Source organism: Dicentrarchus labrax, unplaced genomic scaffold (genome assembly GCF_905237075.1).
Source record: "Dicentrarchus labrax unplaced genomic scaffold, dlabrax2021, whole genome shotgun sequence".
Classification (NCBI taxonomy): Eukaryota; Metazoa; Chordata; class Actinopteri; family Moronidae; genus Dicentrarchus; species Dicentrarchus labrax.
Window position 1 is genome coordinate 19,288,648 of NW_026136702.1, and position 144,179 is coordinate 19,432,826.

At 38.8% G+C, this 144,179-nt stretch overlaps 2 protein-coding genes across 3 annotated transcripts; one reads left to right on the forward strand and one right to left on the reverse strand.

Annotated features, from left to right (window-relative positions):
* Positions 1-4,734: 4,734 nt before the first annotated feature.
* On the reverse strand, positions 4,735-76,968 carry LOC127374655 (contactin-associated protein-like 4). 2 transcript variants are annotated; one of them, XM_051420278.1, is made up of 24 exons: positions 76,677-76,968; positions 59,673-59,783; positions 52,652-52,845; positions 48,223-48,370; positions 45,147-45,350; positions 36,780-36,955; positions 36,540-36,686; positions 34,706-34,973; positions 34,311-34,460; positions 34,022-34,193; positions 30,530-30,636; positions 28,790-28,909; positions 28,377-28,577; positions 27,425-27,587; positions 26,935-27,062; positions 26,566-26,736; positions 24,434-24,652; positions 21,689-21,928; positions 19,005-19,235; positions 14,744-14,877; positions 13,672-13,759; positions 11,290-11,505; positions 9,182-9,253; positions 4,735-6,806 (listed from the first exon to the last, which is right to left on the reverse strand). In XM_051420278.1, exons 1-24 carry the CDS (start codon positions 76,759-76,761, stop codon positions 6,619-6,621), a joined length of 3,933 nt encoding a protein of 1,310 aa, XP_051276238.1. In that variant the 5' UTR covers positions 76,762-76,968; the 3' UTR covers positions 4,735-6,618. The 2 variants fall into 2 exon arrangements, with proteins under 2 accessions (XP_051276238.1, XP_051276231.1); XM_051420271.1 differs by having other exon boundaries at positions 26,935-27,116.
* A 50,150-nt stretch (positions 76,969-127,118) lies between these two features.
* Positions 127,119-130,095, forward strand: ciao2b (cytosolic iron-sulfur assembly component 2B). The gene is made up of 5 exons (XM_051420926.1): positions 127,119-127,362; positions 128,573-128,652; positions 129,011-129,136; positions 129,324-129,369; positions 129,571-130,095. The coding sequence occupies exons 1-5, from the start codon at positions 127,236-127,238 to the stop codon at positions 129,669-129,671; spliced, it is 480 nt and encodes a 159-aa protein (XP_051276886.1). The 5' UTR covers positions 127,119-127,235; the 3' UTR covers positions 129,672-130,095.
* The last annotated feature ends 14,084 nt before the right edge of the window (positions 130,096-144,179 follow it).

The window sequence follows — 144,179 nt, forward strand, 5'->3', positions numbered from 1 at the left end:
CATAAGGTTAAAAGGGATAAAACATGAATAAATATTAGGGAAATAGGTTTAAATTATAATTAATAACAGTCATTTTGTATTAGAAGGGTAAAAACCCTACTTTGTAAAATTCGAAGACACGAAGATTTCGGAGTGGAAGGGCTATAAGGCAGGGCGACAACGCCCCTTTCTCATTCTGGCTCGGACTCTCGGAGCGTAAACAACTCCACAAAATCAGCTACAAGCCATTTTCTTTTATTTTCTTTGTGTCCTTTGCCTGAAGAAGACCTTTTAGGGTTGAAACAGCGCATTTTGGGCACTTTTTGATTTCAATTAGAAACATTTGAGTTTCATTTGGTTTTATTTTAATTTCTGTAAAGTTCATGCTTTAAATTTTTTGAAATTCCTAGAATTTGTAGGTTTCGGACTTTCCAGTGTTTAGTTTGTTTTCTTCTGTTTGGATAAAGTGAAGATACATTTTGTTTTTGTTTTTTAAAATAACTTTTATTTCTAGATAGGTTGAACTCCGGACTTTGAAGTTTTCGAACTTTTGAGGTGTTGTGGGTTTCGGACTGTCTAGTTTTGTTTTGTTTGGTTAAGCGCCAAAGTCGTAAAATTGCGACAGTACTGAATCAAACAGCTGTTTTCTCCTAATAGTGTTATATGTCGTTCATACTGCCCTCCACTAGTTGGCAGACATCCCGTACTGAGATCTTAGCTCAGAAAAACGCCATGCTTCAATGCAAAATGTTCGAGGAAGTCCCATCCAAACTGTTGGGTGAGAAACAGGAAATAGTGCCCCAAGGCACGATTTATGCTGAAGTGGTATTGCTGGATTTAGGAGTTATTGAGACGAAATAAATGAAAATGGCAAGGATAAAGTTGATGCTTAGGGGAGTGATGGGTCTCCTATTCGCTGACCCTGATTCTGAAGGGGAAAATCTACCTTTGGGAGATGACGGTCCGTCGATTAGTGAGCGTGCTAGTCACTATGCGTCTTTGCACCGGCGCTGCCGGGCAAAGCGAGGAAGACACACAAGCACAAACACACGACTCTTTGCCCAACATAGGTGGGAGTGGAAATGATACACAAACTCGTAGTATCATTAGGGGAGCTAATGGATGTGGTAGAAGTAGCGGGGGTGGAGAGAATTGTGCTGGGACCAGCGTTAGTGTGTTAGTGCGCATTGCAATGAGAGGTTCCACACTCTACAAATACTACAGACTGTTATCTGGATAGATGGGCACAGATTAGGCCTCTGCAGCTAAAAGACGCCTACTGTTATTATTATTATCATATTATAATGATGATAATAATAATAATAATAATAATGAAGAAGAGAAGAAAAAAGAAAAGTAAAAGAAAAAGTGTCCTCCAATAGGGGGTTGGTGGTGGTGGGTAAAAAATAAATCCTAAAAAATGCCTACTATTTACATGAGCTTTGGTAGTAATAGTTCTAGTTTACGACTGTTGGCTTAAAATTTATATTTTCCCTGTTCATTTGATATGTGGACAACATAACAAATAGATGGAGGGGGGTGAATCTGATGAAATAAGTTCAACTCTCTTTCAAAATATCAGGTATTTCATGCAAATTACATAATCAAATATGGCCACCGCCATATGATGTCATAATATGCAAATTAGATGGGAAAATGTACTCCCTAGATAAACTTTAGGTCATTCGCAATATTTGTCTCATTTACACTTTGTCTCTATCTCAAACCACTTTCAAGCCAGAGCATTCTGAAATTTAGATGTCAAAATCTAGTATTTTTAAAAATAAAACCCGGCAAGTTAATTTATTTCATTTGAATAAGCAGATTAAAAAATATTATTTTCATATCTTCGTAATATTATTTAAATAAATAGATTATTCATATATTTTATATCTCTTAAATAAAGTATAGGGACAATTAATTCATCTTCGTCATGGGGACATACCTTGATGGAGATGGATGGACGATGGTATGCTGCGGGGGTAGAAGTGGTCAACCCCGCTGGCGTTCAGACCAAAGACCACCACCCTGGCAGGGTCAATATCGGCCAGCCAGGTTCTGATGGGGTGGGGATTTCTGGGGGAAGGACCGTGCGCCTCCTGGCCCCCGCTTTGGGGGTCAGGTACCTGACCATGTCCCTAACCCTAACCCATCTGCTACTTTCAAACTCTCGCAACAGCGTGACAATAGCATTGCTTATGATGATAATTGATAATTGATTAAAGAAAAAGTGACATAAGCTAGACTGAACACTGGAATACAAATTACAATCATATTAGATTGTTCTAAACTAACTCTCTGCGCTGTTCCTACATTTTATTTTGACCATTGTATCCATGCTGCTAACTAGCCTGCAACCAACGTCAGATCAGGTATTCATCAAATTGCAAAGCACTTTTTATAGTGTTATTTATTTTTTAAATCTTTTTTTTTTGAATGTGAGGTTTAATATATGCGCCAAATATGATTCTCCCACTGCTGCTGTGCTGTGATCACGCCAAAAGTGAGATAAGAAGAAAGAGGAGGGTGGAGAAGAGAGGGCTGAAAGCCATGCTGTGTTCTCTGGTGTGGTGTAGGTGGAAAACTATCAACTCTTTAAATTAAGTTTTATGAAAAACAAAGGAGCAACTGTTCATGTGGTTGAGGTGTCATATGTCGAGTCGCATTGTCTCTTTCCCAACTGACATCTGCAGCAAAAAAAAAAAGTTGAGTTTCACTTGAGCAATCCAACCTTTGCTGCTGACCCCTGACGATGGCACTGTCACTGTGCACACAGAGGCGGTCCACATGCTGTCGGCAGGGCTTTTTAACAGCACTGGCCAGGTGACATGAGGGACAGCAGGACCTTGACTGTGATGCAACCAGCATCAGCCCACAGCTGAGAAGCCTTTTAACATCAATAAATGTCAATTCAATTCATATTCTGGACACATTTCCCTCCATGATTATGATGGATGCACAGGCGATACAGAGCCAGAGGTCTGTGCCGTCGTTTATAATCAGGTGTTTTTTGGAGCTGTTTCTGTTTGTGGACCTGCAGTCTCATGGGATCTCTAATCAGATCGCAGGCGGCTGTTAATTATCCAAACTGCATGTTTGTCAGAGAAACTGAAATCATAAAAGTTCTTCTTCTCTGTTCATCACTTCTGTTTTATTTTTTTTCAGCTCCATCGATAGAGCAGAACGTAAAATTCAATTGTGGTTTGATTGATGGCTGTGTAATGCAAATGTACACAAGCTCTGTAAAGTCAAGTATGAGCTTTAAGTTACTGAAGTGTCCAGTTTTAAATCTTAATTTAACCAGGAAATGATTGTGCCCTGATGAGGCACTTCCATTGTTAATTTTTGCACCACAGTCAGTCTAAATGTTCCCTAACTGCACCTCTGGTTTACTTTAAACCTCTGTCACAGCAGTGTGCCTAGTTTTGTTTTACTGAAGCAGTTGCCTGCTGGTTTACTGTGAAGCTAAAAAGCTAATTCACAAACCTTCTCAAAGTATTCTTAAAGCCAAAAGACTAATTCCAGAACAGAAACTTCTCAACATCACAAATTGTAAAAGGTCTAAACTTCTCTTACCTATTTATCCCTTTATGAATAACCATTAAACACTCACTTCCATATATGTATGTGAAGGTTTTGGGTTTGTGCAGGATATGTAGAATGGTGCTGATGCAATGCTAGTATGCATTTTAATCAATGTATCATTGTAATTTTAATGGTAACATTTAATGTGTAATAGTAATATTTAGACTACATTTTAGCCTCAGAATGGAACTCTATTTTAACCTAATTCCTACCCTAAGGTCTATATCTAGTAATATTTTTTTGCCCCCTGCTCCTCAGCGAATCTGTCCCTGCCTATCTTATTGCCTTATAATGACGGGTTTCCCATTTTTGGTGTCAATTTTTCTATTGTAATCTAATTTTAATAATTTATGGCAGCACATTGTCACATAAATCAGGTTTTGGAAGAACATAATACTCATATAATTGTTTTCTCTTCAAATAACCAAGGTAATGATCTTGACTTATAATATGAATTAATTTCCCCTTTTGGTGCTGCAGCATGTGTCATTACAACACGTCCTCTTGTTTTTCTCCCTAATGAGGTGTTACTGGAGGCATGGATGCATCCCTCTCTGTAAATAATACCTGCAGACAACCACACAGTCATCTGGATGATCAGAGTCCTGTTTGTGTGTGTGTGTGTGTGTGTGTTTGTGTAAAGGGGGTGGACAGCATGTGGTGGGAGGCCCCATCACATCTCATAGCTCTGTGTCCTGTGTGTTATTATTTCAGCACAGAGAAAGGTGAGGTGGATCTGTGACAAGAATTGGCCTGACATCTATAGCACCTGAATGCTTCACAAAGCAGCAGACGGTGAAGTTATCTCCGCTCAGCAGACAGATGCATATTATTATCCATCAGAAATGTCACATGGTGAAGAAAAAAAACAATCCAATAGCAAATTTTAAAGGGCCAAACGTGCAGATGTAAATGTATGGTAATCACATTTTCTGTGTTTCAGCTTCATTTAACTTTTCTAAACCTCAAGTGATTTTGCTTTTATTCAGGTGTTTCAAAGGTGTTCATTGATCGACCTAAAAATTTCATGTTTATTGATTCAGTCCTTTGTATCATTTGACAAAGACTCTGCTTTTACAATAGAGGCTATTGAAAAAATCTGAACAAAAAACCTAATGGAGCAGTAAAAGTGCAGGACTGTAATTCAACTGAAAGGAAAGACAAGCCCGCCTCAGAAAAAGATAAAATGTTTTATTTTCACTGAACAGAATTGTGTTTCTTACTAAAATATCTGTACAAGTTAAAATCTTACAGAAAGTCAATTAATTGTAATTACCCATCATACTGTCAAGATCATTATGTTGTTATAGTTTTAAAGTGATGTACAGCCAGAAGAGAACCTCTTCCACCTAAACCAGAAATGTAAAGTGACATTCAGTAACAGTACTGTTCACACTGTATAAAGCAGCTCCTCACTTTGTGTATGTATTAGTTTTACAGATGATAGGGCTTTGTCATAATGTACTGCACCACCAGGCTGAAGCTGATCATATTACTGGTTTTTATATTCAGAGCATGTTTGTATGGTGGATTGGTAGAAAGCTAAGCATTCCCTGTCTCCCTTCCAGGCATACCATGCTAGAATGGTTAAGATATTCATCACGTTACTTATTTTTCAACTTTTAGACATCAGGTTTGTTCAATTGGCAGTTTATTGACTATTTGGGGCATTTTATGAAGATTTTTACCTCACTATGAAAGTGTTCCTGCAATGAACCCTGTGATGAAGATGTGCCTTATATCAATAATACAATTCATAAAAACATTTTCAAACTTAAACATCCAGTCCTTTGCTTAAAATCTAGCAGAAACACGGGCGCCCATGTACGGAGGCTGAGTCCTTGCTACAGCGGCCCAGGGTTTGAATCCGACCTGCAGCCCTTTGCTCCGTGTCATCCCCACTCTCTGCCCCCCTTTCCTGTCTGTCTTCAGCTGTCACTATAATAAAGGCAATAAAAGCCCAAAAAATATACTTGAAAAAAAAATCTAGCAGAAACACACATTGATTCTTACTTTGTGTCTGTTTGGTTGCTCGACCGGTTAGATCTGAATAACACCTGAATGAGTACAGTCAGTTTCAATGAAATCCTTTGCTCTCCTTCAGCTTAAACTACATGATTTTTATTTTCACACTTTCCTATATGTTTTGCTTCTCGGAAAATTTGACAAATAAAATGTTTTAGTTGGAATGATGTTGGGTACAGAAAGGCTGGAATATCGTGGTAGTCCACAATAAAAACAGCAACTGTGTCTGTCACAATACCTTAACTATTCAGAACTACACTGAGAGTTGGAAGCAGGAAAGGCACAGAAAGAAGATATCAATTCAAAATAAATATAAAAATAATATATCAGCTAAGCTTTGCTTCAAGCTGTAATGTAATGAAAGAGAATCATGGCGAATAAAATGCAGAGACTTTAAGAGAAGACTGAGAAAATGGAAAATGTTCAATGTCAACTGACACATTTTGCTTACCCACAGGTCATACAGTAGGAGCAAACAAACAAAACAACAAAAACCATGAAAACAACTGTAAATTTAATTAACTAGACTCACTTAATTATGTCACAATTCCATCTATTTTCAGACATTATCCATGTCAGAAAATGTATTTAAATGACCCCAAACCCAACAAAGCTGTTGTAACTTTCATTCCAACAGTTCCATGAAAAATACAGTTCCCCATTTAATCATTTCAAACATTTCAATAGGACAGAGAAAGGACTGGTTGATATAAAGTCATCATTGTAAGATTTACATCATTAAATATTTACAATTCTTCTACTGAGAGTATTGACATATTATAAATTCAACACTTTCTTCTTGGGCATCTTTATACAGTCTTTACAAAAATACAACCACAGAAGCAAAAACAAAACACAACCAAAGAAGACAGAACATGAGTGAATAGTTCTGTTTGTGTCTTCCTTTCTTGTAAAGTCACTGCTTGGGCTCAGTCTGTAGTGTAAAGCACTGAGGCTTGACAAGGCATCTCTGTCTGTCCATCTCCTCAGCTCCAACACTCCTGGGTTAGCAGGAGATCAAACCTCCGCCTAAATAAAGTACTCTTTCTGGTTTTCGCTCGGACCGTTCTGTGAGCCGCTGAAGGCCAGCTCCGGGCTGTCTTCAGGTTTTACTGTTTTTACATCCTGGCTCTGGCATGTCCCTTTCCTCCTGTAGAAGATTCGGGCCATTATGGCTGACGCAGACACGGTCACAAAGATCACCACTGCTATCACACCTGCAAGGAAGAGAAATTGCAAGGAAATAAAATTGCAAGGAAGAGAAATTGCAAAAGTTACAGCGGTTCAGCATTGGAAATGTGGACCTTCTGTACTCACATTTTAGACCTATGTTAGAGACTTTAAAGAGCGAGGACCAACCAGTAAAACAAAGCAAATCAAATTTATTACTGCAAAACATATACAAAATTGCCTAAATTAGATACATTACAAACACAAAACTGACTGCAAGGACGTTGTCACAGTTGGTGCTGTGACACTTGGGGGTGTTTTCCTTTCTCCTGTAGTGTTCTGTGTGTGGGTGGGTTATGCCTGGCAGTAAGCTGATCACCTGGTGGAGTTGCACACCTGCTGCCAATCCTCATCAGCGCCTGGCTTCATGATGTGGGGCTTCCTGAGAGTTGTTGCCAGATTATTCCTTACCTTCTCATGGTTGAGTACTTCAGGCCAATTTAGTCTCTTGAGTTTTTTGGTTTGTTTCGAGTGAGTTTCTCTGTCTGGACCAGGACTAATGCTTTGTGTTTTTCCCCTTTTCAAGATTCCTGCACCCGGAGCGCTTTTTGTGCTGCCCGGAGGGTCTTTTTGGAGCGTGGTTGCCACTGTCCAGGACTATCTGCCCTTGCTTTCACCTCACTGTTTTCCACACAGTTCTACTTGTTACTCAGTTCTTTGTGAATAAACTCTTGACCTTAACCTGCCTCGAGTGTTCTGTATCCGCACCCCGGTCCACAGTCCTACCAAACCTAACAGATGTACCCCTTTACGTCAATATTTAGTGTAGGCATCCTGCGTAGGTCTGTGTGGATTGATCTGTATCAGCTTTACACATCAGTAAGTTTTTCCCTATTCTTCTTTGCAAAACTGCTCAAGGTCTGGCAACTTTCCTGAGTACTGTGAGTGAACAGCAATTCTAAAGTCCTGTCATTTCTGGATTCGATTGAGATATTGTTTTGGCTGTTGTTTGTTTAGGGATTGTTGTCTTCTCACACAGACCTACAGGTTTTCCTGAAGGATTTCTCTGTATGTTGCTGCATTCATTTTACCACCACTTATCTATAACTGCTTATCCTTTTGCAGGATTGCAGGGTGCTGATCCCCAGCTGACATTTGGTGAGAGGCGACACACCCTGGATAGGTCACAGGCAAACAACCATTCACACTCACATTCACACCTATGGGCAATTCAGCCAACAATTAACCTGCATGCTTTTGGAGGAAGCCAGAGCACTGGGAGGAAACTCACGCTTACAGGGACAACAAGCAAACAGAAAGGTCCCAGTGGGCAGGTTCAAACCTGGAATCTTCTTGCTGTAATGCGACAGTGCTAACCACTGCACCACCAAGTGTTCATTTCACCCATTGAATACATTTCAACTAGAAATTCACATGACTTCATGGAGCAAAATGTTGAGATTCCTGGTTATCCTGAACTGTATGACTTCACTAGAAAATCAGCCTGGTAGGAAATCAGTGTAATAATTGCAGTTAATGATAATGGTGAGGTGAATTACATGTGAAAATAAAAGCCTCACCACACAATGAATGTAATATAATGGCATGTGCCGTTTTAAAAGGTTTTACTGCATCTATTTCAAGCAAGAATAAAAAGTAATGTTTATTTTGGAAATTGAGTTTTCCTTACGCAGGTAAGTAGATAGTAGCTATAAAATTCCCTTCACATTCAGACATCTTGTATCTGTGTTTCAGATGACAGCATGCTAATTTCAGCATAAACATTCAGATTTGGTACATTTAGATTTTGATATTTAAGCATGCAGGTTAGCAGATTAGTATTGATGAGTGATCTTGATTTTATAAGCTCTGTTTTCTAACAAAAGCAAATTGGAGATGAAACATTACATTACAAAACTCCTCAAAAGCAATTGGTCAGTGGCCCAACAGGCAGAGAGAAAACATTAGATTGCTTTTGCTCTATCATTAGCGGTGCAGTCAGCTCATTTTCTCCAGGCTCCCCAGGCAATTTCAGCTATTAAAAGGTCTCGACACTGATGTTAGCAATAAAAAAATGTATGGTTGTTTTACTTGGAATATAAAGTCATTTGTATTCTAATTAGTTCTGGTTTCCTTTGTGTGCTCAGAAAAAGTCATGCTGATGAGGGACAACTCAGGGCTTTCAGTTAAACAGCTACACAGCATGCAAATTTTATGATAACGCTCCTGCCTGACAACCATATTTAAAAACAAAGTAAAGGTCTACACAAATTTAAAAAACTAAAATTTCATTCAAATTCAAATTTGTAATATTTGTTGGTATAAAAGAACCTGGTAGGAACACAGGTTTCAAACTGTATCGTAACTGATACTGATTGATGATAATGGCAGTGACAGTGAAAAAACATTGCTGCTACAGTACCTCCAATTAAAGCTGAGTCACTCCTGATGGCATTCACTAAAGGTTGACCTGTTCCCACTGATCCAGACTGACCTGCAGCACAGAGAGACCGAAGAAATAGAAAGCAGAGAAAGAGACGCAGAAATGAAGGGAGGAATGGAGGAGAAGAGAGAACAGATGCAGAGGAAGGATCACAGGGGAATAAAAAGAGTGACGAGAAATAAAAAGAAGAGATGAAAGTAAACAGAGAGGAGCAAGGAAGTCATTCATTACATGAAAAAAAATAAATGGAGAGATGTACTGCACAGGGATGCTCAGAGGAGGCAAACAGGAATCATATATAGGCCTACCATCAGTGCAGATAATGCTTATTGGATACTAAAGAACATCTTCACACAATTCTCTGTATGAGTGACCACAGGGGAAGATATGGAAAAGGAAACTCTTTTCCCTGGTATGAACTAATTGCCTCATCTAGTGGCCATTAACCCAGTGCCATTACATTATTAGAGATCCAAAGGTCCCATTGTAAAGTCCACCTACGATAACTTCAATAGTATTTATTAATTTGAGCCCCTTGAGAAAGAGGGTGCTGTGATTGTAGACATACACCTTCAATATGGGGCTCTAATGTCTCTGAGGACACCCATAAGGTTTCAGGTTTGCTACTTGCTGGACACTATCTTCTCACCTATTAAATCGGAAAATACTATTTTTTTTTGCAAAAAGCTGCACCAGCCTCAGCTAAGAGAGATCTCCGTCCAGGAAACATGCCTCCAAACACACCCCTTCTTAAACTACAAATCTGTTTTATTATGCAGTCTATGGTTTTATTAAATTAATTAAGTTCTCCAAAGGATCAGCTTTAGATTGATTTCCAATCTATTGTTATCCATGATTTCCATGTTTATCATTCCTTCATCCATTCCTTCGTTTTTTTGTGTGTGTACGGTATGGCACAGCTTTTTTATACTTGATAGTCTGCAGTCAAAAAGTGAGTTTGGATAGTTTTCCACAAGACACACATTAAAAGACAGATTTCCTGTTGTAAAAAAAAAAAAGAAAAAGAAAATAAGCTGAGTCAATATTAAACTCTCCTTACCCTGTGTGTGTGTTAAAATAAACTATGATGCTGCTGCAACTATTGTATGGTAATATTCCCATTGTTTAAAAGAGGATAACACAATTTCTGGACAGATCTGAGCAAACAGAGTCCAAGTCTTAAGCCTCTGAGTCTGCGTTTCCTATAGCAGCAACTGACGGATATTTGAGAGCAGAAGCACTTACAACCTCTGCCGTGCACTACTGACTGGAGCACATCATGTACAATAGATTATGAACATTGATACAAGTTATTTTCTTCTTAACAAGCAAACATAGCATTGGTTATATACCATTCAAGAAGAGCATTCAACATTCTGGAGGTCAAACTATACAGTTAAGATTGTATTCCACTCAGAAAGTGTAAAAAAACAGCTGTTGTAACTTAACTGCTAAAGTACATGAGCTATTCTTCTGCTGTTTTGAGCGGTTCCCAAACAGCTCCAGGGGAATTACCACTACTCTCCAGGTTTCCCTAATTTGCATTTAGCTAAGGAAAACAAAGAAGATGCAGAAATGTGGCCAAATGTCAATGACAGTGTAATAAATCGGATCTGTATATGAGACACTTGAAATGACAAGTGTAAATGGTGCCTAAGGTGGTTGTCTAGTGATACCAGACAATCGGAGCTCTCAGCGCCAACCAATTGTCTGGGGATTTGTAAATGCAAAGTAGTTGTTTGGATGGTGGCGAGAACGGCTACTAACAAACATATGCCCCTTACTTCAAGGACACGCCTTGATTGAAATGATGTTCTCCCCCCATTCTCCTCCATAGTGGAACAAACTAGAGATATACTGAAGCCCTTTGTAACAAAGAGAACGTTTTTTAAAGTGTTAAAAAAGTCCAGCGAGGTCACAACCATAAACACTGTTTCTGGAATGCAGGTTTTTTTAAACTCTCTAATTGTTTTCAACCAGTTTTATCAATCAAAGTCCGCAGTCTCATGAGTGTTTAGAGACTGGCTCATGAGTCTACTAAGGTGCTATCAATACCAGTAAAGGAAACGAAAGAAGTTTCTTCTGACCTGATAGGTGGTGTGTGGTTTCTGCTGCGTAGGGATTGGCTGAAGTGGAGCCACAAATGGACTGGACCAGTGGGCCGGTAACAGTGACAGGACTGGTGCCTGGGTGGAGCAGAGCAGCTTTCAGAGGACTGATGGAGTTAAAGAGAACAGCAGACAGACATCCCGTGAAACCCAGAGTGGCAAGCCGAGACAACTCCGGGTCTAACTCCCCAGAGTCTGGAGAGAAAGAGAGAGACACAGGATAATTTAGTTTAGTTTATTAGTATTTTTAAAAATCTTTGGATTTAGATGGAAAACAATCACACAGACCTTCCCTAGATATAACATTTATAAACATTTTGTACTCGTTTAACTTACAACCCATATATCAATGACTGAATCAAACTATGCTTATAAAGATAGGGATCACTTTTTATAGTGGGTTTGCAGTGGCAGTGCTACACCTGGGTCTGGGAAGTCCCACAGCCTCTCATCGTATTAACAAGCTATTTCTTAGTCTGTCTCTGAAGGCGCAGCTCAAAAAGAACATAACTAGGTCATGACAAAGTAAATTACAGTGGTGCTATGTCTCTGTTAGGTGTCTTATCTGTTAAACAGGCACACCAGGTAGAAAGAAAACAAGAGCAGAGCTTTTGGTGAAATGGTCTTTCATGCTGAGAAAGGTTAAACTGTTCAGGCCCACTCCCTGGTCTAGTTGGATTTAATTTAATCCAGTGGCCTAATCATCAGTATCAGCTTTTTTCTCCTCCAAACAGTCTTCAAACTGTTTTTTGGAGCAACTTCATGTGTATTTTTGTCCGTGTTTGAGCAGGGAGAATCAAAAGGCAAAAGCTTGATTGTCCAACTGTTCACCAATACAGCTTTCTAGAACAAATAATACTGCAATGTTCCCAGCCTACCCAAGAGGTACCAGATTGGACAAAGAAGATGCAATATGTATGAGGTGAAAGAGTCATTGCATTGTCGAAGCACCCATAACCTCGCAAGAGAACAAGGTGTTATGGCTTTCATATGTCTAGCAGTATGAGTGCCCTGTCTGGAAAGTTTGAAAAGTTGTTGAGCTTACACTACAGCACATAATGAGCACTGGCCTTAATATTGCTCTGTGGTCGGCACAAGTGGCATTACGGTGGCATATCCAGAGCAATGTTGTGGCAATACATCGTGGTTATCTCTACTTGTAACAAGAGCACTTTTATTATGTACTATATGAAATCCTGCATTAGCTGCAAGTAGTTCTGTTTGTGAAATATTGTTTGAAGGCCACGAAGCCGCACATAGATAGACTGCATTCAATTTCATGGTAAAGAGGCATAATAATTACCTAAATTGCTGTTATTTGGCTGTTTGCTTGTATCCAGATCATTCATTCACGTTATGTAAGGTAGACAATAAAAAAATACATATTCATAAAAGGCATTCCTTTGAAGTTTAAAGAGGAATCAACAGTATCCAATGTGTTTAGTTAAAAGTAGTGAAACAGGTCAAATCACAACATTACATGTATAATAATAATTCGTACAGTGTTACCTTGAAAATAAAGGGGAAGGAAATTTGGAAACTAAGGGAAGAATCGATTTCAGAATTATAATATGGTGATTACCAATTTTGAATTTCAAGAATTTTCATGTGATTTTGAAGGTATTACGCTGATAGTAGCCTACAACATTGTGAAAACATCAACCTATATTACCCCATTATTATCAGTTTATTAACCCATTAATATCACCATATTACCATTTTAATTTAAACGTTTCAGAAATATAACCGTTTTATTAGCAGGATACCATATTGTTACCAAGATATTACTATATTACTAAATAGTGTTGCTCCATTATTTTGGCCCTAATTACCCTGTTACATGAATTTCAGTCTAATATTACCCAGATTTAATATTACCCATTGTTAATACAAAGCTGTTAGCTGGTTATTACTTTTATTATTAAAGTAGACCCCACTTTTACCTTGCTGTTACCGAGCTGCAATGTAACATGCTACCAAACAGTTGACAATAACCAACACAGCAGAGCACAATCAAGCAGAGAAATGCCTATTTGAAAAGTAAATATACTCGGCCTAATTCTAGCAGTCTTTAAATATGTCACCCCAAGTAGTTTGAGTGCACTCTGCCAAGAACAAGAGACCTAAATAATGTCCCATCTTGGTGCTGAGTGCCATACATGTATATTTTTTACTCTGTTTGTTCTTTGCCTGCTTAATCCTCTGGACAGCAGCTGTTAAGAGGATACAACCATCATGATGATGAAAGTTTCCAATACCTCATTGTCTGATAAAGTAGAACATCTTTGAAATGAAATGTGTGTCTGAGTGCTCTGCAGTCTGAAAAGGTCTTGTCTGGGTTTTAGTAACCGTCTCACTTACTATGCACTCTGCCAAGGACCAGCGACCTGATGGCATTGAATTCTACATCAGATGTCAGGTTGAAGTCCTCTTTCGTGTTCTGGTCAACCTAAAAGAAAATGAAAGGTTCCACTTAAAAAGTAGCTTTTGAAAAAAAAAACCTTGACATCACCAGAAAGTGAATACTTCAAAGAATACATAGCTTTAGTTTTTGTGATTTCTTCATTATTGCACAACTTGGTACATGTTTATCTGAGACTGAAAAAACAACCATACAACACAAAGCTTTGTTTGTGTTGTAGAATTTTAATCTAAGGACCTGAAATTAATGAATTACTTAATGAGACTTGTCGACCATATCAGTGGTTTCAGCCAGTGTCACACAACAGTCAACAAGTGGAGTGACTGTATTGATTATGATAGGAAGTCAAGGGACATCACACCCAACTTTAATATGGGATACTACTGTTTGTCTCCAACCATCAGTCAACATTGACCACGACCGTTCCATAACTGTAACCATGTGTTTATTATTGTAGCCATGCCGACAATGGTCACCTTTGGTAAATGGTAACTTATATAACCCAAACCATCATGTCAACAAGTCTTGTCATTTGATTTTGAGAAGTTGTTGGAATAAGGTAGCTGTTACTCTGCCCTGAGCTGTGATATTTGAATTCAAAGGCCATGAAAACAGTGAAGGATCCATCTGTGATAATTAGTGCGTGGGAACACAGTTAAAGGTACACCTGTGTATCATCAGTATAGCAAGTGCAACATCATCATCAAGCAAAGATTATGTATTTTAGTCATGTGCCCCGAGGTTAATGTATTAAACAGGACCTGAAAACCTGACCCAAAGCTAGCAGAATGCGTGAGAAAAACCCCTGCGTTTCCGAGCTGCCACCAACATGTTTCAATGCAGCTAAGACATTATTATCTGTGAGCGTTTCCTGCAGCTCGTCCCTGCTGTCTTCTTCTAGTTTCTCCCACTGGTCCCTGATATGGACTGACAGAGAGGATGCTGAGCAAGGGAGACTCAGGATTTAGTGCTAACTGAGAGGAATATTTCAGTCTGTTGTGTATACGTTACCTGCACAGAGACAGCATCTGCCAGTCTGCTGATGGTAACAGCATGCAGCTGTCCGTTGGCGAGGTTCCTCACTTTGCTCGTCAGGATCTCGGCATCTTTACTGCCGTCTAGTCTGTATCTCACCTCCAGCTTGTCTGCACAGATACAAAACAAAAAACAAAACCCACACGGGGATCTTACTGTGTGAAAAAGACAGGACTTCACAATGAACAAATAAAGCTTTTAAATTAAATCTGTCAAACACAAAAGCCTTTTATCATTTAAGAAAATCCTGTTGCCCAAAAGAAACAATGTTTCTGTGATACATAATAAAAAATATAGATATTACATAAAGTTATTCATTGGCTTTATGGCACACAGCAGTATTAATTAATTATTAACACATGATGAACAAAATATAATTAGCCATTTATGGCTCCTAATTTATACAGTCCATTTCAATGTTCAAGATTTTAACTTCTAAAATTATGAAACATTTCAGATTTAAATTGCTAAAACTCTTCCAATTACAGAACCGGTAAAGTTTTCTTCAGATATTTGCTTGGCTAAATCTGTCGTCATACCCTTCGTCTATTTCAATAGAAATGTATTTTAGTATCAATATGTATTAAGAGAGCTGGATGTTCCAGGGCAACAGCAGCTGAATAATAAGCTGAAATGCCAATAATGGTATACAGAATCAAGTTAATTTATATGATTTTCACTTCACTTAAGATGGATAATTTTATTCCATTCACATGAATACCATGTAATAACTGCAGGCTGTGTGGATGATTAAAAGGAAGAAAAGCGTATTTTTCATCTTACAGTGCAAATGCATATTAATTATTAATATATATTATTATTAATTATTAATTTATTTTGAATGCATGTATTCCTGGTGAGGCCACGATGTGATATGACTAGAATCTAAGACTTTACAAAAAAAGCAGAAAGAGAGAGAAAGAGTGAGAGCAGAAGTGCGGAATAAAAGAAGAAGAAAGTTTTCCCACGTTCTTGAATCATGCATTATGCATTCATTCTTCAACACTGCTAATTATTTTTAACACTTAACGCTTGCCTCTTGTACCACACTTATTAGAGGAGAAGAGACAGAGAAAAGCGAGAAGCAGTCTTGCAGTGTGTTCACACTGTAATGACCACGATTAACAAGTCACAGGACGTGACCACAGCGCTGACAGCTGACATAGAGACTGTCAGCAAGCTTGTAGGTGGTGAAAAGCTGGTGATGGCTGAACTTTTCACCTTTCAACCGTTGTTAACAAAATCTGAAATTCACATGTCATTGTTTTCCAAACGAAGCATTTTAGCTACAAGAATGGGAGTTAGATCTGGTGAGTCTAAAGCATAGGACAATGTGTTTATAGTAATTCAGGTTCACAGTTGGTTCTCTGTTGTGCTTTCAAGTTACAATATATATAATGATGATCAAAATAATTTAAAGGGCATAATTTTTCACTTAACAGTGTGTAATTTGAGTACCTGAGATCATCACAGTAATAAATGACATTATATAAAGCCAAGCTGGTCCCTTGCCACTAGGGATTCTCAAGACATTCCTAATTGCTAGTCCCAAGCCAAATAGGGAGGCTTGCGTCAGGAAGGGCATCTGGCATAAAAAAGCCTATGGCACATCAAACATGCGGATCATGAGATCTCTATGCTGGGTAAGGTGGGGCGGGGACTGAAAACAGATGATCCACCGTGGTGACCCCTACAGGAAGCAGCCGAAAAAGACAAAAAAACAAAAACAACAACAAACAACAAAAAACCCAAAACACATTAAGCCAAACTGTTAATTTTAATTGACGCACATTGTTTTGCAGAAGATTAAGAACTGGTTTCTATATATGTTTTAATTGTTGCACTTTTTAACAGTTTAAGCATAAAATAAAATACACCTGTCAATTGAACTTACTGCTACTGAAACATAACAGTTCATTATTGAGACAGATTGATTACAATTTAATGTCATTAACAGATCCTTATATTAGGTGTGCTCAGTGATGCAGCAGTAGAGAAACAAGAGGAAGTAGAGACATTGATTACCTTGTTTTCTAAACAAAAATGGAAATGTGCATCTTCAGGAATGATAGTTTACAGTGTATCCATTATTAGACAGATTAGTAGACAGTGGAGTTTATCTGTAATTTGAGAATTAGTATGCTACTTGGAGTTTTTTTGTTCTGCCTGTTCAGAAGTGGGTCTAAATATACACACAAAAAAAATGTATCTATGCCAAAATGAGCGTTTGTTTAAAAGTTTAAGACAAATGAGGTCCTTGGAATTTGAGTCAGCTGCTAAAAACAACCTCTGAACCTACTTTTTAATAAAAGAAACAATGTAATAAAAAGAATATATTTTATGATATCCATTCATATTGTGGGTTTATATGGCTTTTTGTGGCTTCTGACTAGATTGCTTTCAGCTTTGCAGTCTTTGATGTAAAAGGAAGGCACTAACAAGCAGAATTTCAAAAACTGTGCTCACAGCTGCATCACAACACAACAATAATGTAACTTTAACTAAAGGATAAGTGGGACAAGAAGTTATGGTTCACCATAATGGATTAGTAAATCAAGTTTAGGCCTTTTCATGGGATTTTACATTGAGAAAAGTGTAGAATTTCTTCAGACCTATCCTTTACAGTTATGAAAGAAAATATAAACCAGTAAAAAGTACACACCTTGGCCATTTTAAACATTAAGGTGACACTTCTACACAGGTGCAGTCACAGCTTCTTTTATTGCTATCAGCAAAGCAGAACATCAACCGAGCTGCTGACAGTGTTAGTACAAAATTGTATCACCAGAACCAAACTGTTCCTGAGTTTTGATGGGGTGCTTCAGTTTTAATGTAGCTCTCTGACGACTACCTGATCATCATGGTAACTCTAATGACCTGCTGGCCATCATCTACCTCCGGTCTGGCTTATTAAAGCAGCGTGTTCACAGACTATTCACAGCAAGGTGGAATCCTGCATGTAAAAGGTTTATTAGCCTTCTTTGTCCTTTCCAATTCAAATGACCCCTCTTGCTGCTCTTCTGGCTGTACTACCGACAAGTTGATTAAACAGAGAAGTGAATTGGAAGCAGGGGAAAGGTGGACCAGAGAAAAAGAGTCACGAAAAAGGCAGAAAGAGAACAGAGAGGAGTTGCAGGAGTAGAGGAGAGGGATGGCAGGAAGTTTACTCTAGCAGTAGAGGAGGTACTTATAGAGCATTCAAACAGCCACAATGTCTTGACTCTGGGCACATAACAGTGCCTTCAGTGTATTGTTGATCAACAGGAATATATTGTCATAGCTGATTCATAATCAGGGCTCAGCAACAAGGATTGCTGCTTGCTGGTGGTGAAATGCCACTTTGGGCAAAAAGGGCACTCACAAGAAAGTGTTGTTGGGTAAAAAAAAAGTTTATGGGCTCAAGAGCAAGTGAGCATTTCAATTATCCTGGAAACAGGAGTTTAGTTAAGTGGCGTTAGAAGATGTGGGTGACTTCAACTATATATGGTGCAGTTTGCCACAAATTTAAGAGCAAGGTGGATAAAATTATGTCATGTCTTTCAAAGGCATGTTACATTTCTGAAAAACATTGTTGGAGTGCCATAACAAGAGCTGACAGCAAGGAGGTTAGTTGAATACCGCTAGTAAATAAAACAATTTGTATACGGCCAAGAAAACATTGACTTCATGCAAGTTGGTCAGAAATCTACTTGCCCGAAGTGCATTTTACTTGTGGACAAAATAATAGAAAACACCGGTCCTTTCATGTGGCATTAGTCTCTTTATGTTACCACATTTTGTTACATGCATTACTACATTTTGAGTTAATGTAAGTTCATTATCCTAAAGTTAAGAGGCTTTACATTACCCCTTTCTGCCAAGCATCACAACTACGCAACACAGATCAAAACAAATCGGAAAGTTTTCATACGTCACCATATTTCTCTTTCATGCTGATTCAAAGGATCTATAGAGCCACGAACACATAAATTGTGGAAACTAAAACCCTAATTGTGAGATAACCATGCACCATCAATGCTGATGCCATACTGGAACATACAGGGCCATCCAGTGAAATCCAGCAAAGCAGACAAGAGCAAAAATAACAAGGCAAGTTCCAAAAGCTGTGGAGCTTGTTTACAGTGTAAAATAGAGAAAGAAACAAAAGCCTCCTTCAGTCAGTGGACAGACAGAGAAGATTACCCTCATGATGATGATAAAGGTCAAGCCAAATGATCAAACACGACAGAGCACTTACCATGCTTGTTGAGCAGCAGAGCCAGGTACTCTCTGTGGTAGGAGTCAACGTAGAGGAGCAGAGCGGGACTCTGGCTGGTCCTGAAGCTCAGAGAGACGTTTTCTGCTCTCAGGGTCATGTCAGAGTAGATGGAGGAGGGCAGGGTGCTGCTGCTTCTGTTCAGCTTGTTCGACAGCGGCTCCTTTAGGGTGTAGCTGACTGAAGTTCCCAACTTGAAGCTGGCTGAAACCTCTGCAGGGAGCAAGATAATGTCCAAAAGTTAATTTATAAAATTTGCAAACATTTGGCATTTGGTAAGCAGTTATGTTGTACGTGTGGGATGTGCATTTCTGAAATTGGATGTAAAAAAGCTGAGTTTAACTAAAGTGAAAGTTTGGTTTACAGTTTGCCTGGTAATTAGGCTCAATAACTTATATATTTGGTACATACATGCACTTAGCAATTCACTTTGCCACATCAACATTGACAGCATGATTTGCATTTCAATTTTAATAAGTAGTATATACTGTATGTCTTCACACTGCATCAAAGTAACAACTAATCCCGCATTGGACTGATTCATATACTGTGTACATGCCTCAGCAGCACTGAACAGCTAATTAGTGAGCTCAAGAAAACCTGCTGACAGGTGAAAAGAACAATACAAAATTTAGCTGCTAATTATAACACGGGCGTGTATAGAGCTGTGATTTCCGTCGCAGCTATACCTGTGGAGCTTTAACAGACAACACAGCTGGGCTTGTTAATTATTGAATGCGTATGAGGCTGTGTTTCTGTGCTGATATGATGACTCAGTGTCCCTGTGATAAATAGGTGTAAGTAAGTCTAAGTGTGCAGTCTTAAGACAACTTTATGCGATGCATTAGCAACAACATTCTGCAAGGATGTCTCCATCAGGCTGACCAACCAGTGACTTAACACACAATAAGACAAGAAACAGAAACATTGTTAATACTTTATTTAGTCCAATTAGTTATTTATTAGTCAAAAGTCTGCAGGCGGCTCTTGCTTTCTATTTTAGTATCATACAATTTATTGTATTTATTGTTATGTATTGTGATCAGGAAATCCTTGCAAAAGAGACAGCCTTCTAAATACTGAGGATTTCAGAACGCTTTATTGCAGTATATTAACTCAAGTGTTCACCATCAGTATAGGGAATAATTTTAAAGTAAATGTGTGGACTAATATTTTGTAATTACAATATGAATTAGAAAAAATGTGAAACATTTTGGCATGCTGATATTGTAGGAGAAAAAGGTCAAAACAAGATTAATTATCAGCCAACCTCAGACTTTATAATTGGCCTCAAGATATACTGTATATGAAGTTTCCCACAGGATCAAGATGATTAGCAGCTGTGTATGTGATGTATTGAGTACACAGTGGTGCAGTGTGCATCATATATATATATATATATATATATATATATATAGGTGTGTATAAATGTGTGTGTGTGTGTGTGTGTGTGTGACCTCTTTAATGTGTATGGTCCCTCCTTGTATCTCTAAGAGTGTGTGTGTGTTTTATTTATAGACTTTCATATAACTTTCAGGTGCTGCACTGTAGCATGTTTTTAGACAGCCATGTTGGAGGTCTGAGGACTGAGTCTTCATGGCGCAGTGCTGCATTTAACCAGGAACTGATTATTTAACCCCTGATGCTTTCATCTCTTAAGCTGTCCTCTCTAATAAAGGGAGACAAGCCCCCCAAAATACATAAAATAAGTCTAAACTAAACCTCACTGACCCTCCTCCGCCTGTCAGTACAAACCCATGCGTAGTGTTGATCTGTCCAGAAATGATTAATGTTCTGTTGATGACGGTGATGTATATCACATTAGGAAAGGTTATATTACTTGGTGATGTTTACAATATTCAATGCTCATAATACTATTATAGACCATGTGGGGTTATTTTGGACACTCAAATGACTCAAACGACTAAATGTTCATGCCAATAGCAGTTTGTTTCTATGTTGTTTTGTTATGTACTTATATACTTGCTGAAATTGTCTACTTGGGACAAATAATAAATCAGTTGAATTGAAATAGTTCAAACCCACAGAACTTTATTTTGAATTTGTGTGAAGAACCTGATGTTTCCAAAGATATCAAATATGTCAGGGTAAATTTGGGGGAAATATAATATATAAAATGATGTACAGCTGAAGAGTTGGAAAGATAAGATAGCACAGCAAGGGGCAGCTCTACCCACTGAGCTAACCGGGCGCCCAGTTTCTCCTACTTTTGATATTAAGGGATTAAACATTGGTACGTTGAATTTCATTTTGATAGGGTCCCAAAATTCCCAGCATTTCCCACCAGCTCACTGTTGAAGGTTTGAAACTATTAATTGTACAGATTTGGAGATTTAGGTGCATAATACAAATCTAACTGGAGCTAGGATTAATTATAGCTTTTGGATTAATAACTAACAAAGCTAAAAATGGTTGAGTTCACTGAGCTCTCACATTACAACATGTAGCTTTCCATTAGACCTTCCAAGGAGCTGAGGACTAATCTGCTTTATCAGAACTTGAATCTTTTGAGGTTAACTGTAGTGTTTCTTTAGTTGTATCGTTAGGCATTAAGTCATTTTATGCACACACATGTAGCTTATTCTGGAGTGTGTCTACATGATGGCACCAGGTGTTGCTGGGAGATTGGTGCAAAGCCTGTGTACCTCTGTCGCAGAAGGCTCCGTTGTAGGCAGACGGACTGCAGTCGCAGGAAAAGCTGTTGGGTCTCTCCACACAGCGACCCTGGTTCTGGCAGAGAGAGCCATAGCTGCTGCAGTGGCCTGGACATCCCGGCTGAACCCCGGGGGTGATCTTCGCTCTCTCCTCCAGGTCCAGGGTGACGCCATTCAGCTGCAGAGAGCGAATACAACCCCGAAAGCCCTTCTGTCTGGACGCTGTGCCTCCTGAAGACACACACAAGGGATCAACTTCAGCATGCTGGAAGGCATCTTTTCCACACTCCTTTTCTTTTTCTTTTCATTTCTACAAAAGCTACACTACATCATTTAGTCTTTTAACAATGCACTTCACAGACGTCCAAAGGTAATATAGATGTATTAAAATAGCTTGTTTTGTCCGACCAACTGTTCGAAAAACAACGATACTGATATAAAACACAGAAAGAGGTAATTCCTCACATTTGAGAAACTGGAATCAGAAAATGTAAAATACTGATAAATATGACTTGAATATAAATATTATTGTCATGATTTTGGGTTTGGTTTGCTTGTTTCCTGTTTTGTAATTTTCCTTGTGTCTTACTTTACTTAACTTTCTGTCTGTTCCCTACAGTTTTGATTGTTTTGTGTATTTTGTCCTTTTCTTTGTTGTATCATTACTACTTCATCCTTGTTCAGATGTGTAGCTTTCTGCCTGCTCCTTCGTGTTTCCTCCTTGTTGGACTTATTGGATTTTGCCTGCATATTTTGCTTTGAATGATTTGGACTGCTCTCTCATGGATTTGTAAATTTATGTTTCATCACTTTTTTGCAAATAAAGCATCTGAAGTGTTCCTGCTCTGCCTTAAGGTTCCATTCCTCATGTTCAGTAACTCAGCTTGCACAAGTGTGTCAATTATCAATACTGTTTCAGATGAATTTATTAACTAAAAAAAACTAATTGATTACTTGCTGATCCCGTTAGCAGTACACATATTGTGCTGCTCATGCACAAAAAAAAAAGATTTCGAAGGCTGATGCTTTGAGTGCCAATATTTTGTTAAATAGGGCCATTCAATATCTACTGTAACTGTGACAATTCATGGACATTTTACTTTATGTTCCTCCCAGAATCTAATGGAGGAGTGGGTGGAATGAGTTTAAAACATTTAGATTTTTGGACAATATAATTGTGAAACCCACAACAATGTTCTTTTAGGCAGGAGAAACATTATAGCGTGTTTTTACATTTTAGCTACAAATCATGACTACTTTATATCACTGCAGACCAGTCAACCAAAGCATAGTGTAGGGTGTCACGCTTTTTAATGTATTTTTCCTACTGTACCTTTTTCCCTCCGTGCCTCATAAATGGTAACTTTATCAAAATAAAGTCTACAGTGTACAGAAACTAAGAGGTCAAATCATATCATGTCTCTGATCAAATTGGAGACTGACTGACTGATACCTGATTTTAATATTAACTGCTGAACATACTCTGCACCTCCACAAAATTGGTCACCACCCTCTTACTGAATTTTTAAAATGATGGGGTGATGAAACACAGTGAAACATAAACTGGCAGGTGAAAAATTCAAAGAGTTGACTTTTTTACTGGCTGTGTGCCAGCCGAGCACCATGCGGATTGTTGATATCTGGAAAGTTGGCAAGCTGTCAATCTATGTGACAGCCTGCTTTTCCTGCCTGGTTGACTGAATGTGACAGGAGAACATTTTCTTTCCTCTTTCTAGGACAGAATTGAAACCCTGAAAGTTATTGTTTTCCGACTTCTTGCATTACCACCTCCAACTGTCCTCAGAGTTCAGGCTCTGCAACATTATAATTGTCTCAGAGTGCCAAACTGGCAACCTCAAGACTGTTATGATGCGATAAACAGCTTTCCAGGACTGCAGAGTTGATGAGGTTTATATCAGGGCCCGGAGTTTCATCAGAAGCTGTCAGGAAAGGACTACCTTAACTAATGGGTTCAAACACTGTACCAAGGTTACCGCAAGGAAAATGACCACTACAAACGCAACTTTCCACTGCATCGTCTACGGGATATTTCTATCAATTTCTGAGGATTTTCCGGATAGTCTATTAGGTGTATATAAAGGAATTGTGTCCATAAACTCCTGCCTGTATACCTTACATTGTTAAGATTTAGAAACAAAGATCGTTATAGGATGATTGATCGCTTTAAGCTGTCAGTTTCAATGTGGATCAATAACTAGACAGCACTGCAATCTGTTCCCTGTACTGGATGGGAAGCAGAGCTTTAGTGCAGAGTTTTGCTGAAGGGCTTAGTCTCTGTCACTATCTGCTTTTTTCAGGAGGAGCGGAGGAGACAAAGATGTAAAACCACCAGCCTCCCTGGGGTCAATGAAAACGTACAGTACCGTAATTGTTTTTTGGTGTGTGTGTGTGGTATGTGGGAAAAAGAGAAGGATACAGAGTGAGTAAAAGGGGAGAGGAAGCCAGAAACAGAGCATATTGTAATGATTCAAGAGGTCCTCAGGTATACAAAGAAAAGTCACTAACACTCCACATTAATGTGAGATACCACATGGTTCTCACAGCAGAAAGGTTAGCATAAATGTGTCTTCCCAACAGAAATCGTTGGTGTGAATGTTGTATTTTTTTTTAATCTTTGCTGAGCTCTTTAAAAGGCACCTTTAAATTGTAATCTGTGCAGCAGCCTTGTCACACACACACACACACACACACACACACACACACACACACACACACCTATAAATAACTGGCTGTTGAGCTGCAGGTGGATGTGCCCATCAGCAGGCGCCTCCTGCGTGGCAGCAGGGAGCTCGTCAAGGCGAAGGGATGCCTCTTTAACGTTGCGCTCGGCTCGAATGCGATGCCACCTGTTGTCATCCAGTGGGACGCCAGACTTCACATGAACCTCCAACGGACCGTTACCCACGTCAAAGGAGAAGAGGACCTCAGTGGAGGCTGCGTCAGGGAAGGAAGAAAATCAAGACTTACTGTACATATTCAACAATGTCTCACTCCTCTTGTCTTCTGTATCTCCCTACAGCCAGTTCTTCCATCCAGATGTTGGCCAGTGCCACACACACACACACACACACACACACACACACACACACACACACACACACACACACACTCAAAAAGGTGTGCTCAGGCATGAATACAGTATGTACAAGCTCAAGAAAAAGGACAAAAAATACAAAACAGCAGTACCTTCTTCATAGCTCAGTCAAATCACCAAAAACGTTGCCCTATGTCCCAAATTGGCACACAATTGTTACCAACAAAAGCACACTGCCCTGTTTCAAACATGCTGAACCTGTGTGGTTTAGTCATTGATTGCAAGACTATAAAGGGCCTTTCTTCCCCCTCAAACCCCTCTTGTCACTTTTCTTTGTCTTGTTACCCTTTTACCAATGGCCAGGCTAACTCTGAAGCCCCTATTCCTTGTGACAGTTACACCACCTGTGGAAGGAAGAATAAGAAGTGTTTTTGTGACACATGAGCTCTACTGAAACTTTGATATTCACATTAAAGTAATTTATCACTAAAGTGAAGCAAACACAAACTGACACCAGCAGCTCACAAGGATGTGACACTACAGAGCAGTTGCCATAGCAACCAGTTACAATGACTCCTGGACAGCTAAACTGACAACCAACTACAAAGATAAAGCGCAACTTAAAGATGCAAAACCCTTTAATATAATGAGTAGCTACATTCAGTGTGGGCACAAGCTCGAGGGAACCAGTTTCCTGCTGGGTATATGGAGAGAAATGATTCTCTGTTCTGTGACAAATGTGTGAATCATAATCAACAGATAAAAACAAGATTTGATTTGATTACAATCTACAAACAGATACCAACCAATTTGTGAAACAAGTGTAAACAATTTAATAAATAAATACAACTCACTGCCTTTGTGGATCAGACCAATCAATGTGTCAGATGATCTATGCACACACATTCAACAAAATAAAATATAAATAAATGCAAAAAAAAAAAAAAAAAAAGGTTTTAGACATTTATATGCACAGCAAGCTTTCAAAAACAAATGTTTTTAGATTCATGAACTTGAAAAGTATTTGTGGACTACAAATGCATTTGTGAACAAATTGTCATTGCAAATTTTTTTTTTTTCATTTGTGGGTCATGAAACACACGTTTGTCACCAGCCGTAAAGCCTTCGCAAAACCTAGTTTCATGTGTGGATATATTCTATAGTATTATACAGGAATCATAAAGAGTTACTACTTCCTTTATATTTATTTTTAATGTTGTCTTTGCTTTTTTTCTGTATTACATAGGGCAGCTGAAGATAGACAGGAAAGGGGGGTAGAGAGAGGGGATGACACACAGCAAAGGGCCACAGATCTGACCCAACCCCATGGCCTCTGCAGCAAGGACCATATGGGGCACCAGCTTAAGCAGGTAAGCCATCTGTGCGCCTTGTTACTTGTACTTCTGTTTCTGTCAAGACCAGCTACAATAGAAGAAGCGGTAGTTTAAAACACTTTATCAACTTCACGTTGTCATAAAGGACAGCTACAACAGCACACACTCTGTGAGCTACTATAAAGTGTAACACTACAATGATACAGAGAACTATAAACTCCGGTTGTTATAAAGGAAATGTATTGGAGCGGGCTAGAACAATGCCACTGCAGTGATTTCCCCAAGGTGGAAAAATAATGGCTCTGTTGCTGGAAGAGTATATTTTTTTATGGTTGAAGTGGAGTTCCAGGCAGGACCGCCACCTCCAGGTGAGTATAAGCCAGATGAAACTTTAACTCCCAGGATGATCCTTCATGCTCAGGTCTTGTACATCTCAGTGAAGTCCGGATTAGACATCTAACCTAAAAGGTTTTACTTACAGCTGAGTTCGATCCGAATGAAGTCTTTGATGCCCAGGTTTTCCAGGAAGACCCCAGAGGATGAAGTGGTTTTAAACAGGAAGGAGATATCTGCACTCAGCTCTCCGTGGAATGTGGGAAAGTGGAGGTATGATGTCTCTTTGTCAAAAAATGCAGCGTTCCAGACATTCTCTGCAAATAAATGAACATCTATTAATCATGGCCTTGAAATTATAATTGTAGAGCAGAGGAATGAGTTTGTAATTCAGCTTTTACAACATTACAATTATTTGCATTCAAATGTTGCTAACGCTTAGACCGACATGACACACACACCATTTCAAAACCTAAAAATATAAGGTGACATTTAGGGCTCTGGACTGGACTTACTGTCTCCATGGCAACGGAGATGCCCCACCCTGAAGGCGCTTTCTGAGCCAGGCCTGTGGACATCACCCAGCACGAGAGATCTAACAGGAAGGGTTTCTTTATGGGTCAGCAGGCCTGAGTCATTTGCCCTGGAAGGTAGGTAGAGGACGAAGCGGAAGAAGAGGAAGAAGCTGAATTTAAGACTAGAGGGGAGAAAGATAAACTTTCATCACTAGAAAAATAAGACAGAGGAGACAGAGCATAAGAAGGAGTTTGATAATCATTATCAGCAGCAGGAGAAGAAAAAAACAGGAAGAAGAAGGGAGATGATGGGGGAGCAAAAAGGAAAATTCATCATCACTATTTCCTCCAGCAATAAAGTAAAAAAGTGTAACAGAGAAAAGTGAGATCAAACAAAATGAACTACCAGTCCATTTGGTTAAGTAGCCTACAGTATTCTTATTTTTTCAAAGCAGCATATCTCTCATTGATATGAGTATATATACAGTACCATTCGGTGCGGTCAGCATCACAGTTGCAGTGGTGTTTGGGGTCCACACAATTCTCCTGCAGGCCACAGACACACTGCTGGCTGCCTGGTGCAGCCCCGCCCCAATAAGTCTGCATCTGTCCAACACCTGGACCTCCTACCCACCAGCTTAGTGGAGGGCCATCTGTAACACACATTTGTTTCACTTGTCAGGAACTGTATTGTACATTACAACTATAATATATATTACAATATTGCATTGTATTTAATCATTAAAAATGCTTTATTTAATGATTAAATACAATGATTCAAATACAATCATTATTTGACAATTTGTGAAATGTGAAAAGTAAAATGTTAAACCACAGTAAAATTATTTAACATTTGAACTGTGCAGCTTTCTAATGACAATATACACTTACACTTATTTTATTAGGTACACCTGGTTGAACCTAATTTTAAAAAATGCAGGCCTGCAAAAAATCTTCTTCATGAAGGCTAAAATGTTTTTGTTGAAACTGTTTGCTGAGGCGTTGATTCAACTGTATTGTCACTTTGCTGCAGTTTGTACTGCTGTCTATTTGTATTGCATTATACTTACAGGTGTTTCCACTTAATTTAGTACATCAATGAGGGTAGGCTAAACAACAGAAACACCTTTCTGTTTATTGCAATACAGTTTAGCTGCACCACAAACTTCCTCTTTCATGTAGGTACGATTTATAGCAGGATTGTTGTATTAGACTGCTTTAAATTCAGCTTGGTGTACCTAATAAACTGACAAATAAGTGTAAATAAACATTATTCATAATTGATTACTAAAGCTCTGTAGAGTTTGTATTGCAATCCCATAAAGTTGCAGGACTGCAAGAGACAGTTCCTTCAACCTACATATCCGACTTCAACTTTCTTTTTAATATTAAAGGTTCTGAATAATCTGTATGTGGTGTCACAGAATATCAAATGGCCTAACCCGGTGTGTTGAGGAGGCGTGACTTCCTGCAGTGGTAGGTCAGTTCCTGTTCGCAGTGCTCTGATTGGCTAATAATGGCAGCCAGCTGCTCCTCCTCAGATGTGTATTCAAAGTGAGCTGAGTGCTGATTTTTTCCCGGCAATGGTCGGACTCTGGTCAGCTCTGTGTTATTGTGCTTGATCACTATCCATGTTTTGTCCTCTGGAGGAGAGAGAGACAGAAGAAATAACAAAGAAAGAAAATACAAAGCATGTATTTTTTATTTTTCATTTGTGTTTGTGAAAAAAATGGCCTGTAGGATGCTTTCCTCAGCAGGACTGACAGAAATAGAGGCAGGATGAAAGAGAGAGAGGGAGAGACTGGACATGAGGGTGTCTGAATGGTGTGTTTTGATGTGTGTGTGTGTCAGCTACCTGTCATGTTGCAGTATATTAGCTGCGGTCGGATGGGTCCGCTGCCGTCCACATCAATGTAATAATAACCCGATGTGTTGCCTTTGTGTTTGTATGCCTCACAGGACTGCTCGTATATAGCTGAGGAGAGAAACAGCATCATGATCATCAGAGTAATTTATGTTTGCGTTATCCTCGCTTTTGTCTTCCTTTGGTTGAAAACTGCATTGGAACTTCAGTATTTTGTTCACAATGGAGATGAAGAGAGACTGTCTAACTCTTTTCGAAAGCTTCCGCCCACAAGAGAGCCACACTGTTGTGCCTTTCCACAGTAATTATACAAAGTACGAGGCACTTCAAAATATTAAAGGAAACCTGTATTTCAGTTCACATTTTTTAAGGCAAAGCTATTCTGCTATCAAACAATCAATCAAACACATCTAAAATTTTGTAAATTATATGCCTGCTGCAAGCAGCCATGAACACTCTCTGTCCACACATGTCGGGGGCGTACTGCAAATGCATTATGTGCTACCATATTATGCATAGACCACACCATGAGAATTTCATGTAAATCAGATGATGATTGCCATACAAGGCTTACTTCCTGTTTCCAGTAGGTGTCGCTACTATAACTGAATATTGACACCTAGATGAATTCTTCACATCAAATATAAGTAATAAGTTTGGGGCTTATTGGAGACATTACAACAACTTCCTAAATGTTTCTTAGCGAAATGTCAAACATAGTCAACATGGCATGGGCACACCTTTCAACGAAAACTCAAGATATTTATAACTGTTCATCATGAAGATCCTTAGATCACACTGACTAAATTTGAAGTCGATACGATCAGTTCTCCAGTTTTTTTTTAAATACAATGCCTGGAAATGGCAAAAACCTTGTCAAACTTGCACATTAAACTCAAAATGGATGACTTCCCATTGGGTTTGGGGCAGTGCCATAAGTGGGCCGGTGCTCACCAGTACTTGATGTTTTGATGCATACTCCCAAAACCACCCTAGCAAATTCAGTTTTTGGACCTCAGTATTTCAAAAACCCTGTGTACAGCAATGCTGGTGAGGTACTCCTAAATGCCTGCGTCTCCATGTAAACACGTAACTAGCTTAACGCTAAGAAAACAGCAGTGAAAATGTCCTTGTTAACAAGGATAAAAAACAGCAAAAGAATTATTAGGGTTTTGTTGTGTTTATGGTTAGAGTTGTACTGAATTAGGGTACTTGCGCCTTTTTTGGTCCAATTCAGGCACTGGTTTGGGGAATTTCTCCAGGAGGCCTTTTGTGTATCTTGTCATTATACATGTGCCTTTTCATACATCTTGGTAAAAAAGGACGCCACAGCTGTTTTCCTTTGTAGGGGGCGCTATCGAGCCATTTTGCCACACCCATTCGCAAGACCCATATCAAATGTAAAGTTTTGCTATTTGAAAAGGGTCTGCCAAGTTTCATGACTTTTCAAGCACTCCTCTAAATCTCCCTCTTTCTTTTTTCCTGTGTCGACTGTTTTCCTCTGGACGGAGACTCCTCAGCTTCTTACACAATGACAATGATTGCTGGAAAGAGGTTTGATCTCAGCCTGACCTTCTGCCACAACATTGTCTGCAGGGACCTCAAGTTAAAAGCAACAGGTTGTCTCATTACAGTAAGCGTGTGTACACAAGTGCACACATACACATGTAGTCCATAGTGTATATGTGTGACCTTTAAACAACAACAACCAACAAAGCTTCATGCCCTTACAGCTGTGACAGGTGGCTCCGCTGTAGCCGGTGCTGGAGCAGTTACAGTGAAAGGTACTCCATGATTGACTGCAGCTGCCTCCGTGTTCACAGTGACTCTGAGAACACCTTAGAGACAGACAGAGAAAAAAAGCAAACATTTAGACCCAATACTCCCCATCACCTTTCCCCGTGTTGTAGAGCCAAGTAAGATAAGACTTTATTGATCTTCACAAGCTACCCAACTGTATATGTGATTAAAACAAGAAACAGCATGTAGCATTAAGGTTTTTCAAAATAATTTATTAAAAAAGCACAAATAAGACACACCAAGAGTATGTCCAAAGTTAAAATGCCTTATATTATAGCTGCGGTTAGCCTTAGATTTAAATGTAAGGAGGTAAAACAATTATGTTAAGTTAGGGTGAGGTTTTCCTGATGATAAAATAACAAAAACTAAAAGTTGGCTGTTTTGGCTGAAACCTGAACCCAGATCACTGAAGATAAAATGTAATCAACTGCGCTGACCTAAAACACCTCTACTTTTCACTGCATTCAACATCTAACTAGAGCTTGTTTCTGGCCGTACCCCCTCATTTATCACCGTAATGAAAGAAGATGTCACCAATTGCAACAATATTGCTCTTTTAAATGTTTTAAGTAGTTTTGGACAACAACAGAGTTACAGTATATGGCACAAAGGTGTGAGAAATATCAGGCTTAGACTATAAAGACTTTTCTTTCATTGTTGTTTTTTTCTTTTCAACACATTTTTTAATAATATTAAAATGATAAAATAACACAATTCCTATCCTTTGGTCAAAGAAAGAATATGAATAAATCAGATCAATTCTTTCTTCCTTCCCTCCACAACAGCAGTCACGATGCATTGGAGCAAAGAGCGAATATGTGTAACCACATTTGTGTGAAGTTTATTTGCTCAGAAATGTATCCCTACACCATTAATGACTGAGGCTCCAAAATGTTCCTGTCATCTGGTACAGCTTCCTGACAACACTGACTGGAACAAAGCTCTGTAAACAATGCTTACACATTCAAGTGAATATTTTTCTTGTCCGCTGTGGACATGACTCAAGAGAAGCTGTTTTCCTGCTGATCAGCAGTGTGTTTGTCGGAACACTGCTGATTTTTCTGATTGAAAAATAATCCTGGTGTTATTACTTTGTCCTTCAACTTCATGTGAGTTTTGTCATGTACTATGGCATCCAAAATACACACAGTAAAGCACGTTTGAGCAAACTCTGCTGCTGTTAACTTGGACTTTCTGCCTTCTCAGTGTCAGTCCTGTTTCAGGACTGAGCCGGGGTAGAAAGCAAAACAAGAAAGAGGGAAGGAAGAAAAGGGTTAGGACATGCGAGGAAAGAGACAAAATGGTGGAGATACTGTAGAGAGGAAGAGGGAGAGAGAAATCCAGGAAGGGGAATTAAGGTTGAGAGACGGATCGAAGGAGGGGAAGAAGGGAGGGTACAACAAAGGGGATGAAGGTTGGGATGAATGGAGCTCAGCGGCGACTGGGTAAACATATTTGGAAGGAGAAATGAGGTCAGCGAATTGTGACCGCAGAGAGACGAAGAGAGAAAGAGAGAGGGAGAGCAGCATGTATTTTTAATCTTTTAGTCAGTGGGAAATTTACTGTTCTAAAAAGCCTTACTCAGCAGGCTTGTCAGATGGTAACGTTTGCTTTTAAGTACAAATTTCTTTGCTTTCCTTTTAAAAGTAAGTTGGGATGGAGGCAGGTGCAGTACTTTGTATTTACTCGCTACTATGTGCTTTTAAATATATGCATTAGGCAGTCTATTGTGACCTCACTTATCTTGCAAAGCATGTGTCTTTTTTTTAACTGATGAATTCAATGTGCATATGACTAGTCAAGCAATGCTTATTTCAGGGAAGTACACTGTAGGTTGGAGGTGAGGGGTTGGAGAAGTGCAAATCAATTTTTCAGGTTGACATTTTATTGAAACAAAAGCTGCTCAGAGGATAACATGCACGTCATATACCAGTGGGCTGTAATGATTTGGAAAAAGGTCTAATGTCATGTTCTGAGAGCAATGTATTATTGCTCACACACAACACAACATTAAACTGACACAGTGGAGCTTGACTTGACATTCTGTGCAATACAAAAAGATAAAAGGGAGAGGCCACAGTATTTAATGATACGGAAATGTCTAGATTATTGATTCTGTCTAATAGGGGTAATGGATTATTTGTGAACAATATCTGTGTTGGTTCAAGAGCATTTCAGTTCCCTGGATATGTATGTATGACTCTAATATCCCTATAAAATATAATATTGCCCATCAAAAGCAAGATAGCAAGATTGTATTTAACTTTAAGCTGTGACTGCCATCCAGCTGATTTTTATTGCTACATACATCTAAAATGCAACAGATGCATGTTCAACAGAATCATAATGCGCCAGCAACCGCAATTATTGAGGTTTTTTAAATCTAAATCCGGACATTAGGACTGACTTGAGTTCAGGAGACTCTTTAAATTGTGCTTGACTCACAATATTGCAAACTTTCATTTACACTTTCTGGACGCATTGGAGTCCAGAGTATTAAAAACCATCAACATAAGCAAAATGGTAATGATGATGGTCATCTGGCAATAACAATTTAAAGGTCCAGTGTGTAACATTTAGGAGGTTCTATTGGCAGAAATGGAATATAATATTCATAGGTATGTTTTTGTTAGTGTATAATCACCTAAAAATATAAGAATAATTGATTCATTGCTTTAGAATGGGTTCTTTTGATTTAAAAGGGGAGCGGATCCTCTTCTATCGCCATGTTGAACCTCCCTGTTTCTACAACCAAACACTGACTCTAGATAGGGCATTTCACATTTGTGCAAGCTTTGCAGCTAGGCTGAGCTGTGTTCACATGCTTCACCGATAGATCCTACACCCAGGTCCATAAAAAAGTAGAAGCAGAGAGCAAATATCCACTAAAACTAACTTTGAAACAACATATCCTTGAATTGCACAGAGCCAACAGACTCTAAATGTTGTTTGTGGCTTTCCTGGATAGAGTATTCTCTCTGTAACAGTCTATATACTGTAGTATGGTACCACTGCTTCTTGCAAATAAATCACATCTTTAAGAAACCGGGAAAGCAAAACTCAATTTCAGCTCAGAGAAAGGAAGCTGCACCTAGACAGACAAAACAATAACTGGATTTTCTTCTGAGTGAGCAAACATTTTTGGAAATATTCAGACAGGAATACTGATGCCATAAATCCCTCTGTATCCAATCCACTGCTGTCTAATAATCCATATGTAACCTCATTTCACAGGAAGCCAGTCAAGGAGCCTTCAGAGGGAGATTAACAGGGTTTACAGGAAGAGTGACAACAAGTCAGTACCTTCGAACACACACAACTAGGTATTACATAAAATAATATGTGTCAAACCAACCTTTCTTCGATAAATAAAGGTAAAAACAAATGTAGCATTTAGCATTTGCTTGATCAATTAGGTCTGACCTGTCGATGATACCACACATGTCAATCTGCAGGTGACTGTAGTTTCCCATCAGCCTCTGCTGCACCATAATCAAGTCCACCTGTTGGTTGTCCACAGTCAGCAGGCGCATGCAGCCCTGGAAAGTCTTGAAAGGGTTCATACACTCCTGGCTGTTCCCTTCAGCAGGGCAACCTATGCAGGGAGGAAAAAACATCAGTCAGGCAATCAAACAACAAACAATGATGTCCACCCTAAACCTGTCAGAATAATGCTAGTTTGTGCATGTGTAGGTCTGTGTATCTCTCTTACCACCAAAGAAAAGCTGACTTCCCGTGGTAAGAAGAAATGAGGGACTGGCGTGAGACGAGGCTCCTTCATCTCCGTCCACAGCGACAGTCAAATGTCCTCGTCTGGAGATCAGCTCCACAGAGTGCCACTGACCATCATTCAGAGCTGAACCTGAGAACACACAGATACAGTATACTGTTCACAAAGACACATATATATTGAAAATCTTACAGGGTTAAGATTAGAATTCTAGGTATTCACTAATTGATCTCTGTAGTATTTTCCTTGTCTCACAAGGAGGTCAGAGGTCTGGCTCAGCTGCAAAACAATGCTTGTTGAAACTGGTATTGATTCAGTATGTGGCACTTGAGGTGAGAAAATTATGGTTTAGATTGCAGGTTTGTGCTCAGACTGACCTGCACTGAGCTCCAGCGGTGACCTGCCAGACTTGTGGATCTGCAGATGGAGCCTGGCTTTGCTCAGGTACAGCCAGACTGCACCCCCTTGCTTTGGGAGAACAAAGGTCAGCAGCAGCCCACCTCTGTTCCACGTCTGAAACTGAAGCCCCACCGACGTGACAGTTGATGACAATTCTGGCACCCCTCGCAACCAGAGATAGCTCTGGGGACTGGTGAACGTCATGGCAACAAAAACGGGTTCAGCACAAGAAAAGGTCACATTACCCTGAGATAGGTGAGGAGAGGGGAAAAGATATGGAGAGGGGAATTATTACAGCAAAAGAAGGAAAACAGGATAACGCATGAATATGAATTCATTTCTAAGGCGGCATGGTGGCGCCTTGATGCACAGAGATCTCATCAGCAAGTCTCCTTAAAGAGCATGAGCATATTACCATAATGATAATAGCCAGGCTTAGAATAAGCACAAGCAGACCAAACTGAAGTCACCAAAGTCATCCAACAGCTTTCTAAGGTCATAGAAAAAGTATGGGGGTGCAGAAAAACACAGGAAGAAAGAGAAAGAAATAAAACTGTGATTAAGGGACTGGGAGCAGTTGGTCATCTCTGTATGCAGGCTCATAGTTGTGAGAAGTGGTAATTAGAGTAAGTCCACAGCCAGGGCACCAACAGTGATATGTTACTTCCCAGGTTCCCTCCTGGGCTTCTGTTTTCAGTGGAGTATGCAACGCACAGACACTTCAAATCAAATCTAAAAGCTCTTTGTGGGGTAGTTAAAGCGATATACAGTAATGCGGCCTGAAGAGGAGAATGCCGTAGAGATTTTTCAGCGGTGCACACACGAATACAAATACAGACAGAAATACGAAGGCATGCATTCTTATTTAGACTGATGGGGCTATTTCCTTACCTCTTAAAAGTTTAATAAGTGTACTTTGAGATAACATTTTCACTTCTTCAGAAATAAAGATTCAGCAATGTATATTGTGTACCATACTTAGTCTTTTGCATTCCCACCTTATTATGATTTTATTTGTCTTAAACGTGATACTCCTCAACAACAGACAGTGTTAGTGATTGATATATAATATTAATTTAGTAAATGTGTTGTGTGCAAGCAACAATACACTCTAAGGTGTCCTGACACAAAAGAAACGGACAAGGAGAAGGCAAAACAAAGTGGAGTTTAGTTTATTGTGCACTGACATAATTTGTCTGTAGTCAGTTTAACAAATGTTAGATCAGTCGCATTATTAGCTTTTATCTAGTAATGAAGTATCAAGCAGAAGCATTGTTGCAATGGTGACCATAATCTTATTATGAAGTACCTTGTGCAGTGATTCAGGACTGTGGATTGAATGCTGACTGGTTTGTTTGAGGTGCTCTCTTATAGGGTTTTAATGGACACCATCAAGCTAATCAAAAATGTGTATTTTTTCATGGCCAGTTGTATAAAGTAACAAAGTGCATTATGTAAAATACAATTTTGAGGTACCTGTACTTTACTTCTACCCCATTTCAGAAGGAAACATTGTGCTTTTTTCTCCAATGCATTTATTAGTTGCTTTGTAGATTTAGACAATTAATATAAAATATAACCAAAAAATATATATAGATTATGCTGCTCTGTAATATATAAAGTAGTATTCAAAAATTGGGTATAAAATTCCACCACTTTCCATGGTCCAATACGTATGTTGGTGCAAATGACTCTCAAACAGTATATGAATCTCATTTCTGATTTATGTCCCTTTATGCCCTCAAATAGTGGATCCACAGTGCTATAAACAAACATGCACATACAAACACACTTTTCATTGAGCCAGTTTACCTTCACAGAGACCCGCTGGTCTTTCTGTTTGGCAAGGTCTACCAGATTCATGCCGTTGTAAACAAGATTTTCCAAACAGCCGTGAAAATTTTTGTTTGACCCGACTGACCTCGGAGAGCTGGGGCCCTGGTCTGCTCCCACTCTCATCTGTACAGAGACGAATGAGCAGAACACATAGTTAAAAAGAAATAAAGAGGGTGTTTTTCTGTTTGTGTGCGTGCCACACCAATACAAACACACCTGGTCGTAGTCCCAGTGGGTGAGTCTCGGTGGGATCTGCGCCCACAGCGTGCTTTTGTCCACGGTGAGGTTGAGGTGAGTGCTGTGACGCTCCACTGCGATGTGGTGCCAGTGTTGGTCGTCTAACAGGCTGCCCAGAGACACCAGATGATGGCTGTCGGGAGAAGAACTCCTCCCTGCAGTGCATGAAGAAGACAAAAATTGAGATGAAGATGTGGATAGAGGAGAGTAAAGTCTCTTGAATTTGTTTTTTAAATAAAATACAGTCAGTGCAGATACTTGGAAACTGATATTGATATCAGATATTTGAGGTTGCTGAATTTTCATTCTTCTGGCTATCAGCTAGTTATTAGAAATAAATTAAATTTTTTCCCCTGTAGAAATCCTGTCTTTGGTTAATTCTTAAATTTTTTTTCTAATGTTTAATTCAGAGAGATAATTATACTCTGATATATTTTTATTTCCAACAGCATAGTGGGAAATGTAGCTCTCTGGGAACAAAGTGTGCACCGAATCCCAGTTTACTCCTCATGAACTGGCAGTACAGTAGTGCCACAGTTTTTTGTTGGGGATCACATCTCTAAATCTACATCTAAAACTGAGAAAGAACCAGAAAAGGTAGGTGGTAACACATAATTAACACTAAAGGGAGTAGAGACAGAGGAAGAATGGCATAAATAACTGACAAAGGAAGTGCTGCTGGTTCTCTGCACTCCCTGAAGTGTTGGCAGAGTGCAGAGTTTCTGCTGAGAGGGAGGTGAAGACAGAGCTAAATGCACTCGGTCATTAAATATTAATTAGATATTGTTGGAGCAGACAATGTTGTCTGTGTGGGGAAAAGTAGTAAAGAGAAAGAGAAAAGGAGACAGAGGCCGAGACAGTCAAATGTGTTCAGTCATCAATCATCATTGATCTGTCAGTCAGATACTTGGCAAAGCAGAGAGAAACTAGAGAGAGGGAAGGAGACAGACGGAGATAGAGGAGGAAAGAGTGAAGTGTACTTAATCATCAGCAGACAGATGTTAGCGCATGTCAAAGAGAGAGAGGGAGAGGGAAATGAAGGCAAAGTCAAGTGTATTTAGTCATTACTGATAACACATACAGTGTCTTTCATTGCAACCCTGTCTCCATGTTTATACACTGAAAGTATCAACGGAATGTTCTCTAACAATGTACTACATTTAATTTGTTTTCATACAATATAAGCTCTCAACTGACACTATGTTAAACGTCGAAGGCACTCACAGCATTTGGTTAGGGTTCGGGAAAAAGAACTTGGTCTTGATTAGTATGGGTAAAATCAACAGATATGTTTACTTTATCAATATTAAACCATGAACCACAATCTTTTGCAGAACCACATAGAACTGAAGTGAATTTGCCTGCTGAGGTGAAAATTTTTAATTTGTAAACCATCTTCACAGTGCGTGTGAGGGAACAAGAGAAGCAGAGAGCCCAAAATGGAGAAATACAATTAATACAATCTTGCAAAAAAAGAGCTTTTATATCCATTTGACCATTAATGAAACTATTCACAACCATTAGTCACAGCATTAAACTCAAGTCGTCACTACATCATCAAACCTCCAGTATATTATGCAAAAAACGTAATGATTGAATTTCACTGTCAGTTTCTTGTATGAGTGGGCACTAAGGAGTCTATCAGTCAAGCAAATTTTCTGGGGTTGTTTCTTTTCTTGTATTGTAATATTATTTCTGTTTTGTTATTATCCATATTTGTCACATTTGAGACTAATATTGTGGAACTATAAAATCCCAAATAGTTCTACTTAAAGGTACCATGGAGAGTTTTTGTTACCTCTAGAAGTGCTATTGTGCAGATCTTTTTAGATGAATGTGCCAATCAAGTCATCGAACAAGACTGGTAGCATGTAAACATGAATGTAAACAATGTGGGTTTCAAAATGCAATTCAACATGTCTGTTTGACCTAAAGGACACACACAATACCTTTTGGTGATTAACACTGAATGTAAACGTAACCTTTGTTTGTTTACCAGCAAACAGCACATATAATACATATACATTATGTATGTATTATAAGTAATATAAGTTAGTAAGTAAATTGTTGTACTTGATCCAACTTAATAGTAAACCATAGGCCGTTGCATGGCATTGGGCTGCCTTTAATGAATTCCCCTCTCTCTATATCAAGATCCTTCACAACGATAATGTTTGTTCTATATTCATGTCTGCAGTAAACTTTTAAGAATTCCTCTGGTTGATCTCCCGAATCACGGCTGTCGCCTTAATTTCCAGGGGCGTATCCTCAGGATTGATGTAGCCTTTTCCAAGGAATTTCCCAGTGTGTATGATTTAGCGGCATCTAGCAGTGTAGTTGCAGACCACAAGTCTCTCAGTTCACCCTTCCCTTCCAAGCACAAAGGGGACCCTATCTAGAGCCAGTGTTGGGTTTGGCCGTTCGGGGTTACTATAGAAACATGGTGGTTCAACATGGTGGCCTCCATATCCATATTATATCTGCAGATGTAAAAGGCTCTTAGGTAACAAAAACATGATGATTCTTATTTTCAGGTGATTATACACTAATGAAAACATACCTGTGAATATTATATTCCATGTAACGCCAATAGATTCTCCTAGATGTTACACACTGGACCTTGAGGGGATCTGTATGGAGCTGCTAAAAGTTCATCAGTCTTTTTTTTACTTTTTACAGTGTAGGTTTCTGTGTTAGATCATTTCAGACAGCTCCCTAAGGCAATATCACCTAATCATCTGCTGTCTGCTCCTGCATTACAGCTCTTCGCTACAACTCTAAATCTAATTTTGTTGGAAGACACTGACAGATCTTATCAGATGACAGCCTGCTGTAATTGTTTCAGCATTTCATTATATTCTGTTCAGCTTAAATGATTGAGACGGTATACACAATCAGTCATCGCAAGCATAATGTGAAACCTCTGAACCTGCTTCCAACAAGTGCTCCTGCAAGGAGAAAATTTCAGAAACCTTATGTGTTTGAAGACTTTGCTAAACAACAAATAAAGAGGAAAAGTTAATACAACATTGACATCCAACTGCTGTTTCAGTTCTTCCTTTTGGGAGCCATTTTAAGATGTGTAAAAAATATATGAGTAATGTTTAAAATTTATGTTATTTTATGTGAGTCGTCAAAATGTGAAAGAAAAGAAAACATAAAACTGCCTCTGAGCTGCCAGAATCAAGCAGACATTGTAATTATTTCTTCCTTTCATTTTATTTTTATGACTGGCTGTCTACAAAAATCAGTCGACACAATCAGCAACTTTTAAACGTCAGCAACAATCAGCGATCTCTAAACATATCCACAGCAATAACTCCAGGAAGAATTGTTTGAAGAAGCCTTGCTTCAAACCACTTGATCTTGACACTGAACCGGCAACTAAATCCGGGACCATTTGAGCCTCATACAGGCTATGCAGCTAATCAGCTTGTCATTGTGAGTCAAACATGGCCTCTGTATTACTGGAACGAGTCAGCTGTGGGCTGTAAAATTAAGCACAGCTGGCTTTCTCTGACATGTTGCTTCTTAGATGAAGGCTAAGCCCCTTATTTACAACCCTGTGAGACTGAACACAACGGAGACACCTTCCTATAAATCACTATGGATCGAGTAGAATAACATGGTAAGTCGATACTGCAGGATTGAACACTACACACAGCCCACCATTCACTGAGACAGCTGAGCTGACAGACTGTATCCAGAATGAGTCATCATCTGCTTCCAGCCAGCATCTGTTTTTATACTTCTGTAGACAGGGACTAACAGAAAGACAGAAATAAAACAAAAAACATTTGATATGAGTGCTTAAAACCTCCCTGTGTATAAGATTCTTGATTTTGTATTGAGAGTAAATCAAAAACTCAGATAAATATAATAGAATTAAGCAAGACCAGACCATTGCTTTTGCTTTTCATACATATCAGGGGCTCTGTCTTACAGTCCCATCAGTCCTTTAATACATGATGGAGCTCCAACAGCAACTGAACCTTCAGCGCGAACAGTTTTAATACAACCACAAATCAATGTTCTCTATTTCAAAAGCTTCTACCTGAAACTCTGAGTTCACAGGCAGCTCCAGTCAACTCCTTGGGGAAGAATTTGAGGCTTTTTCTTCAGATCAAAAGTAAACCACATGGATAAACTCAACAGATCCAACTTTCACATTGAGTCTGCATGTGATGAACTCACACAGCATAAAAGAGATCACCTCTCCATCCCAAGAGCTCACTTACCTGGTCTGTTTTCTCTGCTCTTTATGTCTTGTCCGGCTTTTTATACGGGTGCACATACAGGGTATGAATTGTACTCAATGTGTATTATTGTACATAAGGGGAAAAAATCAAGTTTTTATCTTCTTTTATGAAACCTTCATTCTTTAACAAACAAAAGCTCAGCCAGAAGGCATAAGATCAGTGAACATTGATCCCTGGTATATTTACCTTTATAAAATATTCTAGTGGGACCAAAAAAAAAAAAACTGAGCTTAATTAGCCAGTGAGTTACAGAACTATAAACCCACATTTCGATGAATGTATAGCAGCAAGGAAATGGATGAAAAAAAGGATGCTTTTGCTGGCAGCGCATACATTTTAATAAGCCAGTGTATTTATTTAAACAGCTTGGATGGCTACAGGCAAACAGAGTGGAACTAAGGGTCTTCTGTTAAGTGCTGCTGAAGGCTGTTTAGGGTACACCAGGGAACAAAACTCTCATAGCGGGTGTTACGGTGGGGGCCTGACCAGCACACACTAATGAGAATCTAATGCAGGCAAAGGTGCAAATTAGTTAATTACCCCTGTTTTCAAGTTTTTAAAGTGATTAATGCAGTAGCGGTTTTGGTCATGGGTGAAGCAGGCAGCCGCCCAGGGCGGCATTTTTTCATGACACATGGGGGGTAACACGGGCAAAAGTCCTCTGCACCGCAAAGCGGATTTCTATTATCTATCTGTTCTATCATATCACTGTGTGGGGAATTGGCAAATTGGCGCCCCCTACAGCTGCAAGCGCCCCTGCTTGCTGAGAAGGTGCCGTGCACAGAAGCTATGTGAAAAGGGGAAGGGGAAGGGGGGCGTGGGACAGTTCACCTCTAGGTCTCCCTAATGGGACAGACAAGGGGGGGAACGGGGATCCACTGTAAGTCAGTCACACCTCGACTTTCTTCCAAATAACGCAATTATATATTATTGTTGCTCTCTGCTCTTGTTACTTTTTTATATATCTGATTGTATGTTTGGCACATTTATGTATATAGTGTATATTTATGGATGTCCTTGTGGTTCTCTAAGTTCTGATAACTTCACTTATATTATGTGCAGAATTTTGTGTTTTTTTTTTTTTTTTTAATTACGGGGGGGGCTCGAAGGGGGACTCGCCCAGGGTGTCATTCAAGATAGTACCGCCACTGGATGTATAAGTATACTAATGGCCTGGATTTAGAGTTGCTGGCATTACATTTCTAGTGCTAACTTTAACTTTTGGCTGTGGCTTAGTAGGTAGAGCGAGTCGTCCACTAAACGTAGGGTTGGCTATCCGGTCCCACAGTTCCCCATGTTCAAGTGTCTGGACTGAACCTAAAGTGCTCCACTGGTGCCCACGGGTGCCCCTTGTTCCTAGTAATAGATGGGTCAAATGAGGAGGATGAATTTCATTTCCATGTATGCAAATGTTGTGAAATGACAACTGTAGCGTCGGATTCTTCTTCTACAGAAACTCTGACCTTTGGGTAATGTTCAAAAAGCACTGTGATCTAGAAGCACAACAGTTTCCCTTAGTTAATGATTATGAAAAAAAAAACTCCTCTCATTGAGTTTCATGCAAAACAGTCACTAAGAATTCACTGTTTCACAGAAGTTCTTTAGAAGTACATTGGCATCTTGGGGCAGTGGCTGTGGCTCAGAGGAAGAGCGGGTCAATCAGAAGGTTGTTGGTTTGATCCCCGGATCCTCCCGCCACATGTCGAAGTATCCTTGAGCAAGATACTGAACCCCGAATTGCTCCCGATGCTGTGCATCGGTGTGTGAATGTGTAATGAATTAGTAATTTCTGTGAAGCAGCAAAGAAGAAACAGCACAACACAATTAACCTTGTTAACACTGTTCCAAGATAGTGGCGTCTTGACTTGACTGAAGAAAGAACTTGACTTAATTCATTACTAATGGTCTTTCATAACCATAAGTCAAGTTAATGCTTGCGTTTGACTACCCTTACATGCTAGTTTGCATAGCTAAGAGAGGAAAAATTGGTTTCAAATGACAAACTTTCTGAAATTTGCGTGCATGGTAACACTTTACAATAGGATACATACAATTCTGAGAAATTACCAAGGAAAGCATGAGAAATGAATCAGAAATGACCTGATAAGTAATGAATTAGTTAATAATAACTTGAATCGAGGAGTATATAATAATGATGGACGAGACACTATATTGATGAATAATAAGGTAATGATTAGAAATATCTATGAATCTGAATAACGGACACTTTATTATTTTTATTTGATACGACAGCTCAAGATGGACCAGAAAGGGGGAGAGAGAAAGGGGGGATGACTCGCATCAAAGGACCACAGGTTGGACTCGAACTCATGGCCGTGGCAGCAAGGACTCAGCCTTGGTACATAGGGGGCCACTTACTTAGTCATTCCACATTAACTCACTGAACCAACCTCTCATTTATTACTTATTACTTAATCATTAACTATTCTTTTTGTTTAACCCCAAGTAAAGCTGTACATACTGAGTACTTAATAAGTACAGTAGTTCCTCATTACGTCATAATTATCTGACCATTACCTACCCCTTTATGCCCTCTTAAGTAAAGTCATACATACTTGGTGGACTGGCAAAGAAAAAAAACACCCAAAAGGTAAGGAAGAGAGAAAATTAAGGCAAAAGAATATTTATAGAGTTCAAATTTGGCTCTTACCTCAGCATTTCCCACAGCCGCCAACACCAAGCTCAGCATAGCAGACATTGAGGAGTGACAGTAATAAGTTTTCCCCTACAGCCACATACAATACAGAAGCCAAAACCAGTTACCACTCTACTGTGCAGACCAGACACCAACCATCATATGAGTTTTTCACTGCTACCGACCTCAGACCACAAAGAGAACACACTGTTAGTGAATTGAGATGCATAAATCTAATCCACCTATGGTACCAGCAGGCTAAGACTTTTAATTATGCATATTAACATCACAAAAGTAGTAGTCCGCTCAGAGAACAATCTCCTATGAGATGTGACTGTATGCGGCGTTGTTGTTAAGCAGATGACTTCAGGATGGATGGATATGAACTTAGTGCAGCTGAGCGTAGAAGCAGCATAAACTGTAGGACATGAGCTCAGCAGTTTAGATGCAACTGAAATAAAAAATAGTAAAGCAAGGTGACACACAAATCGAATGCCTGCGAGTGGAAATATCTCTCTAATGCTTGTCTAAGTAGGATTTCACCACCACGTAAATCAACGGCATAAAAAGAAAATAAATTACAAACAACAACCAAAAGAAGTTGAGCTCAGCCACAAATATGAGCACTCCAGCAATTTAGTATTGAACTCCCATAACGTCTGGGAACTCAAAAGAAACAGATTTAAAAAAGAGTGGTCAGCAGATAGTGACTTTTAGTATGTAGTATGGGTCAGGCTCCAAAAAACACTGGCTCCTAAGATTTTTTTTATTGCCATTGTCTTTTGTCCTTTCCGTTTGTAACACAGGTTCACTGTTAAAGCCAGGGCTTTGGAAAGCCCCCTCCAGAGCTAAAGAAGACATACAACTGTTTTCACAGTTAACTCATCTACGTTCACTATGGCCTATGACGAGTAAACTGAACTTCATGAGTAAAATCAGTGGACCACCCCTTTAATTCACAATACCAAAGCAATCACTATACATAAGTGGAGGCACTAGCTAGAAAATAGAAACTTTTCTCTTCATGTGATCAACAAACACCATGATATTGTCCACCAATACATTGGCTGGAAAACAATAAAGCAGCCAGCAAGGTTTGGCAAAACTTACTGAAATTGCTGAGCACATAACCGCAGACTAATCAGAGCAAAGCAATTCTTGATATGCATGTGATCACAAACAGTAGATGATTGTCTTGGTGACATAATCCTTTGCATCTCAGTGGAAACCAAACTATTAAAAAGGCAGTTTGTGGGAATAGGGGATATGGCTTCTAATACAACAGTTACAGATATTTGCATCATCTGGGAAGTTTTCTTTACACAGCAGCACAGCCAAATGGCTACAAGTAGACCTATCTGTTTTATATTTTGATGCAGTATGACTTTGAGCAATCATGACATTGTGTGCATGAGGATTTCAGAGTTGTACCTTGTCGGAGGAGGAGGAGAAGTTTTCCTTTCTTTAACTCTAGGGTGAGGCTGTGCTCACTCTGTCCTTCTGTGTAAAGCAGTATCCCAGAGTTCTTCAGGGTTTTAAATTTCAGAGAGATGCTCTCCCTGGTCATCTGCCTCGGCCTGGGACTCAACCAGTAGAGAAGGCTGCCACGACCATCAAAGCTCAGGACGTCTGAGTCTGAATAACAACAAACCCACACATTATTCAGATATCTTTTAACAATATTATTATAATCAAAGCAATCATTAAAGCTGCAGCTAGTAACTTGTATAATAATGTCTGAGAAAGATAGTTGATTGTTGAGTCTCATGGTCTCAGGTCCCAAAGCGTTGGCTCTGATTGGAACCTGAATTGTAATTACAATGAAAAAAGATGGAATCAGATTTAGTCAAAATAGAAATTATTAGCAGGATTACAATTTTAAAAAACATTTTTTATGCAAAAGATCTTGGTTTCCATTTTGGTTACATTGTTCTGTTTTCTTACAGAATACACGTACAATTACCAAAATACTGTTTATTGATAATTCTTTTCTCTTGTATTTATTAGCATATTTGGCATTGATAAAATAAAAATAAAAATAGAAAGATTAATGTGAGGTCAAAATTAATGCCAAAGGTCATGCAGGATGTTTCACCAAAGTTTAGATTCTCCTGTATCCTCGAAGAGCTGCCGAGCTGTTTCTCAAAACACATGTGTTTGTTTCTCTCCTCATCTTTTACTTTGTAAAGGAGTTGGCAGCATATTGTTCATATTAGAATCCAGCAAACTGATCTAACCATGAATCATTTCTCTGCATCTTCAACTCATGATAAACAGAAGTTCTGGATACCACTTTGCCAAAATGTTGATGAATTTGAATAAATTATAGTAGACAATAAGTTGGACTGATATATGCAAAGCCTTTTTTTGCCTTCACTGATCATCATAAACAATAGAGGGCTACCTCTCTATTACGTGTAAAAAAAAACATGAATGATGAATGCTAAAGCAGCAGAAAACCTTAATTCTATATCTTGATTTTTGGTGGTGGAACTACCCTTTCTTGCAAATCATGGGTTGTTCTTTTAACTTAACTGTGTGAAACTTAAACATCGGTGGTTTGAATGCTACAGTAGGCAAAGTGAGTGATGAAGCATAAACAAAATGTAGACACTACATGTTTTAGCTGTTGTTAGAATATGAGAAGCAGATTATAGACCAAGGAGCATCTGTCATGTCACTCTAAAGAAAATGATACACTAACATTGCCTGTCATGGTGCTGAGTGTTGCTGTGGTACAAATCTCACGCCCACAGTGTCGCTATCGAAGTATCAAATTAGAAATGTCAGGTAAGACGCATCAATTACTGCATCCAGCGCATTTTACTGTGGACAGTGATGCTGGAAACAGGACGAATACAACATTTTAATTATTCAAAAGTAAAAGCCTGGAAGTTTTTTTCCCTCTTTTTGGATGAAATGATTCTAATTTAAGACCATTTCTTCTCACTGAGAGCACACACAGCCACATTCTTCCAAAGATAATTCTTCCACCAGTGTTACACAAACATCGCATTTTGATAACAATTTTTTATGCATTGAGTCGTATTAGTCCCTCATGTTTTGATATCATGAACGTCATTTCTTTTTTGTTTTTTCTCATTTTTTATTACCTTTGTCCACAGAGTTGGACGGGGATTTTTTTTCTAACTGTATAGATGGATTTGCATTTAAGTCTGTAATGTTTGGGAGCAGGGAAGAAATTATTAACTATTCACACTGGCTTTACTTCTGCCTGCATTCACAACACAATGAAACTTTCTCTGCCAAACCAGACATTGGTAGTGGCCTTGTATTACTATATGGCCACAGCTGTTGTGTCCGCACAGCTCTGTTGCCACCTTCTCATTTGCTCTTCATCTTCAATTAATGTTATGTGTATATTGTCAACATACGATGTGTGTTACCATCCATCTTTATAGGCACATTTTATTATGCACATTAAACCCTAAAAAGTTTTTGCACTTGGATGTGAAGAGAAGTTTCTGAGGGAAAAAAATATGGGAAACCGATTTTTTGAATAAACAATGACATTGCGGTACATTCTTGTTATGTAAGCAAAGCACCAATGTCTCAACAAAGAAGAAAATAAAGAATAAAAAAGGAGGGGGTGTCAGCTAATCCAGTAGCATGCTTCTTGTCACCCTCCTCTCTTTTGTGTCAGCTGTAGCAGCTGATAAAAATAATAAAACACATGGGTAGATGAGAGAAGACAATTCATTGAAATAAAATACTATGAATGCCATTTTAGATTATGTAAATTATGTAATCCTGGTGGAGTTGAAACTATTTAACATAAAACAGAAATAGTCATTGTCGTGGCATATACAACGAAACTAAAAAAAAAAAAAAAAGACTAGAAAGTAAGAAGACATGCACAATCAGTCTGCCCCTGATGAAATTTAATTCCTTCCTAAAATTCCAGGCAATTCAAGACTTTAGGTGTTGAATTTTAAAAAGCTAAATTGGGTGCGCACAGAAAACACAATATCAATATCAGCCTAATATCAGCCCGACGTTTGGCATATGAGATGAAAAGGGGCGTCACCCACGACAATCAGTCTATCTTTTGTAGTAGTTTGTTTAATTTTTTTCTCTAGGACCTCCTTCCCAATGACATCATGCAGGTTATGTTAGACGGTTGGTCAGGGGACCTGTCATGTCTTTCGGCAAAGTCACAGCAACAATTTCTGACTCTATAATTGCCAAATTGGACATAGTGAACCAAAATATTGTGCTTTCTAAACCCAGAGGGAGAGATTTTTTCCCTTAAACTTGGTTCAGTTTTACAGGGTCATCCATAATGGCCACTCAAAAATGCTGACTGGTACTATACTATAACCGTGCTTAAAATTGGTTAGAATTTGCACAGAGAATAGAGAATCTTGTGTCCCATTCAACGATGTGAGACATTAAGGCATTAGTATTGGTGTAGGTGTCCACTCTGGTGTCATCTTTTCAGTTAATGCCTATAAGCAGTGGATTTAAAAAAATATCTCAAACTGACTGTAAGGACATCCATAGGTCTCCAGTCTGAGTCCAATCCGACCATTGGGATTCCAGTCCAGAGGGATCAGGCGGACATAACGAGCAATCACTGTATGTTGGAGCTTGTGCTGGACCACACTGTCTGCGTTACTGTTTCCTGGAAAGGCCTGGAAAAACACAAATCAACAGCAGCGAGTTAGCAAGGTTTCTGGCTTTCCATCCAGGCATCTGTCCATCTTTTGCTTGAGAAACTCCAGAGAGATAACTATGAAATTTCTCCCTCTCTCTTTATTGTAGTCAAGCTTACAACTAAATAAGTGAGCAAGTTCTTTCATCTTTTTATTGAAGCTTAAGATAAATCCCCAAGGCTTCAGTGATAAATGAAACGTTTCATTTTCCTTTTAATGAAGGGAATATTGTGGAGATAGGGCCACGTTCCTGGTGAATGGTTTCTCGATCAGGTAGAAAATTAGATTTGTGAGGCACGACTTGTAGTTTTATATGTTTTAGATGCTTTGGTAAACACTTAGTCCATGGAGAATAACATTTATTAACCTCTGTGATCCTAGCACACTCTTTCTTGACTTTTCTACCTTTAAACCTCAAGTTGAACTCGACCGTAAGCCCTTTTATCAACTTTTTTCCTAAACCATATACATATTCTCTACTTTTAGTCTGCTTGCCTTTCTCTGTTCAGGTAGTTCTGGTTCTTTTCACAATAGCAGGCGTGTTATATAAGTAAACAACATTTTGTTTGATTGTGCTCCACTCGGAATCTTTGTGACTCAGTGTCTGTTCTTCCTGAATTACCCTTGCTACTGATTTTGGTCTTTTTTTCTTTCTCTCTTGGCCCCTTGCAATTTCAGTGTTTCACTTAAAAACTTTTTCTGTATACCGGCTCTGAACACTTTATTCGTTTTGTAATTTATATGCAAATACTGTTAACTCAACCTACAACTAAACTGCCGATTTCCAGCAGTTAGGAAGTAAAGGGGCTGCAGGATGACTTAGTGAGTGGTGTCCTTCAAATGGAGAACATATACTCTGCTGAAATGTCCTTGAATAAACCACTGAATCCCTGCAGCTCCAGGCCGCTGGTCTGCAGCTGATCCTGACCTCCGACCTCCCTATGGAGGTGGACAAGATAAGATTTCTGAACTGAATTTCTGAACAGGATCAATACTTGTGATGTTAAAGTCTCTACCCGCTGTTGTGATTTTAAATGAAGCTGAAACTTAACACATGACATTTTATTTCCTTAGAATGAGAACTATCTTTACATAGATTGTGTCACTGAATCTGCATATTTGTATCACTTTGTGCTGCTGCACTACCTCTGAAATGTTGAATCTGAATAAATCTCATCATCTGGGAGTCTGTGTTACACTGATCTCACGACTTTGAACGGCTTAGCTTCTCCTAACCTCCACAAATGACTGTTTCCTGCTGATGGAGGCCTAGGAGAACAACACTTCATTTAGTTGAGGCATTGGCTTTTGAAATATGACCTGAGTAGAGGTAGAAAATCCTCCAAAGGGAGACTTTGATTACAGAGGGAGAGAAGGAAAGTAAAACAGAAGTCGCAGGTTGGAAGGAAAGTCAGAGTGCAAAGCAGGGAGAGAAAATCCGATGAAATGTAATTTGAGAGTAGAAGAGGGACGATGCCATAAAGTCACAAAGGCAATCACAGCAATACTTAACATGACTACATTTTAAATTAGATAGCCCCAGAATAGGAGAAATATATTTTTTACTCTCCCTACTAATAGACTAACTTACATGTATTATTGATGGATATTTTAACCTCCAAGAATCAGCTTGAGCAGCTAACTCTCAGGACTACACGGACTACAAGACAAGTACACAATTCAACAAAAATATACATAGGTCTAGTGTTTATAGACATTTTAATGTAGAAATGTTATATATTATTTTTTATATTTCAAATATTAAATATTTTTCATATTGTGAAAAAAATCTAGTTTTTATTTTCATAACTTATCTTCAGAACTGGCAGACATGAACTTCAAGTTTCAGTGTGACTGAACAGTTCAGTTTGATATTGTAAGTAATGTTCTCAAGTTCAGTTCACTTGACTTACAATTTGCATTTTTGAAACTCATGAAATAAGAATATGATTATTCAGCCTTAGTTCAGTTAATTCACATTTTCAGCAAAATGTTTAAGTTGAACCAACTTCAAATGATTAAAATGACAGTGCTGTTAAACAAAACCATTTTAAATTTGACAGAAAGCGTGTTCTTCAATCACTCAGACCGAGAAAAGAGGTTGTCAGTGCCTTTTACTCCTCATATCCATATCTCACTATTGGTACATAGAGCCCAATCAGCCCATATTTGCATTTCTGGATGATGCTCATGAACAGAATCTGCGTCTTCATGTGTCCTAGGGAAATCTTTGATGTACTTCCACTCCCTTTACCTCCATTAACATTTAAGGATGCCATATTCCCTGATTAGGAGAGTATAAATTCCCAACATAACCTGCTCTTTGACACCTTTGCAGTGGATGTGAACATAGAAAGAGAAGAGAAGATGAGAGAGGAGGAGAAAATTAGAGAACGAGAGAGCATCACTCAGCCTCACAACTCTGGCCTCTAAGCTTAAAAGAAAGAGCGATCCTGGAGGAATTGTGACTGATGAAGCAGCAGTCGACTCTGTTCCCCAAAAGCCATAATAAACTGGGCTGACTAATATATGGATTTAGAAGGACTTTTGAGACATGCAGCGGATTTATCCTGATTTATGCTGAGTGTGAAATCAACAAGCTTTTAAGCCATCAGAAGCCCTTTTCTGTTCTCTCTCTGAAGGAGTCTTAGCTTGACATTAGTTTTACCCTCGCTGTGAGAGTCTTACTTCTCATCAACTTTAAATTGAAGCTGTTTGCCACAGCATCACTGTAATAAGGAGATTTTCCTGTCTACACCAGGAGCTGCTACCGCCTCTACTATCTATGTGCAATATGGTTAACACAGCGAGTGAGAGATGCCCCAGGTGAAATTATTTTTAAAAGGAATTGTACAATTAAATGAGATGCTAATTCCTTTGGATTTGGTAAATTTGAATAAATTGGAGGGTTTTCTTTAAGACACAGCTTGGATTTTTGACCGGGCATTCCACACAGTGGCAGAGTTTGTCTGGAAAGCTAAGCGAACACTGATTTTTCAATTAATTGTGCTGCTCTAGTGCTGGGCTGGGCTGTGCCCGCCATCTTGTCATAGTTCATGGGGATTAGTAAACCAATCTGATAAACGTCCTTAATAAAAGGGGAAAGCTTATTGATGGCTGGTAATGAACAGTGAACTGTTGGGACTTTCATTGGAGATGTTTGAAAAGCTATCTGCTTTACTATATGCTAGATCTTTGTAGCTGTACAACTCTACACTTTGCAATAATACTGCTCAGTACTGTCTATTTAACAGTCTCATTTTAAACAGTTTTCATTTTGATATGCAGTATACATTTTTGCCATTTTGTAATTTTCAAGTAGACCTGCTTTAGACAAAAAAAAAACACTGACAAATAAATTTCAATATAGAGTAACTTTATGATGTCTTCAGTCACCTTTAAGGTGAGTAAATAGGTAAAGAAATAACAGGAATTGCAATTACAGTACCATTATAGAGGTACCATAAAACGTTTTCTTTTTTGAGCTGTAAACTCAATTATATGATTATACTGTGATGAAACATCACAGTACAATGCTGGTATTAAAAAATCTGCATTTAGTGGGTTAAAAATGGCTCATCACCCTTAGACCTCCTAAACCCAATGCTGAGATCGAGTCGAAACATTATCACTGTACCAATGTTGGTCTTTTTTTCGTGACAAAAATTAGATGTGTCTGTAAAAACTAATTTTATCCTGCACACTAGCACACATTTATTTTGAAGAAGATGAACTACATGCTGCTTCAGGGGCTTTTTTACTGTATGTTTCTTTGTTTTTTGCCTGTAAATTGTAAAAATTTAACAAACACATTAATCAACACCTTGTTGACTGAGGATGAACATCAGCACATAACATCAGTTATCAGCAAATTACATGCAGAATTATTCATGTCAACATTTAAAGGACCATTATTGTTGTAATAGCACCATTCTCTCCATTTTGAAATGTCACAGCAGGAAACAGGTGTAAATAATACAATGAATGAACTTTTTGCTGCTTCAGTTCAGGGTCCTGGTATTGTACATCATTGTCACGCTGTCAGGGCTCACTGCAACAGAGTCATTGTTAATGTTAACACCTGAGCTTCTAGTGTGACACATCTGCTGTGAAAAATACTTTTTATCTGTACTGGTTCTGTTTTGACTATATAGTTGCAGACTCACTTCCCTCCTATCACTGATAAATAAATTCAACTCCTGTTTATTTTTTTACATAACACATACAGCTGTTGGTATAGTTTTATTACAGGTCACTCACCCCTATACTATCTTCCTGGCGATACTGTTTCCAGTTGTGTCCTGTGTCGCTGAACATCAGGAGGTAGGCCGTCAGCCAATCAGAGCTCCCATAGCGGCCTTGCGTAGCAACGGCAGTGATTTGTGTCCGCTCCCCCAGGTCAACCTCCAACCACTGATACCTGTCTGAACTCGAAGGAGACCACCCTCCAGCTCCTGGAAGAGAGAGAAATACCATTTTATCATCCAAAGAATAAACTTCTGACTTTTCTCAACTTAAAAAACATATTTGGTTGATTTAGAATTCAGAATCAACACTGATGACATTCATTTTAGGACATTTTCTCAAGAACGTTTAGTTAAGTGTAAGGGAAAATCAAAGGGTAATAAAATTAATTAAAACATATCAACCAAGGAAAGATCTACACTGCATTAACAAGAAGAAAAAAGTTTAAACTTGTTTCTTAAAAGAAGACAAATCTTACTAAACTTATTTTATCAAACACAAAGATTAAAAATATTTAAAAGCCCTGAGCACAAATGCTTTATCAACTCATTTCTTTGAAGTTTAATTTGGAACAGTCAAAGAGTTTAATCCGCAGCTTAAGGACTGTTCGGTGCATATTACAAGCTGCAGCTGAGCCATTTATGGTCAACACCGCGAGCCTTATACAGTATTAAAGCGGCCAGTTTATAGCAGACCTTCATATAATACCAGGGCAAAGGACCAAAAGATGAAGACACATTAAATAATTCAAATGCCAAGAGGTGTGTGTGTTCATGTGCACAAGTAAAAGTGCTGAGTCATACCAAAGTGACATTTTGCTTCCAGAACATCATATGGACAGATTTCACACAAGCATTAGTACTTCTACTTTTGTGAGGACCCTCAAGACACAATGCATTTCTGAGACCCTAAGCCCTTTCCCTCAGGTAGATCAAATTCAAAATTGACCCCTTTACCTGGCCTCTTTTACTGTTTGCTGTCCCTTACTTCAACCATGACTTGGGGACCCCTAATGGGGCTGCTTGTATGAAGGAACGCTTTTACCGGTGAGTCCCCATTTTGCTTGTGTCATGCATTAGGACACACATGCATGCACAGTGTAGTATTAAGGGTGTACAATTCACATCCTGGCTTTGGTTACACACTATTTTTGGCAGACATGGAAACAAGGAAACATTTGAAATATTTGTTTAAAAAAAAAGAAAGGAAATGCACCCTCAGGTTATTTTAGTAAAAATCACTGAATGTGAAAATACATTTTGTTATTTACAAGAGACCTCCACAGGGAATGTTTAACAATCTCCTTTTTTGAAGATTCAGCATCTTCTGAGTATCTTATACTCTTATTTAAACCAATGGTGTACCCATCATTAGCCATTCTCCCTTTGTTAACCATTTCTACTTGAATACCTAACACCTACCATCTTATCCCTGGAGTTCCTCACCTCCACCATTTCATCCAGTGTGTGTAACATTAGGGCTGCCATAATCACCTTAAAACACTTATGTATTGTTATAATACCAATAAATCAAAAACAGCCCATAATTTACAAGGAACAAAGATATGTTTTTAGTATAAAAGACTTAAAAGTGACTACATTTCCTTTCATAGTGAGTGCTTGAGACTGTATAACTGTATTGATGTCTGTAACAAAGGAGATAACTTTTGAGTCTGGGCTCTCTGAAAATTGAGCCACTGGCATCAGTAATGTTAGAGGTTGAGCGAGAGCCTTGAGGAAAAATGACTTTTATTGGAGCAAGAAGTTTCCTCCAAGAAGCCCATTAGAGGAATCAGACCCCGATTTCAAGTGGAAAAATGCACTACACACTACAAAACGACTTTTGCATAGATGTTTTCTTTTTTACTTCCTTTCAGACAGCCAATGGTTTTTGAAGCCAGCATGTCATACTTATTAAAGGAGTCACTTCTCCTCCCAAGGCAGATATTGCAGTTTGGTTCCCAACTTGGATGACTTACAACAGCACTGACAGAGATTAGTGTTCTGAACCCAATATCAAGACTGTATCCAAGTATCTGTCTGCCCAGAATCAAATGTGATGAAATGCCCTCATAACATTTTGAACAGTTAGAAACTGGTAGTTCAGATGTCTTGGATACAATGTCTGGATATGAACTGTTGCAGGAGAGACAGACAAAGCCATAAGTATCATGGTCAAGCTGACAGCTTCGCCACAAGCAACAGATGACTAACAAAATGTCCCTTTGGCAATAAATAATGCATTATTATTCTGACAGACAGACAGGAAGAGAGACAGATTGAAACAGTGAGGAGGGATGACAAAAGGCAGACAGAGCCTTGTAGTATCACAGTATAAACTGTACAGGGAAAATAAATGGAGCTGGATTCCCTGTGTATAACACCATTTAAATTATATTTTATACTAGTTCTTAAGAAATATCCTTTTGTGAACAGTTAATTTTACTTTCTCTTTAGACTTGACTTGACAAAACAAAAAAAGACCTTCAACTCAACTTTAGGTTTAATACTAATAATTTGGACTTGAGCCTTCTGACTTGAAAATACTTGAGACCTTCCCTCAAGCACAATGATTATAAAGCAGGCTATGTTATCTAAAAGTGCCATGAATCAATTCATATTGATTAAGTAAGTGAGTAACTTCATTCTATAACCTATCCATTGTTTTGTTTTTCTACATGTATCTTTTTATTTCATGTAGACATAACAACATACAATACAGAAAATGTCATTGTTGACATTGTTACAGTATGAGAAACATCCAAAATTCACTCCATTGTGGTACTGGTTAATAGTGCTATGCCAGCACTACTTTCTTTTATAATTAAGTTCAGTCGCACATACAAATTTAATAAAATATCACTCTGTTGTTACAATGGCATTGAATTTGGTTTAGAGTGCATTACGTCTTGTTTAGGACTTGAAACTCGAAGTTCAGGACTTGGGACTTGAGTGCAAAGACTTGAGGCTTACTTGTGACTTGGTCCCACCTCTGTTATTTACTTCATAGGCATTTGTAGTCCATGTTTAATTAATTAATAATTCATAATAATAACTAATGTCTTCTGAAAAGCCTGTAGTTTGCACCGAACTACAAGAATTTGAACGTTGTTTGGCCATGTATTGAATGACAGCTGTCAAGGGCACAATTATATAATTTTGTTCTCAAATTACACTGTATAGGTTTTTGTGGTAAAACAAGACAAACAAGACTGGTGCAGATTATGAGTTGCTGTCAGCCAACTCTCAGTATCCTGGGCTGAGATCTGTGCCACAGCCTCTTTAAAAATCAATACGTTGGGGAATTTATGATTCAAATGATTTACTTGTAATGCTGTAAAAATAGCCCATCAATTGTTTAAATACTGCTTTCACAATGGAAAAAAAACATGCATCTTGTATTTCATGAGCTTTTAATGAATAATCAGTGATTAATCAAGGACCAGTGAAATTTGAGTACAGTTTGAACAATGCTCTTTCATGGGTTAATGCACAGGTTAATAGTGAAACAAGAGTACAACAGAGTGTTTGGAGGAAGCAAAAATAGCTCAGTGTTCCTCTTAAACAGAGCTGTGTGGTGCATCTAAGAGTCTCTGCTCATTTTGCTGGTAAATTAACTTCAAATGAGGCGGCCCCTCAGAGAATGACTATAGAGGATGAGGAGCGCTAGCAGCCGCAGGAGGAGATGAAAACGAGCAGGAGTTTTTAATCTATAAAGTGATTTCTACGGTGAACAGTTGCATTAAGGCAGTTTTTATTTTCGCATCTGAGGTGTTGCTTTCGAAACTGAATTAGACTTATTGATCAATCTAATTTGAGTACTGAAATCTAATTCAATTCAAATCTCAGGCTGAGAATGAATAAGGCATTGTAACCTGCGAGTTGTTATTGTTAGCAAGAACTCATTGACAAGGAATTACAAGAGCTAATGAGCTAAACCCTCACCAATAAGAAAGAGATTGCAAGATATTGTACTGAGTAACACTCAAAGCTCTGTAGTTGCTCTCAAAGCCCATGACATCTCCGAAAGGTTGGTGGTTTCACTGGCTTCATAGCACATTTACCATCTATAGCACCAATCAGATGCATCCTCAAGAGACTGCATGTACACAGTGGCATGATTAAATAATGTTAAATTGATGCTCAAGTATTTCATGTTTTTTTCATTTACCAGCATCTTTATTTTATTTGCCATAAAAAAATGTAGAAAAAAACAGAACAGATCTTTACTGTCCTTTCTGTCAGTTCTATTTTCATTTCTTCTTCATCTCTTTTAGCATCGCTATTTTTCAGCTCCTGTGCAGATAAATAAGTTATGTTTTGCCATTCAGATGCGTCAGATCATCCTTTAGAAGTATCTAATCCTCCTTAACGCAGATCAAACTCAGATTAGTAAACAGACAGAGCGGGTTTACTGAAGTGAAGGAACACAGCAGGTGTGTTTGCTCACAGCTTTTGCCATCAAACACACCAAGGAAACAGCAACCTGCAGGATGTACTTCCTGCAGTCTCCCAGGTGGTGAAAATCATTCAGATCCTCTGTTGTGCCGACGACAAAGACATCACAGCCCTTCCATTCAATTCTTGTCTCTGGTACCAGCCAAGTCTAAGGTGCCTAAGTATAATCACATAGGCCTACGTTTTTATTTGAACTTTCCTGTCAATTCTTTTGGTGACAAGTCAACCTTTTGCAAAGTGTGTGATGCACATATCACCTGCAACTAATGTACCTAAAACACAAGAGAAAGGAGACAGTAACCACTGTATCTGTATGTATGTTTGTCATTCACCCGGAGGTGTGAATCCAACTGAGACTTTCTTTGATGTTGTGTCCAGCAGGGAAGTGAATCAGGAGATGAGCAGGGCTGCTGCAACACATCGGAACAGAAACAGGATGGGAGCCTCCTTTTACAGTTTATTTTATCTGCACAACTGACTAAAACACTGGGGTAAAAAAAAATAAAAAATGCAAGAAGACAAGAACGAAGCGATAAGTTATTGATGTTAAACTGATAAATTTTATATGTGAATACAGGGGAGTATGGCTGAGGAAGAGATGGGATCAATGAAAGATTACACTGGCCTAGCTGACATGTCACAGGCCTGTAACAGTAACATCCTGTCCCTTGATGGACATTCAAATATGATAATGTCACACTTACTTTACTTTAGGACACCTTACCTTCAGTATATTCTCTTTTAACACAGTTTGCGATGTCATCATCCTCGGTTTAAAAATGTAAAGATCTGGTTGAAGCTACCTCAGAGGTGTGTGTGAGGGCAGTGCATGTGCACAACTCCAAACTGCACTAGTGAAGAGTCTAATGGAAGGCTGTAGTAGCTTTGGATGCACATGTCCAGCTTGACTCAAAAAGGTCAAGCTGGAAAAAAATGACAATTTCTAAACGTGCAAATCCATCTCAAGCTACGCACTCGTGTCCAAACCACTGAGGTTTAGACCAGTTAGTGTCCTTTGAGGGACTACTGGCAGCTATGGCATAAGCTGTGATGTGGTTTAACGCTGGATGTGCGTGACGACGCGTGTGATAAGCGACTGCTCGAAAACTACAATGGCAGCTTCTAAAGATGTTTTCGTAGATGCTGATAATATTTTTCATTGAAAGAAGCAAAGAACTGTACTGAAGGTTTTTCTCAATGGAAACATTTTTATATATGGTTTGTTGATCTGATTGTTTGAAGTTTGCGTGTGATAAATGGTAATAAATGGTAATAACACATTATGTACATAATACCGTGTTATTACATAATGTGCTGTTACAGCGACTTCCCAGATGGTTTTGATGGTAAAAAACCATCTACTGCAATCAGGTTACCATTTATGGTTTACCATGGGCTGCAGAAATAAAACACTCAAGGGTTCATTGACAGTAGACACTGTTGCATACGCTAACTGTACTAGCTGCTGCCACTTGCTAGTTAGTGCTCCTATTGGGACAGGGGGAGTTATTAGCGTAGGAGTGGGGTACCCAGCAGGGAATACTGCTAAGGAGCGGTGCCAGAATGAGTGACAGAACCAGAGAGGAGCAGACAAACAGAGGCGAGCTGATTTACAGCAGCTATGAACAGGATTATGAGTCTGTGGGGAAAACACAGCGGGTTCAGACAGTGACAGGAGAGGCATCAAACGGATGAAGAGGAGCAGGTTTGTAGTGAGTTAATTTGTAAGTAACTAATAACATAATACATCCTCCATCATATTGATAAGTCCTCCAGTATTTGTTTTTGTGAAGTTGGAAGTTATTTATTCCGTGTTTTGAATGAGACTTGTGTGATGATTGTGTTGAAATAAACTTTTTCTGTTAACGTTCAACAAGTGGCTGTTAAAATCTACATATTTAAATAATTACATTAATGTTGACTATTTATTTAACGACTACTAGTCGACTAGGAGAATCTTTAGTTAGGGGCACCCCTAGATCTAACTGTGTTGGCCCAGTAATAAAAGTATCAGGTAACAATGCCGTCCAAAGTTCATTTCTTTCTATGTGGAAAGGGATGTATATTCGTCGTAAATTGACCCACCTCCTTCTTATCCCGGCTATTTCCAGATGATCTTCACTGTGAATGATTTATGTGCAGAGTTTGACTCTAGAAGGATGTTTTCACTTCATCCACTGAAGGTGGAAAGTTTCTCTGTGCTCATTGACAATCTCATTTTAAGGGACGGGGCCTACAAGAATGATTTTTGACATATAGACAAATAGTTTGAAAGTGAACCCTGGTCCAGTATGCAACTTCTACAAGTGTGATGTAGAAACTCGAAGCCACCAGTGCACATCCACTGAGAATGGACTGAATGAGATCTTGTGTCCTGCAGGAAAACTTTAGAAATGAAAAAATTGCATATTCATAGATTCTGTCATTTTTAATGAGGTAGAAGAAGTAAATTAAGGATTTTAATGTGGAAATTATACTTTTTTGTGGAACACATCCGACACACAATATTATTACAGGGAGACATATATATTAATATATGTCTAGAGGGGACCTTTAACCAAAAAGCATTACAGACTCACCTTCTCTCCGGTTCAGCTTGGCAAAGCCTGGCCCATGGCTGCCAGACAACTGGGAGGAGCTTCTGAAGGACGATGGCAGTAGATTGGATACCAGCGGACTGTGACACACTTCTGTGAACCACAGAACAGAAACAACAGACAATTTAAAATCACAACATAATTAACAGAAAACAAGTTACCCCTGGCCACGCACCGTTGTGGTCCTTCCTTCCATCTTCAGTCGTCTAACAGTAAGAATACCCTCTTGGATTTCAGTGCTGAAAATGTCAATATCTAAGATTTATGGAGCCTTATCCTCAATTATGAGGCCTTGCTTCAGCCTTGTGTAAACAGCTTTTTGACTATAATGAGACCCTGCTCGATAAAAAAAATGCATTGTGTCCTAACTGCCTGACAGATCACACACATTAGACAAACTGGCCACTGAGTGGATCAGTGATGATAGAGCAGGCTTGTACCCTGTACACTCTGATGGTCACAGATTTTGATACTGCATGTAACACAATACACATTAGCATTTTTTTTATCTGACTGACAGACATAAGCTTTATTCCTGATACCTGACAGTACATTATAACATATTTAGTTTGTTTTCTTTTGCTTTGTAAAGTTAGTTTGCATTACATTTAAAATTTTGGTGAACAAGAGAAGTACTTGTTGAAACAAGTTTGATGGTCAGTTCATACTTGTAGGCTACACATACATTAATACACTTAATTCATGTTTGATTCAATTAATTAAATTAGTAAAATGTTTTGAATACACCAGTCTGAAAATTTAAATGACCTGGAGGAGCCTTCTGTTGAATCCCCCTTCTGCTAATGGATGTTTCCTCTGTCGCTCAGAGCCAAATATCTCAGAGAGCTGAGATATCTCTTGGTGAGATTATATTAATGAAGGATCTTGAGCTGTCTTTACTTTGTTTAGTTGAGATTTAATCAGACTTGGCCTCGCTGCTTTCATATTGGATTTCTGCCCATTAAAGGAACTTACACAGAGAGTTTGACTTTGGTCTCTCTTTCATGGGACTTTGGTTTCATCTCACTTTTGTTAATTGTTGTCTGTTGTTTGCACAATGCTACATTGCTACAGAAAATTAGCCATGCACCCTAACATTAAGATTATCACGAGTTAAAAAAGTATTCACTGAAAATGAAAACCTAACCATTCACATATACAGGACTTAAAAATTAAAAATTCTTGTTAACAATCTGTTGTGAATATTTTATGGTATTTAAAAGTTTACATGACACCCTCATGAATTATTTTGACAGTGAAAAAATAAAAGACAATGCTATAAAAACACACAAAAATACTGAGACTGAAATGTGCAACAATGCTTATACATTTGCAGTTCTGAGTCTGTAGCGTTGTATTTAATATGTTAATACCCCACTCTGAAAGCTCCATGTCAACATCTGTGCACTTCATCCCCAAATAAAAAAAACTGTTGGCAGTTGGTTCAGAGGAACAACTGTGGATACTAAAGAGAATATTTGATTATAAAATGCCAAGCCGATACTTGAAAGATTTTCTTTAGCTGTGTGCAGAAAATTAAAGTTGGTGAATGCAGAAAAACATCTTTTAAAGTTTGAGTTTTAGGTGTGTGCTAGATTTAGGTTGATCATTTAACAACCTCTGTACCTGTGACAGCTGTTGGTTTTCAATCTGTCTTTGGGATTCCACATTTTTTCCCATGTGCCAAGGTGCCATCTTATACATATTTACCAGCCTCTTAACCTCCAGGTTTTTATTCATCTCCATGCCTTTGCATTCTTTGGTTGTGAAAATGAGGTGTAGACACTAAATGCAAGATCACGTATAGTAAGGATCCATGAGCTGGGAAAAGTTTGAACTTAACACCATCTCTTCCTGTAAACATGACAAACTTGGGGCGCCTGGATGGCTCACCTGGTGGATCTGGCGCCCCATGTACCAGGGCTGAGTCCATGCTGCAGCGGTCCAAGGTTTGGATCTGACCTGCAGCCCTTTGCTGCGTGCCACCCTCTGTCCCCCTTTCCGTTCTCTCTTCAGCTGTACTATTGAATGAAGGCAATAAAAGCCCCCCCAAAATACATTCCAGAGAATTACAGAATTGGTTATTGTTAAAAAAAACCAACATATTTTACTTCTGAATTTTTACAATTTTACTCATCTTTGCCTGTAGCAGTAAGATCCAAAGGGCAAATTTGTTTTGTCATAACTGACTCAAAGGCCCATGGCAAATAAAGAGAGAGACACCAATAATGCACCTAAATTAACACATTTATTTACAAAAATATAAAATAAATTGTATAAATATGTCAGTGACTGGATGAGTGGGAAATATGTGCACTTAGTGATGAAAAATAGCAGGCCTTAACAAAGCACACAGACTAAAGTGCAGCTTTTATTGTGACTGGGAACATTGGGCCCAGGTGCTCCCAGTCAGCCCAATGGGAATGGCCCTACTAACCAATTTTGTGTTTTATCTGTGCCTTGCATATAAAAACAGAGCAATTTTCTGCATTGAATGGTTATATTAACAACAAAAAGATAACCTCTATAGCCCAACACTGAGTACAGCCAACACCCCCATGACTGACCTCATTTTTCTCCTTCAGTGGTTAAAGTTGCTTCAATAATTAATACAACAAACGTGCAAGTTATTTCACAAGAAGAGAAAATGGTCTTTATCATTGTAACAGCCATAAATTATATTTTGACCTAGCAATAATTTTAGAACCTGAAGGGCAAGACCTCCCTCTTGCCCAGTGGTTGAAAGACACAGAGGAGATTGTAGGAGAACATTTCAAAAGTAGTGGAATTATTGCAGTTCATGTGGGAGATGCTGAGGACCTACAAAACTAATTTTCTTTACTTGAGTTTGGGTCACTGACTGAAACCAGTGGAGCACAAAGTCACACATTAGCAGGAAGTGGAAAAAAACTGTTGAGTACAAGTTGGACTCCCAACTGCAAAACAAGGAACCTGAATGTAGTGAATAAATCCTGTGAAACGTTAAAATAATAGATCTCTCTGCCTTACCCTAGAGGCTTTAGGCTTTATAGAGGTCTTCCTTTCAGGGTCTCAATCCTAAATGTTGCAAATGAGAAGTTATTATTAATTATTAACTATTTTAATATGAAGTTGTATATTTGAGTCACTCCTAATGGTTAACAGAGATCTGGCATTTGCAAACTCAATTAATTTAGTGATCAGAGTAAGACAGTTATTTTTCCATTAGCCAGGTTTAAAAAACAGGTTTTTGTATGTTGAGAGTTCACCTGTCCTTGCTTCGTATGTGTATTATGCTCTATCGAGCATTTCCCATTTATAATCAAGACTGGATGAGGGGGGTTGTAAACTCATTGGTACAATGTCACAATGAATCTTTAAAGGTGAATTTGTATGTGACACTGATCCTTGCATTTCCAAAATGTTTAGTTTGTCATCTGTCAGCTCTGGCTTGAACTAACATGACACTTATTGTAGAAACTGCAGGTAGCAATTATAACGCTAACTGGCTACATGAAATTAGCAGGACATTTCCTGCAGTTTGACTGCTGCACAAGTTAAGAGCACAGACACACTCACTTTGGTTATTATTGTATTTGTGACATTAGCATGTATCCAAATCCTGCAGTTTGTTCAAAACAAAACAGGATATAACAGTATAGTCATATTAGAGATGGCTACATGTATATGGACAAAGCTTCACTCATAATAAATTATAGTACAATACAGGATTTAATTAAGTATTATTGATCAGTCACATTTCAACATAAACTCATAAATCTCAACACAAAATTGCACAATATTAAAAGTGTAATAATGTGATCGATTTTTCAACCAAAGTCATCAGTCTGCACCTCTATCAGCTATGATGAAGTCACACACTGAAACTCGGAAACATGTCAAACTGATCACCAGTGTTTTGATCACAAAGTCTGTGAAACGTTTGTACTCTCCACTTGACAGCCTTAAACACAGTAACAGCGTGAGCTGTCTTACCTTAAAACAGGAATTTCTTCCTGCAGTTTCAGTGCAGAAACATCCAGTGCTTTATTAAATCAGGGTTCTGACCAGATCACTGGAGCTTATCACTAATTCTGCACTCTGAGCTAACCAAGGGGTTTCCTTCTTGGGAAAATGAACAGTTTCCACCCATTAGTTTTGTTATTCATGTAGGTAGTTGAAAGCACAAAACAACTCTCCATGTTCAGCTTAGTAATTCAGGTTTGTTTTCTTCCCCCTATGTGCTAGCGCATGTCACTGATCACATTGCTCAGTCACCTGCTGTGTTGAATGATCATGTTTGGTTACTCAGTAGTTGACTTCAGGTCTTGCTGTTGCTTGCACCCAGAATAGTATCCAACACAGACCACGCAGTCCACTGTGAAACCCACGGGGCTGTTGGTTAGCAGTGTTGGCTCTGTTTAGATCTGTTTTCCTCTGACTTTTTTCAAGCGAACCTAACATAGCAGTTTTTCACATCCATGTGCCAGTTTTAGCACACTTTTAACACATTGTTGAGGCATTTTGGAGGCACATAGTGGACTGAGTGTTATGGCTGCTAAAAGAGTGTTAGTTTAACAGCCTGTGGTCTAAACAAAGACATTGCGAATCATTAGTCTTTCCCACTTTGTCAGCTCTCACATCCACCTAAAGTGAACTTCACCAATGCCATCTCATGCATCCTCTCATCTCTCCATCTATAGCATCCGCTTTACCAGGTTGCTGAAATAGAACAGTATCCACAACATGATCAAATCAGGCTGATGAGCATCTTCCTCCACTTCAATAACCAACAACAATCAGGAGATTTATAGGTTCAGAGCTCTTTAAGGGTCCTAGACACATCTACGTGTCTCGCAGTGATATTACCATTAAGCCATGCATCTCTGAGCACAGTAATCACACCAAGACCTGTTTGACCAAGAAGAGCCAAGGCTGCTCATCCTTCCAATTAAATTTGCATATTTGTTCTAAAAATGCCAATGATAGACATGACAGAGTGTAGAAGTAATATATACAGTAATGAAATGAAATGTATTTTCCCTGCCAGTGATGCAGTCATTAAAGTTTAAATGTAATTTAAGGATAAAATAAGAAGGAGAGCGAGAGAGCATTAATAGTGCATGCAATGTACATTTACATGACATTTTACCATTCTGGTATTTAGATGTAACTTTTATCCAGAGTGACATTCCGAGTCCCTGAAAGCACTTTGAGCAAAGCCCTCCAGCTACTCGGAGAAAGATACTGGAGAATTTCCAGATATTGCAGTCTTTATTTTCGAAATTATAGTAATAAATATACCAGGATCTCAGTATCTTTAATTAAGATCATGAAAGCTGTGTAAGCACTGCTGTGGGTGGAAAAACAATAAGTAATATGATTAAGCAGTGAATGTTTCCTCCCACTTGAATACGTACATCTTGTGCTGTGATGTGTTATGTTCAGTTCAATTTAATTTCTTCATTTTTTAAATTAGAAGAGTAGCAGAGCAATGCCTTGTTTAGCCTGAGATGCAAGTACTAATTATTTAACTTAGAATTGATGAAGAGAAAACTGAAAACTTGTTACTCAGGGAAAAGTTTTTCGGCACCACTTTGACTTGGGATTTTTGAGACATCAATTGGCTGGAAATGATGGAGCACTAATTTGATTTAGAGTGATTTGCGAAACCATATTTCATCAGATTGGTCTGTGTTTTCTACCCTGACCTGTCTGTCTTCTTCCCAGCACGCCTCTCCGGCTGGAGTAGGGAGCCTGTCTCTCAGACAGCTACTGAGCTGTGAGGATCAGCACATCCACAGGCCTGGGTGCTGAAAACAATGTTTCCAGCCCTTTATCTGCCATTCATAAACACATCTGGCACACTGGTATTCTTTGTGACTCAGGCCTTCTGAAGCTTTTCCAATGTAGCTCAATATACTGTTTGTCTAAAATATACAGTGCAGTAGACATAAATTGAGCTATATTTAAAAAAAAACAAATCATACAATTTGGTATTTTCTAGCAGTTGTCAATGTCTGGGCATGCCGACACATGAAAAATATAATGTAATCCAATACAGAAGCAATGACCTTTGTGAAGCTTATAACGTTGAGGTGTTGTTTTTAAGTTGAACTGGGTCAACTTATTCACTTTTAAGGCTGTATCTTGTTTTGGACTGCATTTTGTGGTGGTGGTGCTTGCTGTTATAATGTATGACACCTTACTGACACAATAAAACAGAAAGTAAAATCTGTGGATGCTTCTTGCTTGCTAAATAATGTAAAACTGTTTTGCATTATCTGGCATTAAAAGTGCATTAAGAACAAATATAAGAATTTGCATAATCTGACGTGCAGAATTTAGAAATATGTTTGAATAAGACTACACAGAAACCAGAGAGCAAGAGTAAAAATGTACAAGCTGAACTTCCTCGTTATGTCCCTCTTGATATGTGCTACACAAATCCACTGGGTTTCTGCTCTTGAGCAGAAACTGTTTGTTGTCTTTTCCCCTGGTGGGAGGGCCTGACCCTCTGCGTGGTGGAGAATTTTAAAGCTGTAAAAGTGTCTGCGCTCCATGCAGGAAGGTGTAGGCAACAGCAAAGTTGGAAATCTTTCCTTTTGGTGCTGCTCTTGTGCTCACTGATGTCTAGAGTGTACTCACTGCCTCACCAACATATAATTCAATACAAGGGCACTGAAACACATAAGTAGCACCTTAGCACAAGTAGTGAGGGATTTCTCTTTCTTTTTTTCAAATTATTCAACTTTTTTTGATTACCAAACGAGCAGCAGTCTGTGGCAAATCCCTTTTTGCCAGGTTTAACTTTCATCCTGTCAACACACAACTGCGAGCCCTACTGCTGCAGTGTTGGAAAGGTTAGAGAATCTGGCTCATGAAAAGAAAGTTACAGACTTTAATCGCCGACCTGGCAGGAAAAAGTCCAGTGACATTGTGCCCTTGCACAAGGCATTTCAAAGGCTTCTGGTGGAGTGATGTGGGAATAAAAGGAAAAAAAACTCATTAGTGCAATGGTGGAAGAGCTTGTCGTTTATCACTGTTTAATATTCACTATTTAAAAAACATTAAACTCATTAAAACTTTGAATCCAATGCACTATTTGTCTTCAAAATAGCTGGTAGCTACTATTTAATGACATAAACAAGAACATGATTTTTTTGTCACAGCAGGTGACTTTTTTTTCATTTCATACACATCTTTACTTTATGTCATTTCAGCAAAGACAGTACAAAAGTCTCCAGGCTCTTCCTTTTAGTCAAATCACAGGATAAAACAACCTTCACCCCATCAATATGAGAATAAAAACATTTTTAAAATGAGTTGAAAAGGCACATTGAGGCAAAATATATCAAACACTGCAGTGCACCAACAGAACAACACCACACAATATTCAAGTGAAAACAGCAGTATAGTGAGGGCTGCACCTCTTTGACCATGCTGGTCAGGCCAGCTGGTCTCTGTACATCCAGGTTTTGTATAATGCATGCCACATGCACTCATTTAGCCTTCACTGGCACTGCAGTAGCCTAGATTTTACATAAACACCAAGACAGGCTGTGTGTCTGTGCATGGGTGTGTGTGTGTGTGTGTGTGTGGGTGGGCAGGGCAGTGACTTGTGACCGCTTCATTTCACTGCCAACACTGGTGCTGTACACATACTTAATTATGGCTTCATGTTGCAGCCTCTGCCCTGAGGAAACGTGAAAACATAATCACCTGTCGAAAACTGATAATCAACATCTCCTTTTTCTGTGTTAAGCTATTGATCCCACATTTCACAGGTGGATCAGCATGCAGACTAAGCTACTGATCAGCACTTCTAGAGTTGGCAGGCGTTCAGTGTCACACACAAACACATTTCAGAGGAGGCCTGCTGACACGGAGGACTGAACCCAGACTTTTGTTTGAAGGACAGACTCCTAAACTCCACCTTGCTGCCTCTGATTTACACCCTGAGTTCCCCTGCACCAACATTAGAACATGTTCTTAAAAATGAAAACATGCTTCACTTCCAACCTTAAGTCAAATATTGTACAACTGGTGCAATCCCTGAAAATGGATGCGTGCAATGAAAGTATGTCAATCAACACTGGATGTTGCTTTTGGTGAATTGGCATGTAAAAAATATGCCAATAAACACAAACCATGTAAACCATGATACTACTTCAAAAAACAGCATAATATCCTAATAACTGTATATGCAAGATTCTGGCTGTGGTTTGTGTAACAGATTGTTTGAGCTCTGCATAACATTTTTATAAATATGCAAAGCTTTGCTTATGCTTATTTAACAGCATTTCCCTTTGTGGAGCAACAAGAAATTTGCATGGATGTAATGACAGGGCAACAGACACTTTTTTAAAAAAATAGTTATGAAGTACATTTCTGTTTTTGGAGAATTATTAGTATGAAGGTGTTGAAAAATCCTTCGAGCATTTTTATCACAATTAACCAACTAATTTAACTTCTACTGTCACCGCTCAACCCAGAAGGTCAGACTGGATAGTGTTAAGGTTAGTTTTGTTTGTTCTGGTTCGTCATCATTGTTTTACCATTTTTACTGACATGCATGATGTGAAAAATTAATTTGTACAGACAGATACATTTCTCAGTATTGCAGTAGGGGAGCCTTTGATGCTTAATCATCTTAGTGAGTGCATTTGCAGCCATGGCTGTCAGAGCTTTGACAGATTTTATGATCATTACAAACAATCCTCTGGTGTTTTCTCCTTAGTATGCATGATACCCAGAAGGATGAGATTCACGGCACAAAACAATTGAAATGATATGGGTCGTGAATAATGTAACAAAATACACCATTATTATCAGTCTATTGGGCCACTGCAGCTAAGAGTTTTTTCAACTTGTAGACTTGTCAATGGGCTGCTGTTCTGTAACTTTTTTTTTTTTTTTTAACTCTACTAACTTCTTCCTCTAAAACCTTTGATAAAGCACACTAGTTCAGAAAATGGGTATTTGGTATTGGTCAATCAGTGTCACTTGCAATCGTATGCCTGGATGCCAAAAGTCATCTCACTGGCAATGGCAAAAGCACTCTTTTTTTTTCTGTCTCAGTCTTGACTTGGACTGAAACCTCTTTGGACTCTTGACCCTGTCTCGACTAGTCCTGGTCTTGGACTTACCTTGGACTCATCAAAGGTGGTCTTGACTACAGCACTGGTAACTGACCCTGTGCCATAAAATTGAGGTGAAGAGGGAGGAGTTTCAGATATATTTTGCTACTGGAGGAACTGCAGGTGTGCTCTCCTCATTCTTTGCTATCTCTTCCATCTCATTAACTGAGTCATTAAATTGCTCATCAAATACCTTATCTCCGTAGCGTCTTAAAGTTTTGGCTTTGACTCAGGTTCGTCCTGCGGTGTTCAATGTCAGCTACAGGCTTTAATACCAATGACATTTCTTCTGCACTCACATTACCAAGACGCTGCATCTGATCTAATTATCCCTTGTGGCAGCCTGGAGTGTAAGAGGGAACAGATGGTGATTTCTGAATGCACCATATCGGCTCTGTTATTCAGAAAAATGGAGAGACAACCCTCAACTGTCATTGGCATCCATTTGAGCAACACAAAGTTAATTCAAAACACAAGACAGTGGCAACTGGAAAAATATGAGCAACACTGGCCACAGGGATTTTGTTCATGGATCAAAAGTAGTAAACAGCATTATAAATATATAACTGATTTTATTTGGGGTGGCCCAGAGAAACATCAGTGATTAATTGATCTTTCTACCTTGTTGATAGCAAGATTTGTATCAAATTGTCCAGTGTAAACACGGCCAATGTGACTGCGTGACTAAAATTCAACCATGTGCTGCAAACTGACTTCTTCTTCATCATCATTTTATCTTTGTCTTCTTCTTCCTGTTCTTTTTCTTGCTGTTCTTCTTCATTATCTTCATCACTGAAAGTAATCATCATCTTCTTCTTTACTGTCAGAATCATCATATTGATCCTCATTTTCTTTATTTTTCATCATCATAATTTCATGCTGGTCATCATCGTCACCTTTATCATCATTAAAACCATCATCATATTCTTCATACTTGTTCTTTCTTCATCATCATGTATTTATTTTTCCAATTTTTTTCATCATTATCTTCTTTTTCATCTACTTCATATACTTCTTCTTCATCGTCTTCATTATTATCATCTATTTCTTAATCTTCACCATCATCATCATCATCATCATGATCATATTCTTCATCTGTTCCAACTCTTTCGTCTTCTTCTGCATGATCTTCATCATCTTCTTTATGAACATCATCATTATCATCCTATTGTTCTTTACCATCATTATCTTCTTCTTCTTCAACAGCTTCTTCAACATCTTTAACATCTTCAATATCTTCTTATTAAATGTCTTCTTCTTCTTCAACAACATCTTCAACATATTCTTCTTCTTCTTCTTCACTGCTATTATCATCATATCTTCTTCCGACCAGTGAGTCAACAGTAATAATGATTCATCTATAGCTTGAATTATTATAATGTCACTTTAATACTAATCATTTCACTTGTATCCTTCACTACAAGGTCAGATGCCAATATCAGATAAGCATTTCTGTATCTTTGCAGGGATTCTTATGCTTGGCTCAAGAAAGCTTCAACAGGTAGGATGCTTTCCACAATGTGGGTTTGAATCCTTAAAGCTGGAGGGCTTTTACACAACTCACTACTGCACCTGCAACCAGTGTTGCTTTGATTCAGTCCAAACCAGGACCTGGAGTGACAGAGCACCATGACCTTAGCAGAGTTTGACAGATTCTTGGACCAACTGCAAGTCATCTGAGGTGATGACAGAGCCATGTGATGAATTAGTGTGTGTTTAGGGAGCCAGAACTCCAAGGGGACTGGCCTTCAGCAAATATCAATGCGTCACAAACTCAGATGGATGGACTGCAGGCCTCAGTTTTATCACTTAACTACTTGTCCCTGGGTTAATAAATCTAGATTCCTGACTGACAGGTACAAGTTTACTCCGATGGCCGCTGCTACCATAATGTAGCCTTGACTTCATCAGATGGCATTCATGGCTCCCTTTCTCTGAACACACATTTTCATAAATGACACTAAAGGAGAAATATGAGAGGGGGTTTCTCCGAAGCTTCCTCTCACTTTTCTCATCTGCGCTGTCACAAACTCCAGTGTCCCATGAATCATAATGGACGGGTGAGGTTTTTCAGGGAAATGCACAACACGTCCACACTAATTAGATTATATTCACAGGTTTATGTTTCACTCTCGACATCCAGCTCACTGAAGAACGTATAATTCGGATATTCTTGTTGAAATGGACAGCACGGACATTTTCCTTCAGCTCCATTCCCAGAATTATTAATGTTTATTAAAATAAATCTCAGTCAGGAGTGAAAGAAGAGAACACATCAACATAGACTCTGATGAACCAAATAATAACCTACATCATCATTATTACCTGGATGATCAAACTTCACCATCAGACACCATCAGAGTGGGAGTGAATCTGAATGATGATGAATGAAATTACAATAACTTTTATTATCCTTTAACACACAGTCCCAATATACTCTCACTGTCTCCTCCATCCAATGCAAGCTGATTTCTCCAAGACTGCATGTTTAAGTGAATAATAATGATTATAATAATATCATCATTTATTGATTTGTCCCTTCCTGCAAGGGGCACCGACCACAGCACAGTGCCGCTGGAGCTGGTGGAGATTTTGAACTGAGCCTGGATTTCTCTACTCTTGCTTGTACATTATGTCTGGGCTCCCACAGTGGTTTCTGTCAGCGTGCTCTTGACCAGGCCACACAATGATGAAGATGTTCTGAAATTGTATGAAATGAGAGCCTGATCTTGAAATGCACTGTGCTCGTTTCATGAAAAGTGAATACTTTTTCCTTCATGAAAGGATTACAGAAACAGGCAGCAGTTTCACATTGAAATGGGGACTTTTGTTAACATGAGCAAAACCTTTATCCTCAGCTGTTGGCTTTTTTGGCTAACATTACTGTAATGTATGTAGGATTCTAGTTTTTTTTGTTGTTTTTTTAAGTTATCAACTATGCTTCTATTGTTGTACTTCTGCTGCTCTGACACTTCACTTTCAAATGTACAACATTAAACTTTTTCTGGTTAAACTTCTCAGCAGCTGAAAGCACAGCAGTCTGTTTGCACTGGGCAGCATTCAGGTGGAGTCTCTCTTACTCAGGAGTCAGCAACATTTACAATCAAAATACTAGAGACTATCATTTAGTCTCTCGCTGAATAACCAGAATCTACAGCCAACAGTTCCTAACTTTAGACAGCTTTGGGACAGAACCACAGTCACAGAAGACAACAGTTCATTCAATGTCTCTCTCAGAATGCAGCACCTACTGACACATTAGTTTTAAAGGTCCAGTGTTTAGGATTTAGTGGCATCTAGCGGTGCAGTTGCAGATTGCTTCACCCTCCCCTTCCAAGCATAAAGGAGAAACTACGGTGGCTGCTAAACGTGTTTGGTTTGTTCCTTCTGTGCTACTGTAGATACATGGTGCTTCAACGTAGTTGGGCATCTGTTGATATAAACGGCTGATCCTAAGGTAACAAAAACATAATGATTCTTATTTTCAGAATACTGTATTCCATTTCTGCAAATAGATCCTCCTAACCGTTACACACTGGACCTTTAATTTAAGAATAAATCTCACTGGAGACTGGTGATTGTGGGTGGTGATTCATTCATCATCAGACCACATACACACAAAGAACACCAACCACATTGGGCATTACGTGCACTCAAACACACACACACACACACACACACACACACACACACACACACACACACACACTACCATGGTGCTGCTTAGCATTCCCTTGTCCTCCACACATCATGTTCTCACAAGGCTCGTCGCTTCGTATCTCAGGATACACACACACACACACACACACACACAGGCACATATGAATAGACACGCAGGGTCGGGGAGCAACAGTATTATCTGTCAGTAGGCTGCAATTAAAACACACAGTACAAATCAGCTGAGAGAAGAGATAATCCTTTCAGGACTGTGGAGCCTCTGCAACCACACTGGAGAGACACGGAGAGAGAGAGAACGAAAAGTCTCTTGCACCTTTTTCGTGTGTCTAAAGTCTTGTGTGAATTTTCTCTGACACAGCAGCCTGGAAATGTACTTTGCTTCATCAGAAGCACTGTCTGTTTGTCAGCAGTGAGCAGCACTTCTCCTTATTGCTTGTGCATTTGAATGGAGAAGAGAAGTGGCGTTCACAACTGGACCTACACTAGGTTCCCACAATTTGTTAAATTTTATGTGGAAAATTGTATGCCTTTGAATAGCTGAGGCAAACAGTGCATGTGTTAAAAATGGAGGCTGTGGTTGGAGAAAGAACTAAACTTTTAATTTGAAAGATTACAGAAGAAGAGGACTCCCACCACAACAAAGCGTTGACACGGTTTGTTCAAGAGATGTATCTGTACCACCGACTCCTGTCTAATAACTGTCTGCAAACCGTGTCTCTTTTGTGTAACAGAGAGGCAAGGTTTAAATAAAAATGAGAGTTTCCTCTATTTTGAACTCTGCGATTCACTGCTTTGCTCTTTGCTATTGGTCAACGGCATGAATTCATGTGTCAAAGTTCACCAATGTTGAACCCACCATACATGTGGCAATCATGTGGTCGTTCCAGGTTGCTTGAGCACCAACTGAACAGCACCCACAGGGAAGGCAGATCAAAAAATGCGACCAAAATCCACATTCTTTGGACGGTAGATATCACATGTTCACAACGATATTCAATATCTCACAGTAATTGGTACTATATGCACAACATTTTGAGGTTGAGTTCATATCCTTCTAAGAGCAGCACTCTGTAGAATTGGTAGAAAAAAAACGCAGATGCACACAGGTGCTCCCAATCTGCTGATTGATCCAAGTCTTGCTTGCCAAAAATGTGGCAATTTATGCATTAGCGTGCAGTATGCTTTCAAGTGCTTCTTGTCAGTTAAATGCTTGCAGTCTGCCTGAACCTGTCATTGCCACTTGCAGCTATACTGTAAATAAATAATGGAATAAAAACAAGTAAAACAGCTTTTTAGAATGAAAAGAGCAGTAATAATAAGTGAGGACAATATCTGATCTGAATACCTGATTTTATCACAGACAAATGACTGTGCTGGCACCTGCGCTCTTTTTTTATTTACAGTTTGCTGCATTCACCTCAGTGCTCTAGTGAGACATCAACCATATCAGCACCATCTCCTCCCTCCACCTGCTCCGCTCAGAGCCTCTGCTGGGTTTCTAGCTCAGTCCTACTGAGCTCTCTCTACTCTGCTGTTGCACAACCATAACTTCATTAAATAGCATTTTTATGCTGCAAATTATTTCTTTTCTGAGCCTGGTGATCTTAGACAAATCCCACCGCTAAACTGCAACTGAGCTCTCGCAGAATGCACCTGAAGGCAGTAACAGGTGCTGATTGAGCCGCTGCTATCTATCAAGAGAAAATTACACACGGATTGCTTGAATTTGCAGAATTTCTTTAGGTAACTTTGGTCCAGAGGGATACAAATAAATGGTAAACGTCTTACTAGAATTAAAATATCTACACATATATTTCCTGTTCAAGTCATTCCATTAACATAGAGACCTCCCCAGTGTAAGCATTAATTTGATGAACAAGGAATGAAAACTGACAAAAATTGTGACAATCTTAGCACCTTATACCAGATGCTACATAGTTCATTGAATAAGGAGGATTCATTCCTGGGCCGTGTCATTTAGCTTGGTAATGTATTGCTAAGCAGCAAATATCTGTAGGAAAAGGTTACAATGAATGAGCTGCAGTTACTTCCCACTGCACTGAAGGGTTACAGACATTCTATTCACATCCAATTAGCCTCTCAGCTTTCTGACTCTGCTGCTCTCCAGTTCTGTGTCTATTGCAGAGAAATAAACATTTAGAATATATGTAAGTTTCGTCTGTTTCATGTTAATAGTGTTCACAATTGCTTTGCCGAGTGCTGAAAGTTCTGGCTTGAAGCACAAATTTCCCACCTATATTGAAATTTCAGGATGCTCACAATTCCCTGCTCCTCCCCACAACTGAATTATTAATGAGACATGACTGTGCTTTGTGATATATCCTCCTCTCCAGATGTTTCTGTTGAATGTCAGTCTTACCAATTATACTCTTATTGCCCAACAAGAATACTGGACATACACACATACGGTGGTGTTTTCTTTCTTTTCCTTTTCTGAGAATTCTCTATGAAGAAAACCCAGGTTACTCACAACAGACTTGTCACAGAATGGTCTCTCCAGCCACTCCACCCACCGCTTCCCCTAAATAAGCACACTGCACACAGTGTCGAGCAGGTTCACTGTGACCGGCTGCAGAAACAGAAACATCTGCCCTCTCGTGACAGTTTTACCTCTTTGGTTCATTCTGACAAATAGCTTGAGTCAGACCTGGCTTGTGGCTCTGGCTCAGCACTAACACAAAGTCAAATAAAATGTAGAGAGAGGTCTGGGCATTGGAGATTATTAAGTGGATGATGTACGGTATTATGCTCTCTAAGAGGGCAAAAAAGTGTTTCAAGCACTGCTTATTGATTTGAGAGGGACAGCTACATTTTCTTCTCTTTCGGTTATGGTTTCTGATAGACTCTCTGTTGAGTCCGCGCCATTTCCCTTAGGGCAAAGAAATCTCTTTATCTTCTTTATTTTACTCTTTCAAAGCCCATAATGTCAGTGTGTGTCTCTTTCCAGCAGCTGTTGTCTGTCAGGGGGAATATAAACCTGGCGTGGTAATATCTACCATTTATCTGTCTGTCCCCACTCTGCCCACACTGAATCCCTTAGTGGCATTTGATTCCCCTTAGATGTTTAATAAATCTTATTTGCCCAGGCATGTTGACACAGAATACATTTTAATACAGCATCCGCCTCATCATAGACAAACATTTACCCTCTGACACACACTTTATTAGGCTGTGTTAGCAGCATTGTTACTGGTATGCCAGCGTTTGGCACATTTAAACAGCACCTATGTGAAGTGATCCTGTTGATATTTCCATCAACACAGTGTATGATCAGGATGCCAAATGGACCATAAATTACGTTATGGGCTTTTTTGAGATTTTTTTTTTTAAATAAATAAAATAAATAAATAAAAAACAACAAAGAAAAACTGTACAGATTGTATATCATTCTGTTATAAAATCACTGCCAATGATCTGTTAAGTTTAATTTTGCAGAGAAATTAGACACAAATATGATATTTAAAAATCAAGTCCCTGAGGGCTTATGAAACATCCCACCACAAAACAGAATTAGAAGAAACATCAAGGAATCAAGAAGTTTGTTTTTCTTCTCTGTGAACAACACTGCAATACATTTTGTCTTCAAAACCATTGAGAATAAATAAAATATAAAAAATAAATCACAGAAATGATGAATGATGCAGGCTAAGAATGTATGCAGTCATACTTCAAAGTGCAACCACAGACCGCTGCAGCCTGCGCAGCTCCACTGGAGCAGGTGAGGCTCGAGTGTCTTGCTCAAGGGCAACTGTTTAATAGGCTGAGTTAGACAAAAAAGTGTTTTTCATTTACTTTCCCCACCTACATGCTTCTTACACTGACTCCCACTAACCCCACTGAAGAACGGTGCATGGAAATCCATGCATAAAGCGTATGAAAAGGAATCATATGAGAGAGATATTGCTGTGCGTTTAAGATATCCCCAAATTCAGATGCCTTTCAGGAAGACCGATTTGCATTAGTTCATTCACAACACACATAACTAAAACGTTTTTACAAAGAGAGCAAATATACCTGTAACTCCTACACTTGTTTCTTGCTGCAGAAGTCAAAATAGCTACACTTTTTCAAACATTTGGGATGTAAACAGGTCAGCACTCAGTATCAGATCAACAACCCTACATCTGGTCACTAATGTCACACAAAATAAATATCTCACTGTACTCACCCCCTCTTGTTGCCCCGTACAAGCTGAAAAGTATCAGGGCGACCTGTATAATAATTCCCTGGACTTTTTTACTCCAGAGATCCATGATGAAGTGGAAGGATGCTGCAAAAAAGCCCGCCAGTTAAAGGAGGGAGATAGTCTCCCTCTCCTCTCCTCTTTACTCCACTCCTCCTCCACACTCTCACACTTTCCAGATCCCTGATGAATTCTGCACTTCTGTGTCCGCAGCGCTCCACAATATCCGCCTGGCTCCAAGGCGATGACAGCAAGAGGCAAGAGGCTACTTTCTGTTCTGCTGCACTCTGCAGAGTGAGGGGAAGGAACAGAGAGAGGGAGAAAGACACAGGGAGACAGAGAGAGAGAGAGAGAGAGACAGAGAGAGAGAGAGAGAGAGAGAGAGAGCTTTCACTACTGTTACAGCTCCAGTGAAAGGTACTTTAGTCATTAAAAGGACTTGAAGACCCTGTGCAAAAACCCACTGCAGGCTACACTATTCTGCTCCGACAATGTTTGAGAAAGAGCCATCTCAGGTCCCATTAGGCTCCGGGCTGCTGCTCACAGTCTGTTTGTCATCATGTAATGCAGCAGTTCAGGTCCGGTGGTCACGAAGGGGATCCCCAGCACAGTGAGTCACTGCAAATAAAATGAAAGCATCCCACAGAGACTAATCTAATTATATGTTTTATTCTTCTTATCTCATACATTAAATTGCAGATTTAGATGATTTTAACCCCCTCTGGGAGAGACATCTAGTGAGACTGGTTATGTTTTTTTTTCTTTTCTTTTTCTTTATTTAAACAAGTAAAACTGATAGAAACCTCCTTTCCAAGACATGGCCAAAAAGCAGAAAAAACTGTAATGTGACAATAAATACAATACATAAAAAACAAACAGGCTAAGACAATGTCAATGCACATAAACAATATGCAGTTAAGATGAGCATACAATTTCAAAAACCATCCAAAACAAATTGGAAACAAAAACATTCACAGAAAGTGCTTTTTTCAACTACTTTAAAATTGACTTGAACCATGCTTTTAGGTTCTTCTGTACCTTGTTTCAAGTTGAAAGTGCAGTGTATTGTTGGTGCAAAGGAGGAAGTCAGGTGACTGACTATTGTTTGTTTCCTGTTTACAACCAACTAGCCGCATCATTCCCTAACCTTAACCAAGTGGGGACAAAGGTCTCCTAATCTTCACAAATTTGTCATTTCAACTCAAACCAAGATCTTTTACTGACAGTCGTTTTTGTGCCTAAATCCAACCAAAACCTTAACAATAAAACACATTTATTTTTCCACAGTGATTTGTAATAGTTTTGGAAGAAACAGAGAAATGATAGGGGGCCGATAGGGGCATCAGATCCAAAAATGCCATCCAAAAATGCTTCTATGGGTCGTTTCTGGAAGGTCTGGACAATGATTTTGTAATTTAGTCTTGAGGACTTTAACTTAAACTTTTAAGGTCAGTGAAACAGTAACTTAACTCCGTCCTTATGTTGGGAACCAACATCTGAACATCATGAGAGCACAGGCCATACTGGTTTTGATTTCAAATCGGTGAGGAAGACCACAGCCCAAGGAAGGGAGTTGGGTTTTACCTTCATTACATTAATGTTTGAGAACTGTGAATGTTATGTAACATATAACTAAAGCTACAGTTGCATTATGTTCTTACTGGAACTGGTCAAATAAAGCAGCGTGGTCAGTACCTGCCTACAGCGTTAAAATATGACACTGTTAGAATTTAGCAACAATTAATAAGCAACATCCGGTTAGTCTTTCAAAATAAAGCTTGCGTGGTTAACGTTGTGAAACAGTCCCAGTTTGGTTAGGTTTAAGCACTACTACTAAACTACTTAGTTAGGATTAAGAAAAGATTGTACGTGACATAACTATCATACAAAAATCAATTGTTACTTTTGTTTTCATACAGCACTGACACATTGACACTGACACATTTACAGAATTGTTATTTGTCATGATAAATAAAGAAATGAAATAGAAGTCAACATGACTTCTGGGCATTTATGTCCAAATTGTTTAGTTATTTTTTGTTACTGATAAGGATGTAGTTGTATTTGGGAGCATATATCTAGACTCCCAGTCAGATATAAACATATACAAATAATCAAAGTAAAGCATGAAATAAGAAATAAAGTAAAACGTGAAAACACTAATTAAGCCTAGAATCATATTACATATTAAATTAAAACAAGGGAAATCACTGAAGAAAGTTTGTATTTTTAGATAGAGAACATTTCAGAAAGCTGCTTTTTTTCCAAACCTTCCAGTTTTTGTGATTAAACACAAAGCCATGGAAAAGAGGACTGATGATATGTATCCTTTTCAAAAGATAGATGTTTTTTTCTACATCTGACACAATCACTCCGCAGTCATTTGAAAACCACCACACAATGAAAAGGTGAGAGACGTAATTTCTTGCCTACATTGGGTTTTTTCACACAAATACTGTGTAAATATCTCAGTACTGCACTGTGAAGAAAGAGATTATGCTGCAGTTTCTATTAGTATTATCACAGTTAATATTACTATTCCTGAATCACACCACTGTGCTGGTTTTATCTGCCATTATGACTTACCATACAGCCACACAGGGATGTAAGAGAGGCTTTTCAGGAGCAGAGAGGCGGGCGGCATGTGAATGAGGCAGCCTTGTGTGTGAAGAGGGAGCAGTGATATTGATTAATGCTGCCAGCGTCATACTGGAACTATAGGTTTTGTTTTAAACATCTTAGAAAGAGAGAAACAGACATGAGAAGCAAAAATTAGTATTTTGTGCATTCCACAAAACAGAGAAAAAGTGACACTGAACATACAGTGTGCTAATCATGTCTTTCATCTCTGGGTTGTGCGCCTACAGTTGGATGGATTGTTAACATTTCAAAAATGTTTCTATTCAGTAAACTGTGTCTAAGTGATAAGAAGATTATCAGTGCGACTGTAGATTAATAACCAAGCTGACTGTGAATATATGCAGTGGAAAACATTTACTCAGCATTTGTAAATAATTCTGTTTGTTTCTAATTCACTGAATAAATACTAATGTGGAACTGAAACCATCCAGCGGACTCAGACTTCAGTGTTTTATGTGATTCTGGCTATCTAAGACTAACATCCATAGCAGTTTAACCTTTTTCCGTTCTAGTGGCATGGCTATATGGATGTCATTGTCAGTGTGTCTGCTGGTAAGTCGGTTGGTTCACCACTTTGTTCCAAAATGAAATGTCTCGAAAACTGTTGGATGAATTACCATGAAATTTGGTATCAACATTCATGGTCCCCAGTGGATGATTTGAAAAAATTATGAACCCTTGACCTTCATTTAGCAACATGATTAGGTCAAAGTTTGTCCAGTTTTAGCATGGTTAACACTGTAAACATCATACTTGATTAACAAATTTCCTGTGAGGGACAATAAAGTATATTATTATTAATAAAATCAGTATGTTAGCATTGTCATTGTGAGCATGTTAGCATGCTAATGTTTGCATTTAGTTCCACACACCACTGTGCCTAAAGACAGCTTCACATAGGAAGCACAGAGGCTGCAAACAATTGTTTAATTTGTGCATTTGATAGAATGATGCTTGGTGACAGACGTGCTAGTAATACAGTAGTATATATAATAGTCTCTCCATATTAAATAATACAAGCATATTTAAACAGTGACACATTTACAGCTGACAAGCAATTTTGTTTTATATATTACTGCAACCAAACACAACTTAGCTCAAAGTTTTGGAGCTACTGTCATAGTCACAAAAGAGTCCCAGTAACATCCTGATCTGGAGGCACTGATATAAAGACTTTTTGAGGAGGTCTAAGTTCAGTTTTCAGACAATGTGGATTTTAAATACACAACATAATTCAGCAGGAGTTGGATTCTTACTGTAAATTAATTTTTGAATTGAATTCAATCGTTGACAACTGAAAGCTGATTAAATCATTTTGCTGGTTTTAAATGAGACAACTGACTTTGCATTGACATTGCAGGGTTTTTGGGCAAATTGCTTGTTTTGCTTAGACTTTGTCACTTTGATTTGCAGCTGTATTTGAGCCCCTCCACAGCCTCCTGCCAGGCCTCGTTTTGTATAACTCATTTTTATTTTGCATACCAAATGAAGTCGGCCAATGACTGATGCACTCACACTCTACTTTATATTCACAACACCTGCTGCAGGCTGTGTACGGATTTTGGCTTTGGCCAGCAAGCTGGTCGGCCAAAGCTGAAAAGACTCTTAGAGCTTGTTTAAGAGGTGAGCAGGGAGGTTTTAAACTTGATAAAAGTAGGAAAAAATAAACAAGGAGAGTTTGCTCTCTATCCACCGTAAATGTGGAAGCATTTTGTGGGTGATAAAGAGTACAAACTGTTAAGAAAGAAACTGAACATTTATTTTATGTCATGTAATCCTATGCAAGTCTTTGATTTGTGACAGCAGCAGTCATTATGGGGTCAGGTTGAATGTGTATTTACTAGAGCTCAGTGCAACACAGATGTCCAATATGAAAGAGGTGCACCTGTAATTTAGTAGTAAAGCGGTGCGAGGTATAAGCCTGTGTACACAAAAAAGGACTCAAATCAACTACAGTGTCCAAGAAGCATTTCCATAAGAAAAATCCACTGAGTTTAAAATATGCTGCATGTACATACTTGGAATGTTGAACTGAAGTTTAAGATTACACTTTGTAGAAACCTGATGGAATATGAAGAAGTTGTAATAAGTTCACTTTAAGATTCTGGAGTCAGTTTTGGAAGAATTAATCAACTATGTCACATTTTTTGTCTCCCTATAGGCTCATGGGTAGCGTAGTATTTAGAGCTATTCTTTATTTTCTTTCTTCATACCAAATCAATGTAAAAACATGATTTTTCAGTGACAAAGTTTAAATAATGAAAACTCATGACCATAAACCCATGATATCATTACATCATACTGGGGAACTCCCAGTGATAACTTGCATGATATCAGAAAAAATAAAAATAAAACGCTGGGGAAAGGTGATATAGAGTGCTTAAAATATATTTCTGCTAAACTAGTGGGCAACCTATAGTGCTGCAGTCCTGCAACAACTTTTACATTCATCTGCTATTTTTTTTCATGGCGATACAGAGACAGGTCAATATTTCTTTGTCACTGTTACAAAAAACGAGATGCTAATGCTCAGTCCATGGCCATCATGAATATGAATGAAAGATTATCCTCGAACATGAAGACTGACTTGTTTACGAGGGATTTCAGCACAGCACTTGCCTTGTTTATTGGGCCGCCTGAAGCATTTCCCTCCTAGAAAACTGCATCCTCTTGCATTTTGGGAGCGGAACTGTCTTTTCCAATTAATTGCACAACCCTCTCCGAAAGAGTATGACAAACAACAGAGCTCCTTTACATAAAGACTTCAGGTTTCTGTCCAGCTTTTTCTGGTGCTGGCCAATTCACAGAAGTGGCTTCGTTTCCATTATCGACTTCAGTTTGTTTTCCCTTATTGACCACAACATTTTTTTGTTTTCTTTATGCCACAGCTGACCTCCAAATAGTTACCTTGGATAATATCTCCTCATGAATAATAAGAAACATCAATGAAAGTGAGTGAGTCAGTCTCCAGCTCTCAACCTTTGAAAAATCCATGCCTGCAAACTCTGTTCATCGTTACTGTACGATTCATCAGTTGTGTATGAAGTATAATTTTCCTTCTTGAAAGGTGGAGGTAAGAGAAATAGCAAGTAAACATTTTAGGTTACAAGAACAGACAACTGCAAAGTTGAAGATAACACAATGAAACTATAGAAGCAGTGGATAGATATCATGCCAGCATGAGTTCCCTACAGATTTAAGATGTGGCTGTATTACATTCGGGTCTTTTTTGGCTGCTGCCAGTGGAGCTGTTCTCTGTGGGTTTCAAGCATTAAATGGCCTTGCTAAAAAAATATAACCGATTTACTGACTCCTCATGTGCTTCCCCTTGGATCAGTGGATGGGGCTCTGCTGGTTATTTCTCAGTTTCGGCTGCTGACCGAAGAAAAAAAGAAATTCCAAACTTTGCTTTCTGTCCATTGAGATCAAACAAGGTTTCAATCTTTAACTTCTTTTAAATCTCTTAAAACATTAATGTATAACAAAGCTTTTGTGAATATTTTCTGTTTGTTTTTCATCTACTTTTAACATAAATGTTTTCTTCCTTGTGTTTTTTCATTTTTTCATTTCAGTTGCTATGTATTGTGTTCTGAGTGTCCCTTTTTTTTTGAAGAAAACTACTGTAAAATTTTAATTGTATTATTAAATTATACGATAAAACATGCGCTGGGTAATCACAGTGGCATACTCCTAGTGACATACTGGCTTGATGAGAAGTGGGCTGCACAATGTTTTCTTCATTTTATTTTCTCTGTGATTGATTGTTATGATTGTTGAATGGGGCAAAACTAAAAGCAACCTTAATCATTGATTTTGAGAAACACCAAAACCAGTTCAGTTCTTATTTTGTTAGTCCTCATTTTTTCTTACACAAGTAGTGTTTTTCATAAAACTTGTATGCAACTAAAGATATTCTGTGTATCACCTTTATAATAAAATGAAAAGTATTGTCTGTAGTATAGCTGCATTATTATGCCAATCGGTTTGTGATATCAGCTCAAGAAAGCTCTGACTCTGACTAACTGACTGCATGACTAACTAACAGGCAGTCTAACTGACTGACTGACTCTTACATTTTCCTCCAGTCAAATGATGGCTGACTTCTCCTCGGTGGTTTTGACCTTGGTGAGCAGTGGGGTGAATGAATGTGTGTCCTTTGGTGGTCTGGGAGCATTTAGGCTGAGCTGGGCTTGTTCCCAGTGCTGTGGGGGTATTGACGGGGTTGTGAAGCGTGATATTAGGTGCAGGTCTCAAGCCTTAATGATCTCGAAGCATCGCTGACCTGTCGGCAGCAACTGACAGGAGCCACTCAGCTAGAAGAAAACGCTGCATGGCCCACGACTTTAAGTTAGACAACAGGGGGAGTGTCAGAGGGTAAAACGGCTGTCAGATTACTGAACAACATGGGACATGCAGTACATACACAACTCAATGTCCCTTGTGGCTGAATAATCAAATCAGATGGGTCACCCTGCCTAAAGGAACCCAAAGACTTTTTGTGAAGATTTAGAGTCACATGATGATTTAAAAGCTAACCTTTGTATTTTGAAACCTGGCCCATGTTTTTGTGTCAAAGTGACTAATGGGGAGAACAAGTTTTGAATATGGTCCAGTATTGAGGGAGAGTGCAGCTACGAAACAGGCTACAGCGTAATCCCTGTTAAAATGAGTCTATTATAAAGTGCATACTTTTAAGCTGCTCTCATTGGTACAGTTTTGACTTGTCCATAACAGCTGCCCCCTGCTGGGAGAGAGGGGAACAACAGGAAGAGAAGGATGGGTGGGTACTCGATTCCCACAGAGAAGATTTCAGAACGAGATGTCTCCTTGAGCGAGACTTTACACAGACCAGTTAAGGCGAAAGGAGACACTCCTTGAGCTGGTCAGAAACAAACACGCATTTTTAATGGATATAGATATATATGGATAAATGGATATATATAACAGTGCGCAATTGCCCGCAAGGATACATTGTAGCCCGTTTTGCGGCTGCATGTCTCTCTCTCTCTCTCTCTCTCTCTCTCTCTCTCTCTCTCTCTCTCTTTCTCTCTCTTGCTATCTACATTGGTCACTTTGCCATAAAAACACAGGGAAAAAAGGTCCAGGTTAAAAAAATGCACAAGTTACTCTTTAAATGCATGTATGATTGAAATGGATTCAGCTAGATTCACATTTGATTTCACATGTAAATATGCAAACACATGAATGTCTTGAAGCCAAATCAGATGAGATCATGTGGGGTTGGTTCAGAAGATTTGGTAGGAAATATGTTAGTTTCTAGTTTTATGGGCATTCTTGAAACCCTTGGAAATAGAGTAAAGGATGACTTAGTTCAAATGATATATTGTCAAACTTCAACTTTACCATTTCTCAAAGGAAAAGAAACAAACTGAAACATAAAGATAAATAACACACTCAACCACCACTAAATAGTGATGTTTAAGGTTGTATTTATGTTTGTATGTTTGTCCATTATTCTTTTTTGTAGTAACCGATAATTTAACGTATGAGTTGCTCCATTTTTCATTGGTTCAGACCAGAACATTGAAATGTGTTAGTTTAACATCAAGTGTTTATTGTACAGACAAAATATAATTAAAGTCTGTTTGACTGATTTAGAAGCAAACTGATGGATTTAATTTGGAATGTTTACTTTTGAGCCAGGGAAACTCAGACTACCTTCAGTCTCATACTTTTCCCACAGTCCCACTCATTATAAGGAAAATAACTGTTGTTACTCTGCTGTTGTGTCTCAGTGCCACATTCTTGATAACATTTTACACCATACATGTCAAACAGATGTGATCATTTTCCACAAACACCACGCTGCTCAGTGAAATTGGTTTAAAGATTGATATCACTCTGTCTGACCAGTATCTCTGTTAACAGCATTTCATTCATTCAGTAAATCAGTCACTGTGGTGACCTCTGAACTCTCCAGTGGGTTTGTTCTTTGTGTAGCGTTCGGTGAATCTGACCCCACAGATTTCTTTTCCTTTCTTCCTCATTGTAAGATACAGCCACCCTATAAATATCCCACATCTCTGGCTGTTATTCCATTTCTCTGTGAGTGCTGCACTAAATTTATCAAGGTGCTAAAAATCTCTGCTGTTGCTCTGCAGATTTCTCTCACAGTGTCCTGAGCACGGCAGCAGAGATACGTGCTGCCAGGCTCAGGACGCTGTGATCAGGAACAGGCGAATTTATAACGGAGACAGAGATAACCTCTGCTCTCCGACCCACTCGCCATCCATATCCAAGGTAGCGATTCTGTCTGTCTGCCTCAATCCTTTGTTGTTGCTCTGTGTCTTTGTTGTTTCCTCAACGTCCTTCTTGTCTGTCACTGTCCCAACACCCGTTTCCTTTCAGGCAATCTCCTGCTGACAAGGGCTGACAGCGTTAATCTGAGCAAACTGTTCTCTTCTTGTATGGAAGGGAAAATACAGCAAGGCTTTCTTTGACCTTCATTCATAGGTTGTGATGACTAACTGTAATTGCCTGATAAGTGTGAATAAATTGGGTCTTGTAGAATATTCAAGTTAAGTACTGGTTATTTTCTAAAACCAAAACATACACAGCATTATATACAAACTCACAAGCCATAAAAATGAATGATTATTTCTGCACAATTTCTTTTCTCTAAAAGGTTTCATTGTTAATTTTTGAAAGATTCGAAATTGTAGGAATGACCAGACCCAATACAGCACACACAAAACTAATAAGGCTGCAGCTCCCTGATTAATAAGTCAATACTTTTTTTCTAATTAATCAGTTAATTATCTGTCACGACTTACAATACAAAAGGTGAAGATTTCATATGGCAAATTATTTTTTCAACTAAAACCAGATTCATCTTACTCAGGCACATCCTCACATTTGAGAAACTGAATGAGAGCATTTTTCCTTCACACATGACTTCAATCAATTAATATGAAAATAGCTGTCTGCCTAGTATACTACTACTTGAGTTCAGCCATGAAAAAAAAAACAGGCTTGTAAATGCACAGTTTAGTCTTACCAAATGGGCTGTAGGAGAGTCCCATCTATAACTAAAACCACCACAGCTTACCCCCCCAATTCTTTCTTATAAGATTCCCATATACAATGTAAATCCATGGGGTAAGATTGCCAAATTGATGCTCAGCTTCTTGAAGCATGCCTGTGCCTCCGAGCCCAGCAATACGGGGCTTTGAATCCGTCCTCTGCAACAAGACCCATCTCAATCTCCAAAGATGTGCGCATTTAATCACTCGGCTGTTTGAAATGTCTACTGCTGACAGTTTATTGTGGTAAACCAGCAGAGTATGGAGGTGACAAATTAACGGAGAACCTAACGACTGCGCAGCATGGTAATGGAGCTCTTTGTGCATCAGTAGCTTCAGGTTCACAGGGTTAATAGGGTATTACTCGGCTAAAACCATGATGGCAAGTACTCTGCTATAGAGGGCTAAGAGCAATGTACTGTAGAGAGGAAAGAGTGGAGCAAGGAGGAGAAGAGAGGTAATGTTCACTGGTTCTGGCAGATAAGAATCCAAAAGCATGACAATGAGTGCAAGGAAAGTTTAGTTTACTCATCAGAGTTCAAGCAAGGTCAAAACTGGGAGATCAGTCACACCAATCGAAAAAGGGGCAAGCAGAATATCCAAGGTCCAAAAACAGGCAAGCAGGGTCAGAACAGGCAGACCAGCCAAAACACTACTATGAATACTAGAGAGTTTAGCAAAAACACAGAATCACAATCTGGCAGGGATCAAGCGAAAGTGGACTGGTATATATACTGAGGGTCTGGTGAGGGGATGAGGTACAGGTGAAGAGATGGAACACCAGGTGAGAATGAGTTAATTGCATGGCGTGAGGCAGAGGGTCTAAAACGACAGGAGGAGCCAGGAGAGGAAAGAGCATGAAAGTCTGACAAAAATTAAAGAATATTTTTAGGTTACTGGTTTACAGTTAGGTTTTCCTGCTGACTACGCAAAGAGCTTCACACAGACAGGTTCATCATATTGTCACTATCACATAGAGGAACATTACAGTTTGGATACAAGCACAATCACCACTCACTGTATCGGCAGAGCTGTCAAAAAAATAAAAAAAAAAAAGAAAATAGTGTCCAGTGCAATAAAATTAATGGATTAAATAACTTGTCTTTCTGCCATTTAGTTATGGGAGGAAGCATACAGATGGTTTATCAGAGATTTTTGGTTGTAAAACCAAACAAATGACTTGTACGTTGACACGTAAAAGATTTGACTCATTGTTAATATAAAATTATTGATTAATGCAGCTTTAAATAAAAAACTGAAAAAGGAGAGCATCTTTAAATTTCTAAAAATGCTCAAATACAACATATGTTCATGGAGGGACACTAGAAGTCAGTCAGAGTTGGGGATGCTGCGTGAAAGTCAGTCTATATAAGCAAAGTATTTCAAAGAGCGGGGATACAATTTGACAAACTGAGATACAACTTAGCAACACCACAGGTTAATATTTTCCAAAATTCACATCCTGTTCCACAGGCCAGCTCCACAAAGACTGATCTCACACCTGTTGTTTGGTTCCTTTGTCCAGTCCCAAGCGAGAAAAAGATGATAATTTGAACTGAAGCAGTCCAGGCAGATCTTTCTCCACATATTTTTTCACATCCAAACACTGCCAAACTTAATTAATGAGATTTTATTTTTCCGCCTGCTTGATTTGTGTAAAAATCCACAATGTCCAACCCTTCAGATACCTCTACCCTTTCACAACACTGCCCTCCTCAGTATTTTATTCTGTGGCTTGAATTTATATACACATATGACAGTGTGTTGTGCTTCTCATTGTCTTTCTGTTGTGTTTCTGCTCACTGTTGCACTGAAGGTCGTAGAGTGGCCAATTTTTCATCTGAGCTGAAATTAATTTTGGCCGCCTGCTTCTATCTCTGTCTGTTTGGGGGAAGAGGATGATAATAAATCAGATAACTTAACTTTTCCTTTTGTCTGCAGGGGCAAAGAGCTCTGCAGAAAAGTAGAAAATTTTATTTGCGCTGAAGTGAGAAAGTGATGCATTTTATTTTAAGTTTGAGTGGTTGGATTGTTTTGTTAACTGGGTTTTGGGTTCAGGATCCTGCATAGAAAGTGGAGGCCATGATCAGTCCAGAAACTTGCATGGGGAAGCTCTGAATCCTAGTTGTTTGAAATATGTTACATAAAATAATAATAATAGTAATTTACAACCTGTTGATGGGAACTTTGTGTTTATTAATTTAGATTTTAATGTTATCATCATTTTCACATTATCAAAAGGCTTGGACAAGCTGATGGATCTGACTACTACTTGTGCATGTGTGTATTTGCATTTATCAGTGCAAGAGGAAATTATAAGTTTACAAGCCCTGCATTCATGTGCACACACTGTGTGTATGTGTGTGTGTGTGTGTGTGTGTGTGTGTGTGTGTGTGTGTGTGTGTGTGTGTGACCATGTCCTTCAATTTATTCCCCATAAGAGGACTTTTACAGTATTTCCATCACTCAACGATTTTGCCAAAAGCCAACATGTACTTGAAACACTCAGGAAGAGACAAACACAAACAATGGAAAATTGGCTCCAAAGAGCGTCGACATTAAAGTATCAAATAATCAACAAACAGCTAAAATTGGGTCCTTTATGTCCATTTAATGATAATCAAGAAGTGGTGACAAAACGAGGCCGGATGAAAGGACTGAATTCAGTCTGGGCCACGCAGTGAGCAGCGTGTCTAATGTATTCCTGTCCCTTTGTAAATTTGTCATTTGTTGCATTTCAGTTTGACGCTTGCAAGCATTGATAAGGGAAATGGAAAAGGGAGGCTTGGATCTCCTCCAAGTTTTAAAAAATGATTTTTCCCTCTTGTCGTCCTTCATTTTGGAAGGTCTTACACACTCTAAAATTTTGGAGCTTCATTAGAGGTTCTTTACTGGACCATACTGGTGTTTTGGATGTTTAAGCCAAATCATGTAGCCTAAAAATTAATTAATTGTTTCGGAATAATTACCCTGGTAGCTTTGATTTTTGTTCATTTTTGTTCAGTAAAAATGTTTTTTACAGAAACTTCACACTAATATTTTTAATACTTTATATTGACAATTTAGTCACCTGATTTAAAGCTGAAGTTAATTTCTTGCTGCATTGTGAAGTTCTGAGTGTTGCTTGCTTTGAAAATCAAAAAGCACTGCATCTGGGACTGAAACTTCACTCTGAAGATAAATAATATACACATATACAGTGTGGTTGTTGTTTGATAGATCAGTGTGCAAACTACAGGGGAGCCAGGGTTGGCTTGGCTCCTCTTAATAAGACATGAGCACCGCTCAAAACATGATTTGTGAAATTTTGGTGGGTCACTAAAATATTGACAATATGCTCTTTTTGCCAGGCATCTCTATTTTTTTATGTATCTTCACTATCATGGATCATGCGTAAAATTAGGCTACTATGGATGAGGTTGATTCATCAGTGATCACTAATTCCCTTTAATAAAGATACTGATATACATATTCTTGCCATCACTTGCAATCACAGTAATTGACTCACTTAAACTCAAAGGTCTGATTTTGAAAATGACCAGCAGAAATGTAAAAACACCTACATTCAAACAACTGATCCTAAAATATTCCTAGGGAGCAAAGCTTTCCTTGAAGAACTCTTATATTATCGTAGCATCCCAGTCCCTAGCTGAAGCATCTGAAGGAAGTTTCTGGGATTTCCTCTGGTTTGCCATCAGTAAAAAAGAAACCGTCTAAATGTTCTTCAAAGCCTTTCTATTTGAGAGTGCAGCTGCTCCTCACTGCCATTTGGTATTCTGCTTATCACTGTGAAATTTTGGCTACACAATCAAAGTCAATCCCAGAGCTTTGATTACATTTTAAAAACAAAAATAACAGTTTCTGTCAAGCTGGCGGAGGAGTCGGCCTGTCTCATCGTGATTTAGCTTCTTTTGTTTGTTCAAAGGAATCTGTATTTGTGAAGTTTACCTGTCATCAGCTGCTCAGAACAAACACACACACACACATGCACACACCCACTTACATGGTACACACTTCAAACCAATCAGTAGTCGGAGCAGCCGCCTGTGCTGCTCCATTAGTGGACTATGAAATGGAAGTTAACAGATTTGCACCATGAAATATGGCCAGCAAAGGCCAACTATGATAAGACTGTGCTGATTCACAAAGCTGCTAAAACTACTCTGTCAAAGTGAACTATATGAAAACTTTACCTGACTTGCTCCCATATGTGCTCTGTGTTTTCACTAATTTGCTCCCTTCATGCTGTGATAGAAAAAAAGAGAACAGACCTTTTTCACAGCAGCCATTCTGCCATGAATTAGTCAGGTAAACACTGGTGTTACCAATGATACTAATTAAGGTTCAGTTCCATTCAGGTCAAACAGAGTCAGGGCGCTACTATTGTGCACGTTGGCTCACTGGAAATGCTCTGCTACACTAAATAGAACGGAGCCTTAATTAGTATCACTGGTCCTGCGTTACCCTATATTTTATATTTTTAAATGCTATAATTTAATAGTAGCAGAATCATGAACAGCTGCAGTGAAGCTGTCGAGCCAGACTAAGGAACTGTTTTACATAAAGATAATTACGGTGTCCGACAAGGGCAAACGCACCGCAAATGGCAAAACGCTGCAAACACGGGAATGATGCCAAACCAAAAACACACAAACACATAAAACAAATGCAACAGAAAAGTGCAGCAACAGAAAAATGCTGCAATCACAGAAACAAAGCAGAAGCAAAAACTTACAAACCGAAAACAAATGCAAAAGAAAAATGCTGCAAATACCAAAAACCCACAAACCCACAAAACAACTGCAAGATAGAAAAGCTGCAAATTCACTCGACAAAACGGAAGTGCGCCAGGCCACTAGGGGGACCCGACCTGAGAGATAGACCAGTCCTGTGGGACCAGACCCGAAAGACATGAAGAAGAAGAAGAAGAAGAAGAAGAAGAAGAAGAAGAAGAAGAAAGTTGGCTACGATTTGGAGAGGACAGTAAAAAGGTAGTTTTCCTTTATGTCTTTTTTAAACACTTGACCGTAATCTTTTATGATATTATAATATTATAATTATATTATAATATTCTTCTATAATATTATAATATTAAATGATATTAAATAGTATAAAATAATATAATTATAATATTATAATTATATTATTTATATTATATTATCATAATTATACGGATACATAATTATACGGATTTTCCCATGTCCCTATTAAAAAAAATGAAACGTTTCTCGTGCTAGTGAGCACTAGATAGTATCTCCTGTGCACAAGATCCCTATCTGTGCAAGAGATCTCATGCACTAGATACAGGCAACCTTAAGCCAGACACATGGCTAATTTTAATATTCAAATGAGCCATGTGTTGATTAGCTCATGTGCAGTTGCTTTCACCAGGCTGTCAATCAAGCATGGGTTGTTGGTAGTACAAATGGACTTTTATTGTTGAATTTCTCCAAATTATGTAATATAATAATTATTAAATAAAAAAGATAAATATCAACCTTTAGACACCATCCCACAACAGGCGCTCATGCCCAGTTGCTTGTCAATCAAGCATGGGTTGGTGGTTGTACAAATGGACTTTTATTGTTGAATTTCTCCAAATTGGTGCAGTAAAAATGCTTGATATTAAGTATGTTTTTAATTATCATGGTTGCATGAAACACTTTAATGTAACATTTTATTTTAAATATAGGTTGGAATTATAGCTTACTGTTCTTAATACCTTTATTTTGAAAACCGGAAGTAAATAGTTGTTTCTCCGCAATTACCATAATGCTGAGAATATATTATATTTAATAATTATTATATTCCATAATTTGGAGAAATGCAACAATAAAAGTCCATATTTGTACAACCAACAACGCTTGATTGACAGCCTGGTGAAAGCAACTGGCATGAGTGTTGTGGTTAATCAACACATGGCTCATTTGAATATTAAAATGAGCCATGTGTCTGGCTTAAGGCTCCTGTATCTGGCACAGGAGATATGGATCTTGTGCGCAATAGATAGTATCTAGTGCTCACTAGATACTATGCTCACGAGATACTTTCTTGTGAGCAGAGAAACATTTCATTTTTTTTTTTCCATGTCCCTTTAGGGGCTCCGTATAATTATATGAGTTAATACTATATTATATATTTATAATATAATTATAATATTATAAAAGATTACGGCCAAGTGTTTAAAAAAGATATAAAGGAAAACTACCTTTTTACTGTCCTCTCCAAATCGTAGCCAACTTTCTTCTTCTTCTTCTTCTTCTTCTTCTTCTTCTTCATGTCTTTCAGGTCTGGTCCCACAGGACTGGTCCATCCTTCAGGTCGGGTCCCCCTAGTGGCCTGGCACACTTCCATTTTGTCGAGTGAATTTGCAGCGTTTCTATCTCGCAGTTGTTTTGGGGTTTTGTGTGTTTTTGGTATTTGCAGCATTTTTCTGTTGCATTTGTTTTTTATGTGTTTGTGTGTTTTTGGTTTGGCATCATTCCCGTGTGTGCAGCGTTTTGCCGTTTGCGGCGTGTTTTCCCTTGTCGGCCACCGTAGATAATAAATAATTTGGCCATTTTATATGTACATGGCCTGTAGCCATTTGCATCTACATTACAGGTGTCATATAATATGTTAATTAGAGGCAGGAGCTGTTCAAACTGTTAGCAACATATCTTTTCTATTAAAACTACTCTGTAGTCTGTGTTCATTGCCCACTTCTTTACAGCTGCGTGTCACTTCAGTTTCAGGCCTGATGGTGCTTCAAGGGAGACAGCTCATCAAGATGAGCGACAGGAACGACTGCGGTCAAGTATAACTAGAGTCAAGCATTCAGTGGTTCAAGGCAAAGTGTTGCATAAAGTGGCTTTAATCATAATAATGTCCATTTTTCCTTGAGAATTTCTCTTTACACTTGTCCTCCTCCATAGCATTCAAAGGTCGTGTTCAGCGGCAGATTAATTGTCTTGCTCAGAGACACTACAGCAGTGTGTATGCTTTCCAGAGCATATAGACTCGGAACTCACCAAACCGTCACACCACCCGCTCCTCCAGCTGAATCTGGTTGACTTTAAGGTTTGTTTCATTGCTGCTGAATAAATAACTGTAATTCCCTCAGTGCATATTGCAGAACTTTCATCATTTTTAAAATCTATATTCAAAGCTCTTTCACGTAGATCAAGTGTAGAATAAAGATAAAAGGTGTTAAAGTATCTGTTTCAGGGGATTTAGCACATCTGCATCATCTTCCAAGAATGTAATGAAAATGTGTCAGTTCTTCTGTGTTTTCCTTTTGTTATGAGTGGTGGGAATCATACACATTATGTGAAGTATAATGGAAGTCAAACTTCAAGTTGATTTGATAAGGACATGAATAAAAGTGAGACAGATTTGATTTAATATAAAGACCCGCCATTTAATAAAAAACAGGCTTGATTTGATAAACCTCTACCATTCATCACGACTTTCTTCAATCCCAACTTTCGGCCCACATTCAGTGAATCAATCAGTCCCTGGATGCTGTTCTTTAAATATCATTGCAATTCGGTCTTTTTAAACATACGACTATGAACTCCATGATGTCCAGGGAGACTCAACTCAAAGTTTCCAACAACCACCTGCTGGTTTTACTCCACCACCACCAATGTCTTGATGCTTCATTCTGGACATAGGGATCCTGTCCTACCTACCTTTTATTATTATTATTATCTGGGGCTTTTTTGCTTTTATTTGATAGTGACGCTAAAGACACACAGGAAAGGGGAAATAGAGAGGGGATGACATGCAGCAAAGGGCTACAGGAAGGAATCGAACCAGGGCCGGTAGAGTAACGGCATGAGGACATGTGCTCTTCCAGATGAGCTACTGGGCACCCCTGTCCTATCTTATATCTACATATGTGCCTGTGCCTAATGAAAAATGTTTCACATCCAAAAAGACCAATCACCAAAATCTGTTTTGTTGCTCAGGTTGTTGCTGACCTCAGTTAATATTGTTACACACTCCTTACTGAAATTGTTATTTCTAGAGGCAACCGTCAAAGTCACGCTTTTAGAGTGGAGGAAATCTCTTGGGGGACCCGAGAGTTCTGCTCCAAATTGATCAGTTCAATTGTAATTTCATCATCTTTGTTTTTTCTGTTTTATTTGTTAATTCACTGGAATTTGCATACTGCTGTAGCAGTGTAATCAGTTAAGTTTTCTTTGTTTGTTAGTAGATGTTTTTCTCCATTCGATGTTTCAGTTCACCTTTTTTCACATATCTTTGCAATGATGTTAAAGACACAGTATAAATAAAACTGTCCTAAAGGCTCTGAAATCTAAACATGTCGCTTCCCCCACACCTGTTCTCACCTACCACACTGTTCCCTCTTATCTAATTAACTCACAGATGAACCGTGAAGACTTAAACTGACTGGAACATGTGTTTAATTCCAGAGACCTGCAGTGATTGGTGGTTTGGTTTCTGCTCTAAAATGATAACTTAAGAACACATATTTAAGATATATTTAAGAAACAAAATTAACTAATTGCTTTAAGATGGCATTAAAACAAAATTAACCATGAAAACACGAGAGTAAAAAGCCAGCTATGACTTTTATGATAACTAGTATTATAGCAGTAGTATTATCATTAAAATCAGCATCCACATTATTATTTTCTTTATTCTAGTGTGAGCATTTTGGAAGCAGCTGGCTGATTGAGTTTGACGTATGCTGCATCTCTCCCTCACTGAGACATGGAAAAATCGGATGCAGTTTAATTGATGATTTGATAACTGTTGAGGTGTTAAGAAGAGCACAGGCATGAAATACAACTGAGGAGAGGCAGGATTTCTTTCCACCTGGTCCTCCATATGCTCTGTGACTTGTTGTGTTTTCCCTCTCTGTCTTTGTCCGGCTTTCTCTGTTTTCCATCTGTGTCACTGTTTTTCTCAGTGTACCTCATGCTGTCTCTCTTTGTCTCACACACACACATATCTCAAGCAGCAGGAGGCATGAAAATGCGTAGGAAATGTGTTAAGAGCATTGCAGACACTTTACTGTAGGAGCTAAAAGGATGCGGATAGCAGAGTGTCTTATTTTGTCTCATTACAAAGCAGCAGTGGTTCCACTTGTATCAGGACAGTGTCAACAGAGTGTCAGTGATACTATCAACTTGAGTCAGCTTAGATGAATAAACAGCACTGCACAGTCAGAGAAACAGATGATTACCAGCTGTGTGGCTGAATCTGTTGAATTAGATCTTATCACTTCTAGTACATGTGTGCAGTGTTAAGGAGGAATAATGTGTAACTTTCACTGCTGGAAGTGATAACAGCTGTGCCCAATACCATACATAGTTGCACAGTCTAAGTTGATTATAGTGCACTTTAGATGGAAAGATCACTAACTCCTACCTAACTTTGATAGCCAATTAATACATGAAAAGACATCTGTGACAATATACTGGGAAAAAAAGGCACTAAACAAAAATAAAAGACATTCTTTGTGTCTCAAATGATTGAAACTAAAAGTTATAAACATATTTTAGTCTGTTGAGTCCACTGTTGCAAAGATTGTGCCTTTGAGTAGTACATCCTATGAAATAAAATGTTTTTGGGACATATCTTTATTCAAAGCAGGGGGGTATGTTTGAAGAAACGCTGCAAAAGTGCCCTCTTGGATGCCCCAATAGTAGATAAAACATGATAAAGTGTCCTCTCTAGGGTGTCCTTTCACACTGACTAAGCTGACCATGCTAGCCATGGCGGCTTTATGGATGGCAATGTCAGTCTGTTGTTTGGGACACAATTTTGGCAGGTGCTGGTCGCGGTTGCCTGTTCTAGACAATGCTTGTGATTCCACCAGAAGCGCTGGGGCACATCCCTGCTTTGGTCCTCAGATAATACGCAGCTGGTACATTTTTGACAAAAGCATAACACACCTGTGTCAAGCAGCACAGAGCAGATCGCATTGGCAGGAAGTCAGACACAGAAAAGGCATAGAGGATCACAGCCAATTTTCAAAATAAAATACCCCATGCAGACAATTTTCACGCTACATCAACAGTGTGGCACCAGGCCAGAAGTCAATCATTCAGAGGAAGGTCAGAAGAGATTTGACACCACGGATGATGAGACGCTCATCTTGGAAGGAGAAGTGGGAGAGACTCAAACACCCTGCAGCCATGAACTTGAGTAGAAGTGGATAAGTAAATTACAACAATATAAACCAAATATATATTTGATGACAATGCAAAGCTAATTTAAATGCACTGTAATACCAGGACTATTATTCATAAGAAACACTGCTGCAAGAAACAGTAGAAATGTAAACAGCCAGGTGTGCTGCTGAGAAGTAGAGAGAGAAAACTACTGCAGCACTGCCAGCTTTAAGAAATAACAACCAGAGGGGGGAAAAACACAACCCTCCAGGTCAGGATGCTAAGTTATTAAAATTCTTAAATAACGTCATGTAAATTTGCACCCTTCATCCTTGAAGTAACTGGACTGCCCACAGAGAGCCTGTGTTTTCTGTGCTGGGTTGGTTTCCTCATTATATTCAATATTTCATATTCTTTTCAATTATACATGTATATGCACAGAAAAGGGTTCACTGCTGCATGTTTCAGACTTAGCATTTTTCAGTGAGCCAGGTGCTGAGTTTACAGTTGACAGTATAGATTAATAGGACAGGCGTGTACACTCTTCCACACAGATATGGTATACACATAAAAACCTAATAAACATCCTAATCCCAATAGTGTCAGCCTGGTAACTGGACACTTTGGCCTGGATCTCTCTCACTTTGCCCTTGTCTTCCTCTGTGTGTTTGGCTGGCACTGTGTGAAGAGCAGCCATCTGTTTGGGAGAAGAGCTTGTGCTTTGGCTGGCTCTTTGTTGTTAGAAATAAAGCATCCCCAGCTTTTTTTCTCCTCTTTGTTTCAGAAATTCTAGCATTGAAATGTCAAATCAAAACCGCCAAAATGTGCATGTTTTGATTGCTCCTGCTTGCAGGCGAGATAATGTGGTCATAGAGCTTTTATTTATATGGCTTCTGAGTGGGGGCGTCTTGTTGAACCAATGATCTCAGGTGTGTACCATGTAACCATGACAACAGGAGTTTGAGTCCAGATGGACATTGTTTCATGTCATTGTCCTATCTATTCAATATTTGCTATTGTGCTGCCTTTCAACCATCCAGTTAAGATGAAATGAATAAAAACATTACAGATATCCTAAGACATTTTTGATAGTTCTGTTGTATGAAAACATACACAATTTATGAAAGTTAAATTCACAATAACTAACCCTAGGCAAGAAAGAAAATACTTTTATTTCCCAAAATGTACTATTGCTTGAAGACCAATAATAACATTTTGTGACAAGACAGCAGGCTTCTGTTGACCTCTGCACTGCATTCTGCTTCTGTACATTGTGTCCTTCTTCATTCACATAAAATCAGTTGTATTGTTTTACAGCACAGCAAAACAAGAGAGCTGCAGTGGCAAACAAAAGCACCCCCTTTTCAGGAGAGGCATTTATGTAAATGGGGTTTTTATTTGTTTATAGTACATTTAAAGAATGTGTCATTTGACAATATTGGTGTTAAAAATTGCACATTTAGCAAATTAATTGTTGAACATCCCCCCCAAAAAACCTCTTTTAGCTTAGGAGGGAAATAGGATGCCTATATGCAAAATAATTATCCAGCCTTGTCTCATTATGATGATGCTATTAATTATAGGCCTATAAGGTCATGATTGGTGTTAAAATACCCAGCACGGCTTGAGTTCTGCTTAATATTTTCATTAATGGAGTTTTTTAAATGTGTGCATAGAGTTAAAGAGATAATGTTGACCTGGATGGAGCAGCTGGGTTTGTTTACAGAAATAACAGTGTGACAGCACACTGCCTGCTGTGTACTGCATAAACACATTTTCCTCTACTGTCAAGTAGTCACTGTACATAAAAGCTTGCATTAAGGTGTCATGAAAGCATCAACTTAAAAACTAATTACTAAACATAATGTATCATTTGTAGATACATCATCTTATATGGTGGCAGAGTGTCACAATCAAAGCACCGGCAATGCTTTTGAAGGTTTCAGGATAAGAAAAATTGTGTTTTTAATGTCCATACTTAATGCCCCAGAACCAACTAATGAGAGAATATCCAACACAAGTAAAAGCAAGTGTGAAACAGAAAGCGTTCAACTTGCATGCCAAGACAGAGAACACATTGGTTTTTTATTATTATTTTATATTTCAGTCATAATAATCCTAACATACATTCACAGTCATTTTTAATGTCATAAATTACTGTTAAAGGCAAAACAATCATCAGATCTGAAGCCCTATGTCTTACACTGATCACCACCTGGTGGTGAGTTGATTCAGATGACAGGGGAGGCAGCCAGACAGAACTGGTAAACCTGATTGAGTAGTGAGGGTGAACTGTGAACATCTGGGGGAGGCTCCTGACATCAATTCTCAATTAGAACCGTGCTCTAATAATGCCTACCAACTGCATTTAGGTTTTAATTCTGCAAGACAGCACAAGCCCGGACCCTCCCTCCTCGACAGCCACCACAGTCACTGCACAGCACCCTGCAGAGCGGCATGATACACATCTCCCTGAACCACCACCACCAGGTAAGTTTGCCCTAAGCCTCTGCAGTGTTTATCACTGTTGAGAAATTAAACCCCTATTAAAAAATAGAAGAAGAGAAAGGAGAAGAAAGGAGAGAGAGAGGGAAGGCAAGGAGAGAGCAAAATGAGGACAGGCGAGTAAAAGGAACATGAGAAGGGGAGCCTTATTGTTGCAGCTGAACATATATAGGGGAATTGGAGCTGTTGCTACAAGACAACTGGTCCTAGTATAACCAATGCAAGAGCGGTGTCCATATTCTCAGCACGAAGTCAAACACACTTTCAGTGGGTGTTGGACTCCGCCAAGGTTGCCCCTTGTCTCCGATCCTGTCTGTGATATTCATGGACTGATGACATTGGGCACTAATTTGTTATAACCTGCCCAGGGACCACGAATAAAAACCAGCTTATTAGCTAACATTTACATTGAAGTGTAAACTGCAATGTTGCTTAATGTGCATTGTCTCTGGTAAATAAATAAATTGACACAATCTCAATGTGGTTCTGTTGGCTTCATAAGCCCATGACCTCCAGAACATACTGGGGAGTTTTTTTTAGCGTTTTCAGAGTATGAAGTGCTCAGGATGAGAATCAGCACCTTGAGGTCTTTTTAAGTATCTCTGGATGGAGCGTGAGATGGACAGGCAGATTCGTGCAGGCAGTGTACCAGATCATTGTGGTTTTATCTTAAATAAAAACAGTGTTGGATTTCCGTGCTTAGGAAGCTGTTGCTGTCTAAGGTGCTGAAGTTTAACGGAGGACCTAGCTGTTGCACACCGGGAACTCCACAAGTTCCTGTTTGCTGAACCATTAAAACACTGTGTATATTATTCAGCATTTAAGTGCCACTGTGGCTTCATTAGCTTTCATTAAATTCCCTAATTATAGTTTCAACAGGCCCTCCATTGTTGCTCCCTATATTTTGCAGAAGTGCCAAGTTTTATCTAATCATCTTGCCCTCAACCTGAACAGTTACTCTATAAAAGGTTATTGTGTTTCAGGTCATTGAAAACCTTTCACAGGCCCCTCAGAAGTAATTATGAATTCTTTATTCTAAGCAGCTTAAAGTCACAAAGGCATGAAGCAGTTCTGTCCTCTGCACTAAGCCTGAACAATCTGAATGCAAGCTACTCAGTGCAGAGGATGTTTCCATTTAAATCCCACAGATGAAGGTGGATTTTATTAAAAGGATTTACAGTCCACAAGGAACAGGAGGGGTGGCCATGTGGACTGTGGTTCTGTATGGTAAAATGTTTGAGAATTGTTTTTTTGTGACTCTTTATGAAATGAAGATGTACATTTCAAAATTGGGTATTCATCAATTGTAACATGCATGTAATACCCCCCTTTATCTCCCCATATTTCATGTCTTAGTATCTACAGTACGTTCAAGTGTCCAAAAACTCTCCAAAAATGTGACTGTGAAAAGATGTGAATGTTAATATGCATAGCATTACTGTTTGGTGTCTATGCTTTTACCTCAGAACAGTTGTTTGTAACCCCACTTTAGAGTGACAGACAAAAGTGTTTTCTGTTCTGACCTCTCGCAACAGGACATCATTTATATTACTGTATGTTTTATTCTTGAACCCCAAATTTCCTTTTAAACTTTAGTTTAGCATTAAAATTATAAAATGTTTTCTGTACTACACAACACCACACCACATACATTCTGCATCTATTTCCACCATTTTAGATATCAAGTGTTCAATGTTGCCCCTGCTGATGGATGATAGTGATCATGCTCCATTGCTGACAATAACTCAAAACATGCGTCCAGTAATATAAAAGAATGGGAGAAAACCTCTTAGCTGAATACTTTGCTAAGTATTCAGCAAATCTAAGAGGTTTTCTCCCATTCTTTTATATTACTGAGGTTTTCTTGAAGTGTAAACACTAAATAGTAAGTTTATATGGACTTTCCCACTTATTTTCTTTTTAATAAAGTTTTATACATATCTCTTTGCAGTGGGAAATTAGTTTTGTCTAAAATACATACACACAGCATTCAAACTATCACAGGCTGCCAGGAATCTGCTTGGCAGTAGCAGCAGTGTGGTAAAGCAGAACCAGCTAATCAGTCCTAAACTAATCTGCTCTAAAATAGCTTCACTTAAGCGGCGCAGCCTATTCTCAAAGCCGTTAACATGCCTTACATGGAGCAAATTGATTTTTCCGGCCTGATTAAACTCACCTTGCCTGTGATTGGTGCTGTTGATTGACTGCTCAGTGATTTCCCAGACTGATTCTGGTAGCTGTGATTGCCAGGGCCTGTTGTGTTGGCAGAGACTTCATTTGAACACAGATTAGTAAAGGGGTAGAGAATACATGTCTCTACTACCAAATAAATAAAAAAACAGACTGATTCCCAAGTAAAGAGTAAACACACTGGTGGATAGTGGGCTGATACAAAAATCTAACAGAAAAACCCACATGTGGAATCAAGCTGTATGTGTTTTCCACAATGTTTGGCCTTTCCAACCCCTTCCTTGAAATTACTTTATATAAAGTACTTGGATTTTGGGGTAGGGTGTTTTTTCAGCTGTAAACTAAATTATATGTACCATAAAACTTAAATTAAAAGCAGGGGCCCATGACTTTACTAGCCTGGTGTGGTTGGTGGTTAGATTTTATCAAAGTTCTTTGGATGTATAAAACTTCTTGAAGCCCACTGGGTCACTCGCTAGAGTGAGTTCTAAGATGCTTAGATTGCCTGCACAAATATAAATGTTTGAACTTTTGTAAATATGGACATGCTACACAATGTTACATCAGTTAAGTTCTCCACAATTCAATCGTTGACAGCTTTGTGCAAAAGGAAGGGCCGGTCTCATATAGAGGCCTGTCCCAAATATAGGCAGGCTGAGCTCAGTGATTAAAGCAAAGAAAAGGCTAGTTTTATGGTATGTTTTCCTGCCCGGGAAACATCAAGAGTAAGGCGCCCTGAAGCATCCTGATAAGATGACAAAACCACCAAAACTGGCTCCTTTCAATGTGAAGAAGCAGCAGCTCTATTCTGAGCTCCCTTTTGATGTCTGAGCTCCCTACCCTATCTCTATGGGTGAACCCGCAACCGTACGGAGAAGACCTCATTTCGGCCGCTTGTATCTTCACTCTCATCCTTTGTCATTATCCAAAACTCATGATCATAGGTTCACTCCCAACCTGGAGAGAGCAATTCTCCAGCAGAGAATCATAGCCTCAGACCCCATTGCCTGCACCATACTAGTGCATGCTAAAGGTCACGATCTGATGACCTCACCTAAACCGAACGGAGTATTTCAGGTGTTCAGAGGGTTTCTGAGAAAAATATGTACTCCGAAGGGGTTGACGGTCCGCCATTTGTCTCCACCACTCAAGAGGACCAGGATAAAGTTTAAAAGCATTCGAATACTGACTTTGACGTCATTTACCATGGCAACGGTCGAAGCTTCAAAACCTCCAAGCATTTGGGTCAGCTCTAATATAAGGGGAAAGAGGGAAGAATAAGGACAAAAACCCTTCATTTTAGACCTAACCTAAATCTAATTCTAACTCTAAACTTAATTCATAACCACTTCCTGTCCAACTGTGTCCTTGTTAGACCTCTTGGTTTTCAGCAAGTACACACAGTACTTATGAGCACACACACATTCATACGTACACAGAGCAAGAGAGAGAGAGAGAGAAGGGTGACCGTGCAGATGATTATGGAGTCTGCACTTTCTTGTGGAACTGGGGTTGTCAAAATAATCACCAGAGGAGGCAAAAATTTAACGGTGACATGTGAACAAGCTTCTGTGAGTATAAAATCACAACCTGTCCTCAATCTTACACACACACAAGCACACACACAAACACACACCGACAGAGTAACAGATGGCAAATGCTGTGGTGTTTTGTGAAATTAATTCACTCCCATACATTGTAGGTTTAACAAGTTCTACTATCCAATAAATCAGAAGCCCAATTTATTTGGGAGCAAAACAACACTTAAAAGAAATGAATCATGAGGATGTGCTGTAGATAAGTTTTTTGGCAAATCAGTGCAATAAATGTGTTCGTAATCAATTGAATCAGCTTGTTTTCACCTTTGTTTTCTTTCTAAAATTAAATCTCTTTGTAGAAAAGGGGCGACTGAGAATTACTGATGGCACATTAAACGGAAGACTTTGGACTTCAGTCTAGTTTAGTTAACAGATTGGAACAGATTAGATACAGGTTATTACAAAAGATGGGTTTTGCAGAGTCACAGATAACACAAAAATACATCTTTATGTCATTAGCTCACTAAGCTGAAGTAGTAGTGATTGTCTCTGATTTATTTAGACTTGTGTATTGTTTGCTGATTTGCATGATTTATTAAACTTTTGATACCTACTGTCATCTACCTTTGATTGATTATGAGTATAAAAATAGTGGATAAAATTATGAGTGTTCATGTGATAAAGCTGATTAATGGCACTTGGGCAGCCAGTAATCTGAACTGATTCTAAATTAACATTTTGTCTTGTGTTTGTTCTTTCCCAGTTTTTTTTTAATGTCAATGCCTCAAAACAAACGATAACAACAAGAAAGTAAAACTGACCACAGTCACTGCAACCTCATGAGTTGACTGTATGATGAGTTTATGGCTCACAGATTCTAAATATACAGCCAGCAGTGTTATTTTTTTGAAAATATAAAAGTGAAAACAGATTCTTGATGCTGGTATGCTAATCTGCTCTATCTGATTGGCATTTGTCCTTGGTGGAGACCAGTGAACCCTCAAGCCTGTTGGTTATCGAGTGAAAGGATTAGTGTCTGCCAACAGGGGGTAAACACACACACAGAAAACACACAAATATAGCCCACACATGGATGAATAAAACACGCAAAGTCTCATACACACGGTCACTCACAAACACAATGGAACCTCTATAAACCATGCCTTAGCCCCTTAATGATCAAAGCTACATGACTAAAGCAGGATTTACACTGGCCAGCCATAACATTATTACCACCTGGGCACCCTGGTGGTCATTATGTTATGCAGCCCCATATTAACAGACTGTGATGCACTGTGTGTTCTGACACCTTTCTATCAGAACCAGCATTAACTTTTAATAACTTTGAGCTAAAGTAGTTTGTCTGTTGGATCGGGAAGCCCCATCTTCACTCCCCACGTGCATTAATGAGCCTTGGCCGCCCATGACCCTGTCTCTGGTTCTTTTCCTTCCTTGGAGCACTTTTGATAGGTACTGACCACTGCAAGAGCTGATTTTTGGAGATGCTCTGACCCAGTTTTTTAGCCATCACAATTTGGTCCTTGTCAAAGTCGCTCAAATCCTCACGCTGCCCATTTTTCCTGCGTCTAACACATCAACTTGAGGACAAAATGTGCACTTCCTGTCTAATATATCCCACCTACTGACAGGAGCCATGGTAACCAGATAATCAGTGTTATTCACTTCACCAGTCAGTGATCATATTGTTATGGCTGATCAGGGTATATACAAATTCTTACTTACTAAAGTAGTTTTTACATTTGAAGTTTCAGCTTTGCACAGAAACAGCTGGTAGAAATGTCCTTCAGAGAAACTAAGAGAGTTTTCACTTTTATATTTTGAGTACATTTCAGAACCTACTTTTTCACCTTATAATAAAGAAGTTTATTTTGCCACCTGTGCTCATTTATTTTGCCCATTGGAGGTAATGAGATGCATACAGTACAGTACTGTGTGATGTTGTCAGCTCTCGCAGCACCCAGGAACCAGCTCTGTTGCTATGAAATGAATGAATACCCCTTGTTCCAAAAGGGTTCCAGTAATTTATGGATTTGATAGTGTGAAGTTGGAGTCTTGTCCTGTTGTTTAGCCTTTGGGGAAAGTCTGCTGTTCTGGCCACTAAATGATCAATCTAAAGGGGGAAGAAATGCCATTCGATCAGCAGATTGGCCTTTCTGGATAAATCTCATTAACTCAGGAACATGCCATTCCCCTGTCACTCATCAAGCCAAAATGTCACAGAAAATTGGCACCTTTGCTCCGGATGTAGAGAGAATTTATATCAGCCTATGAAACGTTCACCACCTTGAATGGCTTGGACATCTGATTTTGATTGCATTCATCCCAGCTTTACCTGGTTCAGCAAGATGGTCTGGACGACTTTCTCACCTGAACAATGGAGGAAAGGTAGCTCAGAGGTAGATCAGATCACACATGGTCAGAAATGGTCTAAAAGATTTTGAAGTTATGATTTTTTTTTAAATCTCTCAGCCCGTAGTTGTATAGCAACAACATATTTTCTTGAATATGTGTAAAAATCCCGGGAATTGCACATGCTTTAAAGTTATATCTTTAGCTACAGTCAAAAGGCATTGGTCATATTTCAAGCAACACTAAATGCAGTAAGGAGAAATATGCATAAACCTATGGGTTCCCAACCTGACCACTTTAGTGTATTATTTGGTGGTATCAATAATTATAAAGGCAAAAGAACACCATTAATGCTAACATAAGAATTACATTAATACAAACCTCATGCAGCTTGAATTTCGCCATATTTGAATAATTATGAAATGCCAAGTTCATAGCCTGTTATCTATATGTTGAGAACAGCCTCATGGAACTGACATTTGATATTGTATAAACATCCAAAATTCCTTACAGCAAGTAATCTGGCATTGTCAAAGTCAATCCACTCGGTATATCTGGTCTGAAATGTGTCTCTCATCTCACGGCTCAGTGGAGTCTCATGCTTATTCGGTTCATCCTTTTTGATGAGAGTGCTGTTGCACTGACAAAAGGACTCAACTCCCATCTTCACTGGTTTCAGGCAAGAAGTGGGCTGCTTTATATCTAACATTGCTTTGTTATTACAAGGCTCGCACTAGCAGCTTCTCAGCACTAAAAGAATATTGAATCCCTCTCAGCCTAATAGAATGAGTTTGAAAACGCCAAATGGCTTTAACAAATTTTGTTGATACAATGACGAACTGTCAAATATAACTTCCATGAGGCTGTTCTCAGCAGACAGATCACGGGCTATGAACTTAAATGTTGGAGCAAACCGCTGTTGAAACTCTCTCTTGATCACTCGTTCACAGAGCACACACTGCATCTTCACTGTAAAATCTTTTGGACCTATAAATATTATATTCAATTTCTGCCAACAGATCCTCCTAAAGGTTTAATACTGGACCTTTAATCAGTGAGCTTTAGAGGTGCTGGAGCCTCATTTATAAAACGGACCAAGGATAAATCCTGAGCTAAAGTGTGACTTATGCAGAAAACCACATGTAAGTAGGCTTTATTCATAAAACCTTTCTGTAGCAATATCAATTTAAGTCTAGACTTGATGTAAGGCATTTTCCTGCTGCTTATGTTGGGGTGTTGCAGTCTGGGATGCATATGCACCCAAGCCTGTGGTGAACTTTGCATCAGCTTTATGAACATTGTAATAGGATTATTAAATCAAAAACAGGATTCGATGTTCTACAGTGTGTCAAATTAGAAAGAAGTAACCATGACTTTTCTTGACTAAACCATCATTTGTGCTGGCAATTATGTAAGGACAAGTCACATGTGTTACAAATGGGCTTGGTAGAACCTGCATATGCAAGGTTTTTTATGCTTAGTATCTTTTGTGAATTAAATGTAAGCCCGCTGTCTGAAATTATCTTAAGAATAAGTTCAAGTATAAATCTAAGAACATTTTTATAAATGAGGTCCATGGTACATAGATTTTTTATCTTCGGACAGAACAAGGCAGGCTCTTTAATTTTGGTTTCCAGTCTTAATGCTAAGCTAAGCTAACCAAATCCTGGCTGTAGCTTCTGAGATATGAGAATGGTGTCAAATCAATCTTCTCATCTAACTCTCAAGAAACCAAATATTGTCAAACTATTCCTTTAAAATTCAGAGAGTCATATCAAGATATTATTTTTGTGTCATTCATGTGTGCAAGCAAGCAAACTTGCTAGGCAGATTTCATTGGAATGAATAGGCCGCTGTGTTTATAATGTTCAGGGTCAGATTCTACTGCCTGGACTGACTAAGGGAATCTGAGCAGAGAAAGATGAATCCGTAATGCTAATTTTCCCTGACAGATATCATTATGATATCCTTGAGGAAGACATTCATCTTTCAAGAAGAGTTGTTAAAGTGCACTGGGATGCAGCAAGGTCATGGAAAAGGTCTTTGGTCAGCCATTTAACTAGATGATTTATAAAATTTTAATACCTCTCTATGAGGGCAATAGCATGAGTGTCAGTGCAAGATAACAACACACAGTGCTCCTCTTGTGATCTTATTCAAGTTGTATTTAAATTACACTTAAACTTACTTATACTTCTAAAAAAAAACAAACAACATCAATAGAAGGTTCAGGAAGTCAGTGTGATTTCAGTATCAAATCAATCAAGAGACACCTGACAGCATTATTCTGAAGAATATATTTAATATGCCACTGTATCCCATTCACATTGCCTCAAATTCACCCGGTCTGATGGAAATTAGTTGTGTGTTTGTCCAATCAGATGGAGGAAGGGTTCACCCTGACTGAAGGATAGCACTTACCGATCATCTGTCTGTCTCCAGTAAATTACCACAGTGGCCTTGCTTGACCACAATGTGGACAGCATTGTGCGTGATTGTCTTTTTGTGTGAACTGCTGACAAAAGTCATGTTTCAACCTCCAAATAAACACATTTTCACTGATGTTTTGAATCTTAACAGCTGCTTATATATTTATAAATATATAATAATGTAATGCAATAAAAAAAAGAAATGTATAGATACATATACTATGTGTAGAATATTGCTTCAAGCTATATATAAAGAAACATGGCTGCAGATCGGCTTTAATGTTCAGCTGAAACCTGTTCAAGCAAGGTCAGAAGAGCCAGAGCAGAGCCATTTACCTTACTCTCCAACCATTATACCAGATATTTGAGCCAAGGAGAATGCAACGTTGTGATACTCAAACATGTCTCACACGTGTACTCACCAACCTGGGTCACATCCTGATAATCTGACAGATGTTGAAAGGGGGAAACTCAGCTGAGAATAGACAAAAAGAAAAGAAAAAGACAGTAGTGCACTTTGCCGTTTGTTGTATTCAAAATTTGAAACAAGAAAGATTAAACAAGCACAACTAGAAGACATACAGTGAGAGTAAGGATGCTTTGTGTTGATCCTCTGGGTGCTTTTGCTTTTAAGGTTGAAAACAAGTCTTCAGTGTCTGTACCCTTCAGGGAGGGAATAAAAGTTTCAAAGATACAAATCAAAAGCTTTGAAACATTTCCAGAACACAAGAGCTAACATGAGCGAACACAGTGAAGGCTTTCGAAGGCATCTGGGACAGTAAGGCAAAGGAAAGCTCCCAAAAACCTACAACACAGGGAATTATTAGAGAGACAGTTGGATGCTATGGTTTATTTGGTCTACAAATATGGCAGCTCAAACAGAAAGGACAATCCCAATGTTGTCATTTCTATGGCCTACTAGATTTACTCTCTGGATGCAGTCCAGAATCAGAAAGCTTGACTGCCAAAAGCATCAACAAAAATGCAGGCCCACTGCCTCTTCACAGGTGGTTCAGATGAAATCATTGAGATATTCACTGACAACATGTTACACACAGCTCAAACTGAGAAAAACGGACCATTTATTTCCCCACAATCTGTGACGTGAAATCTGTGACATCTCCAAGGAGGAGTATGTCATTATAGTGAGACATGAGTGCAGGGAGGGAAAGCTTAACAGTGTGCCTAACCTCTGTTAGTGTACATGTACTATGTGTTTTTCATTCAGGCTATATTGCTGTGATCTTGTTATGGTTGACATTAGGTTACTATGTAACCCCAGTTATCTGCCACACTGCTAAGTTGATGTTAGTTTTAATGTTATGCTCCACACAGATGCAGTCTTTGCATGTAACAAACTGACTCTCTTTTTAACTTGGCACTGTTAATCTAAGATCACACATACATATACACCTCATTGTTTTACATGAAATACAATCATCTATGATGGCCACGCCTTTTCAAACACCCAGGTCTTTGTCTATTTATTCCAAACAGCCTTTTGTTGCTGTCTAAGATTATTACTTTAACATTCTAATTATCTTCTCTGTGTTGTGGGATGCCCAACTGCTGAACTGCATGAAAGTAAAGTGAGGCAGTGCTGAAGAGTAGGATGCATAGCAGAACTGTAAACACAGGTGAAATATATGAAACAAAATGCTCAGCCTTTTGTTCTAATGGAGTCCATAAATAGGACAAAAGAGTCCATAAATACAGAACAGTGTTCTATGAAGCAGAACAGCATCCCAGGGGTTTTATTCAACTGCCGCTGTGCTCACCTTCCTCCCAGTCCTGCTTCAGCCTGGTTTGAATTGCTTCCCATTACTGGCTGGAGAGAGGCCGCTCAGCTCTTAAAGCCTGCAGTCACTCAGGCCTATCTTAATAGAGATCTCCTTCTCAGACTGAACAGTCTATTGAATCTCATCACTTTGGCAGTGAATGCGACTGAAAACCAAAGATGGTTAAGAGTTAATACCTGTATTGTGATTTGAGGCCAGACACACAAATAAAGATTACATTTTACAGCATGGATTGATGGTTCATAGATTTCATGCTGCAATTTTTTCTTAAACTCATCTGATCGCTTGAACTGGTTGAAGAAATGTTAAATTACTTAAATTTGCCTGAAAATAGGAGAATCAAGTTCATGAGAATGAGTGAAAACCTAAACATCTCTCAGTTTATCATTGTTATTGATAATCTATAGAACAGATGTATCATCAAGTGTATGTTAATGGAAATCCTCCAAGAAGGCTCTTTCTGAGTTGAGATTTGTTATGCCAGGGACTGATTGATGAATGACTTTTGAAACAGTTAATCAGATTGGACACAGAGGACTCACTTTAAGGAAAAAAAAAATAGATAGGGCTAATAATAATTTGTAGAGATTTGTGTGTGAGGGAGAGAGTAAAAATATCAATTGGACATCTTATTTAACGTTTCATTATTGGTAATTAAATATAATTTCACAGTGTGGATTTCAATAAATAGTCAAAGTCAGTCTGGGTTCATTCGTCTATGTTTATGAGGACCAATAGACCTTCAGAGAAGATTTTTGAAAATGGGTATATGCGTTTTGTTTTGGCCCTTGCAACGTTTGTGTGTCAGCTAACACTTGTTCTTCAAAGTTAAAGTTAGAATGGACCATAGTTGGGGTCAAAGAATAGAAAATGCATTAAAATCACATACAAACGTGTGGGTCTGTGCAAAATAAACCAGCACTGTCAACACACACACCTTTCATGTACGCTGAGTAAGACTGGCTATCTAACCTTTATACCTGTTTATGTAGTATCGAGTTTCCAAAGTTGGCATCAAAGGCACGTTTACATTTACCTATCTTCTTTAGTCAGATATTTTCTGAACGATGTAAATCAGCAAACTTATGAATAAAATATAGTATAAAGTTAGCCAAATCCTTTATTTAATTCTGAGCAGGTTGAAATGTTACCTAAATGAATGTACCACAGCATAAGTTTTTCCACTTAAATATAATTGTATCCATCTTGTGAGAATTTAAATGAAGAATATAATAGTAAATATAACATAATGTTTATGGTAATGTTATTGCAGTCTGTATTGTGTTAAAATATACAGCATGAGATTTTCTCTGCAGTCAATCACAGAAAATACCTGTAGCTATTAATTAATCCAGCAGTGTAACAAACTGTACATGACTTGTAGTTTTTAACAGCGAAAGATTTCAGATCAAACTTCCCAGATCCCAATTCATGAAATATTAGTGATACTTCTATCGATCACATATTCCTGCAGAGTTCTCCAGTTTTGAAAGGCTTGCAGGCTGTAAATGAACTGAAAATCTGAAGACCAGTGTAAGTGAACAGTTCACTCCCACAATATATAATTATAATATTTTATTGATGTAAATATTGGAGCTGATCTATCAAATTTAGGCTTTTTCCTGCTTTTCCACCACTATTCTTTGAAATTTTTCATTCTAGGTATTTTATTGCGGAGACACAATCTTCAATTGCCATTGCATTAAAACCTAAGTTATGTATCAGGCAGAGGTGATTTCCATGTAAAACCCTGCTTGCTGACCTGTTACTTCTCTCTTCAGCTTCTCCTCTACCAGGCATCAGGGTGCTAAACCCTGAAACCCTCATAGATCACACAATGACATCACTGCTATCCTTAAAAACAGCCTCTTCTTAACAGTGTCTCATTTTGGAGTAAAATAGGTCGGTGCTCAGCTGGAAGTTTCCACTGCCCTGAAAAACTGGAGGGCCAGATAGTTTTAGTGTTTAATATCAAAACCATGACATAGATAGATAGATAGATAGATAGATAGATAGATAGATAGATAGATAGATAGATAGATAGATAGATAGATAGATAGATAGATAGATAGATAGATAGATAGATAGATAGATAGATAGATAGATAGATAGATAGATAGATAGATAGATAGATAGATAGATTAGGTTGAACGGTTTAACTGTCTCTGCCAACTATGATTGCTCTCACTGTCTTGATTAAAATGCCCATCACTGCCGACTTAATTAAGTCAGTTCCTTCTGTAGAGCCAAATATGAATTAGACTGAGAACGGCAGACAGGCCGCACCGACAGAACATAATTACAGTAAAAGGTCAACAGAGACCCAATCTGCTCCAATGACAGGATGGGAAATGTTGGCCGAGTCGGAGAGCTTTAGACACTGACAGAGACAGAGACGCAGCTGCTGGTCATTACCAAGCTGTTTAAACCTGAGCGTCTACAATTCAGAACCTGTTTGATTTTTTTTTTTACAGCACAGTAACAGAACCTTTACTACGTCACTGTAGTACATCACTGTTGTAGCACTAAGACACTACTGCTGGCTACAAGGTTCCTTTGATGAGTTTCTGTTGATGGTGCTCCATGGATAGGATTTATTTTAGGAGATAGACCTTTTCACACAATAGGTTAAACACAGGTGTTACAGAGAGTTGCTGTTTTTCCACTTCAAAAGGAGCCATTTGTGGTGTTATAGGCATTTGATCAGGATGCCTCCTGGACAACTACCTTTGGAAGTTTTGCAGGCACCTCCAACTGGTAGGAGACCAGAATAGACCCAGAACAGGCTGAAGCAATTATGCATCTCATATGCCTTGGGAACGCCTTGGGATCAACCAAGAGAAGCTAGAAACTGTTGCTGGGGACAGGGACGTCTGGACTAAATTTTGCTTAGCCTGCTGCTACCCTGACCCTGCCTCAGTGGTGTCCTTTCCCTCAGCTGTGTCAGTTCCATACTACAATCTCCTACAGTGGACAATAACAGAAATAATTGTTAATTTGTGGTATACTGGTTTTAAAGTATATATTTTTAGTGTACAAGAAATCAAAGTACTTGACTGTGGCGCCAAAGGATTGACATTTTGTATTGTGTGTACATTTCACATTTTAAATGTCTTCTATTGACTCACTTTTTGAGTTTTGATTTTTTTTTTCTCTTGCAACAAATCTCCTTCTTGTGGCACAAAAAACATTGGAAGTGAACTGAACTGAATTATAGGACCAGAGTGAACATCAACAACACACTCAAAAGCTAAGCAAAGAGCTTTTGTACAGTATGCATACTGCTCATGCTAACTATCTAAATCATCTGGTGTTTATGCCAAACATACTGCTGTTACTGCTGCTGCAGGTAATGTGAAATGCAGCCACCTTGTTGTTTTTCTCTGTGCAGACACCATTGGGGTCTTGAAAATCTATTTCAGTCAGCCAACTCACGTTTGAAATGTTTATCAAAGTAGTATAGCATATTAAGGTTTTGGCATCTAGGCTCCGACCTCATCCCTCCCCGCAGATATGTTTACATAGAGATATTGGGGAGTGATGCGAAAATACCTTAACCCCCAGTCAGAGCCTACAGGTGGATGCTGGGGTGGTGGTGGGGCTTACAGAGCAGCAGGCGGCAATAACTTACAGAGCAGCAGCAGCAATACAGATGTAGGGCAACAGCAGCATTGACAGAGCAGAGGGAGAGCTTGGAAATTGTGCAGTTTAAATAGACCGCCAGATTGGAAGGGTGCACTTGGTTAGTGATTACGGAATAAGGCATGGCATGTGTGCATATCAGCGCAGCTCAAGTTGACCTGCCTGAACTAGCTCGCAGGCTTCGCTCCATTTGTGAAACTTTTCTGGGGTGGTTGTAGGTGGAATCCCTGTTGTGTTAATTTGTGAGAACAGAACAATGATAATTATTTGATAAATAAGAATTAACAATAAAATATATTTTTACATCAAAAAATGATGGAGATACACTACTACAGCTTTAAACACCCATGCGTCCAATGTTTTATTGGATGATGGCGTTGTTTTCTCTTGTTGAAATCCACCTCAGCTTTAGTTTCTAAACAACTAAGTGATTCTGTGTCTTGGCGTAAGGCTGCTATTATAAATTCATTTGAATGATGCTGTTGTGCTCTTGTATTTTTTGACATTGTAGTTCAAACCACAAAAAGTTTGACTTTTTGGATTACTTGTTTTTTGATATGCCACTTCTACGGTTAAAGGAATACTTTTTAGGACATTTTAGAAAAATACAGTCATTTGCTTTCTGGATGAGAGTTATGTGAGGGGACTAATACTACATTCAGATCTGTCTGATCTGAGGGTCACATTGCATGTCCACAAGAGGCTAAACGCGTTTTCACACCTGCCTTGTTTAGTTCGGTTGAATGAAACCCTGGAGTGTTTACCCCCTTGGTGTAGTTCGTTTGGGAAGTTGTGAACACATCAATTGCACTCAGGTGCAGACCAAAACAACCGGACCGAGACCTTGTTGAAAAGGTGGTCTCGGTCCGGTTCCAAACAAACTCTGGTATGGTTCGTTTGTGGTGAAACATGATCCAACCTCGATCCGACCAAACTGCAGGAAGCATGCTGTGTTGAAGACCACAGGCGTAAAGTTACCTGATGGATCTTTGGAAATATTTTCGGCTGATGAGCATGTCACAGTTCAGGAGGATTAATGCGCGCCTCCGGCTGAACTGTCTTGATACGCGTCGTCGGTGACTCCAGTGCATCATGACATTATTTTCCAGCCTCAGCCTTGCCTCATTTTCAAACTGTATAGTTTGCCTACAGTGATAAGTGCAAACTATGTAATACACGATGACCAGGGCCAAGAGCAACCCGCGTAGTTGTCCCTCCATTGTAAAATTGAAAAGTGGCGCTCTGGAGTCTGCTCTTCTTTGTTTACTTCCGGGAGTTTTCCCGCATGGAAATTCTGACCAATTAGAGAGCAGTTTCCTCATGCATCACACATTTTGGTCCACTTGTAAATGCTGCTGTGTGAACACAAACCAAACTCGAGGCCATATGCCACATTGTAACAAGTTGGTCCCTGATTCAGACCAGAGCAAATGAACTATAGGTGTGAAAACGCCCTCACTGTTAAGTAAACCTGAACATACACTGGATGTTAGCTTTGTTGTTGTGTTTTGGATGAAGAAAATGTTAGACAAAATGGTATTGTAAAGTACCCTGTAAGCACGCTAAACCTTGGCTGGTTCTGAAGATAGTGTAATAGCACGCTGTGATCGACAGTATTGATGGAGCAGTAGGAGGGCAGAGGAGTGGTCTTAGTACTCAGTAACCACTGATCATTTGTCACCCCAGCCAGTCTGATTTCAGTGGAATGGAGAGATAATAATCCAGTTGGAAATTTGTCAAGAGGGTTATCATTGGATGAAACGAAGTCAATTGTTTGGCAGTGACTTTTTCAAGCAGATAGAAGGTTACAGAAGTAGCAGATTGCAACCAACTGAATACCACTTGTCTTCCAAGTGTGTAGGAGAAACTTAGGTGGCCACAAAACTTGAAAAGCCCTATCTTGAGCCAGTGTACGATTTGTCCATTTGGGCTACTGTAGAAACATGGCAGTTCGACATGGAGGATCTACTCCTTATGTAGATAAAAACAACTCATTATAAGGTAACAAATATACAACAATTCTTATTTTCAGGTGGATTAAAAACTAATGAAAATATACCTATTAATATTATATTCCATTTCTGCCAATAGATCCTCCTAAATGTTACACACTAGAACTTTAAACTAAAGGAATCACTAAGAAAATCCCAAATTTGGATTTACAGTGAACATATCAAGGTTTGATTTTGGTGAGCTTGTGTCTATTTTTGTGTTTTGTGTGCACAAGGTTAAATCAATAAATCCCTTCTGCCTCTACACCCTCATGTATCACTGTCTGCACCTACTCTACCACACACCTGTGATCCTTTAATGCTGAACTCTGTCTCTGAAACTCGCGTACCCTGTTTCGCCCTTATCTCTTCACAGATGTCAGGTACATTCATCATAGTCTTTCTCACATAGATTTGATTGAAATAGAGAAAAACAACCACCGCCCTAAAATCAAGCTGTCCTGATGTTCACTGGCTGGTTGCTGAGTAAGCGAGCATGTCTGTCTGGTTACCTGTCAGCTGGTTTTTATAATCTATCTCTGTTGTGTTATCATAAATAATTGTCTTTATTCTACCTTTTCTGCAAACAAAAGCTTGAGAGATGATATTTGAAAGATGATATAAAGTCTGAATGTTTGCTCGAATCAGAGTTTGAAATGATGTCCTCACAATTCAATGTGAGTCTCCACCACCAAGGGATCTGTTTTTTCATCTTTCCCTCACACAGGGACATCTGACAGGAGCTGACTGTTCAAAGGTTCTACAGTTATGGCTTTTAAAAGAGAATTCCTCTGAGCCATGGCTGTTTCAGAGGTCTCTTTAAGAGGTTTTACGATATAAAACTACACAAAATGCCCTGCAGAGAAAAATCAAAAGTCTAGCCAAAGCAAAAGGCTCTGAAATGTAACTGAAGTGTCCATTTTGCAATATTCCAAAAGCAGATATTTTCTGCTTTGTGAATCCCACGCACAAAAGCAGTCAAGATATTTAGCAGTCAATCTGAGAAAACTCAAGGGAACAAAGCAACTCAGGAAAGTAGAAGCATCGATCTATCTCTCCAACATCTGAAATATTTCCACAGAAAAATAAAAACAACTCATCCTCTGTGAATTTGGGAATTAACTCATACAGCTATGCCTGGAAATGTATGACCTCCGAGCACTCAGCCAACACCAAACTTCCAAACTGTGATCAAATAAGCTTTGCAGGTTGTGTTAGGAATGTAATGAGCTATTATAGATTCTGGACGTGGTTGGCCAAACCACACAGAATCCTAAAAGTAAGAAGAGTTAAAATCTCTTGACTTTGAAATGATATGTACCATGTTTGTTTGACTGTAAGCAGCGGAGGGAAGTACATGTACATTTATTCCACTACTGTACTCCAGTTTTCTTTGCTTAACCATTGCATTTTATGCTACTTTATCTCCAAACCACTACATTTTAGAGGGAAATGGCATACTGTTTACTACATTTATCTAACAGCTGTATACTTTACAGAGTCAGGTGTTACATACAACACACACTATTAGGGGCATAGTACAAAATTCTGGACCCTGCACATGTGGGCCCTGTATACTCAGTCCCCCTTTTTTTTTTACATGCCCCTGCATACTATTAGTGTACTTAAATGTGATGCATTGTTTTAGAGGAAACTAGTGCTGCAACAAATTAATATTTTCTCCTTAAAATGTCTTGTTTTGTTCAGCCAACAGACCAAAACACAAAAAAAAGATATTCAGTTTACAGTGATATCATGCAAAGAAAAGCAGCTAAAGCTCACATTATGAATGCTGGAAGGAGAAAATATTTAGCTTTTTCTCCTAATAATATTACTTTTCTGCAACTGATTAACTAAATGATGCAATGACTAATTGTTTCAGCCGTGGACTGCACTACAAGTATATAATAGCACTGTAGTTAAAATTTGTCCAACTCTCTGAAAGTGTCCATTCTGCTTAATTTGTACATTAACATTTGTTATAGGGGCAGGGGCGAAAAATAAAAAAACAGCACTATACAGGGCACTGCATCACGTTTTCTCCATTGGAAAGGTGGAAAAATGGCTGAGCCCTGTGTGTGTGTGTGTGTGTGTGTGTGTGTGTGTGTGTGTGTGTGTGTGTGTGTGTGTGTGTGTGTGTGTGATTGATTGATGGATAATGTTGCCAGAGCTGGAGAGCAGAGATCTGTGGCAATAAACTATTACATGTTCCTATCAGGGAGCTGTCATGTTGCTCACCCCTTTGTGAAGGCTCATTTCCCCTGAGCGTCATCCACAAGCCAGCAAAAAGTCAGAAAACACAGCTCTTCAGATAAGAACTCAAACGTTGAGATAGCTGGGGGCTAGTCTATGTGGCTGTCATTAAATAAACTGAAAGTGAAGCTGTGAGGAGAGAGACCACCAATCAGCTGAAAGACCTGAATTTTGAGCCCCACATGTGTCAAGCTTAAACCACCTCGGTGGGGATGATGTCTTGTGATGATGAAGCTGCCTGTAGGGGTCTGGCCTGGTGTCTGTGGAGCTAAATGACACTAGAAGGACAAGCATACTTAAACAGGGATATGAGTTTTATAAAGTGCTTGGTCATTAATGGCGAGGAGGTGGAGCAAGTAGAGATTTTCAGATTTGAATAAAATACAAGGACTGTTCTAGGTCTGTCTTAAAAAACACAAACCAGAGGCTCTCCTCTTTGGGTAGCAGCCTAAAAGGTGTCCAAGGAGGAGATGAGATGATTTGTTCATTTTTAACTTTTTAAGATTACCCTTAACTTGAGGCTCCTGAGGCTGTGCATGTATCAGTTAATATTTGAATAAATTAGTTTCTGCTCCGATGAGCCTTTGCCATCAGTGCATGAATGTGTGTGAGTGGGTGAATGTGGCATGTAGTGTGAAGTGTTTTGAGTGGTTTGAAGACTAAATAGACGCTAAATAAATGCAGTCCATTACTGTTTCATAACCAGTTAAAAAGTAGCAGATTTGGGGTACCCTGGTAGCTCAGCTGGTGCCCTTGCTGCAGCAGCCATGGGTTCAAATCTGACCTGTGGCCCTTTGCTGCTTTCTCTCTCCCTTTTCTGTCCATCTCTTAAGCTGTCCTGTCTAATAAAGGGAAATAAGACCCCAAAAGTATTTAGATTAGAGTAGTAGATTTAAAATGGTCCGGGAAATGTAGGTTATATCATAGTGTTTTTTCTGTACCAGGTTTCCGGTTTCCAGGGCATTCAAAGAGTTTGCAGTAAAAATATAACATTGACAGCGTAGTGTTAATGGAAGTCCATGGTGTTGGTTGGCAGTCTCTGAAAATCTGAAAATCTGAGGCACTAGGCAATAAACTATAGAGAGTGTTCATCAAGGTGTAAGGTGCAATGAGGACAGGTGTACAATATAACACTAGTCAAGTGGTCATAAGATCACAACAAGTGCCAACATATACAATCAAAGCCTCACAAACAACAAATATAAATTAAATAAATCAGCACTGCCCAGAGGAGAGTGAGTGATGACAACCACAGCTAGTATTATTATTAGAGATGACAAGGGCCCAAATGACTAACCTGTTTCATCTCCCTCTGTTTTCACTTTCCTCTCTCCCAGTGTTACTCTCTGTGCCTCCGCAGACGCTGCCGCTCCTCTCCTGAAGAAAAATAATGACATTATTAATTAACGCTCACTCAGGGAGGAAACCCTATCCCACTGCAGAGTCCCATCGAACCCACACTGCACAGCTGAGCAACAGAGCAGTGTTTAGTCTCTGAGTAAAACTAACACTGGATGAAGTTCAATGAGGCACTCAAAAGGCTTCACATACTTTTCTGGGAGCTCATTTTTACCGGTGAAAATATATGGCTATGAATAATTCATTCATCTGATCATTTCTTTTTTGAAAACATACTTGAGGTTAGTCTAGTTAAAACTAGATAATCAGTGCCAACATTACAAATAATGTGAGAATAATGCTTACAACTTCCGCAACAGCTTCACACATTAAAGGTCCAGTATGTAATGTTTAGGAGGATCTAGGAAGGCAGGCACTTTCAAGAAATACTTGGCAGGTGATTGGATGAACGATCTGTCTATCATGAGCAAATTTCAGCCAGTCAGATCATCATACCATATAACTGTCAAACTCTTGTGAAAGCCATTCAGGAGAAGAGCGCAAACACATTTTCAATCGGGAAAAAGCTTCAGTGCCGTTGTTTCTCTCTTTCACTGAAGATTCTCTCCAGTTCTGACATAACTGATGCTAGCAGCATGAATGCTAGCCTCTATGTGCCCAACCCCCGTAGCCCCCAGTACTTTATTCCAGAAATGGAATATAAGAGGTATGTAGGTATTTTATTAGTGTTTAATCACCTCAAAATAAGAATCATTCTTTTTTTGTTACTTTAGAATAAGCCATTTTTATCTGCAGACGCTGTGGGTGACCTTCCATTTAGGCTGCCATGTTGAACTGCCAACTTTCTACTGTAGTCCAGAACAGTCAAACCAAACACTGGCTCTGGATAGGGTCTTTTGTGTTTTTTGTGCGTTTTGTAACCACTGTAGTTTCTTCTACACTTGGAAGGGGAACATGAGGGAATTGCAAGTTGGAACTACACCATTAGATGCCACTAAATCTTACACACTGGTCCTTTAACTGCTCCATATATAATTTAGTATGTATTTTGTTTGTTTCCCACAATACACTTAAATCAGGTTTGCAAAAGGCCATGTCAACTGGTAAATTTTTAGACACAAGATAATATTAAGTACCAAACTTCAATAACTGTATTCCTTTTCAAATTTTAATGAACTAGAACTTCCTTAATGTACACATTGATAAGAACCAATGAACAAGCTACTCACATGTAACATATGAAGGTTTCTGATGTGCAACAATACATTTTTTGTTGACTAAATGTAGTGTCATCAGAAAAGTTTTATGCAATACATTTTTTCACACCTCCTCGTCAGGTGAGAAACGTGACCTATATTGTCACTGTGTGTTTTCAAGATAGGACAGTTTGGGCAAGAGATAAGAGAATGGGATAAAGGTCCTTATTTGAATGAAGTACATTGTTGTCTCATCACTGAGAATTTTCTTTGTATTTTCTGAGACATAATTTGACTAAACTTTGCAACTGAATATGCATGTTCAATTTAATCAATGACAAATGATGGACAGTAGCTCTTCCTTTGAGTGAACACAGACCACACTGCTTTATATTCAACATTTTAAACTTCACTGTTGCAGTTCAGCTGGTATTCCTTGCTTTGAAAAAAAAGTTTCTACCTGGTTTATATTTTGCAGCCATCAGTTTAATGTTGACCTTGCAATTGTATATTTAATTCAGTAAATCATAAATGATGGAGAGCATTTCATTTTCAGAGAAAAACAAAGAAGCTCTCTGGGGAACAGCAAACCCTCTAACAAAACACAGTATGTATTATACATACTGTGTACTTCTCCACTGGCCAACAGCTATATAGAATATAAGGCTGTGGTCTCTTTGGGCTTAATTATACACATGGTTGCAAATCTTAAACATTCTAAACCTGTGATGGTGAAATATCTTTATTAATTATTAGACAGCTGTCAGCCTGCAGGGTTGTTTCATAAGAACACTGAAGTAAACGTGCATTCATACTAAAATTCTGTTATTGCCAATTATGGCTTTAGGCCTTACACATGCAGATTGATGTGTGTGCTTCTGTCTTGTTTCTTTGGAGTTTCTCTTAAAATTTACAAAATTTTTACTCCTCACCATCAAACTTGTATGACCTTCAAGGATTCAACCATGTGTAGAGCAGCAGTTGTTTTCTGTTCCTCAGGACCCATGGGTCCGCTGCAGAGCTCCTTCATTCTGATCATCTAAACAGGAAATATTGTACACCAGGTCCAAAAATCTGCAGCTCTCAAGTACCATGATTGTGAAGAAATATGTAACAGATCTATGGCTGACAGGCAACAAAACCATCTGTGCGTTCTGTACATTTTATGTGGTGTTCCTTACACAAGACAAGAAGAGGGAAACATCTGCTAAAGAGGCCAAATCCTCACAGATTAGCAGTAGTGTGTACAGGCTGTGCTTCTGAAGGCCAGGTCAGCGTGTGAGCTAACCAGAAGAAACCTGGGGTGATCAGAGGAGAATTTGTCAATATGTCAGGCAGTAGCACCAGACCAGACGGGCTTCATTTTAAATCGGCACTCTAGTTCAAATTTTAGAAGGCTCTTCAATATTATGTACTCATCTCTGCCCCACTCTCCTGAAATGGTCATATCACTCCATGCTGAAAAAGCGTGACCGAGTTGAGTGGCAATATTTATTTTTAACCTTAAAAAAATTTGGATTTGAGGATTCTTTCATCTCTTGGATAAAAATATTCTATTCTCACCCTCTAGCCTCAGTAATTACTAATGGACAGCAATCTGAATTGCCCCCTCTTGGGAGGGGCACACGCCAGGGCTGCAATTTATCCCTTTTACTTTTCGCCATCAAGCCACGAGGGGGCCTTACACACAAATTGTCTCTATATGCTGATGACATTATTTTGTATGTCTCAGACCCATTAAAATCTGTTCCTGCCATTCTCAGCACCCTGACTCAATTTGGGAAATTTTCAGGATACAATCAATTTTGAAAAAAGCTAAATGTTTCCTCTTAACCAGCCCGCTACCCTAATCCCTGCATCACATTTCCCATTTAGAACTGTTAGGAAGGGCTTTAAATACCTAGGAGTCGAGATCACACCCACTTTCTCCTCCCTCTTTACTAAGAACTTTGGCGTTTTATTTGAAAAATCTAAGAAAGACATGATCAGATGGATGAATCTCTCTCTGTCTGATTAATCTCATTTAAAATATTGTACTAGCTAAATTTATTGACCTCTTTCAAAACATTCCAATCTTGAATAAAAAACAATTCTTTAATTCATTGCACAGCAGCATATTATCCTTTATCTGGAATAAAAAGAAGTGCCCTTCAAAGACCTAAAAAGCTTGCTGGCCTGGCCCTACCTAATTTTACTCATTACTATTGGGCATGCAATATAAAAGTTATGTTACATTGGATGGAAAGAGACCAGGGTGGTAGATGTGAGGCCTGGGTGCAAATGGAAAAAGCCTGTAGTCCGCTTAGCCTAAGCTCTGTACTATGTGCCCCAATGCCCCCTCCCCCAAAGCAATTTCTCTCCAACCTAGTGGTCTATAACTCAGTCAGGATTTGGTCACAATTTAGAAGACACTTCAAATTGCAGACAACATCTATACACTCTCCCATCAAGAATAATTATAACTTTCCACCCTCTCTCTCTGACTCAACCTTTAGGGTTTGGCACTCAAAGGGCATTAAATCCATCTCCAGTCTATATGTGGATGGCAAACTTGGATCATTCGCACAACTCTCCGAACTATTTAATTTACCAAAGTGTCACTTTTTTAGGTATCTCCAGACCTTCCACTGGATAATATGATCGATCATATTCTTTCATTGTCTCCACATCGTAAGTGTCTGATTTCCACTCTTTACAATAATATGTGATATCATTCCTCACTCACTGCAAGACATTAGGAAATCATGGGAGAATGACCTTGGAGAGGAGATGACAAATGATCAATGGGAGACAGTGTTTAAACTGATACATTCCTCTTCCCCTTGTGCTTGACACAGCTTACTCAAAATTGTTTTGAAAGCACACTTGACCAAGGCAAGACTGGCGAAAATTTTCCCTGATGTGAATCCTTTATGTGCTCGCTGTAAAGGCCAACCAGCAGATCACATACACATGTTCTGGTCCTGCCACAAACTCAGCACATTTTGGGTCAACATCTCGCCCCTGAAACTCGCTCCCTCAAAGGCAAAGCTTGCACAGTCATAGCATTCACATCCCTGATTGCAAGACGTCTTATTCTTCTCTCCTGGAAGGAGGAAACACCTCCCAGCTTTCAAAGAATGGTGAAAGATACCATGCACTTTCTGACACTAGAGAAAATCAGATACACCCTTAAAGGCTCCCTGCAAATCTTTAGGGAGATTTAGATCCCTTTCCTAGAGTATTATGAGGACTTACAAATACCATTAAATGAGATACCAATATCAGAGTGAGTTTTTTTTATTTTTTGCTGTTGTTTATTTATTCGGAGGTTTGTTTTGTTTTGTTGTTGTTACTTTCATTATCATTGACTGATTTTGCATTTGTTATTGCAATCCTTCTGGCATCCTGAATTGAACAAACCCAATGGACACTCATTCTTGCACAGATTCGAACACTAAGGGGACAAGTGGGGATGGTTGGGAGGGTCAGGGAGTGGGGTGAACTGGGTATAGTTTCACAATTATAATCACTTGATTGATGCAGCTACCTTACTTGAAACATATGCGGCAAATGAATGTATGAAACTAATGGAAAATCAATAAAAATTGTCAAATGAATTGTCTGTATGAAACATTGTGCAGTCAAAAGCAAAACAAAAAAATATGTCAGGCAGCAGTACTTGGTCCCTTGTGTGACTGTAGGCTTTTGAGACAGCCCAGGGGTAGGATGACTTACTTCTGATGCTTCGAATTTGTCGGTCTTTATATTCATGCAGTCATCGAAGGCCAGGGTAGGCTTGAGATGAGTTTGTGCAGTATGTTATTTGACCACATATAAAGGCAAAAATGTTCATCTATTTTAAAGCATAGTGATCTCTTAAAGGTCCAGTGTGTAAGATTTATATAATCTAATATTTATAGTTATGTTTTCATTAGTGTATAATCACCTGAAAATAAGAATTATGCTTTTGTTACTTAGTCTTTTTTTATCCACAGAGTGAGCAGGTCCTCTTCTACAGAGTCCGCCATTTGTCTACAGTAGCCCAGAACAGACAAACAAACACTGGCTTAAGATAGGGCCTTTTTTAGTATTTCATGAGTGTCACAGACACTGTCACTTCTCCTAAACGCCTAGAAGGGGAGAGTGAGGCCATCTGTATTCAGTTGGTTGCAATCTGCAATTCCACCTCTAGATGCCACTGAATCTTTAGGATTCTAGAGAAGGAGGAGAAGGATCCTTTAAGAATAAAATATGAGACTTGAGGCTTAACTCTATGGACCAGTCTGATCTTTGTGAATAAATCCTTATTATGTGCATTCAAATTATCAGTTAGGTAAATACTGTGCCTGTATTTCTGTACTTCTGTCTTGCATGCTATTTATATTACAAGTTGGTACTGGTTGTCAACAGCCTCACAGTCTCATTATATGCACATCAGGTTCTCTGGGCCCATTAGCAACAGTGCTAGTTGTAGATTAAGATCTGGTTCAGTATAAATATGAGACCCACAATGTACTGAAACACTTAGAACAAACCAGAATTAACCATCTAATACACACAGCTGCAGGACAATATCCACAGATGTAGTCAGCCCCACTGATTTATTGGTATTGTCAAGGATTTTCAAAAGACTGGCTTAAATGCTGAAGAAATACTACTCTGACTGTATAGACTCAAAAAATGTTTCTTTTCCCTCAAGTGTTTTAACTTTAAAAGGGCTATATCATTGTTTTCTCCTCAGGAGGTAATGTCTGTAAAGCTCACCAGGACCCTCGACAGGCTGCAGTAGCATATTCCTATTATTCATTCTGGTTGTGCACAGCATTAATCTGCATTATGGGGACATCTTGTTTCAAAATGTAGTTTTCATCTATAGTTTTCTTCCCAAAATGCTTAGGGTTTTAGGATCAGGTGTAATTTTTGCAGTACCACATTATGTGATTTAAAGATTTCTGTGGAATTAAAAATAAGACATGAGTGATGTGGTTTTGATTTGTTATTGACTTATTGACTTCAAGAGCTTGTTAAGATTCTGTCTTTGTCAAATAATAATTTGAAATTAGATTTAGATTTTAAAATATACATTTCTATTTGATGGCCACCTGTGCCTCTGGTGACAATCCCTGCAGGTCTATGTATGCTAATAATGGCTATAATATGATTACTGCCGTCCTTCAAGGAACCAAGAGAAAGAGAAGTAAATGTTAGAGATAATGTTATCTTATTTCAAGTCATCTTTCATAAAACAGTTTGGCATCAAAAAGATGTATTTTAAGGTTATTAGTCCAAATTGTCACAATTAGGGAAATAGTTTGCCCTTTCTATCTGCCCTTCTGCATGACCTTTGTAGGCTATTACATATCACACATCACGTGGGTGACAGCAGCCATATGCAGCCTCATTATATTGTATGCACATTTTGTTCAAAAGGTGAACATGTTGAAACGCAGTTTTTCATATCGACTGGTCTCCTGCATGTCCACTGACTTCAGCAGCTCATTAAGATTGTGTGTTGATGAAATCAGCCTCTTGGATGTTGCTGCAGACGCTGCTGGTGATGATGTCATCACTGTAGTACTATATATTCTAAGATTAATGGATATCTATTGTCTTATTAGACAATACAGTTTGACCATGTCATCATTATAACCAAGATAAACTGACAATTACCTTACTTCGTGGGAGCTATATTCAGCTGTGGAGTGTAATGTACATTTACTCAAGTAGTGTACTTAAGTGCAAATTCAAGGTACTTGTACTGCACTTGAGTATTTCCATTTTATGCAGCTTACTTCACTTCATCCAGGAGGCAAATATTGTATTTTTACTCTACTACATTTGCCTGACAGCTTTAGTTACTGGTTGCTTTTCAGCTTACACTATTTTCGTACACTTCCTCTTCAGTGAAAACCATGTATCTCCAAATTAGGTGATTTTTAAGGATTAGATGTTCATGTGTGTTACGGCTGAGTGAACCAAAGTGTGAGACCGATTGAGGAAAGGAGACTGGAATAAGAATATTTAGTGCAAAGCTACGGGAATGGATAAGAGCCAGGAATGAGCTGAGCAGAGGGGAAGCCTGGGAGCGCGGGGGACTGGGCATGGGCTGGTTAAGCTGAATCTGGACTGTAGCTGAGCAGAGCAGGGAGCCAGATCAGAGAGAGAAAGCCAACAGGACAAAGGGTTGGATAGAGGGACTGGAGCAGAGCAGGTGCAACTACAGGAAGAGGAGAAACAGGACTAAGCAAAGTAACAGGTAGTGAGCAAAGTAAATGTGCTTGAAACGCAGACTGACCGAGCAGGAACTACGATCTGGCAAGGTGGATGTGGCAGAGCTGAGTCTATGTAGGAGTCTTGATTACAGGATGGGAAGCAGGTGGGGAGGCTGAGGCTCTGCTCCAGCACACCTGTCCCACTGTCATGATCTACATTGTCTTCTCCTGTCATACTGTAAATGGAAAAAAGGGTCATTGTCCCTTAGCATAGGGAGAAGAGTTGTCAGATCTGATAGGTCTGATTGTGGCTGGTGTGCACATATCTAAACAAACTACTGAATGGATGAGCGAATAAATGGCAGAAACAGTGTCCTAATTTTCTGCTTTACAAGCAGAACATTGTCATCACAAACTCCCAAGAAGTTGAGACAGCTAAATTAATCACAGTGATGTAGTGCAGGGTTTATGCAGGTATACAGAATATACCTACTTTATTTTCAGTCGGCATTGGGTATGCCTACTACTAAATCCTAAATTCTGTTCTAGGATAGCTCCTCTGTGGCTAATATTAATTTCATAATGATCTTTACTCCCTGAAGTCAAGCAGCAGACGTTAAGTGACAATATGCAAACACTACTGGCTCATTTTTGGGTTAAATATGCAAAAGTAGTCTTACACAACACTGTTTGCAACACAAGGGATTCATCCTTTGCTGGAAGAGCTACTTTAAAAACATTTGGGACATAAATTAAGAGTACACCCAGTTATTTGAGCACCACTACTCTGAACTATAAGGTGCTTCTCAGAACTCATTTAGACCTTTCTCAGTATAGTGCAGACTAGACTATAGACAAACGTCTAATGGGTTACTTTTGGGGGCTTAAATGTGCAGATTGTGCCATCTGTAGGACAAACAGAGAGTCACAACCAGTTAAAGGGACATTACACACGACATCATATTCTTAAGACAACTGAAACTAATAAAACACATGCACACACTAAAGGCACACAATAAAAACAATGATAATGTGAGCCGTTTCAGTTTAAATGTCTCCCCCCTCCAATACACATGGCCACTACCTATCTATCTACAGGAGCGACTTGTTGGGTGTACTGTCCCTTTAAGGCTTTCCCTCACTCTTTTGGACTCTATCACTTTCCGTTATTTCAGGAAGCGTTTGTGTTGGTGCCAGAGTGCAGCACCACCTGTCTACATCACCTACATTACATTACTGTTTAACGCGGACTAAGTTAAGGTGTGAACATGTCCGGAGGAACACGTTTGGAGAACGCAAACCCTGTGATCTTCCAGCGGTCCGGGGAGAGGCTGCTGACAGCGACCGACGAGGATGAAGACGTCCACGACCCCATCGACGACAGAGAAATCTTCGATATCCTGTTTATGAGTTCAGCTAACTGTTCTTCTCTAGTTTAGACCTTATATATATATGTATATATATGTATATATATATGTATATACACACATATATACTGTCAGTGGTTTAGTCTGGTTTTACACCGTACAGATAACTTTACTTTAACTGTTACAATAAAACTGTAGCTATTGCACGATAAAGATGGCGTCAGTGGTTGTTCAGATAACACTAGTTAATTTTACTCAGCACGTTACCTTAAAACCACTTATTGTGTATCCGATAGGCGGGCATATCAAGCTAATGAGATTAATTTAAATTGAGAGTTAAATGTTATGTAGCTACAGTCTAGAACAGACACATTTACAGCATATTTTAAAATTCAAACATAACATAACTTATTCGACGCATTTGAAATGATTATCTAGTTGATTAGTTGACTGAGAAAACGAACAGCCGATTTTGAAAATGGCTAATAATTTAAGTTATTCAAGCAGAAAACAAACACTCACTGGCCTCAGTGTTTTGACAGAAATGTGTATTTTCTGGTTTTCTCTGTCAGTGTGTATCTTCATCTTCCAGGTTTGGACTATTAGACAAAACAAAAAGAAAACAGTTTTACACCTGTTGTCACCTTTTCTCTCTGGGAAGTTATGATGAGCATTTTTCACGATGTTGTTTAATTTAAATAATGATGGAGTAACTAAGCTGCTGATCCACAGATTAATCAACAGTGAAAATAATCATTAGTTGCAGCCATTCAGACTTCAGTGGAGATGTTCTACAATCCAAGTATGTACCTTTTATACTAAACCAACATAGTTTTGGTCAGTGTGTGCCTTGATACATTGCTTAAGAATATTTTTAAGGTTTATTGTGTAACATCTAGGAGGAGCTTTTGGCAGAAATGAAATACGATATTCATAGATATGTTTTAATTAACTAGTGTATAATCACTAGTATGGTTCTTTTTCGTCACCTTAGAATGAACCGTTTTATCTACTGCCGCACCACCTGATGCCCTTAAACCCTACACGCTAGTCCTGTATTTCTTACTTCTACCATTTTATTGCTTTATGCTTATAGGTTTTTTTCAGTAAATATACAAACTATTACATAACTTGGGTTTTAACAAAAAGAAAAAACACTAATTCTATAAATGACTACAATAAAGGGAAGCATATGACGTTTTTATTATGTTGTCATCAATTCTTTAACTCAAAGGTACATCTGATCAGATCCATCAACGATCCAGAGCATCCCCTGTCTCTGGAGGAACTCAATGTTGTGGAGCAAGTCCGTGTCAAGGTACACTGGGTTTTGGTGGGGTTTGTTAGGTTTACTAAAGGGTGAATGGAGAACAGCAACATTACCCTGTAATGGACTTAGCAATACTAAATAATAAAAAAAAAATGAAAGGGTTGGGTAGCTTGAACTTGACCAACATTCATCCCTTTATTCTATTATTCTGTCCCTAATTGACCTGACTTAACAGAGTTCTTGTTGTTTTTTAAATGACATTCAACATTTAAATCAACTTCCACACTCCATCCTTCTTCAGTAAAATAAGCATTACTTACTTTAATTTATATACTAAATAAAATAAAAAATGGCATAACTACATTCAGTATGTTGTTTATTTACTCTCTATTTGTCTTTTTCTCAGGTTAGTGATGCAGAGAGCACTGTGGGTATTGAGTTCACACCCACCATCCCCCACTGCAGCATGGCAACACTCATCGGTCTGTCAATCAAAGTCAAGCTGCTACGCTCCCTGCCAGACAGGTTCAAAGTATGTATGTGTGTGTGTGTGTGTGTGTGTGTGTGTGTGTGTGTGTGTGGTGTAGAGATGCACGTTGAACAACACCTCCTTTTATTGAGTGTTCGTTAACATGACATACAATGTGGGATTTCTGTATGTTGGGGTCTTGTTTTTCAATTCCGGTCCAAGCCCTGTGTGTTTCTCTGTTTCTACTCAGATTGATGTCCACATCACTCCTGGGACTCACGCCTCAGAGGAAGCAGGTACAAATCATACAGAGACAGCAGGCATGATGGGATATTAGATAATAGATTTCCCACAAGTCCTAATGATTTTACTGCTCATTGTTAAATGTGAGGGAAATTTACGATTGTATGTTATGTATTTTTTTCCCTTTTTATATTGTGTGTGTGTGTGTGTGTGTGTGTGTGTGTGTGTGTGTGTGTGTGTGTGTGTGTGTGCAGTGAACAAACAGCTAGCAGACAAAGAGCGAGTGGCAGCAGCTCTGGAGAACTCCTCGCTGCTGGAGGTGGTCAACCAGTGTCTGTCCACCAGGAGCATCTGAGCAGCCAATCAGCTTCTTCTACTTTCAGCCACTTATTATTGCAGCAGTATTCTCTGACGAGCCAATCATGTTTGGCTCTTTCTTTGATGACTTTATCCATCCATTGTTAATCCGGGTGTGAAAAACTGCCATTGGTGGAAATTGATGCAGCAAAACAAAGTCAGAATAATAGGTCAGAGTTCATACAGCCTGCTCCAGTGTTACCTGGAGAAAGGGACAGAGAAACCCAGTTGTAATAAAGATATTACTCATAATGCAGAATAGTTTAGAAATTATACTTCTATCTGGCATTCAATGAAGTTCCTGTTTTATATTTTTTTTAAATCTGCAGCAGTCTGAAATCCTCACCTGTGTATAATATTCATTCTTTTGACATTTTATTAAAAGTGTACAGATCAGTAGTTGAAATTAAATAATGAAAATATTTGTGTGTTATGTGTGTTTTTTTTTTACCTTTTTAATTTTTTTTTTATTTTTCAGGGACACAAAAATATCATCTTGACGGTGTTTTATTGAAACAATTTAGGAACGATACATTCGTCTGCTGGAGACATAAATTGAAAATCTAATGTCTGTGTGTATATATATATATATATATATATATTGTGTGATATATATATAGTATATATATATATACATATATTTATATATATATTGTGTGTGTATGTATATATATATATATATATATATATTGTATATATATATATATTGTGTGTATATATATATATATATATATGTATATATATTGTATATATATATATATAAGTATATATATATTGTGTATATATATGTATATATATATATATATATGTGTATATATATGTATATATATATATATATATATTGTGTATATAGTATATATATATGTATATATATATATATATATATATGTATATATATATATATATATATATATATATATATATATATGTATATATATATATATGTATATATATATATATATATATTGTGTATATATGTATATATATATGTATATATATATATATATATATATGTATATATATATATATATATGTATATATATATATATATATGTATATATATATATATATATGTATATATATATATATATATATATATATATATAGTGTATATATATATATAGTATATATATATATATTGTGTATATATATATATATATTGTATATATATATATATATTGTATATGTGTCTAATTTTTAAAAGAAAATCTATTATTTATCAAGACACGGGCTCAGAATCGTTTTCCTCTGGGGACTCACTGACATGTACAAAACATAATTTGTAATAATTATGATAAAATTCAAATAATGATAATTTACATTGTATTAATTTTAGCTACATCTGTACAATCTAATGTAATTCAAAAAAGCAGCCCAGCAGCAAATACTGCTTGAGAGGCGTATTATGTTGAGGATTTGTTCACACTGTCAGAGAGAACTTGATTCAATGATATGATTATTTTTCAACTATGTCTATTTGGAGGCTGTGGTGATGGTGTAAGTGTTGCATGTAAATAGGGTGAACAAAACTTAAGCTCTCAATGTCATGTTCATCTGCTTCCTGTCATTCAATTCAATTCAGTTTTATTTGTATAGCGCCAATTCACAACTCATGCCACAAATATCAAGGCATATAAGGTTGTCTCCTACTCTACTACTATTCCGTATCAGTACATATGACTGAAGTTTAGGTGGTTCAGTGCACTCATGAATTTAGTGAGAGAAAGATAGACTGTCCTTAACGCAGTACAACACTGTTTGTGAATGTCTGTGTCAGTCCAGCAGGAGGTGCCCTTATCCCTGTACATTTCCTGGTAGAGGCTGATAATGGGAAGTTTCTGTCCAACAGATCTGAAGAGGCAATCTGGCAAAATGACCCAACCCCAATTTACTCATCAGACTTGAGGCGTTCCTTTCCTCGTCTTACTCAACCAGATGAACTCAGTAAGCTCTTACACCAACAAGGAAAGTAATATTACCACTAATCTTTCTGAACTGGAAAACAGGTTGCGTCAAAGTGATAAATGTAGAAGAGTAAAAGCAATTAATCTAAAATATCACTTTTTTCATACAGTTTACACAAATAGATGTTTGGCTCACAGAAGCCCAGTACAATATACAAATTATAGAAAAAATATCTTGATAAGCATTTTGAGCTCTTGTTCCTATGGAGGTCAAACACATTACATTGTAAGTCGCTGTGACGAAGGGTCATTTTAGAAGTTCGTGATAAGCTCACAATAAACACACTGACACACATTTATTATGCAGCCTTTATTGTAGGAAGTAAAATATGAAAGATGGATGTGATCCCATTGTTTGACTCTGATTGTGCTATTTGGTGCCATTTTTGTCCAAATGCACGAATTTAGTGTTTGTGTAGTGACATTAATTAATCCTATAATAAACTCTATTGTAAAATCATATTAAAGTATGAAACAATATGAACCAATCAAACAGACCTTTTAAGAGTATTAGGTTATTGGGTTGGATTATAGAACAGATTCAGTGAAATAATATATATGCACCACATACACAACATTAGCATTACAGAATTGTTGGGGGGAATTATTGTTGTTCCTCAGACAAGACTAATAAGGTATTTTTTTTTTTTCCTCTTGTTCCACATCTGGAAACATTGCATCACTGCTAAAACCCCGGATAACAGACCCAGCCGGCACAGCTGCATTAGCCGAAGCCAGAGCCGTGTATACACAGAGTTGAGTCAATGAAACGGTCATCAGAGGGTGAGGAGGAACAAGAGAGCCAGCTCAGGACAGATGGTTACAGAGGGCTGCTTTCTGAAATGTAACGTAGTCCTACTTGAAATACCTGACCTACAGTTATCTGTTCGTACTGGCAGTACATTCAGCTTTCTGGAATGGGAGGAAGCCATTATTCAGGGTTGGACCCAGGGGCCCAAGGAACCTTCCACAAATGATAGATAATTGTTAGCTGAGGGGCCCTGTCCAGTTGTTTTTAGGGAGCAAAAATTCCTAGCTAGTCCTGCCAGAAATATGGGAAAATAAATAAATAAAAAATTGCACTGTAAAATTAGGGGTTATGAGTTTAGCAAGGCCAAAGTGAACGACAAAGGATAAAGATCTGTATTTAGAGAATGATATAACGTTATAGCATTAGCTATGCAAAGAGGGTCTAAGAACTAGGACACAACATTAGCTAAGCTATATTTATTCTCAAGATAAAACATTTTGTTATAATATAACATATATATGACTAATGTTAGCTAATTGAATAGCATTTATTGTGAGCTAGGTTACCAAACTACGTTAGCTAACAACCACCGTAGCTAATAGTCTGTTAGAGAAATAAAGTTACTGAGTGAGCTTTGTATAATATATAGTCTCATAAACGATCTTGTATGCACATGTCCATTATTTCCTCACAGAATGTTCTGTTGGAGAGACTTCGCTCAACCCAGTGTATGTACGGCTCTAGACGAGGCCAGTTTAGCTGGCCTGTCTGCCTGCCAGTCCTCTGCAGACTTCAGGATTGGCTGCACAGAGAGCCTCAACACCAACCTCAGCATATTCACGGTCGATGGAAGCTCATTAGCCGTGCACAGCATTTCATACCTCCAGAGGTAGGTTAAGCAAACACTAACTGAAGTTTGGTCTAAGTTTTGTGTCTGTGTGCGTATGTGGAAAATAGCTTCAGTGGAGCGGAAACCGTGAGACCCGAGTTCGGTTTACAGGCATAAAGAAGTTGACATCTTCCAGAAAGCGGCTGAGACTGATTCCAGCAGTTATGGCGAATGAATTGAGACGAACTGTTTAGTTCACCGCCTAAAGAAGCGTTTAGTCGGTTACAGGCGTCTTACAAACTGGTACAGAGCTCTCGCAGAGGTGTTGGCTGGAGGCCAAGGTTTGTCCTTTCTTCCACCCACAAATGATGGTCAGTGTGAGTCGGCTGTGAACAGTTTTTTTTTTTTATCTAAAACTCACTGTGTTTTCATGGACTAGAGTGTGCTGTGAGGATGTAGCTCGTCCCATAGAGTCAGGCTGAACATAAGGCATGTGAGTTTGCCAAGAGAGCTGCAGAGAGAGAGAGAGAGAGGAAGAGCTGGGGGAATGGACTGCAGTGTCTCCACATATTTGGGTTTTATTTTCAAAGAGCTTTGTAGGGAGTACGGACCACTGGTGGGTACACACACACACACACACACACACACACACACACAGACACAGAGAGAGATGGGAACAAACTGTAAAGAAATGCCCTTGATTTCAGTTTCACACATTATTCACATACAGTCAGAAAGCTAAGGAAAAGGAATGTGTGTGTGTGTGTGTGTGTGTGTGTGTGTGTGTGTGTGTTTGCAACCTGTTTGACAGAATGCCATCTGGCTCCAAGCAGTCACTCTGCATGCACTCACATAGACACACACATACTGTGAGGCTCAGCTAATTCTGTAAACATTTAGTTTACAGAGAACTGCTTGTTTTGAATGAAGGAATTCAGAGTTAACAGATGCAGATGTGATATTAACCGGAAGGGCAGCAGAATAATAAATCAGCTTTCCTCCTCTCCCAGGCTCATCTTTCTTACACAGCAGTCGAGCAGATACTGTAGCTGCCTTGTCTTAGACCTGGTTGGACTGTTATAGCTAAAACTTGCTGCCGCCCCTGTGTAACCAGAGTGATTTATTTATTTTTTAAACATTGTGCAACTTGTTTTGTATAGTTCTCCATTTTCAGAATTGGTGCTGCACAGATGCTTGACGAGGGAGTTGCAGTCGTGCTAGTCTATGGCTGGGCAATATGATAGATGTAAGAATCGCTATGCATATGAATTAGAATACTTGTGTTTCTCACACTGTGGTAAACATAATGCCATGTAATAATCGAGCTGTGTTGAGTGCCTAACACTGTCATCCAAACATGCATGCTTTTATGAAGTGAACAGTGCAGTTTGGCCTTAGAACAGAAATGTTTTAGTTGTAATCACGATGACTAAGATGAATTACACATGTTGATTCTGAGTCATTTAGACTTCAGTGTAAATACTGACCTGCACGGGTGTGACTATATTAATATCTGTGTGTGTTAAGGTACAGTCTCACTGTTTGTTGTCAGTATCTTTCTGGATCAGTATCACTTGTGCAAGTGTGGTTCTTTGATTAAAAATATTTATCAGTTTAAAATCAACAAAGAAGTTGTTTGTCAAAACTGGAGCCACGGCCATAAATCCTCAGAAGGTCTCTCAGCTTTGTTCAATCAACAACCACTATGAGATGCACTTTTTATTGCCTCTAGTGGCTTTTTCCTGAGAGCAGTTCAAAGCACTTCACAGTGCACTTAAACACTGCAATGTGAGGTTCTGGCTAGTTTGGGCTTCGGTGTCTTGCTCAAGGTCACTCTGACAGGTAGGAACGGGAAACTCTGCCACCCCCAACTACGACTATTTAAATACAATCACTTCTTTTTAGTTAGAAATATCACCTCATTTTACCTCGTCCTGTGTGTGTCTTGGAAACAATTTTGAAACTTCAAACTAAAGATGGGCATATTTTTGGGAAGTGTTTAACCTGATTGACAGACGTCTCAACTCATACACAGCTATGGTGGTCTCTCCCAGCAGCGACACCAAATAACTCTGACTGGGGGATCTACGGGGGGAGTAGATTGTTTATGGCAGGTGCTAATAATGCAACAAACGATAACAAATTACTAAATTTTTAGCGTCATACAAAAGCTGTTTCTGTTTTGTGAATTTAGAATGAAAGTTTAGAGCTTTAGACCCTCCCACCTGCCTCCACACCAGTTCTCCAAATTTGTATTTTTTATGTTAAAGTTTCTCTACAGTATTTACAGTGTATATACTCTGTGAGTTAGGGCTGTGTTCTGGCAAGAATCTGGCAATTCAAGATGTATCATGATACAGGGGTTACTATTCAATATATCGTGATACTATATATTATATTTTTTAAACAAATACAATTGTCATAGTATAAAGAACACACCACCATATGTATACAATTGGTTTTATATGGACCCAGAACAGTGGGACAACACCATAGCCCTCAGTTTATGTGTACAACAATGCTTTCTAACGGTTGGATCGATACAATATCACAAAAGAAAATATTTTGACACTCGAGTGTATCGATATTTTCTGACACCTCTACTGTGAGTTGACTGCAACAAGTTTTTTTGAGAAATCAGATGCAGTAATAAGGAACCTATCTAAGGACACTTTGTCTGCGTGCGTTTCTTAATAATTTTGACTAAGTTGTCCTCCAGCAGCAGCTCTGTGCAGAGGCTGTTCAGTAATTGTTGGACGTCCTCAGTTTATGTCAGGGTTTCATAAAAAAAGTGTGTTGTGGTCATTGCACAGCAGAGAAGAAAGAGCCTTGTTTACATGCTCATGTTGCCTCTGTTTGTGTTCTCATTCATTTGCTTTGTCACAGAACTAGTTTAAGTTCATTGCAGCTGTGAGTTCTTGGCATTCCTCTGGAGTGCAGTGGGACGAACCCAGTGCTAGTTAGGAAGTCAGGGACTGGGTGGATCTCAGAGCGTCTCCCGGCTCGTCCTTGTTATTCAATGTATCTCGTGTGCTCCCTTTTAAAATGAATTAAGAGATGTTCTGAAGACCCTCTCTCCATTTCCTACTATGCATTCAGAGATGAACAGATATAATGTGAAAAGAATTGCAACCCTGTCGAGCACGTTTTGCATTCAGAGGATAGCATGTGCATTTGTCTAGCGTGTGGGTAGTAGTAGAAACATAATGCAATACTTTGCTCTCTCTTTGTGCTCATCTCTGTTTCCTGTGTAAAGCATGTGATCATGGCATCTCGCTGTCCATGCAACACTAAAACTCATGACCGTGTGCCTCGTGTGTTGTGAATGCAATAGTCAGCAACAGCCTCATCATTTTAACATATAATAATCATGTATGTGGTCAGCAAAAAAAAATTAAACATGCTATTAGTATAAAAAATAAAAGCAACGTGTGTAGTATTCCCTCTACTCTGGATGGGAAAATATACGATATACGTGAATATCCTCACATGGTTTGACTTGAAAAAGCTGTCTAGCCTGCCAGCATATAGTTCTATATTCGTTTTCTGATTTATTTTGAACTAGGGGACAAGGGGGAGGCTGCATCTTTCCAGTCATTTCAGAATCCTAAGCCTGTCCCCGTGGCTGAAGCCTTGGCTTGCCCGTTGTATCCCCTTCAAAAACCCAGATATGTGGATTCGATTCCCATGCCTACCCTCTACCAACATTTTTGAGCTCCTATGAGTAAATGTGGGTTTCTGCAAAAAAAAGGCTAAGCTAAAAAGATATTTCATTCATCTTGTCCCATCTTTTGATTTATAACATTGTGTTGTTGTGTTTCAACTATTTAAATACACATATAATGATTATAGCATGATGAAATATCAGTTAAAAAGCTTTAAGGACAGCCCGAGGAAATTCTCAAATATTAAGACAGTCAAAACAGTATGTCTCTTGGCATTTGGATTAAACGTCGGTGCATATTTCAGAGTTAGTTTTCACATAGTTGAGGCATTCTGAATGACATTTTGTGGCATCTCTGCTTGGCCTACAGTATGTGAGTCATATGTGGTGTGATGTGTGATCACAAAGCATCTAAAGTGAGTGACTGGCCTGCAGGCGAGCTGCACTAATGTTCATGTGACTGTGACATACAGGATGGGGGGCATTTCAGTTCTCTTCTCCTGTCCTTTCGTCATTTTCCTTTCATAGTTGTTCAGGCTAATGAATCTGATGACTGTTTGCCCTTTGGGTCTGTGTTAATGATTCGGACTACCACATTCCTGGTTTTGGGGTGAGATGAGTAAACTGGAACACCAAGAAACACTTGATGACATTACTTTGTAGAGTCTGTTGAGACACAATAGTCCCTTTTATACAGCTTGTTCTATGCAGGAATGTTGTGCTCTTATTCCACTTCACCATTTTGTATAAGATGTATGAACACGGAAAGGGTTGTCCCACCCAGCAGTGGAGGTAGTAACAGAGCCGAATCAATCAGAGCCGGTCCGCCGCGATGCTGATGCTGTTGTGTTATAGTGCAGACACACAGAATCCGGCGAGGACACATCTGGATTCACTGGACCACTGAATTCCCCACCCGGTGCATGGCAAAAGTGCTATTTTGGTTTTTGATCTGCCTCTTTCAACATGGCTGCAAGCCCAGAAACTTTTACATATTACAGCTTAACAGTACACTAAAATACATTTCTGAAAACATTTGAGGCAAGAAATAGGCAATGCAGTAACATAATCTGATTCATATTTGATCAGCACCGCCTAGTTTTACAGTCTGACTTGAGTTTCGTTGCGCTGGATAGACATTTGCATAAAGCTGAAGTAGAGTCTTGTTTATGTAAATTCCGATATGGCGAACAGTCGGTCAACTCGGAGCAGCGTATCCATCATGCACCGGACAGCCGGATCTCCGGATCCAGTGTGTCTGTACCATTACACGTCACGCCTCATTTGCTTCTGGAACGCCAGCATGCTAAAAATCACACACTGGGACAGCTTTTAGAGGTGGGAATCTGTGGGCACCTCGTGGTTCGATTCAATTCAAATTCAGAGGGCTACAATGTGATTATAAACTAATTATCGATGCTTCCCAGCAAGGAATACTGGCAGGTAACAGCGTTGGAACAGGCACCAGAGCCATGACTGAGTTAGCTAGCTAACGGTGAGTAAAGAGGAAACTCTGTAAATCACAGAGTTGAGGCAGACCAGCCAGAGGACAGTATTTTTCAGTTCAATATGACGATAATCAAGTTTTCTGCATCGAGACATTGTTCGGGAAACGAATCATAATGCATCTAAGAATAAGAATATTGACAAGTCTTTATGCAAGTATTGTGGGATGTCTGTTTAAACGTGGCTTGGGACTGCAGAAGTGGTGCTGATGTCAATGGGTAACAAAGAGGAAATATTGAAAATATTGAGACACAACTCGGCTCTTTTTGTCACGTCAGTATCGCTGAAACTGTGAGAAAGATTGAGAGGAGATGGAATGATAATATTATGGTTCGGAGAAATATACAGGACAGGGTGTGTGTAACATCACAAACACACTGCAATACAACAACCATGACATACCAATCTGGCCACCACAATACATAATGATTCAGTCAGTGTTTGCAATTGATGTATCAGCATTTAAGGCTGCAACCCTCTGGCCTCTTTGTAACTTATGATGTCACACTCAACAGTTTGACGTTTTGGGAAATTCACTTCTCCGCTTTCTGGTGGATGGTTAGATTAGAAGATCCAAACGATTCTCATACCTTTCAGTTAAATATGAAGCTACAGCCAGCAGTCGGTGAGCCTAGCACCAAGACTGGAAACAGGAGGAAACAGCTAGCCAGGCCGTCTGCCAAGATAGAGCTATTTCCATACAAAAACCACAGGGAGATAGAGTAATATCGAACTCTCTGTCAGAAAGGGAATACATGTATTTCCCAAAGTGTCACACTATTCCTTTAAAGCTGACTTATTTATTGGTATTCAGCTAAACATGACTCACATTAAAATGTTTTGGAGATTTACCGTAGTTGCCCTATTGCTGATTTAGCAGTAACGAAACACTATGACATGGTGTAATATGAGCCATGACGGCACATACCGAAAAAAGAAAATGAGTTCAGCAAAAAGAAAAAATGGTCACAAACAATGACTACCCTCCATAGGATAGACACCTCTGCTTCCACAATCTCAAAATGCATCGAGTTCTATCAACACAAACTGAACATAATGAGTTTCACTACAGTTGCTACTTAATGGTAAATGGACTGTACTTGTGCCTTTTGAGTCTTCCGACCACTCAACGCGCTGCATGGCATTGTAATGTGTTTCTGTACGTTTTTCCAAGCAACACATTTAAACGGAGTTACAAAAGTATTCTTGTTAGCTTTTTCACAATAATGAGGTGTGTGATTAAAGAAATACATTTTTTTTTTTACCTTTTTGGAGGGGGTGTGGATATTTGGTTTTTGGATGTTTGTTTCATTCTCAGTCATTTTACCAGTATCAGTTCCATTACCTTCAATGCCTAAAAAAGGCTGTTGTAACTTACATGTGTTTCTGTTGCACATTTGTTTGGTGTAAAGGCTCGGCGCTGATTTAACCATGTGAGCATTTTTTTCTTGATTCATTAGCCAATTGCAGTGGCATTTGTGGGGAACACTGGCCTTTTTTTTTTTATGGTGTACAGAAGCACCAGCTCAGACACGTTTTTCCCCTCACTGGAGACTGGAAGTCGGGGAAGAAAAACAGCTGAGCACAGGGGAGGAAGCCAAGGTGTCTCGTTTTAAGACGCAGCTCTGGTGCTGTCGTCGGCTGGAAAGAGGAGACGAGGGAGAGTATTGAAGTGCAGCCGATGGTGGGTTGGCAGACCGCCCCCGACTGCATTGCGAGGCAGGAAGTGTGACATTGAGAGCACAGGAAGTGGCTGCTGTGGAGCTATGCTAAGCCTTTCGTCCAGCAGCTTTAAGGGCTGGGATCAATTGACGTTCCGTTAACTAGAAGCTGTTCTTCATTTTCTAGCAATAAAACAAAAAGGTTTATGCTCCATTTTTTTTTGGAGAATTTAAAGGATACAGTGACAACAGAAAAGTTGAGTAGGCAGTCAGAGGAATTTTATGGAGAATTACATAATACAGAAAGCTGGAAAAGCAGCATGCAGCCATTTGCTTCTGTGATTTCCCCCAGATATTACTCCAAACTATCCCCTCATTTCCCCTCCATCTTGTTTTCTTCATTTTATCCTCTCCTCTGCTGCTACTTCTTCCTAGTCATCTTTTACTTCTCCATTGTGGTCATCAGTGTGCATGTTTTCACACTTTGTCAAAATTGTTACCAACATTTTTCTCACGATAATTTGGTGTAAAAAAAAACCAAAAACGAGTGAACAATCACTCTGTGTCATCCTTTTGACATCATGGACTCTCCTTTCTTTCCTCCTCTCAAGATATACAGAGGAAGTACAGTGTGTAGCCAGTCATCAACCATAATCTCAGACGTCACTGACTTTTGAGTAGATGATGTATTTTCACACTTTGGTCCTTTTTACCTGGACGTGCTAAAGTCATTGAATGTCAGAATTTCAATGAAACTACTAACTGGTCTGATTGTGATTCAATTAAAATGAAATGATGAAGATTACAATGAGGGATTTTGTTGCTGTTTGGCACACGTAATTGCCTTTTCGATGCAAGTAACATGCTTACTTGAAAAATGTCATTTGATATGCATTGGTTGGGTAAAGTTTTGTCATACAATGTCATGTCATGTCATGGCAATGCTGGTGCATTATTGTGTTTAAAGGAACTGTGGACAAAAACAGTAGTGGTTCTACCGTGTCGTTTAGTTGATTTCAGGGGGAATCCGACCGGATCATTACTGTAAGAATAACTTTAGAGAAATAGAGAAGTAGGTAACATAGAGGCATCAGTGTTAAACTAATGCATTTTTTTAAACGAAACAGTGAATTGTGCAACCAGTTGTTATATTTGATTTTTTGCAGTTGTGATTAATTAGACCAGCTTAAATATGTTTATTGTATATCTAACAAAATAAAATCATAAGTATAAAACATGTTAAAGTTTAAAGAATTTCTGTGGTCAGGGGGAGGACTGTGCAGCCTCGGTGGATTAATGCACTCCCTGAATGCTCTCTAGTTTTATATTTTGATGGACTGCTACCTGGATGACTGTCTGCTACTGCCACTAGTACCATGAATGATATCTGAAATGTGGTGGATTTATATTTTGTCAGCTTGTAAAACGTTGTTGCAGACTAAATTTTCCAGGCCCCAGCACCCCTCCCCCTCCCCCAGGTGGGGAACTGAAAAAGAGGAAGTAGTATGCACCATATATACGGTGTGTGTGTGTGTGTCTGTTGAAGTGGGACTTCTCTGAATGTGAGATATGAGTTTAGAGGAAGAGGAATCAAGAACTTCTACTTGGTGCAGAATGTTTTTTAAAGGTTTTAGATGCTACTAATCTTCCGCTTTTTTCTGATTTCAGCTGTATGTGGCTGCTGTTCAAGTTTTGCATTTTTATGAGGAATGAACTAAGGTGCTTCTTCTACTGTCTTCTGAACATACTGCTGATTCTTCTATGGACACAGATTGAGTAAGTAGACGCGCTGATCTTTTTGTTTCCACTGACGTTGTAGAAGTAGATAAAAACATTGGTGAAGTCTTTTTGGTGTCCAAAGTCAAAAGAAAAACCTGTCCCCCGTCTACTGAGCACTTTTTGCAGTTATGTTTTGCCTGTTGTGATGTAGTTATAAGGAAATTAGATATTTATTTCTGCAATTTATTAGGGGACTCAGTTTGGTTTGTCCATTCTGCCCTACTGTAGAAACAGAAGAGCAGATACACAGACTAGAAGCTCCTTTATTGTATGCATTTTGTATAGGAGTGCAAATATACTGCAGAGGATGATGGTATGTTGTTACCCCACATCTCCATACATCAGTGGTGTAAGCTGATAAGTGTAATATGGATAGATAAGGTGTTTTATTGCCATGTTTTACATTGATTTGATTTGTGTAATGTATAGACGTATACTGGCTTTACTGGTATTCATTTAGCCTTTTTGGCACATCACCTAAGATAGAAAGGAGGACTAAACAGGAAATGTTGAGCGAGTGAGATTTAAATACCAAACAATGAAAATCTGTAGCACCTGATAGGCCTCAGTGAGCACCATGGTACCTGCTAATTGCATTGCGATTACTCATAATTAATGAAAGTAAAAGTCAAACCTTAAGATCACCAGGAAAATCACACAAACCGGCACTTAAGAAAGGCTCTTTTATTGCAGTGTACCACAATGTAAAGGAGATTGCAGTGTTGTGTTCTTTGTAGGAAGTGGTTTATGCCATTGAGGAAAACCTAAAAAAAACCGAAAAACGTAAAGGTGGTTATATCGCATGTTGCTCAATGATCTGTTCTGCAATGGCCGGAGGTTTGATAAGTTTTAGTAGTTTCTGTGTGCAGAAACCTTTACTAGTCTGCTAAGTCCATATCTAAATATACTTCAGTCACATCTGGTTATATGGCAAATATGTCAAGAGAGGAAACACATCGCGAATCCTTGCTAGAAAGAAATCCCTCATTTAATAAGACAAATATACAAGGGCCTTTCTAGAAAAGACGTTCATCTATAAACGTTTCCTTCACAAAATATATTCAGCACCAATTTCTTTATTTGAAGACTGTTCAAGAGGTAAAATTAACCTGCTGAGTTGAACACTAAAATAACAGCAATAGAACCACATCTGATGCCAGATACATCAGCTATGTGTGTGTGTGTGTGTGTGTGTGTGTGTGTGTGTGTGTGTGTGTGTGTGTGTGTGTGTGTGTGTGTGTGTGTGTGTGTGTGTGTGTGTGTGTGTGTGAGTGAGCAAGTGAACACACCACAGGATGTTAGCTTAGCCACTCAGCACTGTTCCTGCACAGCCGACACATTTATTACTACCCTGGGCTACATTCAGAAATGTCTAAAATCACCCTTTCCCCTTACTCATGTTCACAATCAACTCCGATTTTGAACTTTTTAATGGTGAAGACAGGCATATCAATATATTATATTTGAATGTTGTATTGTTGAATTACACAAGTGTGTTTGATTTGCCTTATTGTTCCTCAAAACTTCTTAACGGATACTATTGAACTGTCTGAGTACTTGGGCGGAGTTGAGTTGAAAATTATGGGAGGTTTCCTCTAAATGATAGACCCACTCCCACCCATCGTCACCATATGAGAAACCACATGTTTCTATATTGAACTGCAGGTTTAAAAAAATAAATAAATAACTCAAGTATGCTATTTTCTGAAGATAAGATAAGATAAGATGTAAAACCAGCTGTTCTCCAGCCAGATGGAGGGATGGTATTTGGAGTGAACACTTCTTCAGTGCACACTGCAGCAGCTGAAGTCAATTTGACACATGATATTGGTCACAAGGTGAGCATTTTGCCACTGTGAACACCAATTTTCATTTACTGCCTTTGTCTGCCTTCCTCCAATAAGCCAACACTTACCTGGACACACATATTTATATTATATTTATATTTCACTTCAAAGTGAACGCAGTATGTGTGATAAATCCAATCAGCCTGGTATTTCTAAGTATGTCTTTAATTTATAAGTTTATACTACAGGTTAAACATGTTGAGGTTTAACGTGTGTGTGTGTGTGTGTGTGTGTGTGTGTGTGTGTGTGTGTGTGTGTGTGTGTGTGTGTGTGTGTGTGTGTGTTTGTGTGCAGTAACTCTAATGAGGTCGAGGCGCACAGGAGGTTCAGTGGCAGGATGAATAAGCCTTTTTATGGCCATTTGTAAACCGAAACATATGTGAGCTTTATTCACTGTGTGTGTGTGTGTGTGTGTGTGTCTCTTGACGGTGTCTCTTCAAAGGATCCACACCCTGGAATCCTTCATGTCTCTTTCTTTCTCTCTTTTACTCCCTTCCTCCATCTC

Bases quoted from the DNA above. Each gene is read 5' to 3' on its own strand.
- ciao2b (XM_051420926.1), top strand. From the start codon at position 127,236: ATGTCCGGAGGAACACGTTTGGAGAACGCAAACCCTGTGATCTTCCAG. The intron at 128,653-129,010 runs GTACACTGGGTT...TCTTTTTCTCAG, and splicing joins TGGAGCAAGTCCGTGTCAAG to GTTAGTGATGCAGAGAGCAC. The intron at 129,137-129,323 runs GTATGTATGTGT...GTTTCTACTCAG, and splicing joins CCCTGCCAGACAGGTTCAAA to ATTGATGTCCACATCACTCC.
- LOC127374655 (XM_051420271.1), bottom strand. From the start codon at position 76,761: ATGGATCTCTGGAGTAAAAAAGTCCAGGGAATTATTATACAGGTCGCC. The intron at 52,846-59,672 runs GTGAGTCTGTAA...TCTCTCTTCCAG, and splicing joins CAAGCTGAACCGGAGAGAAG to GAGCTGGAGGGTGGTCTCCT. The intron at 21,929-24,433 runs GTGTGTGTGTGT...GTGTGTCTTCAG, and splicing joins CAACAGCCAGTTATTTATAG to GAGGCACAGCGTCCAGACAG.